This window comes from Pecten maximus, chromosome 18 (genome assembly GCF_902652985.1).
Source record: "Pecten maximus chromosome 18, xPecMax1.1, whole genome shotgun sequence".
NCBI classification, from domain to species: Eukaryota; Metazoa; Mollusca; class Bivalvia; order Pectinida; family Pectinidae; genus Pecten; species Pecten maximus.
In genome coordinates this window covers 31,436,061-31,580,239 of record NC_047032.1, presented here as the reverse complement: position 1 = coordinate 31,580,239, position 144,179 = coordinate 31,436,061, and the positions used below count along the sequence as shown (strand labels likewise).

Sequence of the window (144,179 nt, the reverse complement as noted above, 5' to 3'; positions counted from 1 at the left end):
AAGTCCAAATCACCGAAAATGTTTTGTCCGCACGGCAGTACACGATAATCCGACAGAAAGTCCAAATCACCTAAATGTTTTGTCCGCACGGCAGTACACGATAATCCGACAGAAAGTCCAAATCACCTAAATGTTTTTTCCGCACGGCTGTATACGATAATCCGGCAGAAAGTCCAAATCACCTAAATGTTTTTTCCGCACGGCAGTACACGATAATCCGACAGAAAGTCCAAATCACCTAAATGTTTTTTCCGCACGGCTGTATACGATAATCCGGCAGAAAGTCCAAATCACCTAAATGTTTTGTCCGCATGGCTGTACACGATAATCCAAACCTAAATTGCAGGTCCATATTGTCTATGTTGATGCGGTGTGGCCGCTTAGCTCCGATCTAGAAAGATCCCTTGCTTCCTTTTTCATACAACAGCAACAACACACTCTCCTTAACGCTCTCAGGGTCATGTCCTTAAACTCTGTGTTGAGGAACCCGTATATTACAGGGTTACTAGCGCTACTGATGAGAAACGACCTCAGAAAGAGCTGAAACGCTACCATGGCGGACTCTGACAGCAGATTCGGCTCGTAATCACTCGCCAAAGTCCGCCAAGTCACAAGACTCAAATAGGGGAGGAAACTCAGAACAAAGGCGATGCTAATCGAGATCGTAATGATGGTGTATCGCTTTGTGTTAATATTTTGAGCTTGTAGTTTCTTTTCTTTCGTAGCACTAGAAGATGAATGTTCCTTTCTTGGTATGCCCGCGCCACTTGTACTTGTATCGGACGAAGGCGAAGAGGTGGTATCAAAACTTATCTTCGTTTCCATTCGTTTTTCCTCGGATTCTTTCGCAGCAGAAATATCGGTAAATTCAACATCTCCAATAATTTCCGTATTTTTCCGGTTTATGTCGGATTCCAGATCTGATGGTGAGAGAGACAGTGGTCTGTTGGTGTTTATATTATGGTTGTCTCCCTTGTCGTTTTTTGTCGGAGATGGCAGACTGATAGACATTGTCATAGCCTCGCTTTTGTTTGATTTTGTCGGCGAGAGGCTTCTCCTTGATGAATAAAACCGGAAGTTCTTTAAGTGAAACAGCTGTTTACCCACAAGGCAGTAGAGAACGACGAGCACTATTATAGAGATTATGAAAATTGGAAACAAAATAAGGTTATATATTGTTATGTATCTTTTGAAATCCTCATCCCGTCTTGTCGTGCAGTCGAACCCCACAAGTTCGGGGTCTTCCGTCACATTCACAGGGACTACAGTGTAAAACACTAAACTTGGCCATGACGTCATTGCAGAAAATATGATTACAAACACAATTATAGCCTTCGCCAGTTTAATGCTAATTTGTCTATCAAACGGCTTACAGATTTTACGATATCTGTCAACAGCAATTGCGACTAGAGTTGCACCGGAAGCAATGCTCGCAAAGTAATTGATAAAGCGAAGTGTGCGACAAGCTTCCGGACTGTCGAACGTATAGAAATGACAAAGTTCATATATTTCAAATGGCATTGATATTGTGCACGACATCATATCAAAGATGGCGAGAGTGACGATGAACATGTACGATGGTGTCGCTTTCATCCGACATCCGTAGAAATACATCACCAGGGGATTTCCTATAAAACCAATTAACATTAAACATGCAATGATTATAATGACAGGAAGTAAAGCTCTTGTTACGTCATCATTAAGAGCGATGAGCTTTTCGTCGAGGGCCATCTTGACAGTCGTTGATATCACGTCCGTTCACTACTTGAAAACGATCTCCAATATGGCGACTATGACGTCATTGGAAGTCGAAGTGTCCCCCGCATCAGGTGAATTTACCACCTGTAATGATAAAGAACATCGGTATGAAGTCGGAAGTGTTCGAGTATACAGTATGGACTATAACAGTGAAATACACACTACATCAATACTGTCGATGTTAATATAATTTTCGTACTTGTAACTTTTGTATCTTAAATTCCGCGATAAGTTATATTTTGTGTAACAGAAAAGAGAGTAGTGTGCCTCCACCGGGGATCAAACCAGCGACCATCGGCTTACTGGTCTGTCGCTCTAACGACTAAGCTTAGGGAAATCCCCCTAGCGCGATGCTGGAAGGCAACCATATCACTATATACACTATTTAAATTAAACCTGCCACATTTGTAACCTTTGTCAGAATCCTGTGTCTTACATTCCGACATCAGTTATAGATTGTAACCTTTGTCAGAATCCTGTGTCTTACTTCCGACATAAGTTATAGATTGTAACCTTTGTCAGAATCCCGTGTCTTACATTCCGACGTAAGTTATAGATTCTAACCTTTGTCAGAATCCTGTGTCTTACATTCCGACATAAGTTATACCGTTATAGATTCTAACCTTTGTCAGAGTCCTGTGTCTTACATTCCGACGTAAGTTTTTGATTGTAACCTTTGTCAGAGTCCTGTGTCTTACATTCCGACATGTTATAGATTGTAACCTTTGTCAGAATCCTGTGTCTTACATTCCGATATAAGTTATAGATTGTGACCTTTGTCAGAGTCCTGTGCATTTCCTCCCGAATAAGTTAAAGTGCATGAAGGCAAATTTGGAAAATGAATTACAACAATTTTATCAATATCGTTTTAGCCTCGGGGTAAATACAAAAAATGTCCTGTGTTTAGTGGAGTCGGTAAAAGGGTCCGATGCTTTTTATCTTAATCATATCTAATTTGTCTTCCAAGTTGCTCCCTGCGGACATGTATGTTCAAATATGAGAGATTGCACATGACGGCCAATTATTAATTATCATCTGATAGCATTGAAAACATTATCATTCAATTATTACAAATATCGATTTTTTTCTGAGAAACTAACATTCCCATGGGTATATTTTTATTTTCTGTTTTTATGAGTCAGAGATTTTGAGTGGTCAGTGGTACCAGTTAAAAGTGTAAACTGTAAAGTGTTGACGGACTTGTGTGTACGTATCATGTACAGGTACAAATGTCATACAGGTAAAGGACGGATAGTTTTACTGGTTTACTTCCGAGTCATTCTATTTTCTTTCAAATCAGTTCAAAATTATATTTGGTCTACTTTTTCTATAATATTTTAACGAATAAAAATTATCTTTCCTGAATCTATTGTCGGAAACCCTAATCCACACCGTAAGAACATCACATAAGGTGGTTTTCTTATTTTGATTGAGTATAACTTTTAACGTGGAAGAAGAAGAAGAAGAAGAAGAAGAAGAAGAAGAAGAAGAAGAAGAAGAAGAAGAAGAAGAAGAAGAAGAAGAGGAGGAGGAGGAGCAGGAGGAGGAGGAGGTGTACCGTGGAATGATAGTTAGATCAGGATACCGACTACTAGATTGGACGACAATAACTAATGAATGTCAATAAGACGGTTTGTTAAACATGTAAACACAGCTACTTGGAGGTACGTGGTTTTAATATGTCTGTTAAACATGTAAACACAACTACTTGGAGGTACGTGGTTTTAATATGTCTCTGTTAAACATGTAAACATAGCTACTTGGAGGTACGTGGTTTTAATATGTCTCTGTTAAACATGTAAACACAGCTACTTGGAGGTACGTGGTTTTAATATGTCTGTTAAACATGTAAACACAGCTACTTGGAGGTACGTGGTTTTAATATGTCTCTGTTAAACATGTAAACACAGCTACTTGGAGGTACGTGGTTTTAATATGTCTGTTAAACATGTAAACATAGCTACTTGGAGGTACGTGGTTTTAATATGTCTGTTAAACATGTAAACATAGCTACTTGGAGGTACGTGGTTTTAATATGTCTCTGTTAAACATGTAAACATAGCTACTTGGAGGTACGTGGTTTTAATATGTCTCTGTTAAACATGTAAACATAGCTACTTGGAGGTACGTGGTTTTAATATGTCTCTGTTAAACATGTAAACATAGCTACTTGGAGGTACGTGGTTTTAATATGTCTCTGTTAAACATGTAAACATAGCTACTTGGAGGTACGTGGTTTTAATATGTCTCTGTTAAACATGTAAACATAGCTACTTGGAGGTACGTGGTTTTAATATGTCTCTGTTAAACATGTAAACATAGCTACTTGGAGGTACGTGGTTTTAATATGTCTCTGTTAAACATGTAAACATAGCTACTTGGAGGTACGTGGTTTTAATATGTCTCTGTTAAACATGTAAACATAGCTACTTGGAGGTACGTGGTTTTAATATGTCTCTGTTAAACATGTAAACATAGCTACTTGGAGGTACGTGGTTTTAATATGTCTCTGTTAAACATGTAAACATAGCTACTTGGAGGTACGTGGTTTTAATATGTCTCTGTTAAACATGTAAACACAGCTACTTGGAGGTACGTGGTTTTAATATGTCTGTGTTAAACTATTAAGCTGGAATTTAATAGTTTGTATGAGAAAGAGACATAAATCATCGTGTACGTTATTTATTGGGCTGAAGACATTTGTCCTGTTTTTAATCAACAAATGACATTAACTACCTCAGTCAGGAACGTCTACATGCATATGTTGTATGGTAGGTACATCATGGCTGAGTGGAGAAAGGCCTGGTTAGGTTACCGCCTCACTGATACATACATGTACCTTAAATCGACTTGATTAACTGTCAGTACCTGAATTCAATATTAGTTTAAAATGTGTATCATCGTCGTTTATAAAATCAATGTTTGACGTTGACGCTATGAATTCTTAAAAACCTTGAAAACGGACATTGGGTGTAATATATTTGTTTCAATCAACAGAGTTATTTCCAATAGTTTAATACTTTTCTTTTAAGTTAGAATGTTTTCGTCAAGATAACCGAGCTTTTCGGTATGTTTTGTGTGAGCTATAAATAACGTAATGACATTTACATTTTTAAAATCAACTTTAAATTATAGTAAATGGCAACGACGGCTTACCATCAATTACTTCTCAATAAAATTATTTAACATCGATCCGTTATCCGCTATCAGAGTTAATAAAAAGTTTGTGTATAATACGTATATACATGAATATAGACTAATAAGTATTTATCATAACACCCCGAGAAAACCATCATTGTAACCGATACCATACCAAGTTCTTCAATGTAGATTTGATAGGTTTCATTATAAACACATGGACCAGCCTCTATGATCGAGGTTTTGTGGATCATGGGAGATGTCAAACAATGATATCTATATATTGTGTAAAGCACGTGTTTAATCAACGATGTGGAACACGTGTGACGTGTGAATCTATTACGATATCACGTGATGGAACGAATACTAGATTTTTTTTTTTTTTTTTTTTACATTTGTCTGGGGAAAGATCATGGAAGTAGAAATTTATCAGGGGTGTCCGTTTATATATTTTTATGTCTAAGACGTTTGTGGTTAGTTGTACAGGAACACATCTATATACTAGGATGGAACAGATTTAAGACAATACACCATATAACAATAAAGTTTGACAGGTGTGGTATTGTTTGTATTGTTTGACGTCTTCTCAACAGCTATATCTTTATAGAATCTGGTCTGTATCGGTCAGGGGACCGCGACTGAAGCCTTCCTAACGTGGGCAAATGGTCAACTAAAGGCCGAAACTGCAACGTGGTAGTAAGTACAATTCTTACGCCCTATCTACAGGTGAGGTTGGGCGTGGTAATGGATGACAACTTTCTGTTAAAGGGATAACACATGTAAGTTTAATAGCGTATAGATAAGTAGATGTGTTATAAGAAGAAGTAACCATAAAAAATACCCCGCCCGTACCTGCTGCATTCATTTCATGATCGAAAGAGGCGACTAATTTGGTGGTCTTATCTTTTCTCTTCTTTCTAGCAACTTCCTAATGTCTCCCTTGACAATGCCTCACTTTTGGCCTTTAGTTGAGCGTTCGCCCCTGTGAGGAAGGCTTTGGGCTCTGTCCCCTAGCCTAGACATATCAGAGTCTTTAAAAATGGTAGTTGATGTTCCTGTTTAACGCCCAGCACTTTGTGAGTGGGACGACTGGTTTGCCTCTTGTCAGTATAATGTGACCGGGTGGGGTGTCCTGCTGGGTGTCTGTAGCAGAATGCTTCATTGAAGTAACACTATAAATTCCGCATCATTTCCGCGCTATCACAAGAAGACAAACACAAACATTACACAGCCTCCCAAAATCCACATCATCCACACATGTATTACATGTATTATTAGTCACCAACCCAGCGTAGTGTTTGATTTTATATGTAAAACATATCTTGTTTAACGAAAACCATATTCTATTACACTAAGTGTACTCACTATAATGGGTATAGTGACAGGATGGGACAGGACGAGTCTAACTTGATATATCGGTGTCGTATCAACATTGACCTTGTCCATGATGGCCCGGGACAATGATATCACTCAAGTATGTATCTATAACGTACTCCAGATCTCCATTGTCTGTAATCCTCTCGAGATATCGTTTTATATTTCCCGACATCGACGCCCAATGCATTACCGCGTGTACAGTTAAAACAACATTCATTGTATTTTAGTATCGAATATATTCTTCAATTAGAATTCATGGTCGATATGAAAGCCAAATGGAAATGGACACCGTGGAAACATTTATTTTGATACACCATTTTTAAGAACTGAACGCCATGTTTATGATGTATAGATTTGTATACAAATGGCAACACACATTACATGGAGCTCCCCAAGTGGTCGAAGGTACTTACTATGTAATTAAAAGAAAATTACTTAGTAAATATTTATATCTATAACATATTTGGCCTGATCTACCATGTCATGAACATTGTAAGACACATTTGTAATAAAACTATATTGAGTATATACTATATGACGTCACCATAAATATGTGATGTCACACGAATGTCTCTGCAGAGAACATACCGTCTGAGTTGAAATTGACCTGCCCTATAAAGAAATGCGTTTAAAAGTTTTCACTTACAAATTCTCATTAATACTACTTATGTGATAAACGGAATCTTACACTCGTGGGTATGTAATGTGAAATTCATCAAAATCATTTAATAAATATCAATACCAAATAATTGAGCTCGTTCAATATGCATTAAATAACATCAAGATGTTACTATGGACAGTATTGGACCTATAGTCTATATCATAAAAGTTCTTACTATTAAGTAATGGATAACACCACAACCATAGATGTACGATTATCTAGTTTTAAAATTCACATTGTAAAACATTTATTCCACATGGAAAGTAGAATTAAATAAACATATTGTTTCTGATTAAACACACGTATAAGTACGGCGAGGTTTTGTGATCAGATGGGGTGTCCTGCTGGGTGTCTTTGGCAGTATATTTCAGTGAGGTAGCACTATAAAGTCGGCATAAGGTCCCTGCTATCACAAGGAGACACACACGAACATACTGCAGTCTTACAAAACTTGCAAACAGGAGAGGCCGTCCCTAAATAATATTAGCTGTTAATAGGACATTAAACAATACAAACCAACCCCTATATCCATGTACAGTACGTGTATATGTAAGTATAAAATACGTACCTGTACATGTCACAACATCAATCCTTGTGTCTGTACCCTGGTGCCTTTAACAGTCCATACCGTTCACGCTATTCGTGTGAAAAGAAGAAAAAAAGCGAAACTATTACACATTCTAGAAATGAATAACAAAAGTGAATATTTTTTTTTTTTTTTCATTAAGATTAATGGAGCGAACTGAAATTCTAATCGGACAATTACTCTCAGTAAATCTCAGTAAATATTCATGAACTCGTTCCACGCCATTGTTGTGTGACCGGGTTTTGAGATGTAATGGGCCAGTATATTACCTTGTACGAGGTGTTTTACTGAGCTCGGAGATAATATACATACAGAAAATTGCATGCACCCGTATCAAACTTGATAAAAAAAAAACAAAAAAAAACGGTAAACAGCAAAAACAAATAAACGAAAATGTTTTCTTCAACAAAAGCTAACTATTTTCATATACGTACCGTAGTTTAAATAAGCTGCAGGCTTTTTTTGTTTTTGTTTTGTTTTTTGTTTTCGTCTGAGGTCGTGAAAAATTTGTAAATGTAGGCCTACACATTTGTATGGGACATGGCCCTGTCCTTAACATAGAGACAACGACGGACGTATAGGAACAAACAAATATGTTTTTTAAGAATCTTAATATGACTGAATGTCGACGCAACTGCATTGACACAAGAGCGCAATACAGCATTGTTCTCATTTGGAAGTGACAGGGACGTCCCTGAAAAAAGAGAAGGACGTCCAAGGAAGTAAGAGGGACGTTCGTGGGTGATTGAAGGACGTCCCAGGATTTGAAAGGAAGTGAGAGTGAAGGGACATCACTCGATGTGAGAAAGCGAACATTTATGGAATGAATCAAATTAAATCTACGGACTAAATTAAATGTAGGTGTCGAAAAGACATGATTGCATGGCGCTGATTAATTACATAAATACTAAATCTGAGTTGAGGAATGTTACCAGGTAATGTGATATTAACTGGAAAGTGTGGCTCAATTTGGGGAAGTTTGAGTCGCTTCACACATTACTGAATCAAATCAACATTCCGTGGAAATTAATTAAACATTCAATACTGTTAATGCTATCAATTACACGTAACATATTTCGTCAATCACATTATAATTAATTAAAACTGGATTTATATCGCCATAAATTCATTAGTGACAGAAGACGGTTAGGTTTGTTATACAGTACGGATGTGATTCATTCTTCGATGAATGAAACTTTTACAAATTTAATTCCTGCCGTTACCGTCATTTCACACCGTATCTGGTGTGTTGTCTGTCGCCGTACTTTAACTCACCCCAGGGTTTTACTCAGATACGATACATGGTAGTTGTTTTGATGTGTCCACAGACCTCATCACAGACCAGAAGTAGAAAACACAAAAATAAATAAATAAATAAATAATAAATAAATAAATAAATAAATAAATAAATAAATAAATAAATAAATAAATAAATAAAGTGATATCGTCATTCGTTTGTGGATACAACTTGAGAAATTCTATATAATTAAGGAATATATATTGGACATCATGACATGTATGTTCTTCACACTTCGCATTTCTCTATGTTTTGTAAAAAAATTAACGTTCGCATTCGACAAAGTCGTAAATGTTACAGTTGTAATCCATCCTAATATGTCAGTGAGCTAAAAAAAAACTCATGTAATTGGTTGTAAAATACAGCACGTGCTCTGAATTACGGATGCGTGTCTTGTGTGTCAGCATTTACGTGAGAGCGTGAACCGGGCACACGACAAACACGTGTACTCTTCAAAGTAAACGTCAATTAAAAACTAAGATCGTAATCCTCAACCAAATCTCGTCGTTAATTATCTGTATAAGGCACGCACGTGCGGTATTAAATGTCACGTGTAAAATCTAGCCCATGAGAGGGATTACCGCTGAATTTAATAATAGTTCAACGTTAGAATATAAATCGCTAGGTCGTTCTATTGAAGGTCATCTATACAGGAGACTAATGTTGAATTTTTAACACGAATAAATGTCTTAAATCTTGCACAAAAATTGTCATGTAATATACAAAATGTTTCTTTTGGCATGTAGTTTCTTAAAATCAACAATAATTTGCTGTAGATGCTGTAGAGTTACTTTGTGGTAGGATAAACAATGTAGCATTAATTCAGTCTAAGTCACAAAAAGTAATCAAACCTGATAAACATAGCCATGCTGCTATACTCATAAGTGTCTATAGCACACGACAGGAGCATTTGTTTGACTGGGTTTGACATTATGTCCGTATAAACACTTATTATGTCTTGAACTTGAAATGAAAATGGCGATTGTGAATAATATTTCACAATTATGACATAAAGGAAGGTTTTTAAATCAATAAAAATGTCCTATAGCATACTTCTAAAACATCTGGTTATTCAGGGCGTTATTAAGACAAATTGTTAAACTGGTGAGTTTGGGGACTTTTTCAGAAATACGCATATTTTAAACCCAACTAAATGTGTGATAGAAATGAGCTAACAGTGCCCCCCCCCCTCCCCCCCCCCCCCCCCCCCCCCCCCCCCCCGAACAATTACATTTTCGCCATATTTTCTTGAACAAACATCTTCACTTCACAAATCACATATCAACAGCATGACCAAAGGTTCACCATGATACACGTACATACAAAACAGACTACCACATACCCTCGTACAGACTACCACATGCCCTCGTACACAGACTACCACATACCTCCGTACACAGACTACCACATGCCCTCGTATACATACTACCACATGCCCTCGTACAGACTACCACATGCCCTCGTACACAGACTACCACATACCCTCGTACACAGACTACCACATGCCCTCGTACACAGACTACCACATGCCCTCGTACAGACTACCACATGCCCTCGTATACAGACTACCACATGCCCTCGTACAGACTACCACATGCCCTCGTACAGACTACCACATGCCCTCGTACAGACTACCACATGCCCTCGTACACAGACTACCACATACCCTCGTACACAGACTACCACATACCCTCGTACACAGACTACCACATGCCCTCGTACACAGACTACCACACGCCCTCGTACACAGACTACCACATGCCCTCGTACACAGACAACCACATGCCCTCGTACAGACTACCACATACCCTCGTACAGACTACCACATACCCTCGTACAGACTACCACATACCCTTGTACACAGACTACCACATGCCCTCGTACACAGACTACCACATGCCCTCATACAGACTACCACATACCCTCATACACAGACTACCACATACCCTCGTACAGAGTACCACATACCCTCGTACACAGACTACCACATGCCCTCATACACAGAGCATGACATAAACTACAGACGTATCTCATAACACATCGACTACAAGTTAAAAGATGAAGAATTTTATTTCTCTGATAATATTACTTCCTTCCTTTATGTTCATCCAATCACTCAATCTTACATTCTAGCTACATGTATTGGAGCCAAGCGATTCACGTGACACAATCTATAATGGTTATATGGTAATATGTAACTGTATGCGTGATGAACAGTCATACATGCGTACATGTATATCTACATTATATATATGCATCATATTACCACCTACAGCTTCATTACAAGTGGTATGACACGTTTGACTTTGTAAAACCTATATATTGTTTCCTAGGGATATATTTGGACAGAATTATGTAACCATGTGGATTTCATGATAAGCACTAATTTCCGTTTTGAACGTCAAATAAAAAATACCCTACCGCTTGTCCTCATTTATCACTTATACAAATATATCATAACGAGACTCTTAAGTTCATCATTTATAACCAGATCGCTTCCTGGTCATGGGGCGCGTCCTCTTCGGGCTGTGGATATGTATGCATTACGTACTGTATACATATGTACATGTACATACATAATTACCAGTCCGTGCTCAGTGTCGATAAACCTCTACAATTTTAAAATTTCAATTCAAATATTTTAAAATTATTCAATCTTGTTTATCACAAGCAATCTCATTGGCTTAAAGTATTCAATCAGACCATGACGTAAAAATGACGTCACCCTTTGTGACGTCGCTATTGATTAGCTCATATAGCGGCGAAATAATTTCTAAGAGAAAATTAAAGAGATCATCGATAAAAGTGGATTCCCACAGCGATGGTGTACAGTGGATTAAATCATAAGGATTAACTTAAGTTAATGTTATAGTTTTATAACATCAACATATATTCAGCTTTATTGTTAGATATTAAATGTTGCATTTTGTACAACGAATCAGTTTAAGTTCTCAAACAACCAGTTAACCATGTATAGTACATGAAGTTGAAAAGGTATTTTCCTATTTATTATTTTGTGTGTATAAATATACATGTACAATGTGTATCACTAATGTCAATATCGCGTGTGAACAGTTTTAAAGCTACTGTTTATACAAGCAATATCTTCACATATTATACTCCATCGGCTCATTTAAATAAAGATTGAAACGGAGATTCAATTTAATATAATGCATACCATATCGAAAGGAATTTTTAAACGACACGTGAGTGAAAAGTCCAGAATTTAGAAATGTATACTGTACACACAACTACTTTGATATACAGCTGTAGCGATCCTTTAACAAATATTGTCGAGTCAGGTTTTTTGAATATTTAAATTGTATTGCATGTTATAAAATGTTACAGTTTGTATAATGAATGTTATATACAGCAATGGATATTACGACATTCAGGATGACGAGAAAGACTATCATTGAATTGATCAAGTTGTGGGGTAAAAAGACAAAGATAAAAGAAAAATAATTATAACCGACACAATGATAACGACAGTATGTGATCAGTATATTTTAAGCCATTAGAATACTTTTAACTTAACACGTTGATAACGAATTACATAATTGATTATTGATAATTACAATTAACATTTTATTAATATTTTGTAGTTACTAGTAATCGATATTTACATGACAGTTAAGACTGCTATAGGAGAATATTTGATGTTATAGTAAAATTACTTCATATTACAAGTGGCTCCAATACAAATAACATTTTATCAAAAATAAACATTTAAAAGAGAACTCTCCAGGTGTCTCTGGAGCTTAACTCTGTATGTTGCCACCAATATTGAATTAGAAGTGTTATCGTGTAAACATATCAAAATGGTCGAATAATTAGACGACAATGATATCCTGACACATCGTCCTGTATTATAATGACACCTTACCGTCCTATATTATAATGACACCTTACCGTCCTGTGTTATACAGAAATGACACCTTACCGTCCTGTATTATAATGACACCTTACCGTCCTGTATTATACAGTAACGACACCTTACCGTCCTGTATTATAATGACACCTTACCGTCCTGTATTATAATGACACCTTACCGTCCTGTATTATACAGTAATGACACCTTACCGTCCTGTATTATACAGTAATGACACATTACCGTCCTGTATTATAATGACACCTTACCGTCCTGTATTATACAGTAATGACACCTTACCGTCCTGTATTATACAGTAACGACACCTTACCGTCCTGTATTATAATGACACCTTACCGTCCTGTATTATACAGTAACGACACCTTACCGTCCTGTATTATACAGTAATGACACCTTACCGTCCTGTATTATAACGACACCTTACCGTCCTGTATTATACAGTAATGACACCTTACCGTCCTGTATTATACAGTAATGACACCTTACCGTCCTGTATTATACAGTAACGACACCTTACCGTCCTGTATTATACAGTAATGACACCTTACCGTCCTGTATTATACAGTAATGACACCTTACCGTCCTGTATTATACAGTAATGACACCTTACCGTCCTGTATTATAATGACACCTTACCGTCCTGTATTATACAGTAATGACACCTTACCGTCCTGTATTATACAGTAATGACACCTTACCGTCCTGTATTATACAGTTATGACACCTTACCGTCCTGTATTATACAGTAATGACACCTTACCGTCCTGTATTATACAGTTATGACACCTTACCGTCCTGTATTATACAGTAATGACACCTTACCGTCCTGTATTATACAGTAATGACACCTTACCGTCCTGTATTATACAGTAACGACACCTTACCGTCCTGTATTATAATGACACCTTACCGTCCTGTATTATACAGTAATGACACCTTACCGTCCTGTATTATACAGTAATGACACCTTACCGTCCTGTATTATACAGTAATGACACCTTACCGTCCTGTATTATACAGTAACGACACCTTACCGTCCTGTATTATACAGTAACGACACCTTACCGTCCTGTATTATAATGACACCTTACCGTCCTGTATTATACAGTAATGACACCTTACCGTCCTGTATTATAATGACACCTTACCGTCCTGTATTATACAGTAATGACACCTTACCGTCCTGTATTATACAGTAATGACACCTTACCGTCCTGTATTATACAGTAATGACACCTTACCGTCCTGTATTATACAGTAATGACACCTTACCGTCCTGTATTATACAGTAATGACACCTTACCGTCCTGTATTATACAGTAACGACACCTTACCGTCCTGTATTATAATGACACCTTACCGTCCTGTATTATACAGTAATGACACCTTACCGTCCTGTGTTATACAGTAATGATACCTTACCGTCCTGTATTATACAGTAACGACACCTTACCGTCCTGTATTATAATGACACCTTACCGTCCTGTATTATACAGTTATGACACCTTACCGTCCTGTATTATAATGACACCTTACCGTCCTGTATTATAACGACACCTCACCGTCCTGTATTATACAGTAATGACACCTTACCGTCCTGTATTATAATGACACCTTACCGTCCTGTATTATACAGTAATGACACCTTACCGTCCTGTATTATACAGTAATGACACCTTACCGTCCTGTAATGTAAGTAATGACACCTTACCGTCCTGTATTATACAGTAATGACACCTTACCGTCCTATATTATAATGACACCTTACCGTCCTGTGTTATACAGTAATGATACCTTACCGTCCTGTATTATACAGTAATGGCACCTTACCGTCCTGTATTATAATGACACCTTACCGTCCTGTATTATAATGACACCTTACCGTCCTGTATTATAATGACACCTTACCGTCCTGTGTTATACAGTAATGATACCTTACCGTCCTGTATTATAATGACACCTTACCGTCCTATATTATAATGACACCTTACCGTCCTGTGTTATACAGTAATGATACCTTACCGTCCTGTATTATAATGACACCTTACCGTCCTGTATTATAATGACACCTTACCGTCCTGTATTATACAGTAATGACACCTTACCGTCCTGTATTATACAGTAATGACACCTTACCGTCCTGTAATGTAAGTAATGACACCTTACCGTCCTGTATTATACAGTAATGACACCTTACCGTCCTATATTATAATGACACCTTACCGTCCTGTGTTATACAGTAACGACACCTTACCGTCCTGTATTATACAGTAATGACACCTTACCGTCCTGTATTATAATGACACCTTACCGTCCTGTATTATACAGTAATGACATCTTACCGTCCTGTAATGTAAGTAAAGACACCTTACCGTCCTGTATTATACAGTAATGACACCTTACCGTCCTATATTATAATGACACCTTACCGTCCTGTGTTATACAGTAATGATACCTTACCGTCCTGTATTATACAGTAATGACACCTTACCGTCCTGTATTATAATGACACCTTACCGTCCTGTATTATACAGTAATGACACCTTACCGTCCTGTATTATACAGTAATGACACCTTACCGTCCTGTGTTATACAGTAATGATACCTTACCGTCCTGTATTATACAGTAATGACACCTTACCGTCCTGTATTATACAGTACCGACACCTTACCGTCCTGTATTATAATGACACCTTACCGTCCTGTATTATACAGTAATGACACCTTACCGTCCTGTATTATAATGACACCTTACCGTCCTGTATTATACAGTAATGACACCTTACCGTCCTGTATTATACAGTAACGACACCTTACCGTCCTGTATTATAATGACACCTTACCGTCCTGTATTATACAGTAATGACACCTTACCGTCCTGTATTATACAGTAATGACACCTTACCGTCCTGTGTTATACAGTAATGATACCTTACCGTCCTGTATTATACAGTAATGACACCTTACCGTCCTGTATTATAATGACACCTCGCCGTCCTGTATTATACAGTAATGACACCTTACCGTCCTGTATTATACAGTAATGACACCTTACCGTCCTGTATTATACAGTAATGACACCTTACCGTCCTGTATTATACAGTAACGACACCTTACCGTCCTGTATTATACAGTAATGACACCTTACCGTCCTGTATTATACAGTAATGACACCTTACCGTCCTGTATTATACAGTAATGACACCTTACCGTCCTGTATTATACAGTAACGACACCTTACCGTCCTGTATTATACAGTAACGACACCTTACCGTCCTGTATTATACAGTAATGACACCTTACCGTCCTGTATTATACAGTAATGACACCTCGCCGTCCTGTATTATACAGTAATGCCACCTTACCGTCCTGTATTATACAGTAACGACACCTTACCGTCCTGTATTATAATGACACCTTACCGTCCTGTATTATACAGTAATGACACCTTACCGTCCTGTATTATACAGTAATGACACCTTACCGTCCTGTATTATACAGTAACGACACCTTACCGTCCTGTATTATACAGTAATGACACCTTACCGTCCTGTATTATACAGTAACGACACCTTACCGTCCTGTATTATACAGTAATGACACCTTACCGTCCTGTATTATACAGTAATGACACCTTACCGTCCTGTATTATACAGTAACGACACCTTACCGTCCTGTATTATAATGACACCTTACCGTCCTGTATTATACAGTAATGACACCTTACCGTCCTGTATTATACAGTAATGACACCCTACCGTCCTGTATTATACAGTAATGACACCTTACCGTCCTGTATTATACAGTAACGACGCCTTACCGTCCTGTATTATACAGTAACGACACCTTACCGTCCTGTATTATAATGACACCTTACCGTCCTGTATTATACAGTAATGACACCTTACCGTCCTGTATTATACAGTAACGACACCTTACCGTCGTGTATTATACAGTAACGACACCTTACCGTCCTGTATTATACAGTAATGACACCTTACCGTCCTGTATTATACAGTAATGCCACCTTACCGTCCTGTATTATACAGTAATGACACCTTACCGTCCTGTATTATACAGTAATGCCACCTTACCGTCCTGTATTATACAGTAATGCCACCTTACCGTCCTGTATTATAATGACACCTCGCCGTCCTGTATTATACAGTAATGACACCTTACCGTCCTGTATTATACAGTAATGACACCTTACCGTCCTGTATTACGTACAGTAATGACACCTCACCGTCCTGTATTATACAGTAATGACACCTTACCGTCCTGTATTATACAGTAATGACACCTTACCGTCCTGTATTATACAGTAATGACACCTTACCGTCCTGTATTATACAGTAATGACACCTTACCGTCCTGTGTTATACAGTAACGACACCTTACCGTCCTGTATTATACAGTAATGACACCTTACCGTCCTGTATTATACAGTAACGACACCTTACCGTCCTGTATTATAATGACACCTTACCGTCCTGTATTATACAGTAATGACACCTTACTGTCCTGTATTATACAGTAATGACACCTCGCCGTCCTGTATTATACAGTAATGACACCTCGCCGTCCTGTATTATACAGTAACGACACCTTACCGTCCTGTATTATAATGACACCTTACCGTCCTGTATTATAATGACACCTTACCGTCCTGTATTATAATGACACCTTACCGTCCTGTATTATACAGTAATGACACCTTACCGTCCTGTATTATAATGACACCTTACCGTCCTGTGTTATACAGTAACGACACCTTACCGTCCTGTATTATAATGACACCTTACCGTCCTGTGTTATACAGTAACGACACCTTACCGTCCTGTATTATACAGTAATGACACCTTACCGTCCTGTATTATAATGACACCTTACCGTCCTGTATTATAATGACACCTTACCGTCCTGTATTATAATGACACCTTACCGTCCTGTATTATAATGACACCTTACCGTCCTGTATTATAATGACACCTTACCGTCATGTATTATAATGACACCTTACCGTCCTGTATTATACAGTAACGACACCTTACCGTCCTGTATTATACAGTAACGACACCTTACCGTCCTGTATTATACAGTAACGACACCTTACCGTCCTGTATTATACAGTAACGACACCTTACCGTCCTGTATTATACAGTAACGACACCTTACCGTCCTGTATTATACAGTAATGACACCTTACCGTCCTGTATTATACAGTAACGACACCTTACCGTCCTGTATTATAATGACACCTTACCGTCCTGTATTATACAGTAACGACACCTTACCGTCCTGTATTATAATGACACCTTACCGTCCTGTATTATACAGTAATGACACCTTACCGTCCTGTATTATACAGTAATGACAACTTACCGTCCTGTATTATACAGTAATGACACCTTACCGTCCTGTATTATACAGTAATGACACCTTACCGTCCTGTATTATACAGTAATGACACCTCACCGTCCTGTATTTTAATGACACCTTACCGTCCTGTATTATAATGACACCTTACCGTCCTGTATTATAATGACACCTTACCGTCCTGTATTATACAGTAACGACACCTTACCGTCCTGTATTATAATGACACCTTACCGTCCTGTGTTATACAGTAACGACACCTCACCGTCCTGTATTATACAGTAATGACACCTTACCGTCCTGTATTATACAGTAATGACACCTTATCGTCCTGTATTATACAGTAATGACACCTTACCGACTTGTATTATACAGTAATGACACCGTACCGTCCTGTAATGTAAGTAACGACACCTTACCGTCCTGTATTACGTACAGTAATGACACCTCACCGTCCTGTAATGTAATTTATGACACCTGTCTCTGTAGTCTGATGGAGATGTTGTAAACCTTACCGTTATGTGAGTGTATTCCCTACATCTACTCCCGCCATTGTGCTGTGAGTGACATTGCTAAACTAGAACTGGTCGTTTTCATTTTAAAGCGCCCGATGCCGTAAGGGTCATTAGGGCTTCCTGTAACATCTGTTAAAATCTGAATAACCTAATCAGGCGGAGATTATTACGGGCGAGCATCCACCGATCTCGTGCTGGATTTAAACGCCCTCCTATTACACGCGCACTGGGCTCATAAAACGACGCGCATGCGTACAAGGACATATCTTAGATATCTTGCATGAAAATGTACAAAACAAATTATTTGGTAGTAAATGAATTGCGATGTACCTTGACATCAATGTATGATTTCTTGTGAATACAAACGAAATCTTCGTCATTACGTCATTAATTTATTATTTGTTTTTACACGTGCGCTGTACTATTTAAGACATGTGCGTATTAGCCAGTTTTTCTATATGCACGTGCTCTAACATTTGAAAATAGGTTATGCACGTGTGTAAACACTATGTTGGTATATAAATTTAATTCTGTACTTCTAGAATGAGGCCTGTCTGAGTTTATCTTAATTACTTTACCGGTTGTCATAATAAGGATATTTTGAATAAACGTTGAGTGACATTTTCCAACTAAATCCTATAAAATGGAATAATCAGATGTCCAGATTATGATACAAGAGACTCCCAAACGACCAGATGTTGTTGTGGGTGATTTATTGAAAATGTAGCCAAACTAATGTGTGGGCATTCTGTATCTGCGGGAACCACAGCTTATTGTCCGATCGAGTTATATGGCCGTTATGTTAATGTATGCTCAATGATTTAAAACGTCAAAATTATAAATTAACCAGACAATGATATACGGCTCCCACAGCTAAATGGACTGATGGACGAGTTTCTGTCAACTTCTGTCAACTTAAATCGTTATTTACTGGACGAACACTTCTCCGGTTCTTTGTTTTATTATATTTCTCTATACAATAATTATATAAAATATTGTTAAACTAAACTATATTTTTTTTTTTTTTTTGAACAGTGTGAAATTAAATAACCGTATCAAACAATAACATAGATCAACGTTTTCCTTATCGGGTGGTACATTTTAAAGTACCCGGATGTCAACAGTACAGAGTACTTTCGTACTTATAGATGGCCATCATTTTCGACAAAGGAATGTTATTTTAAATTTCTAAAAAGCCTATCAAAGACAAGCTGTGAACGTTAATAGTTTATTAATTTAACGCCCGATGATTAAAGTACCCATTAACAGGAGTTTACTTATCGGAGTATTTATATTAATGACGTGTTGTATAGAATCTTGAAAACCTATAGTCTCGTAACGTTTGTCTTTGTTTAAACTGTGATTCTCCCTACAGCGATATCTCGTGTTCTACCCAGGACCTCTGATCAAACAATCCCGCTCAACATAAACCAGTCTGAAATCAAATCTCAGGCTAATTGTTCTGTCCTTTTAATTCGGAATTTGGATCAAAATTGAATTAATTGCCGATGCAATTTAAACTAATTCACAATGCTTCAACTTAGCGCATGCGCGAGTAAAATTGATTACGATGAAATTGATAAAATGTGCCTCGTTTCAAAGTAAAAAGAAACAATTTAATATCGTAATTTATATCTATAACGTAAATGTCTCATTAAAACTTGTTAATATCGTGTCACAACAGTATAAAAACGATGTCGGGATTCTCTGCAATTTTTATTTAATTAACATTCTAGATTTATTTCCGTGAAGAACGAAGACGGTTTGATCCGAGTATTACACGGTTGAATGAATATGTTATAACATGATTCTGTCAAATTAGTAAAATGAAGTTACTACGTCAGACAGGCTCTCTTGATGTTTATTAGATTTTAACATAGTAGTACTATTGATTTCATGCTAGTATTGATTCAGGCTGATGTAAGCTTGTTTCATAGAATTACGTACAAGTTTTATTAAATACGGTACTAAATTGCGAGTACAGCTACCCTGTACTAAGACTGGTTATTATAGTTACCCTGTACTAAGACTGGTTATTATAGTTACAATGTACTAAGACTGGTTATTATAGTAACACTGTACTAAGACTGGTTAGTATAGTTACACTGTACTAAGACTGGTTAGTACAGCTACCCTGTACTAAGACTGGTTAGTATAGTTACACTGTACTAAGACTGGTTAGTATAGTTACACTGTACTAAGACTGGTTAGTATAGTTACACTGTACTAAGACTGGTTATTATAGTTACCCTGTACTAAGACTGGTTATTATAGTTACACTGTACTAAGACGGGTTATTATAGTTACACTGTACTAAGACTGGTTAGTACAGTTACCCTGTACTAAGACTGGTTATTATAGTTACACTGTACTAAGACTGGTTATTATAGTTACACTGTAACAAGACTGGTTATTATAGTTACCCTGTACTAAGACTGGTTATTATAGTTACCCTGTACTAAGACTGGTTAGTATAGTTACCCTGTACTAAGTCTGGTTATTATAGTTACACTGTACTAAGACTGGTTATTATAGTTACACTGTACTAAGACTGGTTAGTATAATTACCCTGTACTAAGACTGGTTATCATAGTTACACTGTACTAAGACTGGTTAGTATAATTACACTGTACTAAGACTGGTTATTATAGTTACACTGTACTAAGACTGGTTAGTATAGTTACCCTGTACTAAGACTGGTTATTATAGTTACACTGTACTAAGACTGGTTATTATAGTTACCCTGTACTAAGACTGGTTAGTATAGTTACCCTGTACTAAGACTGGTTAGTATAGTTACACTGTACTAAGACTGGTTATTACAGTTACACTGTACTAAGACTGGTTATTATAGTTACACTGTACTAAGACTGGTTAGTATAGTTACCCTGTACTAAGACTGGTTAGTATAGTTACACTGTACTAAGACTGGTTATTATAGTTACACTGTACTAAGACTGGTTATTATAGTTACACTGTACTAAGACTGGTTATTACAGTTACACTGTACTAAGACTGGTTAGTATAGTTACACTGTACTAAGACTGGTTATTATAGTTACACTGTAACAAGACTGGTTATCATAGTTACACTGTACTAAGACTGGTTATTACAGTTACACTGTACTAAGACTGGTTATTATAGTTATCCTGTACTAAGACTGGTTATTATAGTTACACTGTACTAAGACTGGTTATTATAGTTACACTGTACTAAGACTGGTTATTATAGTTACACTGTACTAAGACTGGTTAGTATAGTTACCCTGTACTAAGACGTACAATCATATGTAGTATTTAACTACATGTATTTAGTCGGATGGCGCACGGTCGCGCTTCCCTTGGTGGAGTCGCCAATGCGACAGCGTGAAATGGCCGAAATCAGCCACCAAACAAATTAATTTAACTGCATCATACAACCAATTAAAGTTAGAATTTCAAAATCGCCGTAGATATTAATGAAGCATTACAATGTGTCTGTTTTGTTTCCATTTCTAAAGACTAGTTTTATGTCATTCTCCCTCTCTATACTTCCGGTAACCTCCTACATATACATATCGCACTCTCCTTACTTCCGGTCAACTCCTACATATACATATCTCACTCTCCTTACTTCCGGTAACCTCCTACATATACATATCTCACTCTCCTTACTTCCGGTCACCTCCTACATATACATATCTCACTCTCCTTACTTCCGGTCACCTCCTACATATACATATCTCACACTCCCTACTTCCGGTCACCTCCTACATATACATATTTCACTCTCCTTACTTCCGGTCACCTCCTACATATACATATCTCACACTCCTTACTTCCGGTCACCACCTACATATACATATTTCACTCTCCTTACTTCCGGTCACCTCCTACATATACATATCTCACACTCCTTACTTCCGGTCACCACCTACATATACATATTTCACACTCCTTACTTCCGGTCACCACCTACATATACATATTTCACTCTCCTTACTTCCGGTCACCTCCTACATATACATATCTCACTCTCCTTACTTCCGGTCACCACCTACATATACATATCTCACACTCCCTACTTCCGGTCACCACCTACATGTAATATACATATCTCACACTCCTTACTTCCGGTAACCTCCTACATATACATAACAATATTTCCATTCTCTCTCCCTCTTATTCCGATCACATTTGTTTATTAGCTCAAACATAACTGATATCACGTCATTATATTATATCACTTAAACTAACAGTGATATCTTATGAACGATAATTAAAATCTCAATGTCGCCAGATGATCTAATCAATCAATTACACGGTGGTTATTTAATCAGCCTAAAACAATAAACAATATCAAATTAACAACGTTACTTTTATAATTGTTATCGACAAATCCTCGTTATATCTGATGTCATGGTTCGTTGGATTCCTTTAGCGTGACCAGTATTTGTTGTGTATGATTTTATGTCGTATATTGTTATCGACCACACCACAGATCATCCGTGGCGTTTATGACGATGACCTCATCTGTCCAGTCTATGTACATAGGATGTTTACAAGTATTCTGTATAATCTTACAACATCAAATACATGATACATATGTAGCACCGACCATTGTGACGTCACGAGGAATGATACGATGACGTCACCTTCTAATGGCTTTTTCTTTTTTATCATTGATTACAAAATACCATTCAACCATTAGACTGCCAAATATTCTGCTCGGACGAATTTCGAAAATTCATCAGCAGTTTTTATCTGTGCAAATCTCTTATTAAGACACTTGTCTTGGTCGGAAGTTTTCGTATTAACATTGAGTCTAGACGTATTCTCTTTATTTTGAAATACAGTTGTGATGTCATCCATTGTTATTTGCATACTATATCCAATATAATTCATAAGCATCATCTGTAACCGTCAAATAAGTAATATAATAATATATTTTAATTCTATGTCTTACGCTGAAACATGTAAGTATTTTAAACTTCCAAGCCTCGAACAAAGGCGAGTATATTTAGACTGTGTTTTTCTTTTCAAATGTGCAAATAGTGTATTTGACTGTCATTATTTAGTTGAGCAAATGTGTCTTTTAGTACCCGGTCGTAATCTACGATCATCCCGTTTTATTCAGTTTTACCGTCATAAAAGTCGCATAAATATTAGAAAGTCTAGTGTTTAAACAGGATTCAATGTAATTTTAATACTTTTGATCTTGTTACAGACTGTGATATGTTTTATTTATCTCTCACTGGGTTCAAAGTTCGATTACAGCATATTTTTTTCCACAAGTCAATACTTTTGTACATATATGTCTGTGTTACATTCATAACGAACTGTGATATTTTATACTTATGTTGTATTTGTTATTCATTCTGTAAGTGGACCCCCGGGTCTGTTGAATTGGAAATAAATAAATATAGAACTGTCCAATAAGTTACCTACAACCATCCAATAAGTTACCTGTATCTGTTCAATAAGTTACCTGTTTCTATGCAATAAGTTAGCTGTATCTGTCCAATAAGTTACATGTATCTGTCCAATAAGTTACCATTATATGTCCAATAATTTACCATTATATGTCCAATAAGTTACCTGTATCTGTTCAATAAGTTACATGTATCTGTCCAATAAGTTAACTGTATCTGTTCAATAAGTTACCTGTATCTGTCCAATAAGGGACCTGTATCTGTTCAATAAGTCACATGTATCTGTTCAATAAGTTAACTGTATCTGTCCAATAAGGGACCTGTATCTGTTCAATAAGTTACCTGTATCTGTTCAATAAGTTAACTGTATCTGTCCAATAAGTTACCTGTATCTGTCCAGTAAGTTACATGTATCTGTTCAATAAGTCACCTGTATCTGTTCAATAAGTAATCTGTATCTGTCCAATAAGTTAGCTGTATCTGTCCAATAAGTTACCTGTAGCTGTCCAATAAGGGACCTGTATCTGTCCAATAAGTTATATGTATCTGTCCAATAAGTTACCTGTACCTCTCCAATAAGTTACCTGTATCTGTCCAATAAGTTACATGTATCTGTCCAATAAGTTACCTGTTTCTATGCAATAAGTTATCTGTATCAGTCCAATAAGTTACCTCTATCTATCCAATAAGTTATCTGTATCTCTCCAATAAGTTACCTGTTTCTATGCAATAAGTTATCTGTATCAGTCCAATAAGTTACCTGTATCAGTCCAATAAGTTACCTGTATCTGTCCAATAAATTAACTGTATATGTCCAATAAGTTACCTGTATCTGTCCAATAAGTTACCTATATCTGTCCAATAAGTTACCTGTAGCTGTCCAGTAAGTACACAAAAGAATTCACTTATTGGACGATTATCGGTAATTTATCGGACGGCTACAGGTAACTTATTGGACAACTTGAGGTAAGCTTTTGAAAGTCAACATTGTAATAGAATAAATGTAAAAATAAATATTTTTTACATGTAACACAGATTTTAAATATAAATATTTACTGTAATCACTTTAATAAACCAAACACATTATTACTTGATTCATTTTAATACTAAATGTTGATATTAAAATGTACAGCACATGTGTTGGGTACGTACCGTCATTGTTGGACGACAATATTCAAATGATAATAAATCTTATTCGGACATACTTCAGACACCTCTTGAATAAAAGCATGCAATAACCCTCAATAGCCTCCGTGGTTGATTGCCCTATTATTCTTATTTTTTGTTTTCAATATTCTGGGTCCTTATGTAATTTGTAGTCAATAACCATACAGTTTAATCTGATACTGTTTAAATAACTTTCACATTTGACATTTATGGGTATCTATCTTTATCTGGTACTTTATATGTAGTCGAAAGTCTTACCAAATTGTCATTGCTTAAAAAGATAATGACCTTGAATGGCCGTACATATCAGGGTCGTTTCTAAGTTTGAATTGAACGGGAGAAAAAAATCGACACATTTATATTAAAATGTATCGTCCTGTCTCTGAGAAAACAAGCTGTAATGCCCGATAAATAAGATATCGAATTTCTATCAATCACGTTATCGTCACCGACAGCTGTCTGACGCCTAGCTTTCTATCATTAGAAATCTTTAAAATGACAAGGTCGATTACTGAATATGATTTTTATGTAACCGGCGGCTACAAGATCTACTGTAAATATGCAGACTTTGGTTTGGATTGGTTAAAACATTATTTCAGAAAATTAGGAGATTCGTTATTATAGACAGGCATGAGCTTTATGTAGGTGGTAGTTATAGACAGGTGGTAGTTATAGACAGGTGGTAGTTTTAGACAGGTGGTAGATAAAGACAGGTGGTAGTCATATGCAGGTGGTAGTTATAGACAGGTGGTAGTTATAGACAGGTGGTAGGTACAGACAGGTGGTAGTTATAGACAGGTGGTAGATATAGACAGGTGGTAGGTATAGACAGGTGTTAGTTATAGACAGGTGGTAGATATAGATAAGTGGTAGATATAGACAGGCGGTATTTATAGACTGGTGGTAGTTATAGACAGGTGGTAGTTATAGATAGGTGGTAGCTATAGACAGGTGGTAGATATAGACAGGTGGTAGTTATAGACAGGTGGTAGATATAGACAGGTGGTAGTTATAGACAGGTGGTAGTTATAGACTGGTGGTAGTCATAGACAGGTGGTAGTTATAGACAGGTGTTAGCTATAGACAGGCGGTAGTTATAGACAGGTGTAGGTATAGACAGGCGGTAGGTATAGATAAGTGGTAGATATAGATAAGTGGTAGATATAGACAGGTGGTAGTTATAGACAGGTGGTAGATATAGACAGGTGGTAGTTATAGACATGTGGTAGGTATAGACAGGCGGTAGTTATAGACATGTGGTAGGTATAGACAGGTGGTAGATATAGATAAGTGGTAGATATAGACAGGTGGTAGATATAGACAGGTGGTAGTTATAGACAGGTGGTAGTTATAGACAGGTGGTAGTTATAGACAGGTGGTAGATATAGACAGGTGGTAGGTATAGACAGGCGGTAGGTATAGACAGGTGGTAGTTATAGACAGGTGTTAGGTATAGACAGGTGGTAGATATAGACAGGTGGTAGTTATAGACAGGTGGTAGTTATAGACAGGTGGTAGTTATAGACAGGTGGTAGGTATAGACAGGTGGTAGATATAGACAGGTGGTAGTTATAGACAGGTGGTAGCTATAGACAGGCGGTAGTTATAGACAGGTGGTAGTCATATACAGGTGGTAGTTATAGACAGGGTGGTAGTTATAGACAGGTGGTAGATATAGACAGGTGGTAGTTAAATACAGGTGTTAGCTATAGACAGGTGTAAGTTATAGACAGGTGTAAGTTATAGACAGGTGGTAGTTATAGACAGGTGATGGTGGTAGTTATAGACAGGTGGTGGTGGTAGTTATAGACATGTGGTGGAGTTAGTTATAGACAGGTGTTGGTTATAGACAGGTGGTGGTGTTAGTTATAGACAGGTGTTGGTTATAGACAGGTGGTGGTGTTAGTTATAGACAGGTGTTGGTTATAGACAGGTGGTGGTGTTAGTTATAGACAGATAGTAGTTATAGACAGGTGGTGGTGGTAGTTATAGACAGGTAGTAGTTATAGACAGGTGGTGGTGGTAGTTATAGACAGGTGTTAGTTATAGACAGGTAGTAGTTATAGACATGTGGTAGTTACAGACAGGTGGTGGTGTTAGTTATAGACAGGTGTTAGTTATAGACAGGTGGAGGTGGTAGCTATATACAGGCGGTAGTTATAGACAGGTGGTAGGTATAGACAGGTGGTTGTTATAGACAGGTTGCAGCTGTAGACAGGTGGTAGTTATAGACAGGTGGTAGTTATAGACAGGTGGTAGTTATAGACAGGTGGTAGTTATAGACAGGTGGTAGTTATAGACAGGTGGTAGTTATAGACAGGTGGTAGTTATAGACAGGTGGTAGTTATAGACAATCGGTAGTTATACTTTTGTTTGTTTGTTTTTGTTTAACGTCCTATTAACAGCCAGGGTCATTTAAGGACGTGCCAGGTTTTGGAGGTGGAGGAAAGCCGGAGTACCCGGAGAAAAACCACCGGCCAACGGTCAGTACCTGGCAACTGCCCCACGTAGGTTTTGAACTCGCAACCCAAAGGTGGAGGGCTAGTGTTAAAGTGTCGGGACACCTTAACCAATGCGGCCCCAGGTAGTTATACAAGGGTGGTAGTTGTTATTAGGTGATGATTTCTACTTAGATTTTAGATAAACCTGATGTTTTTACTTTCAGATTTATGCAGTCGTTGTAGAAAGTTTGCCTCCTAGACAGGCTGGAATACCTATGCACCGTGATATGCGTCGTCAAATTTGCATACCCACCCCGTAGAGTTTTAACTTGTTTTGTATACCTGATGATATCGGTAAGTCTGAAATCTGAGGCTGGCCTGTTTTCTCACGCATAAATTTCGCGCTACATAATATAGGTATACTATAGGTATACCTGAGGACGAGATTGTTACACCATCAACCTCACACCTGTTATAAAGTAGGACAATTCAGCTGTTTAATTGTTACGACAAAACACAACAATAGATCTAACTTACAAATTACGTAAGAAATTCATGTCGTCAGAAAGGTTTACTACGGTTCCCACAAGTACAGTGTATATGTATATGTCTGAATTGATTGAGTTATACATACATATGTTTCATTTTACAGAGGTATCCGGTATTGACAGTGGAACATTCTCTCAATAAAATTGAACTGTACATAAAAATGGCGAGGAGAATCCCCATAATGTACAGGGTACAAATTCTACTTATCATAAAACGAAGTTTATATTTTCGTGAAAACAACATTTCATCTGAACGATAAGAAACCCTAAAGTGTCATTATTCTTGGTTCGTTCTGCTGTCTATGGTGACGTCACAATACCTATTGTCTCAGACTACAATAACACTACCGATTGTAGTACATATGTCGGATCTTTTGTTCCTATAACAACTCCAACAGTCAAAAGGTCCATACTATATGTAATACTGGCTGAAAAAAGTATACATATATCTAGAAATCCAATCTAACCAATAAAGTTACATGTATTTGACATAGATATGTTTCTATGTATCTAGAAATGGCCAAGGATGTCTGTTGACAGGACGTTAATTAATATCAAACCAACTCAAACTATTATAACGAAGTTCATTTTTTTTTTTATATCTATCGGTTAGGAGGATGCTCGGACTATATCGACATTCCTTACTACCTCGGACTATATCGACATTCCTTACTACCTCGGACTATACAGACATTCCTTACTACATCGGACTATATAGACATTCCTTACTACCTCGGACTATATCGACATTCCTTACTACCTCGGACTATATCGACATTCCTTACTACCTCGGACTATATCGACATTCCTTACTACCTCGGACTATATCGACATTCCTTACTACCTCGGACTATATCGACATTCCTTACTACCTCGGACTATATCGACATTCCTTACTACCTCGGACTATATCGACATTCCTTACTACCTCGGACTATATCGACATTCCTTACTACCTCGGACTATATCGACATTCCTTACTACCTCGGACTATATCGACATTCCTTACTACCTCGGACTATATCGACATTCCTTACTACCTCGGACTATATCGACATTCCTTACTACCTCGGACTATATCGACATTCCTTACTACCTCGGACTATATCGACATTCCTTACTACCTCGGACTATATCGACATTCCTTACTACCTCGGACTATATCGACATTCCTTACTACCTCGGACTATATCGACATTCCTTACTACCTCGGACTATATCGACATTCCTTACTACCTCGGACTATATCGACATTCCTTACTACCTCGGACTATATCGACATTCCTTACTACCTCGGACTATATCGACATTCCTTACTACCTCGGACTATATCGACATTCCTTACTACCTCGGACTATATCGACATTCCTTACTACCTCGGACTATATCGACATTCCTTACTACCTCGGACTATATCGACATTCCTTACTACCTCGGACTATATCGACATTCCTTACTACCTCGGACTATATCGACATTCCTTACTACCTCGGACTATATCGACATTCCTTACTACCTCGGACTATATCGACATTCCTTACTACCTCGGACTATATCGACATTCCTTACTACCTCGGACTATATCGACATTCCTTACTACCTCGGACTATATCGACATTCCTTACTACCTCGGACTATATCGACATTCCTTACTACCTCGGACTATATCGACATTCCTTACTACCTCGGACTATATCGACATTCCTTACTACCTCGGACTATATCGACATTCCTTACTACCTCGGACTATATCGACATTCCTTACTACCTCGGACTATATCGACATTCCTTACTACCTCGGACTATATCGACATTCCTTACTACCTCGGACTATATCGACATTCCTTACTACCTCGGACTATATCGACATCACTTACTACCTCGGACTATATCGACATTCCTTACTACCTCGGACTATATCGACATTCCTTACTACCTCGGACTATATCGACATTCCTTACTACCTCGGACTATATCGACATTCCTTACTACCTCGGACTATATCGACATTCCTTACTACCTCGGACTATATCGACATTCCTTACTACCTCGGACTATATCGACATTCCTTACTACCTCGGACTATATCGACATTCCTTACTACCTCGGACTATATCGACATTCCTTACTACCTCGGACTATATCGACATTCCTTACTACCTCGGACTATATCGACATTCCTTACTACCTCGGACTATATCGACATTCCTTACTACCTCGGACTATATCGACATTCCTTACTACCTCGGACTATATCGACATTCCTTACTACCTCGGACTATATCGACATTCCTTACTACCTCGGACTATATCGACATTCCTTACTACCTCGGACTATATCGACATTCCTTACTACCTCGGACTATATCGACATTCCTTACTACCTCGGACTATATCGACATTCCTTACTACCTCGGACTATATCGACATTCCTTACTACCTCGGACTATATCGACATTCCTTACTACCTCGGACTATATCGACATTCCTTACTACCTCGGACTATATCGACATTCCTTACTACCTCGGACTATATCGACATTCCTTACTACCTCGGACTATATCGACATTCCTTACTACCTCGGACTATATCGACATTCCTTACTACCTCGGACTATATCGACATTCCTTACTACCTCGGACTATATCGACATTCCTTACTACCTCGGACTATATCGACATTCCTTACTACCTCGGACTATATCGACATTCCTTACTACCTCGGACTATATCGACATTCCTTACTACCTCGGACTATATCGACATTCCTTACTACCTCGGACTATATCGACATTCCTTACTACCTCGGACTATATCGACATTCCTTACTACCTCGGACTATATCGACATTCCTTACTACCTCGGACTATATCGACATTCCTTACTACCTCGGACTATATCGACATTCCTTACTACCTCGGACTATATCGACATTCCTTACTACCTCGGACTATATCGACATTCCTTACTACCTCGGACTATATCGACATTCCTTACTACCTCGGACTATATCGACATTCCTTACTACCTCGGACTATATCGACATTCCTTACTACCTCGGACTATATCGACATTCCTTACTACCTCGGACTATATCGACATTCCTTACTACCTCGGACTATATCGACATTCCTTACTACCTCGGACTATATCGACATTCCTTACTACCTCGGACTATATCGACATTCCTTACTACCTCGGACTATATCGACATTCCTTACTACCTCGGACTATATCGACATTCCTTACTACCTCGGACTATATCGACATTCCTTACTACCTCGGACTATATCGACATTCCTTACTACCTCGGACTATATCGACATTCCTTACTACCTCGGACTATATCGACATTCCTTACTACCTCGGACTATATCGACATTCCTTACTACCTCGGACTATATCGACATTCCATTCCTTACTACCTCGGACTATATCGACATTCCTTACTACCTCGGACTATATCGACATTCCTTACTACCTCGGACTATATCGACATTCCTTACTACCTCGGACTATATCGACATTCCTTACTACCTCGGACTATATCGACATTCCTTACTACCTCGGACTATATCGACATTCCTTACTACCTCGGACTATATCGACATTCCTTACTACCTCGGACTATATCGACATTCCTTACTACCTCGGACTATATCGACATTCCTTACTACCTCGGACTATATCGACATTCCTTACTACCTCGGACTATATCGACATTCCTTACTACCTCGGACTATATCGACATTCCTTACTACCTCGGACTATATCGACATTCCTTACTACCTCGGACTATATCGACATTCCTTACTACCTCGGACTATATCGACATTCCTTACTACCTCGGACTATATCGACATTCCTTACTACCTCGGACTATATCGACATTCCTTACTACCTCGGACTATATCGACATTCCTTACTACCTCGGACTATATCGACATTCCTTACTACCTCGGACTATATCGACATTCCTTACTACCTCGGACTATATCGACATTCCTTACTACCTCGGACTATATCGACATTCCTTACTACCTCGGACTATATCGACATTCCTTACTACCTCGGACTATATCGACATTCCTTACTACCTCGGACTATATCGACATTCCTTACTACCTCGGACTATATCGACATTCCTTACTACCTCGGACTATATCGACATTCCTTACTACCTCGGACTATATCGACATTCCTTACTACCTCGGACTATATCGACATTCCTTACTACCTCGGACTATATCGACATTCCTTACTACCTCGGACTATATCGACATTCCTTACTACCTCGGACTATATCGACATTCCTTACTACCTCGGACTATATCGACATTCCTTACTACCTCGGACTATATCGACATTCCTTACTACCTCGGACTATATCGACATTCCTTACTACCTCGGACTATATCGACATTCCTTACTACCTCGGACTATATCGACATTCCTTACTACCTCGGACTATATCGACATTCCTTACTACCTCGGACTATATCGACATTCCTTACTACCTCGGACTATATCGACATTCCTTACTACCTCGGACTATATCGACATTCCTTACTACCTCGGACTATATCGACATTCCTTACTACCTCGGACTATATCGACATTCCTTACTACCTCGGACTATATCGACATTCCTTACTACCTCGGACTATATCGACATTCCTTACTACCTCGGACTATATCGACATTCCTTACTACCTCGGACTATATCGACATTCCTTACTACCTCGGACTATATCGACATTCCTTACTACCTCGGACTATATCGACATTCCTTACTACCTCGGACTATATCGACATTCCTTACTACCTCGGACTATATCGACATTCCTTACTACCTCGGACTATATCGACATTCCTTACTACCTCGGACTATATCGACATTCCTTACTACCTCGGACTATATCGACATTCCTTACTACCTCGGACTATATCGACATTCCTTACTACCTCGGACTATATCGACATTCCTTACTACCTCGGACTATATCGACATTCCTTACTACCTCGGACTATATCGACATTCCTTACTACCTCGGACTATATCGACATTCCTTACTACCTCGGACTATATCGACATTCCTTACTACCTCGGACTATATCGACATTCCTTACTACCTCGGACTATATCGACATTCCTTACTACCTCGGACTATATCGACATTCCTTACTACCTCGGACTATATCGACATTCCTTACTACCTCGGACTATATCGACATTCCTTACTACCTCGGACTATATCGACATTCCTTACTACCTCGGACTATATCGACATTCCTTACTACCTCGGACTATATCGACATTCCTTACTACCTCGGACTATATCGACATTCCTTACTACCTCGGACTATATCGACATTCCTTACTACCTCGGACTATATCGACATTCCTTACTACCTCGGACTATATCGACATTCCTTACTACCTCGGACTATATCGACATTCCTTACTACCTCGGACTATATCGACATTCCTTACTACCTCGGACTATATCGACATTCCTTACTACCTCGGACTATATCGACATTCCTTACTACCTCGGACTATATCGACATTCCTTACTACCTCGGACTATATCGACATTCCTTACTACCTCGGACTATATCGACATTCCTTACTACCTCGGACTATATCGACATTCCTTACTACCTCGGACTATATCGACATTCCTTACTACCTCGGACTATATCGACATTCCTTACTACCTCGGACTATATCGACATTCCTTACTACCTCGGACTATATCGACATTCCTTACTACCTCGGACTATATCGACATTCCTTACTACCTCGGACTATATCGACATTCCTTACTACCTCGGACTATATCGACATTCCTTACTACCTCGGACTATATCGACATTCCTTACTACCTCGGACTATATCGACATTCCTTACTACCTCGGACTATATCGACATTCCTTACTACCTCGGACTATATCGACATTCCTTACTACCTCGGACTATATCGACATTCCTTACTACCTCGGACTATATCGACATTCCTTACTACCTCGGACTATATCGACATTCCTTACTACCTCGGACTATATCGACATTCCTTACTACCTCGGACTATATCGACATTCCTTACTACCTCGGACTATATCGACATTCCTTACTACCTCGGACTATATCGACATTCCTTACTACCTCGGACTATATCGACATTCCTTACTACCTCGGACTATATCGACATTCCTTACTACCTCGGACTATATCGACATTCCTTACTACCTCGGACTATATCGACATTCCTTACTACCTCGGACTATATCGACATTCCTTACTACCTCGGACTATATCGACATTCCTTACTACCTCGGACTATATCGACATTCCTTACTACCTCGGACTATATCGACATTCCTTACTACCTCGGACTATATCGACATTCCTTACTACCTCGGACTATATCGACATTCCTTACTACCTCGGACTATATCGACATTCCTTACTACCTCGGACTATATCGACATTCCTTACTACCTCGGACTATATCGACATTCCTTACTACCTCGGACTATATCGACATTCCTTACTACCTCGGACTATATCGACATTCCTTACTACCTCGGACTATATCGACATTCCTTACTACCTCGGACTATATCGACATTCCTTACTACCTCGGACTATATCGACATTCCTTACTACCTCGGACTATATCGACATTCCTTACTACCTCGGACTATATCGACATTCCTTACTACCTCGGACTATATCGACATTCCTTACTACCTCGGACTATATCGACATTCCTTACTACCTCGGACTATATCGACATTCCTTACTACCTCGGACTATATCGACATTCCTTACTACCTCGGACTATATCGACATTCCTTACTACCTCGGACTATATCGACATTCCTTACTACCTCGGACTATATCGACATTCCTTACTACCTCGGACTATATCGACATTCCTTACTACCTCGGACTATATCGACATTCCTTACTACCTCGGACTATATCGACATTCCTTACTACCTCGGACTATATCGACATTCCTTACTACCTCCGACTATATCGACATTCCTTACTACCTCGGACTATATCGACATTCCTCACTACCTCGAACTATATAGACATTCCTTACTACCTCGGACTATATCGACATTCCTTACTACCTCCGACTATATCGACATTCCTTACTACCTCGGACTATATCGACATTCCTTACTACCTCGGACTATATCGACATCACTTACTACCTCGGACTATATCGACATTCCTTACTACCTCGGACTATATCGACATCACTTACTACCTCGGACTATATCGACATTCCTTACTACCTCGGACTATATCGACATTCCTTACTACCTCGGACTATATCGACATTCCTTACTACCTCGGACTATATCGACATTCCTCACTACCTCGGACTATATCGACATTCCTTACTACCTCGGACTATATCGACATTCCTTACTACCTCGGACTATATCGATATCACTTACTACCTCGGACTATATCGACATCACTTACTAAAGTCGTTTGTCAATCTATACAAAGCCATGTCTATCAACTGTCCAATACGGCCATTACAGGGGTACTGTATATATCATGTAGATATAGATATATTGTATCTGTCAGGTTTTCATTCAAATGTCCAGTAGGAAGGCGTGACAACAGATGTCTTCTTTAGTCGAGTTTTGTTTTGACCTATATATCCTACACGAGCGAAATGTCTTCATGTAAATTCAGATCATATTCAGGTTAATTCGGGTCGAATTGATGAATGCATGCCGTATCTTTTGTACCTGTAACAATTCCAACAGGTCCATACTTATACAGGTAATGCATGTCCAATCTTTTGTACCTTTAAAAATTCCATGTAATGCATATCCAATATGTTGTACTTGTAACAACTCAAACAGTCACTAGGTCCACACTAATACACACACAACATAACGTTTACCAAAACCAAGACCTTCTAATTTTCATTTTTGTTTCAAATCATCAAAACAATATTTTACATTAAAAAATATGAATGAAAATGAAAATACTTACCACAAAATGACGCTATCTAAAATGTTGTAATTATCGCCATCTGTCTGGGTTCCCTGGACGTTTTTTATACAAGTGCACTTGAAGTACGTCCCAAAAATCCTAAGAACAATCGTTTTCGCCTCCCGATATTAGATTTGTGAGTCAGTTACTGTTCACACCACACAATCACGTTGTATTGATGCCGAGGTTAAGGTCGCGTTGTGGTGTTGTATAAGACACCGCCGTTACAACACTCCCTGTAGTAAAACAGTCACTGTAAATGTTTGTCCGCCAAATCCTTCCTTAAAACTCTCTCGTAGATAAAGTATCATTGATGATGTCACAAAATTAAGTTCCTTATCGCTATAAACTCACTGTGTACACCGATTCGCTCGTCGCGGATATATTACAGTCTGTCCTAATTAGGAATCCAAACTTTTAATCTTTTTTTCGAATGAATAGATATTTTTCTGAAGTAAACATTTAAAGTATATATCTATCTGCCTACCTGGACAATTTTACCTGTACAGGTAAGTCAATGTTAGGTACGCTGTCCGCCTTTGTTACTATCGAGGTTATACACGTATGTGATATTCTTTAGACTCGTCTCAAACACGAAAATAATACACCGAAATGTCAATTACGGCGCGAACCGTGATACGTGAAACAGACATCTCTATTGTCCCTGACATCTTGTATTTTTTCTGGTCAAAGGTCAAGTAAAAAGAAAGGTTAAAGTTCAAATTTGCTTTTCGAGCATATTACCATGCATAAAATGTACTCTACATGCATTCGTTGTAAGGCGGATTGACATAGATTCTGCTAGGATCATATTTATGATGTTGACTGGTATTGTTTGCGGTGTTGACTGATATTGTTTACGGTGTTGACTGATATTGTTTGCGGTGTTGACTGATATTGTTTACGGTGTTGACTGATATTGTTTACGGTGTTGACTGATATTGTTTGCGGTGTTGACTGATATTGTTTGCGGTGTTGACTGATATGGTTTACGGTGTTGACTGATATTGTTTACGGTGTTGACTGATATTGTTTACGATGTTGACTGATATTGTTTACGGTGTTGACTGATAGTGTTTATGGTGTTGACTGATAGTGTTTATGGTTGTTGACTGATATTGTTTGCGGTGTTGACTGATATTGTTTGCGGTGTTGACTGATAGTGTTTATGGTGTTGACTAATATTGTTTGCGGTGTTGACTGATATTGTTTATGTTGTTGACTGATATTGTTTACGGTGTTGACTGATATTGTTTGCAGTGTTGACTGATATTGTTTACGGTGTTGACTGATATTGTTTGCGGTGTTGACTGATATTGTTTACGGTGTTGACTGATATTGTTTACGGTGTTGACTGATACTGTTTATGGTGTTGACTTATATTGTTTACGGTGTTGACTGATATTGTTTACGGTGTTGACTGATATTGTTTGTGGTGTTGACTGATATTGTTTACGGTGTTGACTGATACTGTTTATGGTGTTGACTTATATTGTTTACGGTGTTGACTGATATTGTTTGCGGTGTTGACTGATATTGTTTACGGTGTTGACTGATATTGTTTACGGTGTTGACTGATAGTGTTTGCGGTGTTGACTGATATTGTTTACGGTGTTGACTGATAGTGTTTACGGTGTTGACTGATATTGTTTGCGGTGTTGACTGATATTGTTTACGGTGTTGACTGATAGTGTTTATGGTGTTGACTGATAGTGTTGATGGTGTTGACTGATATTGTTTACGGTGTTGACTGATATTGTTTACGGTGTTGACTGATAGTGTTTACGGTGTTGACTGATATTGTTTATGGTGTTGACTGATATTGTTTGCGGTGTTGACTGATATTGTTTACGGTGTTGACTGATAGTGTTTATGGTGTTGACTGATAGTGTTGATGGTGTTGACTGATATTGTTTACGGTGTTGACTGATATTGTTTACAGTGTTGACTGATATTGTTTACGGTGTTGACTGATATTGTTTGCGGTGTTGACTGATATTGTTTGCGGTGTTGACTGATATTGTTTACGGTGTTGACTGATATTGTTTGCGGTGTTGACTGATAGTGTTTACGGTGTTGCCTGATATTGTTTGCGGAGTTGACTGATATTGCTTATGGTGTTGACTGATATTGTTTGCGGTGTTGACTGATATTGTTTACGGTGTTGACTGATATTGTTTACGGTGTTGACTGATATTGTTTACGGTGTTGACTGATATTGTTTGCGGTGTTGACTGATATTGTTGATGGTGTTGACTGATATTGTTTACGGTGTTGACTGATATTGTTTGCGGTGTTGACTGATATTGTTTACGGTGTTGACTGATAGTGTTTGCGGTGTAGACTGATAGTGTTTACGGTGTTGACTGATATTGTTTATGGTGTTGACTGATATTGTTTGCGGTGTTGACTGATATTTTTTGCGGTGTTGACTGATATTGTTTGCGGTGTTGACTGATATTTTTTGCGGTGTTGACTGATATTGTTTGCGGTGTTGACTGATAGTGTTTATGGTGTTGACTGATATTGTTTGCGGTGTTGACTGATATTTTTTGCGGTGTTGACTGATAGTGTTTATGGTGTTGACTGATATTGTTTATGGTGTTGACTGACATTGTTTACGGTGTTGACTGATATTGTTTGCGGTGTTGACTGATATTGTTTATGGTGTTGACTAATATTGTTTGCGGTGTTGACTGATATTGTTTACGGTGTTGACTGATATTGTTTATGGTGTTGACTGATATTGTTTACGGTGTTGACTGATATTGTTTACGGTGTTGACTGATATTGTTTGCGGTGTTGACTGATATTGTTTATGGTGTTGACTAATATTGTTTGCGGTGTTGACTGATATTGTTTATTGTGTTGACTGATATGGTTTACGGTGTTGACTGATATTGTTTACGGTGTTGATTGATATGGTTTACGGTGTTGACTGATATTGTTTACGGTGTTGATTGATATTGTTTACGGTGTCGACTGATATTGTTTACGGTGTTGACTGATATTTTTTACGGTGTTGACTGATATTGTTTGCGGTGTTGACTGATATTGTTTATGGTGTTGACTGATAGTGTTTATGGTGTTGACTGATATTGTTTACGGTGTTGACTGATATTGTTTATGGTGTTGACTGATATTGTTTACGGTGTTGACTGATATTGTTTATGGTGTTGACTGATATTATTTATGGTGTTGACTGATATTGTTTACGGTGTTGACTGATATTGTTTACGATGTTGACTGGTATTGTTTATGGTGTTGACTGATATTGTTTACGGTGTTGACTGATATTGTTTATGGTGTTGACTGATAGTGTTTACGGTGTTGACTGATATTGTTTACGGTGTTGACTGTTATTGTTTACGGTGTTGACTGATATTGTTTACTGTGTTGACTGATATTGTTTACGGTGTTGACTGTTATTGTTTACGGTGTTGACTGATATTGTTTACGGTGTTGACTGATATTGTTTACGGTGTTGACTGATAGTGTTTGCGGTGTTGACTGATAGTGTTTGCGGTGTTGACTGATATTGTTTGCGGTGTTGACTGATATTGTTTGCGGTGTTGACTGATAGTGTTTGCGGTGTTGACTGATATTGTTTACGGTGTTGACTGATATTGTTTACGGTGTTGACTGATATTGTTTGCGGTGTTGACTGATAGTGTTTATGGTGTTGACTGATATTGTTTACGGTGTTGACTGATATTGTTTGCGGTGTTGACTGATATGTTTTGCGGTGTTGACTGATATTGTTTGCGGTGTTGACTGATAGTGTTTGCGGTGTTGACTGATATTGTTTACGGTGTTGACTGATATTGTTTATGATGTTGACTGTTATTGTTTACGGTGTTGACTGATATTGTTTGCGGTGTTGACTGATATTGTTTACGATGTTGACTGATATTGTTTACGGTGTTGACTGATATTGTTTACGGTGTTGACTGATATTGTTTACGGTGTTGACTGATATTGTTTACGGTGTTGACTGATATTGTTTACGGTGTTGACTGATATTGTTTGCGGTGTTGACTGATATTGTTTGCAGTGTTGACTGATATTGTTTACGGTGTTGACTGATATTGTTCACGGTGTTGACTGATATTGTTTGCGGTGTTGACTGATATTGTTTACGATGTCGACTGATAGTGTTTATGGTGTTGACTGATATTGTTTATGATGTTGACTGATATTGTTTGCGGTGTTGACTGATATTGTTTACGATGTCGACTGATAGTGTTTATGGTGTTGACTGATATTGTTTGCGGTGTTGACTGATATTGTTTGCGGTGTTGACTGATATTGTTTACGGTGTTGACTGACATTGTTTACGGTGTTGACTGATATTGTTTGCGGTGTTGACTGATATGTTTTGCGGTGTTGACTGATATTGTTTACGGTGTTGACTGATATTGTTTGCGGTGTTGACTGATAGTGTTTACGGTGTTGACTGATATTGTTTATGATGTTTACTGATATTGTTTACGGTGTTGACTGATATTGTTTGCGGTGTTGACTGATATTGTTTACGGTGTTGACTGATATTGTTTGCGGTGTTGACTGATATTGTTTACGGTGTTGACTGATATTGTTTGCGGTGTTGACTGATATTGTTTGCGGTGTTGACTGATATTGTTTGTGGTGTTGACTGATATTGTTTACGGTGTTGATTGATATTGTTTACGGTGTTGACTGATATTGTTTACGGTGTTGACTGATAGTGTTTGTGGCGTTGACTGATATTGTTTACGGTGTTGACTGATATTGTTTATGGTCAGATGTTATAGGCCACATACAGATATAAATTATTTCAATCAGAAACGAAGAGTTATTCATGTAGGGATGTAATCAAAGTTTACAAAACTTCGTTTGAAATCTATCACAATAGAAAGCAATTAAAAAACCAAAGTTTTAGAATTTCAAATTGGGACAATTCATCAAAATGCTACATATACAGGCTTTAGACCTATATCTTAAACACGTTAAAAGGATTGTAGTACCCAGTAAAATCCCGCGAGCTTTATCACACCCAACAGGTGTTTCCAGAACTGTACGTATACTCAGTGTGTAGGATGTCCAGAAAGACAACCTTTCTTGGAAAAAAGAATAGTCTATTCTCCAAAAAATACTTTATTTGACTTATATCTGCTTTCATCAATTAAAAAGACAAATTGCGATCGAACACAATATTATTTTGTTCCAACAGAACTCGTTTTTGATCTATGATGTTCGTTCCTACCACCGTAGTTATTGCTGGTCCAGACTGACGTCAGGATCATTCACTCCGTCGGCGGAATGATCATGTCGTTTAGGCTGGTTGGTTACTGGTTTAATGTTCATGTAAAAAGTAAATCAGGTGATATTTATCCAGATAAAAAATCGCTATTCTGTTGCAATTAAACAGACGTAACTTGACCAATTGTTAATGTGTAACATGGCTATCTATGGGTCTTGATTTTGACATTTGATTTGGCTACCTGTTAGTCTCGGCAAAACAAGCGTAAAATGTAAGTTTTAGGAGAACAAATAGAGCTCATGAAGATCAGACATATTGCATGCCATTATGGTCACAAGTGTCTATAGCAGGTAGTGCGAGCGCAAAGCATAAACGTCAATTCAGTTTTGACCTTGAAATGCAAATGGCGGCCGTAAATTATATAACACATTTTTGCCATATAGACGTATAATACGCCTTTATATTATCCAGTAATGACCTTCCTACCACAGTGGCATTCCTTTTCAGACGGGTTTTTTTTTTGTATGTGATTGATTTACATTTTATTCACCAGCTGACCAGCAGCGTCATCAACAAGACTTTTCACCATTACAACGGCGGAAATCTTATATATTTTATCGCCACCAAGAGGTTCCCTTTCCTAATGTCTAGCATACACTGCCAAAACCTCTCTGGACAACACCGATTTTCTTGATGTGACTAGGTGTTACATAAATGCCAAACTTGGTCAACAATGTTGATCATGTCTGACCTACTTTTAACGTCGAGAAAGCGATTGTCAGATTTGTCACCAATACTTAGTGGGGACCCATGATCACAGCGGCACTCCACGCGCTCCATGGAAACTCCACACAAAATCCACACAAACGTCCTCAGTTTCAGTTTCAGATTCTTTTATTAGTTTAAGTTTTACAACTTATCACTAAAATGTAACAACCATATATAATATAATAAGCACCCTAGCGGCTAGCACACCCTCACCCACTCACACCCACACGCTCTCTCCCTCTCTCAACCACCTACCCACAAAACATTGAGCATTTCATGTGTACATACATTCCATGTATTACAATACAACCTAATATTAATCGTAATTGATTTATATACACACAGGAAATTGACATATAATTTTCCATATATAAAATATACAGGAGAGTGTCGAATGACATATAAATATATACTAGATATATATATATATATATAAGGGTCAAAGAAGTAATATGAACAGTATAATCCAGATAACACTGGATCCTCACACAAATGTATGGAGGATACGAATTACTTGTAATGATTATATGGGGCAAAGAAGTAATTCAAACAGTGTAAACAATAAGGTTTGTTAAATTTTCGAGGCAATCCGCCCCTTTATCAAAACACAAAAAATCACAAATACAATCACATAATATATATAAGAAGTACTGGAAATACAATAAAATACAATAAGAATAATGTTTTAGTAACTGGAGAAACCACAATGAACCCTTCGGCAAACGTGGGCCGAAGGCGGATACTAGCGTGACTGCATCATGTTCAAACACTAGAACGCTATGCGACCAACGGCAGAGATATTTTGAATTCCCCCGCACGTGAAAGTATATCGAAGAGGTCAAAGACGATTCGTCCCTAAATACTGCTAGTGGACGACATTTCATTCATATAAAATATGTTGCATTATCGTCTCTACAGTGATTGATTAAATATCGTGTACAAAGTCTGAAAAACTTTAGCAGTATTTAGGGACGAATCGTCTTTGAACTCTTCGATATACTTTCACGTGCGTGGGAATTCAAAATATCTCTGCCGTTGGTCGCATAGCGTTCTAGTGTTGAACATGATGCAGTCACGCTAGTATCCGCCTTCGGCCCACGTTTGCCGAAGGGTTCATTGTGGTTTCTCCAGTTACTAAAACATTATTCTTATTGTATTTTATTGTATTTCCAGTACTTCTTATATATATTATGTGATTGTATTTGTAATTTTTTGTGTTTTGATAAAGGGGCGGATTGCCTCGAAAATTTAACAAACCTTATTGTTTACACTGTTTGAATTACTTCTTTGCCCCATATATATATATATATTATATTTTTCTAAATTCCTATCCGTTCTTTTCTCCTTTTAGATGCTGACACTAAATATTTACCTAGATTATTTAGATCTTTGATTTTTCCAACATTTAGAAACTTAATAAACTTGAACATACTGGGATTATTGATAACATGCAGGCCCATATAACTGCCACATCCTTGGGGCCGCGGTGGCCGAGTGGTTAAGATGTTCCGACACTTTAACACTAGCACTCCACCTTTGGGTTGCGAGTTCGAAACCTACATGTACGTGGGGCAGTTGCCAGGTACTGACCGTAGGCCGGTGGTTTTTCTGCGGGTACTCCGGCTTTCCTCCACCTCCAAACCTGGCAGGTCCTTAAAATGACCCTGGCTGTTAATAGGACGTTAAACAAAATAACACCAAATCAAACCACATCCTTATCGACAACATAAGAAAATGACTGTGATTAATGTGATAACAATTGACGAACTTTGATACTATACTAGTACATGTACTTACATTGTATGCTAATATTTTACCGCATTTCGTCCTGTTATTCCTCCACTCATTTCAGTTTGTTTGGTAAAGGTAATTCAGGGATGGAAGGGAGACAACTCTTACTGGGAGCGGAGACTCAATACAAGTTCCTCAAATGTAGTTCCGTTGACTTTATTGTTATGCTTGTTTAGGTTACACGAGACAATGTCGTCCCCATCCATCACAGGGGACGTAATTGTGAAAAGAATGCATGTGACGCCATGGCATGTAGGATAAAAGATATTCGGTAAGTTATAATTTTTCGCTTCTTTTTCACATTCAAAAAGATAAAAATAATTCATTAAATAAAACAAACAAATAAGGAGGTCATCCAAATAAACACACTACCATCGCCACGACCTCAAAAAACAACAAATAAGCTTAACTCTTTACTGGAAATATAAATTTTAGACATATATCAGTCAAAGGAGGAACTCGGATTGTATATTACAGTTAACACTATAAATGTATCTCGGTTGAGATTCCATTAAGATAACTCTCATAATACATGATAACATGACAGTGTTAATAATTAGTCAATAATTAAACTCTGTTGGTACATTTGATGAAGTGATTCACGTGTATAAAACCACTTGTTCTAGATCCCCCTTGTTATACGAAATATTTTGAGGATTTAATTAAACAAATTCTGCATTGCATGAACTTTGAACAAAAACCCGAAAAAATAATTTTAAAATACCAACAGATTTTGTTTTTTTGTTTTTCGATATACATGTACACGTATATTTTATCAATAACTGATACATGCATTTTTGTGTGTATTTTAAAGAAGATAATAGATATGATATTCCAGGCGTGTCGATATCACTGTTAATTCCTCATTAAGACCTGCTCCAATTTGACAGGCGATAAGGTTACATCGTAATGAGGCTGGTAATCTCTACAGAAATCCTAAAATCATCTCATATTAATTGATTTAAACATATTTTTATTGTCATAAATTGTTGACAATTGGGATTGGACACAAGTTTTTCCAACTTAGTGACGCCCTCTCCCTAGTACATAATATAAATCAATACATAATGGACAGCAGTGAATGCAAAATATATATATATATAAATAAAAAAAATCTATAAAGGAGAGAAGGAGAAAAAGGGAAAGATGGAAGAAAAATGGGGGGGGGGGGGGGGGGGGGGTGGGTAATAGTCATTTCCTATGTACAAATACTCTTTTACATACACATACATTTTAGCAGTAGCGATAAGTTGTAAATAGTTATCTGACAGGCTGGAAAACATCGATCAATACACTTTCTTAAAACTTTGTCCGTTATGCACATTCCATGGAAAACTTTACTCTGTAGATCCACTCGAAAACATTCCTTTCCTTGAGTCGTTCAACCATACCAGCCAGCAGATACATGTACAAATGATATAAACTATTGACATATATACAGTATAGCATAATTAATTAATTTAATTAGGTATTAGCTAAGATACAGGGTAGTTAAAGGAAATGGGGTAAGGTGCTCAGAAAGTCAAAACCTGCCAGTACTGTCAATATAAAGTTGGACTGCTTATGCAATACTAAGATTTGCATCATTTTCTAGATCTGCATCACCTCTTAGAAGTATATCTAATGTGATATTACCAGGGTACCAATGGAGATCATTTAAAAGCGTCTGTCGTATAATGTGATATTTAGGGCACACAAAGAAGAAGTGATACGAGTCCTCGCACGCGGATCAACATACGCATCGTGCTGAAGGCAAAAGATTGGATCTGAAAAGATCGTAATTCAGAGTACTTGCTCTATTTCTCAATCTACAGTGGAGAATATTTAGCTGTCGAGTACCAAAATTTAGAAAGCATACATCAGTTTCTGTAAAGAACGTTTTACTAAAATTTGATTTAAAGGAATTTAAAGTTGGAGAATTCCTAAAAGATATATCTAAATTATTCCAAAGAGAAGAAGTTGAAGGAAAGAAGGAGTTTAATGTGCGTTGGAGTCTATAACGTTGTTGCCGCACTTGCTGGGAATTTCTTAAGTTATAATTTGTTAAGACTCCAATATTACCCGGTAAGATATCACATAAATATGGGGGAGCTATGTTATGTTTTATGTTATAAAAGAGGGTTAATTTTCTTATCTCTCCCCTCTTGGCTAATGGAAGCCATCCAATTTCTTTATATATAAACTCTATTTTTGTGTATACTGGTAACCCTGTAATAATACGAGCTGCCTCAAGTTGTTAATTTTCAAGAATATTGGAATTGGTAACACCACAATTATCCCAAACTTCGCATGCATACTCTAAGATAGGTCTAATGTAAGTTAAATACATTTTTTCTAATGTTTTTCTGCTTAGTTGAAATTTCAGTTTACGAAGAGTTGCTATATATTTAGAAACCTTCTTGATGATTTCGTCTATATAACGGGATGAGCATATTGTCCAATCTGGTGCAGAGATAGAAACACAACACACTGTATTTACATTATTTACAACATTTAATTACAATATACACTATGAACAACTGCACATCCACACTCACTTTCACACATTTAATAAGAACATTTATCACAAATAAATGGTTCACTCTAGGAATGGGCAGATTTCCATCACTGTCTATGAGGTCACCTAAATAGTCTACACTGGTGGGCAGATTTCCACCATGGAGTGTCAACAAGAAACCCAGTTCTCTCCACAAGATGGGCACCATCAAGCCTCATCACGAACAGTTCTATATTGCCAGCAAAGAATACCACTCATGGCTGTCCATCAAGGTTCTGGCTGTGTTCCTCATGAGTCGCAACCACAGTACCCAGGCCACCTCGCTCCACCACACATCAGTCTGGCATATGTCCCTGTCAGGACTCTGTTCTGACCATGATCCTTCCAGGATCATCCACACCACATTATGGTCTATCCTCACCAATGGGTTAAACTAAAAGATAATACAAATATACTACTATATAATTATGGCCCAACTAACCTAGCCTATTTACAACCGTTATATTGACTGATATAATACATATATGTAATAAAATGACTACACCCTAAATTACTGAAAGTATGACACACGACGCTTTAATATTTACTACACTGACATGCACTCACGTTACACGTGTGCATATAACAATGACCACCCGTAATTCAGACTATGTAGACATTAACTAATATGTATATAATGCTACATGATTGGTATATCTCTAAAATATCATCTATATAACTGTACATGTCGTATAATACCCTATTAATAAATATACAATACGCTAAGCACACCTGTATACACCCGTGCAACATACCGGGTTGGTATCTATAAATAGACAACTATAATACCTTGCTGTTTATCTACACAGCATGTCAACAACAGTTATAAACAATATATACAGTTGGGTGTGTATGTACGGTACTCACCGCAAGCTGTAGTTTGCGTATTTATGTCCAATAAATGAGTAAATAGCCACGGTGTTGTGCCGCTACACCTGCATGTTGACGTGTTTACACCGCACGTTCTGGAATGTCTTTGTCATATATCCGGTCACACATCCGGTTCACGTACAAGTCTTTAAGCGCGAAATACAAACAAAGTAAAGTACAATGGTATGTAAGTATCACTACTTAAAATTACTCCTAAGTGTTTATGTTTTTCTGTTATTTCTATAACTGTGTTATTGAATGTAAAAAGTGGCTGGTAAGGGAGATTTGAAAAAGATACTAGCATGATTTCTGTCTTTTTGGGGTTGAAGGACATAAGCAAGTCATTTGACCATATTTCAAGAGCTTTTAAATCAGTATCAACAACATGTGTAATATCATCTAAATTTTTTGAAGAGTATGACAATGAAGTGTCGTCAGCAAAAAGACGACAAAATGATGTGAGTTCGGTGGATATATCGTTGATATAAATGAAGAAAACATAGAGGCCCTATGACAGATCCCTGTGGTACACCAGCATTAATATTTTTCAAAGAAGATTTGAAATTATTTATATAAACAGACTGTTTCCTGCACGACAAATAATTAACTATCCAGGTAAGTAAGTTTCCATTTAGTCCATATTGTCCAAGTTTGTATATGAGGCCTTTATGCCAAACTCTATCAAAGGCTTTGGAGAAGTCGCAAAAAATAAATGCTATGTGTTCATAATTTTCCAACGATAACAGCATAGAGTGATACAATTCTATCAGTTGGTGCGTGCAAGAGTGTTTTGGTAAGAATCCTGATTGTAACTTGTATATGAGATTGTTTTGGTTGAACAAATTGTAAATATGTTTGTATACTAAACGCTCAAATATTTTTCCAACACAACTTAGTAATGATATTGTAATTATATGCACTGTGTTTATCCTCACCTGTGAATATAGGCATAACATTTGCTATTTTCCATCTTTCGGGATAGGAACAAGTTTGAAGGGACACATTAAATATGATAGATAAAGGTAGAGCAATCTCATTAATAATCAATTTCAACATTCTATGGCTTATTCCATCAGGCCCTGTTGCTTTATTTATACTTAAAGTACATAATATATCTTTCACTTCCTTGGATGTAATAACTATATCGGTAAGTATGGAGTCAGTTAGTGTTCCATGGCTAATGCACGTTCACAGCTCCAATTGGAGGCGGTCAATGCAGGCATATGATTTGATGAGGATTTTCGGGGAACTTTCCGGGTTTTTTTTTTACAAATATACGCCCGTCCATGGTCCAGTGGGACGCGATTTTGTCATCACGCCACAATTTTCCGAGTTCGTTTACTATTCCTTGTCTATAGGGTGTCAGACACTCGGTTATATATATCTTGCTCTCCTTATAGTAGTTCTTTAGGGCAGATTTGGCTTTGAATACCTTCTGTCGATCAGTATAACGGACAAAACGGGCAATGATGGTTACTTTTTTATCACGTATCTCGCCGATGATGTGGGATCTGGATATATCACTTTTACAAATGTTAAGTACTGATTGATAAGTGTCGAATTGATCGAGTGGCTTGTCCATCGGAACATTGTGAAATTTTAGTGCGCCCCTCCTTGTGTATTGTTGTTGTTCTTCAAGGTCACACTGGAGGTTTTGGATGGTGTATTTGAGTTCAGATATTTCTGAAGCCTGATTGTTGCAGCTGGGTTTTAACGGGTGTCATGACGTCATTAATATGGGAATCGATAACCGATTGTATGGTGTCGTTGTCAGACAAGGCTATTTTAACGTGTTTGTCAATTTCTGGCTTCAGAGACACAAGTAACATTTCAGACACAATGTTGGCTAATTTTGGTGCTAACATCTCAGAGAAACGAGCCATAAATTCAGGTGTAAGCATGGAGTGTTGATAACTTTCGGTACACGCCGAAGACATTTCCTCGTGTGAAGGAGATAATGATTGGGTGCCCTCTGGTAGAGGGGACGTGTATATGTTGAAACGTTTGCTTTCAACATCCTCCGGAGACTCATATTAATTGAAACTTACTTGTCCCGTTGTAGATTTCGTGTAAACTATGTCTCTATAGGAAAACAAAAAATGATTGATAAAGTGAAGAATGTGTCGACCCGAAATTTAAACTTATATATTTACCATTGTATGGCACTGCCACTATATAACCCTACCAATTCAGTTGCGAGTTCACCAGCTTATGAACTGCATGAAAAACAAAATCGCAGACAAATAAAAAAAATCGCAGATGGTAAATAGCGCGCTTCATGGAATTTGCCTCTGTCCAGTTGGCATTCATATTGACTATGAATGCCAACTGAAAGCCGTTCAATGCTTAAATATTTACATTTTGGTGGCAAAGCCACGATATAAACTAAGTAAAAAGATTTGCAGTCTATGTGAGCATACTTGACACCCAAAACGTGACATCAATCCATGCCGGGCATGAATATATTCACTCACCGGAACTACTTGTAACTAACGCAAACAATCATGGCTTTATGTTAATTAAAAAGTATCGAAAAGAAATTTTATACAATATTCTTACACAAATAATAAAAAGGATTGAACAAACTGGGGTTGTTTTTTTCGTATTATTTCAATGCACTTTTTTGTTTGCCAAAAATAGGCTGTTCTATTTGTCGAACCCCATTGACGAAGTCGCTGAATATTGGCATTTTTATGCTAACTCAATTTTAATTTTCAAAAATAGCAAAAAAATATGTCGAGAATGAAAATATAAGCATTAACTGTCTTTTTTGGTGTCTATGGTCGATATATATATAGATGCCAGAGCTTTGCAAACAAACGTCATATTGTGCCCTTAAAAGACAGTTTAATCCTTAAATAATTTTATATACAGATGTATAATGCGTATAATTATGTTCTGTACCCGCGGCAGTTAAAAGTTACCAGACAATAAAACGATGATATTACATTTAAAATGGCATTATCTTCAGACCATTTTGTGAGAGTTATGTCCCTTCCTCCTCTTGCCACTGTCTGTACAGGGTGTCTGATCATCGTCTGTTCGCCTGATTTATGAACTAAGGAATTAAGTTATCGCATTATTCGACGTTTTTCATTGTCTACATGATTTCGAAATCAAAGTGTTACGATTTCCAAATTTTCGGACCTTTTCGTCGCGGTTGTCAGGAAAAACCGAAGGCTCAGTGTGAACCAAGTTGTTGACAAAAGGGACACTCAGTATGAACAAAGTTGTTGACAAAACGAAGGCTCAGTATGAACCAAGTTGTTGACAAAACAGAGACTCAATATGAACCAAGTTGTGGACGAAACGGAGGCCCAGTGTGAACAAAGTTGTTGACAAAACGAAGGCTCAGTAGTTGTTGACAAAACGAAGGCTCAGTGTGAACAAAGTTGTGGACAAAACAAACGCTCAGTGTGAACCAAGTTGTGGACAAAACGAACTCTCAGTATGAACCAAGTTGTGGACAAACCTCTTTAAATGTATGTTATTTTTTATCCGAGATACATTATATAACCGATGCTAGGTATCTTGTCCGAAACCAAGAAATTGTTAACCACTGTATGTTGATCGTGGACGACTAAAAGTTGGCCCCCTACAGAGCCCGGGATTCTCTTCCGTGTTTTCGGGGACATTGAGGGGGCCAAAACAGATCTGCTGCCCTCACTTGGGGTATTTGTCTTTTCCTTCCTTCGCTGCCTCTCCTGTAAGGACCCGTTGTTATATAATATTACGGCCGCCTGTCCATTAAACAATTTTCTCTGCTTCCATAGGTAGTCAGTCTTACAACCAGGATTGACTGATGTGTAATCCACAAAGAACAAAACAATTTTTTCCAGTATAATTTTTTTGTATTGCTCGACAATTTCATAAATTATATGTGTACTACCCCTAATAAACGTATGATCTGGACAATATTCCACAGTTTATTGTTATTTGTGGAATCAAGGATTTTCTTGATTAAACAGAACACATTTAAATGATCTAATTTAATAACAGAGCATTCACACAATAAAGTTCATAGAGTTGTCGTTCCTTAGACTCTCACGCGCATGTGTTCCGACCACTCTTTTTCTCCCGCCACTTATACACACTCACATGTTAAAATTAGAAATCGTCATATTGCATAATAGTATCAGTTATTATTCAGCCATTTTAAGTATACTTTAAACCACACACATTATTCACTAAAGACAATAAGTACTTATTTCCATATACACTGCATTAGTTGATACACGTCTAACTGATGATAGCTGCTAAGGATTTATTTCAAATTACGCGAATTTCATCCGAATTGTAGTGAAATTGCTGTAATTTAGACTATTGTCAATACATTCTACAAATAACTCCCTATCTAAACAAAGACAGTCCAATTACGTATTCACCCTCCTCAATAATCCCTATCCAGTTCAATTCGTTTATTCCTTTGGCCTCTCAGCCAATCAGATTTTTACCGCATACATATATACACTAAGTGATATTGTGGAGAGTGATACATCCTTGGGTATCGTAAATTATTCATTAGACATTTATTATTATCAGACATAAAATAATGTACGGTATACGGAAAAACTTACAACTGTGAGATAACAGAATTACACCCTAAATTTTGAACAGCAGGCTATGCTTAAATGCATATATATGGACACACATGCATGCATACATACACATATATAGGTACGCGAACATGCGTGCATATATGATAGACAGAAGGATGCACCCATATACATCCCGCCTTATTAAAATAGTACCAAAATGAGACTTGTTGCGATAAAGTGTTGAACACACAGGCACTTAGAATGACCCTCACATAAAACACACATACAATTTATATATAAGGAGCAGTTTTACTGTTTATTCTATCTTAATGATATCACTGAAACAGTAACGTTATTATAACAATTACAGCCTTTTGATAAGGTTGATACATGATTTTATTAACCTCGGGGAAAATATCTTGTTAACAAAACAACGTATCGACCGAAATCAAAAGACTATAATAGTAATATTATAAGTTAAGTTTATAACAAGTACGGGATCAATTAAGATCCTTTACACCGGAATCAAATATACAGCATACAGTGTACATGTAAATAATAATTTAATCAATGAATTGTGACAACAGTTCCATTTCTACAGAAGTTCGTATTGATATAATTATATAAAAGTTCCTGATCCGCCCAATGCCTGTCTAGTCTAGTCTATTGTAAAATATAAGTGAATGCAAGCAGATCTTCCCTGAAATAGATTACAACGTAAACAATTATTCACTCAAGAGACTACTGATGAAAATGTTATCACCCAAACAAGGAAGGCATATCAATTAAAAAGAATAAAAATGTAAAATGGCGCCCATACATACAGGAGATAAAAAAAAAAAAAAACGGCGCCCATACATAGAGAAGATAAAACCGAATTCCATATGATCATACAATGTGTTTTGTGTATTGTTCTATCTATAATATCTATAATTAGACCATCAAGTTCCGTTACAAGATAATCTCCCCGAAAATATTCCTGTTTCCGGATTTTGTCGGTTGATTCAACTGACAGAATTAAACGAGCGACCGCCATTATTTCAGGAATAAATCACAACCATTAAACGATAAGAATAACATCAAAATATTGAAAATCTCCGTGCGGACAAATTCATCGGAGTCACTCCCAAATGTTTGAAGGGGTTTTCCAGAACGTCAGAGGGACTGTCGGAAATATCGCGTATTTCCTGCATGTCCTCCATATCGAGTTTCACCTCCTCCAACATGTCCTTGTGAGCGTCACAACTCCTCTGGAGTTTTAATTGGTGGATGTCATGACGTAATGACAGGAGCGTCCTTGCCAACGCCTGGTCCTGAGAGCGCATTTCCTCCTGAAAGTATCATCAAAGGTTACTCATTATAGTAATCTTAAATATTGTGGACAGAAATAACCTGTATTGAGAACAAAATAATGCGAGTTATTCCCCTTCTATTGCAAAATATTTTTGTGCGTTGCCGAAATGCTGGAATTACTTTCGGTATTAAATTATATCTAAGCCCTACGGTAAGCCGTCCGGTATGCATTGAGTTCCACATGTGATCTTCGACATATAATTAATTTATAAAAAAAACCTAGCTCTAAACTTTTACTAACCAATTCCGTCCTCACTCTCAAACCAGCTCTAACCTTTTACGAACCAATTCCGTCCTCACTCTCAAACTAGCTCTAAACTTTTACTAACCAATTCCGTCCTCACTCTCAAACTAGCTCTAAACTTTTACTAACCAGTTCCGTCCTCACTCTCAAACTAGCTCTAAACTTTTACTAACCAATTCCGTCCTCATTTTCAAACTAGCTCTAAACTTTTACTAACCAATTCCGTCCTCACTCTCAAACTAGCTCTAACCTTTTACTAACCAATTCCGTCCTCACTCTCAAACTAGCTCTAAACTTTTACTAACCAATTCCGTCCTCACTCTCAAACCAGCTCTAAACTTTTTCTAACCAATTTCGTACTAAATCTCAAACTAGCTCTAAACTTTTACTAACCAATTCCGTCCTCACTCTCAAACTAGCTCTAAACTTTTACTAACCAATTCCGTCCTCACTCTCAAACTAGCTCTAAACTTTTCCTAACCAATTTCGTACTAAATCTTAAACCAGCTCTAAACTTTCTTTTACTAACCAATTCCGCCCTGACTCTCAAACTAGCTCTAAACTTTTACTAACCAATTCCGTCCTCAGCCATTCCAGAGCGTCATTTATTCGTTCTTTCCGTTCATCTGTTAATTTATCATTGTCATTTCCATTTTCGTCGAAATCCAATTTTAAATCCGGTTTGGATCTTCGCCGAGGACGATCTAAATATTTTTCCCGCCACTCTACATAACTAGCTCTTCTCGTGCCTAGTCTAAGTCTCGTGGCGGTTGATTTCAAACGACTGAGATCAGAATCACTTCCGGTTAAATTGTTCACTGGAGAAGTACTATTTGACGCACTCCCGTTTCCGTTATCGTTCTCTACGTCACATCCGGTTATCGTGATCAGCGGGTTCACCAGAAGTGACGAGCTACTACAGTTTTTGCTGTTTTCGTTGTTATTATCATCGTTGTTTTCAGATATACTGTCTAACGAAGGTCGATGATAATCCCTCATCTTATAGTCGTGGTACTCCTGGTCGTCATGGAACAGGACAGTCTGGTGAAGCATTTGCATCTGTATTATCATGTGTGTCCGTTCGTCCGTATCAGCTCCCCGAGAACGGATCTGGTGGCTCAATCTGTCAACAGAACAAGATGGACGAATTTAGTCAACAGTAAAACATGGAATATTTCAAAATCCCTGACGAAGATAGAAATTCTGGAATCAGATCATGTCTGTTTTTGATCACACTACCCCAAAAGTTGTGTACATATTCTGACGAAAATCGGTAATATTTGTTTCATAGTTGTTGTAAAAGAGATGATTTTAAAAACTGTTTTAAGTTGTCGCTACGTACAGTGCAATGTGAATTCTATCAGACCGTCAGCAGATTTCTATATTTACTTACAGAGAGATATAGTGGAACGTGGTGTAGGGAAAACTTAAATAAAACAGCACGTGTGTTTCCGTATCCGGTACCAACAGTGGGTTTTTGCCTATCGTAGCTGGAATTTCTCTTTTAGACAGTATACGTCTATGTACAATAGTCGTAACATTCTGACACGTGTATCATCATATAAAACCATTTTGTAAACTGAAAACACACCTAGCAATTTACATTTATTCTAAATTCAGAAAGAATGCACAATTACGCTGTCTGCTTTCACTACATTACCATGTATAACACATAAATCCGACGAATTTAAATAAGTAGAAAAAATATTTGAAATGCCATCTTAAGACTTGCCAGGTAGATATTTGTATTATGTGTAGTCTGTATTTAAGATGCAAGACGTTGTCAGAGGGAATCAACATTCCAGCGTTGTCTTACGTAATATCCCTAATTAACGTTAATCTCCGCCTAATTACTGCCGCGGGTAATACACATCGGTAATTAGCACAGGTGATATATATAAGTACGTGGGTATATATGATTTTTTATTAAGTAAAAACACTGGTTTATGTTTTAATTGGGTACACGGTGGAAAGGAGTTATTATGCTCTTTAGGTTTCGGCGAAATATGGTTCTGTCAATCACCAAATAACTCTGAAACTATTTTACCTTGTATACGACAAAGAATTTTTGACCAAGCCCAACAGTATTTGAGAGATGCATTAGAAAAGTCCTCGAAATGTGTTTTATATAAACATATTGTGGATAATTTTTCTATTCAGTTTTATTTAACTAAGTATATACCTATGAAATTCAGAATATGTTTATCAATCGAAACTGGCCGCTTTAACAATATTGATCGAAATTTGAGACACTGTTTAATTTGTAAATCAACGACTGAGATAGAAGATGAATACCATTTTGTATTAATATGTAATAAGTATACCAATTTAAGAAGACGCCTCATTAAGAAATACTATTGGCAAAAGCCTTCAATGTTCAAATTGATACAGTTATTAAGTGTACAAAATATCAAAGAATTAAGTCGCTTAGGCAAATTTATATTTGAAGCAAACAAAATCCGATCTTTATATCTTTAATCCGTACTCCACTTTGTATTTGTACTGTAGCATTGCTGTTCTATGCCATTATCATGTATTGTTTTGTTTATAATATGTACTTATGGGCCGTATGGCCTACAGTCAATAAAGAAATTGAAATTGAATATTACCTGTCTGTATAGTCCCCGTCAGCTCATTAAAATATTCGACATAAATCAATATGTATATGTAGTACAGATTTATGTTAACATTTTTAATCGTCACAAAACAAAGCATTATGAGTAGGCACAACCTTGATGTAGAGCAAGTGCAGAAACGAATGTTTCCGAGAGTGTCCGAATGAAACCTGACGGAAATCATACGTGATTACTTTGTACCATCGATCATCTTCAGTGTTTACACTTGATTTAATTAGATTTTAAGTGAGGAAGTGAATTGTGTATTGAAGGTAATGCGTGTCGATGTGGTCCTAAATAATTGTGATAAGTTGTAAAAATTAAGCAAATAAAGAATCTGAATCTTAGAATCTTAAAAACTCTTAGCGGCGTCCTTTCCCAAACTTGTCCATATTTAAATATTTGGCATAAGAAAAGGTTAATATACCCCTCAAACTGTGGTAACATTGTTCTTTGGAATAAGTTCAAACTATGTACAGTTTCCTAAAAAAACTAGATTTATTGTTGGTTTTTATGAAATATTGCACATTTCTAAAAATTTAAGTTTTCATCCATAGAGAGATTTTTATTTCTAAAAATAGATAAGTCAAAGTTGAAGTTTGAATTAACATCTTCGAGATTTTGAAATATTAACCGCTTTACATTGTACATGTAATACATGTCGACAGCTACTTTACTACATAAGACTGCGGATGTCATGGCACGATCTCACTTCTATTAGCTTTTACGTGTATAGCCAGTGAGATAGTAGGCGCACTAATGATGATGATGATGATGATGATGATGATGATGATGATGATTTCTATCATAGTTGCGGAAAGGATATGCTAAACATTTTATTCAGTTAAAAATTATCTGAAATAAGAAATGTCCACAACACAAATAGTGATGAATGACGAATGACCCTAAACATTCACAATAAATAATGCAGTTTTTTTTTATCTCAAGATCTCGTGAGATTGAACTTTATAACGAGACTATAGACGCGATTACAAGCTTAAACTACTCGTTCTCGTCCTTAGTCCCAGGGTTGTACTCAGCTTTGAGTAGGGTTACTTCTCTATCAGCCTAGTAGAGTTACTTCTCTATCAGCCTAATAAGAACAGATTTTTACACCAAAGACCACATGCTGAGATTTCGAGCTCGAGGAAAATCATATCTGACCATAATGGTCATCCACGATGGGTTTATCTATTTTACAGTCAGTTAAACTCGTCAGAGATCGTAAAGCTCCTCCGATCTATTGATTCCGAACGTTATCTACATTCTTCAGCCAATCTCGACTAAAACCTATCGCCTCCCGCTTCATAGTTAGCGCGCCTGAACTCAGATCTGAACAATGCTTGAACTTATCAAATCTACTTAACAGCGTACTCTATAAAGCTCGATAGTTCCTGATTTCTCCGCGTGTCTTTCCGTAGTCGTCCCCATACAGTTCTATACTCAAATTTTTACATACAGTAACCAATAGCAGAGGACGTTCTCCCTCTAGTCACAACTTACTGTCACAAGCCTCATCTAGTCACCTCTTACGATGTCACTAGCTCCCTCTAGCGACCACTTACTCTGTCGCCTACTCCCTCTAGTGACCACTTACTCTGTCGCCAACTCCCTCTAGTGACCACTTACTCTGTCGCCAACTCCCTCTAGTGACCACTTACTCTGTCGCCAACTCCCTCTAGTGACCACTTACTCTGTCGCCAACTCCCTCTAGTGACCACTTACTCTGTCGCCAACTCCCTCTAGTGACCACTTACTCTGTCGCCAGCTCCCTCTAGTGACCACTTACTCTGTCGCCAACTCCCTCTAGTGACCACTTACTATGTCACTAGCTCCCTCTAGCGACCACTTACTCTGTCGCAAACTCTCTCTAGTGACCACTTATGCTGTCGCAAACTCCCTCTAGTGACCACTTACTCTGTCGCAAACTCTCTCTAGTGACCACTTATGCTGTCGCAAACTCCCTCTAGTGACCACTTATGCTGTCGCAAACTCCCTCTAGTGACCACTTACTCTGTCGCAAACTCCCTCTAGTGACCACTTATGCTGTCGCAAACTCCCTCTAGTGACCACTTACTCTGTCGCCAACTCCCTCTAGTGACCACTTACTCTGTCGCAAACTCCCTCTAGCGGCCACTAACGCTGTCACCAGCTCCCTCTCGTGCCTACTTACTCTGTCGTCAACTCCCTCTAGTGACCACTTACTCTGTCGCCAACTCCCACTAGTGACCACTTACTCTGTCGCCAACTCCCTCTAGTGACCACTTACTCTGTCGCCAACTCCCTCTAGTGACCAATTACTCTGTCGCCAACTCCCTCTAGTGACCACACTCTGTCACCAGCTCCCTCTAGTGACCACTTACTCTGTCGCCAGCTCCGTCTAGTGACCACTTACTCTGTCGCCAACTCCCTCTAGTGACCAATTACTCTGTCGCCAACTCCCTCTAGTGACCACTTACTCTGTCACCAGCTCCCTCTAGTGACCACTTACTCTGTCGCCAACTCCCTCTAGTGACCACTTACTCTGTCGCCAACTCCCTCTATTGACCACTTACTCTGTCGCCAGCTCCCTCTAGTGACCACTTACTCTGTCGCCAACTCCCTCTATTGACCACTTACTCTGTCGCCAGCTCCCTCTAGTGACCACTTACTCTGTCGCCAACTCCCTCTATTGACCACTTACTCTGTCGCCAGCTCCCTCTAGTGACCACTTACTCTGTCGCCAACTCCCTCTAGCGACCACTTACTCTGTCGCAAACTCCCTCTAGTGACCACTTACTCTGTCACCAACTCCCTCTAGTGACCACTTACTCTGTCACTAGCTCCCTCTAGTGACCACTTACTCTGTCGCCAACTCCCTCTAGTGACCACTTACTCTGTCGCCAACTCCCTCTAGTGACCACTTACTCTGTCACCAACTCCCTCTAGTGACCACTTACACTGTCACTAGCTCCCTCTAGTGACCACTTACTCTGTCGCCAACTCCCTCTAGTGACCACTTACTCTGTCGCCAACTCCCTCTAGTGACCACTTACTCTGTCGCCAACTCCCTCTAGTGACCACTTACTATGTCACTAGCTCCCTCTAGCGACCACTTACTCTGTCACCAGCTCCCTCTAGCGACCACTTACTCTGTCACCAGCTCCCTCTAGTGACCACTTACTCTGTCACTAGCTCCCTCTAGTGACCACTTACTCTGTCGCCAACTCCCTCTAGCGACCACTTACTCTGTCGCCAACTCCCTCTAGTGACCACTTACTCTGTCGCCAACTCCCTCTAGTGACCACTTACTCTGTCACTAGCTCCCTCTAGTGACCACTTACTCTGTCGCCAGCTCCCTCTAGTGACCACTTACTCTGTCGCCAACTCCCTCTAGTGACCACTTACTCTGTCACCAACTCCCTCTAGTGACCACTTACTCTGTCGCCAACTCCCTCTAGTGACCACTTACTCTGTCGCCAACTCCCTCTAGTGACCACTTACTCTGTCGCCAACTCCCTCTAGTGACCACTTACTCTGTCGCCAACTCCCTCTAGTGACCACTTACTCTGTCACTAGCTCCCTCTAGCGACCACTTACTCTGTCGAAAACTCCCTCTAGTGACCACTTACTCTGTCACCAGCTCCCTCTATCGACCACTTATGCTGTCACTAACTTGTCCATTATACATTCAATAAATTCCGTTGTCCTAGTATATACTCCCACGCTAGACTAAAAATCAGTTACCCCTAACCTAGTTGACCTACTATTCAGTCACCCCTAACCTAGTTGACCTACTATTCAGTCACCCCTAACCTAGTTGACCTACTATTCAGTCACCCCTAACCTAGTTGACATACTATTCATTCACCCCTAACCTAGTTGACCTACTATTCAGTCACCCCTAACCTAGTTGACCTACTATTCAGTCACCCCTAACCTAGTTGACATACTATTCAGTCACCCCTAACCTAGTTGACCTACTTTTCAATCACCCCTAACCTAGTTGACCTACTATTCAGTCACCCCTAACCTAGTTGACATACTTTTGAGCCTGACCTTCCAAAATCATCTTAACACTCGTGTCAATACTTATTCCCGACCTTCCATAAACCGGTCATCCTTATGGTGTGATGGAGATACAAAATCTGGAACACGTTCATTAAGACAAGCGTACCTCAGTCGCCAATAGCTATTTTATTTTTGATTTTACTTTTTCGGCGACAGTGGAGACTCACAATCGACAGTGTATATTGATTTTGTATGGTTTTATATTGTTTTACATCTTTTCAACCACTATGGTCATTTAAGGACGGCCTCCCCTGTGTATTGTTTAACGTCCTATCAATAGCTATGGTCATTTAAGGACGGCCTCCCCTGTGTGGGTTTGGTATTGTTTAACGTCCTATCAATAGCTTTGGTCATTTAAGGACGAACAATGTACAGTGTATGGATAATCTGTTTGTAACTTACTCGTCAAATAAAACGATAAAGTCACTGGCAGTAAAGTGGGTGTATTTAGACATTAAAAGCAATCTACACAAACAACTCCATATATCGACGTACACAACCGCACAAGCCAGTCTTAAATAACAATCAATTATCATTTTAGTAGATTAAATCGAAATACTACATAAATTAAAAGTCTTTAGATTTACAAATAATCTATGAAATGTTTTACGTCAATGAATATCCACTGATTATAAGGTATGGAGTCCTTGAACTTCCGGTAGCCCCGGACAAACTGTGACGAGGAGCAAACAGGTGGATGATTTTATCACTCCGGGATGATAGCTTCTTTACAAATCCATTGAATCGTTTCACCAAACTGATAAGTATATCAGCTATAAATTACCTGGGCCGGGACTAATACAACACTAAACACATTGATACCTGGGATTCCGTGATAGGATATAAAATTAATCTGCTGTGACGTTTTATAATCATATTTTAACAAATATTGTTGATCTTAATAAAACTGATGAATGCATTTACTAAATAAGTTTTCAATAAAAATGTAAGCATAGGGTTTTAGTACCACCTTCTCAGTGGTAAAATGCATAAAATTGTTGATTTCACCTTTCGTGACCTCAAAAGGTAAAGAATTAACAATCTAAATGTTTATCCCTCCTCGTTAGTAGATCGTCCCGCCAAATTGAAAAGGGATATTAATCGTCGTTATAGATGTTTGTTTGTTACAGAGTTCCCGATCTCTGTTGGTGGTAGGTATAACGTCTGTCAGTCAGAGTCCCCGATCTATGTTGGTGGTAGGTATAACGTCCGTCAGTCAGAGTCCCCGACCTCTGTTGATGACAGGTATAATGTCTGTCAGTCAGAGTCCCCCGATCTCTGTTGGTGGTAGGTATAACGTCCGTCAGTCAGAGTCCCCGATCTCTGTTGGTGGTAGGTATAACGTCCGTCAGTCAGAGTCCCCGATCTCTGTTGGTGGTAGGTATAACGTCCGTCAGTCAGAGTCCCCGATCTCTGTTGGTGGTAGGTATAACGTCCGTCAGTCAGAGTCCCCGATCTCTGTTGGTGGTAGGTATAACGTCCGTCAGTCAGAGTCCCCGATCTCTGTTGGTGGTAGGTATAACGTCCGTCAGTCAGAGTCCCCGATCTCTGTTGGTGGTAGGTATAACGTCCGTCAGTCAGAGTCCCCGTTCTGTTGGTGACGGGTATAACGTCCGTCAGTCAGAGTCCCCGATCTCTGTTGGTGACAGGTATAACGTCCGTCAGTCAGAGTCCCCGATCTCTGTAGGTGACAGGTATACCTTCCGTCAGTCAGAGTCCCCGTTCTGTTGGTGACGGGTATAACGTCCGTCAGTCAGAGTCCCCGATCTCTGTAGGTGACAGGTATAACGTCCGTCAGTCAGAGTCCCCGTTCTGTTGGTGACGGGTATAACGTCCGTCAGTCAGAGTCCCCGATCTCTGTTGGTGACAGGTATAACGTCCGTCAGTCAGAGTCCCCGATCTCTGTTGGTGACAGGTATAACGTCCGTCAGTCAGAGTCCCCGATCTCTGTTGGTGGTAGGTATAACGTCCGTCAGTCAAAGTCCCCGATCTCTGTTGGTGGTAGGTATAACGTCCGTCAGTCAGAGTCCCCGTTCTGTTGGTGACGGGTATAACGTCCGTCAGTCAGAGTCCCCGATCTCTGTTGGTGGTAGGTATAACGTCCGTCAGTCAGAGTCCCCGATCTCTGTTGGTGGTAGGTATAACGTCCGTCAGTCAGAGTCCCCGATCTCTGTTGGTGGTAGGTATAACGTCCGTCAGTCAGAGTCCCCGATCTCTGTTGGTGGTAGGTATAACGTCCGTCAGTCAGAGTCCCCGATCTCTGTTGGTGGTAGGTATAACGTCCGTCAGTCAGAGTCCCCGATCTCTGTTGGTGGTAGGTATAACGTCCGTCAGTCAGAGTCCCCGATCTCTGTTGGTGGTAGGTATAACACCTGTCAGTCAGAGTCCCCGATCTCTGTTGGTGAAAGGTATAACGTCCATCAGTCAGAATGTCTGTCAGACCTGAACAAAGTATTGACCTGTTCGGCTTAGGACTACCTAACATACGGGCCTCAGATACCCGAGAATCTTCTCGTGTACCACCTCGTGTTGATGGAGAACAGACTGGGTGGTCGGGTATCTCACAGGCAATGCACGTGCCTTTCACTGAGGCCCTTCCATCCGGGCTAACAACAGTGATAAGCATCAGCTGATATAACCTGTTTCTCAATTAATGTAAAATAACGTTTGGCATTTTGTATATAGAGTAAAGACAAGTACTTTATTTCAGATATTACCCCAATGTTAAATGGAAGTATTCTCAATCATTAAATACATAACAAATGAAATAAGCATTTAGAGAAACTGCCGAAAGTGCACAAGTTCCTTTGAAATAGGAACATCTGGTCCCCTCGGATGTGTAAACGTATTTTACTCTTATTTCTACTTTCCCCCGAATCCTTCTAATTGGTGATTAGATTGGACAATACGACAGCGGGGTGAAAGGTCATGCTGGCTCTGTCCAGTTCACGACATTAAGTGTCCCCATCACGTTGGGGAGTCTTACTTCAGTTGACCTTGGCTGTCACGCAGACAAAAACCAAACTTTTTTCAGCATGTGTATGAACAGGATGTCTCCTGGAGATGGTTTATAGGCCCTTCACACATCTAAATCAGCCAATCAACGTATGTTTTATAGGACCCCACACATCTAAATCAGCCAATCACCTTATGTTTCATATGTAGTCCCTATTTTTGTTTTATATGTAGGCCCTATCTAAAATAGGTTCAATATTGTGTCGCTAGGAAACTGTAGTCAGGAATTGGTGACAGACATGTTTATAAATGAAATTCTACAAGGTGCTTGGATATTTTGTAGTGTTAATATTTCAATATCCGTTGACAGAAAGACATAGATACATTAATGTATAAATATTGGAGCGTTTGATATTTCAAATTCGTTAGTTATATCTTCGTTTATCTGGGAACCCCCAGTTGTTGATATCCGAGGTCAATGGGAGTCCTATATAATATACAACGTACTTAAGAAGGTCGTTTGTAGCTTTCGTCGGGTGCGTTATAAATCTAGTCAGTAGTTATGACCTTGTCGTAGTAATAGCTCTACTGAGATAATGTGTGTTGTTAAAACACACGACACAAAATAAAACAATCTTGTATCTATGACCTTGTATCCTTCGTCAGGCATGCAATATATCTAGAAACAAGTCACTTGATACGACCTTGAAATATTAATGTTTTAAGCTTAAATGGTGCGTTATAACGCATTCAGTTATTGATCTGATTCTTTGTACCAGAAAATGTCAGAAAATATTTGTATCTTTAACACAGCGATTGAAAACTATAAGCTTTCGAAAACGTCCGTTCCTGTCGTCAAGCTCACAGTGCAAATGATGAAATACGTTCTGGCAATTTTACAGCTCAATTAACGCGATCATCAAGGCTCTGGCATTTGTCTTCTTAACTTAAAGAAACCTTTCGAAACCTTCAAAACAGTTTTCAATCGCAGTTTGTGTAAAGATACTATCTTATTATAATGATGTCAAACTGATAATCTCCATACTGAACAATGCTATATTAGTTTTAGATTAGAAATCATTCTGCACCCATTCACATTCACTCGGTGAGGTGTTTAACTTTAAATGGGACTGTGCCCTAAACGTAGAACAGGGTAAAACAGGTCTCCATGAGGGTGAAGAATAAATTGCTCTAAGCTTTACACATCTCTATAAACCAATTGTATTTCAATGGTACTTATGGAGGAGGTCCCCCACCTTGTTCTACAGGTAGTCCCACCCAAAGTGTTGTTGTAAACATACAATTAAATTGACAACTACTGTTACTATAATACCCCCCAGTGTTGATGGTGAATCGAGAATTACGATCATTCATCTATTGGCATCTACTTTGTTTACTGAATACACGATGTATAAATACATGTCCTCTTCAGACACCTTTCTAGTACAGCTTGCCTGAAAGAAACCTCAAGTACAATACTACCCAGCTTAGAGAAGCCAACAATTAGAGAGATACTAGTGACATGTCCTTCAAAGAGAGAACCACACAAAATAAACTAGTGACACGCCATTCACAGAACAGACCTATACAAACTAGTGCTTTACGTGTTGTCCCAATGGGGTGGATTAAAAAATTGCAAATTGAGAATGTTTACCAAAGAAATAAAATCGATTTAAAATGTTTACGAAGGCGTTAGTTACAAGTCAAACAAGATTGACTCCTTTGTAAACAGGTAACTTCGACCCGAAAAAATGCCGTTCAGGACATTTACAACGGCCGCAATGTTGATGTTTTACACAGCTATATGATTAGAAATAAAATGCGTCGTTTACCGAGTTTCAAATCAGTTTGGACAATAAACATCGGAAACACATGCCGACATATTTCCTGTCTCGATTGTCTTTAACCTTAAAAGAAGACTGATGTCTCCAGAAACTATATGAAATAACAATACATCTACCAAAATATACTCACAAATGACCCTTAATGTTCATTATCGATTCTTCAAATTTAGAGGTGAGAAATAGACAAAAGACATCGCGATTGAAACAGAACTGCAAAAGGTCTTGTAAATGTCAGATGTTCAATTTTGTTCAAAAGTGAAATATTCGTGATATACAGATAGGTCTCTAAGATAAGTAACACAAAACAATATGCATAACTTATGACATAAAGCATATAAAATCCCGTGATATGGAATACTCTTACGAGCAAACACGTGGTGTCAATTTCGTGTTTTGAGTATCCGCATTTTTCACACAGCGGATTTCTTTACGTAAGGAATGCTGATAAACATGTATAAAATCATAGTTTTTCAATATATATGTGCGCCAGCTTGGTAAACCCGGAACTGTACGACTGTGATAGTACTTACGGACTGTCCACTGTATACTCCTGTCAGAGTTGAATATTTCTCTATTCCGCGGCAGTAACTATATATCACAAGCTATCTACGTCCGAACACTGTTCATCATTTGGTTACCAAGTCCATCTCGTATGGTTTTATACACGGCCATTCCGTCTGACCTTTCCGAGTTAATTCGAGACTGTCTCTTCAGGGTTAATTACGATATCAGCATGACAGAATTCATTCCAGTTGACGATTATGATACCATATATATATAATACTACATACTTACATGTCAAAGTTCAGAGGCAGAGCTATTTTGAAATCAAACAATATTATTTAACAGTGTGATTTACATACAGAAGTAATTATTTAGACAGGCCAATATCCGCGAGAACCAATTAACATTAATATATACATGTTTATTGACACTTACTGTTATGTGAACAATAGCCTTTTGTTTCATCTATTTTTAGATTTGGTCATACCTGTTAATGATACGGACATCAGACATGTTTTATTACTATTGTGGTTGAATTTCGATCTTTAAAATGTTATCAAGTCTTTGAAAACGATTACCATTCCGTATATAGTGATATATTTCCCTGGGGAACGCCCTGTCATGGACGGTGCTAATGCAATCCACCAAAGTTCCAATATTTGTACAGGTCTGTGGCAACGCTATCTTCCCTATTACCGATCGCCCTATCGTAAGAATTAGTACTACAAAAAGTATGGGACCTCCCTGTAAAATTAGAGAATTATTGTATCTCTACAGGGGGAAATGATATATTGATTTAATCTGCTGTTCTTATATTTAGATTCTTGTTTTCATGTTTTCTATTTAACTAGCTGTAACTTTTCGTATTCTAACTCATTCCTCGGGCCCACATCGCTAGTATCTTCAGTGATTACAAAAGCAGGAAAGGTTATATGCTACCTGCAGTGAGAGACAAACAACCTAACTGTTTGGAATTGGTACTGTCGCCCTTTGCTCGAGGCTAAGTCACGCTGTGTAACAGCACTATATGTAGACATGAGATGGTTTAAAATTTTCATGTACGAGTTACAACATTTCAATATAAGAACACATTGGATAAACAAGGAATGACATGGGTATTGTCTCTCTCTAGTCTGTTCCCCAATCCAGCAGATTCGTTGTAATTGGTACTTTTGCCTTTCTGCTTGACTTCAAAGTTTACATAGATGAGAGTCTTGTGACATTGGCAGGCAGGGTTTCGTGTTCCATATACAATTACGACAATTCAATATGGGGACACATCAAACTACCCATTCATTGGCTTAATCATCTGAACTTTTGACCTTTGTTGTTGCGGAAACGGAACATCTTTAACAGCGATATTAGTGGCACGTAAACTATTTATGAGTATATCAGATTATTGTAAAACTTCACTTTTGAGAAAGGTGAACACAAATTGAAAACTGAAAGTCCGGAGCTCGTTTGGTTTAATTCGATATTAAGTATTAGTTGGCCACGTCATGTTTGCAATCCAATGAGTAGGTCAATTTGTATCACAATATCAAGCGTTTCCACTGATCTAATATAAAACTAAAGTCGCTTAATGCATGTCAAGAAATATGTTTAAGAAGTGTTTTACTTATATAAAACGAAGCAATATAAAATGTACATACCCAGTTTATATCAAATTACCAATACTTTCTGAAGCAGTCAACAATTTTAATAAAACAAATATCAAACATATCCGAAACAATGATTTTGTTTATAAAAACACATCAGGTTCAAAATATATTACCTAGAAGGTCCCTTGTGACGTCACCAATTAAAGATAAGATCGGTACAAAAAGTAAGTAACGTTCAGGTTTTCGTGTCGAAAATGAGTAAACAGTCCATATCGGATTGCTGTTTGTTTAAAATTTTGTGGGTTATTAAGTTTGAAAGTCTGCAGTATTACCGGATGTCATAACAGACGGCTCCTGTTTCAATGACGTCCTGATGTCTAATCACGACAAATACCACAAGTGCGCGGCAATTCAATTTTGACTGGTATACGATGTGTTTGAATGTGTTTTACTGGATCTGATTGGGTATACGATGTGTGTGAATGTGTTACACTGGATTTGATTGGGTCACTGGATTTGATTGAGTATTCGATATGTTTTAATGTGTTTCATTGGATTTGATTGGATATATGATGTGTGTAAATGTGTTACACTGGATTTGATTGGTGATACATATATACCAGTCTGACACTGTATTTGATTGGATATACGATATGTATTATTATGTTACACTGGATTTGATTGGTTATACGATGTGTCAATGTGTAACGCTGGATTTGATTGGGTATACGATGTGTTAATGTGTAAAGCTAGATTTGATTGGTGATACATATATACGAGTGTCTGACAAAGTATTTGGTTGGATATACCTATACGCAATTTCAACTTTTTTATGATTTATTTAACTGGATATACTAGATGAATGCATTTATGTAACACAATATATCATTGAATATTCCTGATATGTGAATATGTTACGTTTTATCCCATTGGATATTCATGGTATGGTTATATGTTAGATAATACCTGATTGGATACGCGTTTTATGTAAATATGTTCCTGGAACGAAAGCACGACATCCCACTGTTACATATGAATTCGACTCGTTACTTATGGCTGTGTCCACCAGCATCATGTGTCCCCGTTTACCTCCCATCATCTTTGTTTCCTACTCCTTATTATTTCCATCTTAGTTCTATATGCTACACTGTACCTGCTCTGTCCTGTTGACTACTTACTCGCTAGCTATATCATACATAACGTTTCATGTTTGTATAGAAACAAAGTCATTTATTTACCGGTAACACTAGTAATTGTTGTCTAATTTGCAGTTACTGGAGTTAACAGTATAATAGATAGCTTATTTAAATGAAATCTTTATGTTCTTTTAATCATGTTTAGGGGATATTTTCGAAGAAAAAAATGACAATTACGTAGTCTCTCATCTTTTGATCAATTTGTTCATATTAGAAAACGCATGATGTTGAAAACGATGGGCGTTGATAATATGCTTTCTCCTTGTGACTTCCCAAACCCCCTCCAGTACCGCCCCCTCCAGTACCCCCCCCCCCCCCCCCAGTACCCCCCCCCCCACCCCCCTCCAGTACCGCCCCCTATATACAACACATACACCGCTCACGCGTGAATCATGACATCCCCTCACTGACTCACACACCCCCAGGTTCATCACTTGTGCAATCCATATTACTCTTTCTCTCATACATCACTTTTACTTTACTTCTGTTTGAAATTTATAGGAGATAGTCATTTGTGATAAGACCGTCGGAGAGATACACTTCTACATAATTACCCTTATTCCTGAGTTTTGCCTTTCTTCGAATTCTGAAGGAATTTAATTAATTTTTCTGAATGACTTTTTGAAGTAAGACAATCACGCTAAGCTATTCTATGTGTCTGAACTAACACACCGTTTGGTAATTAGCGATAGGAATGTAGACATGTGCGTCAGTTCGAAAATGAGATTATAAGAATTAGTATTAGGATTTTCTGAAGTATTACCCTAGAAATTTGGTTAAAATGGGATCGTTTCTATTGCGTACCTGCTATATATTCGTGGCGCAACCGAAAATATGAACACGTATTAGTCATTTGGTAGAGAAAGGCACTCAACGAGTACACAGGCGGTAAGAAAATTGGCGTGTGTCAGCAATCGTACTTCATTCTGCTGTAGCGTCATAAAAACAAGTTTGGATATCAGAAGAGCCAAGTCTAGGTAATCGGTAATCTATTTCACTTCTTGTCGACGCTCATCAAAACCTCCGTTTCAAAATATGTTAAACCGTTTTATAAAACTTCATATACTGAATCTGGAGTCTCTCATTAAAATTCTCACGACTCGTACCAAAGTGACTAGCGCGCGCCAGTATTTTATTTTTGTCTCATATTAGATTCCTAAAGTAACTTGCCATATCTCGTTAAATAAAACCTGGCGCTTTATCATCTTAACTCCTTACAGTTTTGCCAAAAAAAAAACCCAGCTGACCTGAAGTCACGATTGAAGCATAAAAACGACATGTCATTTAGATAAATTGGTCTTCTCTGAAGAAGTATTCCAATCAACTGATAACTCTAAATTGTCGGTACTTTTATCGGAATGCCAGATTGTTCAAGGTATTTCGCAGAAAGTACTCAAAGTAACATTATCTTCTATCCCAGAAATTATTGCCCTTTTTTTGAAAATATGAATTGTTCAAGATATTTAGGCAATTTGATATTTGTAAATGGTTAGAATGACATTCTATGTTCAATGCCAAATAAATCATAAGGATGTCTAACGTATCTCGCTGCTTGTCGTCAGAGAGGAATGGTCATACAGTCTGTACATCCGGGATCGGGACTGATTTCTGTTAGGAACATTACAGTTACAGAGCCCAAGATTTGGGCCTGCTATATCCTACTTATCTCGTCAGGGGCGACAACTTATAGTGTGTAGGGGGTGGTAGGGGGTGGTGTGTTACCATTTGGTTAGACTGGCCCCGTCTCTAGAATATTAAAATTGTAAATAAAATTGAGCTTTATGAAAGTTTCAAACTAGGGGCAGATAATCTGGTATTAGAATTTAGCTTGGCAATTCTTAAAAAAAAAAAACTTAGGGTCTGGTGGCCAGTCTACTATTTGGTTTACGTCCGTGAAGATGTGGCTATACAGTTGGTGGATTGGAGAATTAGCTGGTGTAAAATAAGGCACATCGTAATGAAACTCGCTTTGACATAAACCTTAGGATCTTGGATCGTTTCACTTTTATCTTCTGTATAATATATAATTTATATTATCAATTACTAAAGTATATCATTCATTACACTATAAGATGGTGTCGTAATGATAGGTGTCCAGAGCTCATGTTATTTGTTATAAATATAAGACACTAAAATGTTCTCGTATATAGAATCGAAGATTTATCCTCCCTCACACTCTTGCTTTGCCTGCCATCTATTAAATGTGATCACACAAGTGTTAAGCAGATAAGACAATTATTCATTCAAAATTACTACAGTACTTATCCTAGCCTTATCAAAATGAAAGGATTTTTAACTATATGTAATGTGAAGGTTTTATCGAATATCAGCAAATTTCTACACAAAATTGAACAAGTACTGGATGTGTTTATCATTGTAGCATATGTTGTTTATTGCATTGATATTTTGCTAACCGCCATGTGTACATGAATATGATGTATAGTGACCTCTTGTCACTTACACTGTATGTCTGAGAGGAAAAGTAAAATCTGAAATCCAAACCTTTAGTTACCCAAGTGTTACCATACATTTATTAGTTTATTTCATTTTGATCACACGTTGATCACTGATTATATTTCAAATTATCGTTTATAAAGTATTCTGGTATTTTCTTTGAAATCCCAAACTCTTTTTAAATTATGGTTATGTCACCGTAAAGACGCCACCGCCCTTACATGAGAACGATATCATAGAGAATGCGTTACTCCCATCTGTAATAAGCGAGAGTGGACGGTTCATTAATTTTCAAAACGAGGTTTATAGACAAGTTAGTGCTGCAACGATAAAACCACTCATAATTTACGATATAAACGAGTATATGGGTCATTAAAACCATTCCTTACACAAGCTTCAATACAAGAATGCATGACCATAAAATTTAAAAATAAAAAAGAAAGGTAGTAGTCAAAAAGGACCTTTTGCTTTATACAACTACATTGTAGGTCTACACAGGTCAAAAATGACTTGCAGAAAATTGTAATTTCCCGAACAAAACTAGATTCTAGACGTAGACAATACTATGAAGTAGTAACACTGCTTTGATTAATGGTTTTTTTTTGCACTTTAACTTGAGGACGAATTGAAATGAAAATGATAAAAATGTGAAGGTTTTGTCTATAGAGAACATTTCCATGGATCTTAGCGTTTTAAACTAATGCAATTTACTGCGAGTTGAATAATGTCAAACGCTTCAAATCGATTCAAATATAAACAGTCCTACTAAATTTAGTTCAGTTAGTGTCATTTTTGACAACCGTTTGAATGACCCTGATTTGATGGGTTGACACTAAACGTCAAAACGACATGGGAAGTCCGGAACAGTTTTACTCTAATTACGAACACAGGCCGTAAGTCTGTGTGCGAGCTTTATGTTTGTAAAACAACATTGAATTATGTCGATGTCACGAAGGCTTTCTAGCTTTGACATTTGAAACCAAGATAATTTATGGAAATTTACGAATTATGGTAATTCAATCAGTTTGTGTTAAGTTTCGTGAATGTTTGTCAGTATTTCCCATGTTCAGTTTGTTAAATGCACCTTCGCTTGACGGCCGCCACATCACGTTTTTTTCAAGAACTTATGGTTATGAAAAATGGGGTTCAGAGGAGGGGATATATATATCAGAGCGTGTTTTACTATCGTTTCAGAATCAATGTATCTGATGAGATATAAAAAATGTTATGTTTGTGTGCCAGTGTTTTGGGGACTCGATGAAGATGTGGATTGAAACGTTGGTGTGATTTGTACTGCTGGTAATGGCACGATGATATGCTTTGTAACAGTTGTATGTTCCATTGCTAATGGATGTGTGTGTGTCAGGCCCCGAGAATGAGAATGTACAGTTGTGTCTAGGTAGTTTAAACATATTGTATAGACATTCTGTTATGTCTACTGTAAATATTGTAGTCTACCTTAAACCTGATAAAACGTACATTGCAATATAGGTATGCGTTACTTTTATACACTTCTACAACGAAATACTTTCGAACACATAACTTTGTTTCTGAACAAGGTAATATCAATTTGTGAATTATGACACGTTTAGAAATGAGTGTACATAGCACATATGTAATTCTTACTTTACTTGCATTTAGGCACACATTTTAAGATTTTGAATCCATGAATTGGTTTTAAAAATGCTTCTACGGTCGACAGTCCTACATAGCTACACCATATTTACAAAGCATTCGTAATGGCCCAAACCGTGTATTGTTATTCTGACCCATTATAATATGTAAGATTCCACGGGGTTTACACACGATTATACTACTCTTAATGTACACATTTAAACAGTTACACATAAAAAGGTGAGAAAATCTAAACACATTTTGTCTGTAATATAAATAAACAAGGTGCGTTCCATTATAATCCCTCCTTGACCACCGATTACGTCATACCGAAAGAGTTAGACTTACACGAGTCCGATTATTGTGTTATCCCTGACCAAGCGATACAGTTCCATTGATACAAAATTAACTTACGTCTTAGGTTGAAAGGGTTAATCCAGGCTTGGTCATGTCAAGGCTGTAAGGATCAGTAGGGCCGTACTGTTTTGTCCTGTAAAATGGAAAACGTGTTTTTATTTTCAACATATGCTATATGATAAATTGAATTTGCTGTTTTACGACTAAGGTCTCGTTAAATATGAAAATAATGAACTGTCTTCATTAATATCAAAATAACTATGGACATTAGATTCTCATATACATATTATACATATTAAAACAGACGTCATTTCAGTTCTGGGACAAAATGAAGTACCCAAAACATGTCATGGACACATTTTAAGGCATTAAAGCAGGTCATGTTACTATGTTGTAGAAACGACAGCATTCATTAAAGTAGCATGTCTTGTACAGAAGCAAATAGGTGACGTTTGTCAAACATAAATGTAGATCAAACAAGGCGACGAAAATACAGAACAGCAATCATCACCTGTATATAACGTGTGAGGACTACCAATAGGAACCGGCGGCTGGACTGTTTACAAAACTGTTACACAAAGTAGCCGACATTGAACATGAATTAGAAAAACAGCAAAGAATACCGACATAATTACAAAGTCATAACTCAAACTCAAAATCGATGGAACATAAAATATAAACAGAAATAGTTTTCTGGAAAAAACCCGACAGATATTGTACAGTTATATAGTATATAAAGAACGTTGTCCTCGATTATGATGATGCTTAAATGCATTTAAACATTGAACTGTCTCAGTAAAAAAAATACTTTTCCCTACGCCCTCTGTTATCTAAGATGACCACTTACCGACGGTTTTGGTCCTTTATATGTCACTGGGCCATCACTATACCTTCAATTAGGATGTCATCATGGACACGCGATATATGTCATTTATAACTCTTTAAATCACACTTCTTTCTAGTTAGTTTGTTGCAATACCATGCTAGTATGCGTGTTTATAACTTTGTCCTTCTGCTGTCTGACCTGTGACAGTTGTTATGGTGATATTTCTGACAATTATGTACCATTTATATGGCAGTTCGAATAAACACTGTACTCAGAACGCACACAGTGTGAATGAGGAATGCCAACACATTTTACAATGGTGAGAATTCCATTGGTAAATAGACTAAATACACGTTAAACATTCCTACCAGTTACAAAAGGTCATATACTACCTCTATAATGAATATGTGTAGGAGAAAGGTCATTGCTAATCCTAATTTGATCCCATTAACGCATTATTAAATGTTTAACTTAAGTTAAATATTGTTTACGTAAAATATCAGTCAACGTACAACATAGGTACACTGAAGATATCCACGGTACCCACTGCAGACATGTCAGAAATAATATTTTGTTTTAGTTAAACACCCAAATAAACAAAAATACATTTTTATTATTTTCAACGAAATGTATCCGTTGGACGCGTGCGACGCGTCTAAATATGGATAGAAACAAGAGAAAAAATCTTTATCTTCGGTCTTTCTTATAAACCTTATAGTTACCTGAATTCACACTAGACACGCGATAGATAAAGTTTGCCCGTTGAAGGTCAGGAATAAGACGATTAAGTAAGTCACAATTTACAATGAAAATATTTTTGTTTAAGTTTTTTTTAGATATATAAATATGTCTCTAACAAATAATTCTTAAAATCCAGGTACTTTATATAAGTTTTATTTAGTGTTGGTTAGTATAATGTTGTCAATTCGAATTATTAACATTTAAAAATAACCGCCTATCGAAATAGATACCTACATGTATATATCATTTACTCTACTACAGCGTCATATCATATAGTTGACAATTTACAGATGAAGATATTATATTAAACGGACATGTTTAAAACGAGAATTGTCTCCGAAATATACATCTACATATGTCCAATTGTATATATCCTTTACTCTACTACGGCGTGTTTATATCACATACAGCTGTACAATATTATATCCAATAACATTCAACCTGTCTTTGTTTTAATAACAACATGTTAATGTGACAGTCTATAATAGCCCCAAGAGTTATTGGTCAAGACGATCAAGTATTAGCCTCGCCACTCCCTAATGACTGAACCCGCTCTATAAAACTTAGCCCGCTTCAATTAGCAAAGTACAGTTTTCACCTTCAGGATTTGGATTACTAGAAGATGCTTGTAGACGTATTTACCAGTTGATATCATGACTTCTTTTTGATATGAATAACAATAGAAATAGTACAAGTATCCCTTTGTGTATCAAAACTTGTAACATAGGACACCTGTAGATAGAAATAATCCGGGTATTATCCATTACCGATGGAATGACTTATCTATCGGATTTACCTGTAGAGTTATCCCTAAGGGAGGGTTTCCTTTAGATAGCTAGGTTAATCGCCACCACTCCTTAACCTACTCTTACAGGAGTATAGCAAAAAATACAAGGATCCGTTTATATTCTACTGACATTGTATTTTATCTGCAGTAGCACAATACCATATCGATTGAGTAAAAACAAATCCTTATTTATTGTACAACAATTGCGAATCAAGTTGTTTAACTTATAAATCACTGTTGCTGGCCCTGTCAAATGGGAGCGCGCGAGGGGTCTTACTGTGGGAGTAAACCTGAGTAACCGGCAAAATCCACGTGGTCAAGCAGGTGACCCCACAACTGTTTACGTCCGATCGGGGAATAAAACAATATCTATTAACTTTGATGATCAAATATATTTCTACTCATATATAGAGTTGAAAATATGGTACGACTTGTAAATAATTTAACGAGGACACACATTAGTGACAACCTTCATAGACACAGATGACACTAAACATATGCTGGATCAGGAGTAGTGGTGTTAAGAATAGCTAACACCCAAAATGTGAAAAGGTCATCGATTCGTTTTCTGTTTAACAACATCTCACACCTGATGTCGGAGTGTACTGTATACAGAGAATGTCGTCAACGAAGCAAGGACGCTTACACTTCCGAGACGCATTGTCTTATTCACCTAATACTTTGTCAGGTGTTTCCGCGACAACCTCGATTTTCTTATCTTATCGATTTTGAGTTAAAATCACACTAATCTCTGTTGTTTTGTGTCTGTGTCTGCCGCAGTCTTATCCTTAAAGGTGATGTACCGAGATCAATCACATGCACTTTAATCATAACATTAGATCTGTTTCCATAAGCAGAGAGTACCTACACGAAAGAAATCGTTATTCTTATACAAAGTGGTTATCGACTTACATGGGAGACCATTGTCGTAAAATATAAACATCATATAGACTTACATGGGATACTATTGTCGTAAAATATAAACATCATATAGACTTACATGGGACACCATTGTCGTAAAATATAAACATCATATAGACTTACATGGGATACTATTGTCGTAAAATATAAACATCATATAGACTTACATATAGAGATCATTGTCGTAAAATATAAACATCATATAGACTTACATAGGGGACTATTGTCGTAAAATATAAACATCATATAGACTTACATGGGATACTATTGTCGTAAAATATAAACATCATATAGACTTACATGGGATACTATTGTCGTAAAACCCCAAGGTGTCGATCAAACCGTGATGTGATATTTTGATTTAAAGACATTTTATATGTTTATTTTATTTATGTGCTGAAATGATAACTATGAGTAATTTAATATTGCCTTTCGTGAAATACAACACTTAAGATGATGTTGTGATACTACCGATTAGTAACTTAACTACCTTTATGTTATAGAATACTGTACTGGATGGTAGGATAGTGTAACATTCATATCCAGAACATCACAAAGGGACACGCACGTGCTCTGTCCAGGAATGTCATATTTAAGCTCGAAGTTGTTAAACATAAATATCGTATTTCCTACAAGTTTGTGATTAGTAATGGTAGCCAGTATAATCGATTACATATAAATACTCATTTACATAATGGTACCAGTGTACCACGTGCAGGTAAGAGGGTCCTTACAGTATCGTACTTCTGTCTGAGCCAATACAGGTCGTATCGTATCCATGTCGTAAGACAAGTCTCTAGTACAGGATCAATTAAAGATCCCCACCACCGAGCTCAATTATACAATAATAACAGTAGTGAGATATATCAATTGTGCCGAGTCATATAGAACCTGATGTATCACGAAGGTATATTTGTACTTCGTCTTAAGATGTAACTTTTACTAAATACCCTATCTTATTGCGATAGTTGTATGTCAACAGGTCAACAATTCTGTAGAAAATTCAGCCAGATATTTCAACTAGGTCAAACCAATTCTCCCAACACAATTACCACTGTTGGTTCTCATTCTAACAATACCTTGGCTATTTAAGAGAAGGACTCTACAATTATTATCTAGTATTTCGTTCTAAATATTTTTTTCCATACACGTTTTATTTCGTTGTCGAGGGAATCTACTAAAAAACCATAAACAAATCTAACAAGAGAACGAGTTTGATTGGTGATAATATACCTTTGTTCTGGTCAATATCCATACATCTCCTCAACATATCATATTCTGTCAGCTACAACGTCACAGGAAGTATCACATTCTAATCTAAGGACGTATGACGTCATATCCGAGATCATTCTCTAACTTTTGTTTAGAAAATAGCTAATCATTTCCGCGATATACTCTATGGTTAAAAGTATTGATATCTTTCGTACAGGAAAAACGTTCCTTTCAAAATGTGTCCAAAATACTAATATTACCCCAAAAACTTTCATATGTTTGAAATTTTCATCCCAAAAGACAAAAATAGCCATTTATTTTGTAAATTTATGCATATTTCGCTAAATGTTATTTTGAAGAGTGATGTATATCATTAAGATATTCTGTCCAATCCTCTCGTTAAGCTAGTAACGATTTAAACAACTGCACACTAAACTCCGTTTTGTCCCCTCCCTAGTAGACTATAAACTGACATAATACTGTGGTGTGGTACAAATGCTACAGGGTTACTGACCTTACAACTAAACCCTAGATATCAAATTAACGTAACGAGAGGTAACTACACACAATCGTTCTTATAAACGAGGACTTATGACTGCAATCTAAGGTCGATCTATTTCACCCAGTGAGTTATGAGCAGTACTTATTGACTTACGATTGTTAGGTCGGGACGTTTCCTCTTGTATTTTAAGGTTAATTAGCATTTTTATACACGGCTCTTTGTTTATATAAACAAATAACATAGGTATAAGTTTTAAATGAAAGTATACATCGTCTATGTTTTGAATGAAAATGATATTAATTTCACAAAATCTGCTCAGAATCACGCACTTTGCAGATATGTGTGTTTTGGATGCAGTTATGTAAAGTTACTATATACATGTATACTACAGGTACTAGCGTATGTTTTAATCTCCATCGCCATTGTTTGATGTAAAATTACCGAGGATTAAAATCCAGATTAATCTCAAGATATAAAAATGATATTAAATCAATATTTACTAGTACATGTGTACTGATGCACATATATGTCCTGTCTCGAGGGGTGCACGAGTCCGGAAGTTGATTAATTTGATTAATTAGTCCAGTCGACTCAGCTGTAAATAAGTAGGTGGCAGGGAAGTGCAAAACATGTCGTATAAAGGTGTTAGCGCCGAAATGGCAGCTCCGGCGGAATGCTAACCCAGGGAGTTGAGAGACATTGACTGGTTGCTAAAGGCCCATATAACCACGGATAATGATTTGTTAATGCTTTGAGACCGCTCTGTTACTGTGTTTACTCCAAATAATAATTATTATTTATTATTTCAGCATATATATCACCAAAACATTTCAATTATATACAGTAAAACAAAGTAGAACAATGTATTCTTAGGCACCTAAACATGCCTGACAGTAGACGAGGAATGCGATTTTGTATGCACGTATATACTTATATTATATGTATAGCACGTGGCTATGAATACAGGGAGTGTCTAAGTTACAACCTATCCGAAATTTGAAATACATCCCATTTTAATGACGTAATTTCCCCTCTGTCTGCCAGCTAACTAATATTAAATAAGGATCCACATCTCGTGTTTGATAATTAATTGTCTCACTCTGACTCGTATCTCAGTCAATACTTACTTAGGGACGTTAATGGGTAACCCTTTTGACATTGTGGATATGTCAACGACATTCAAGGTCATACCGACAGATTCACCTTACCAATACAACTATAGTATGGGTCAGAGGAATCAAGCCCTCAGAGCCATTGCTATCTGTCACCGGGCGCTGTTTATAAAGATATCTAAACCTTTAATAGGTTGGAAGTCTTTTTCTGGTTGATTTCATCATCAATCCTGTTTAACAAACTACTAAAGAAAAGATTGTATCGGACAAAACTCAGCGACGTCAAGACCAATATATTGTCAATGATCCAAATACAAAAACAAATCTTTAAACATGTCTGTAAAGACAATGGACGTTTGGCCCAAACAGATCAGCGGTGTTTTTAACAGTAATAAATTAGACCATGTAATTAGAGGCTATGTACAGTTGTTATTTTCCCTCTGTGGGCGATCTGTTTGGATACAAGTTTTCCCACCTCTCTACTTAGTTCCTGTGTAATTATAATATTGAAAAAAAATGGATTTTGTTTATAAAAATGTTTAAATTGTTTTATTTATAAAGACTATAAACAAGTACACTTCCATTTCCTTAATAGTAACATTGTACTAATAAATTCCCAAACTTAAAATCTTTACCATACGATATAACTAAAACCATTACCATACGATATAACTAAAACCATTACCATACGATATAACTAAAACACTTACCATACGATATAACTAAAACACTTACCATACGATATAACGAAAACCCTTACCATACGATATAACTAAACTCCCTTACCATACGATATAACTAAAACCCTTACCATACGATATAACTAAAACACTTACCATATGATATAACTTAAACCCTTACCTTACGATATAACTAGAACCCTTACCATACGATATAACTAAAACCCTTACCTTACGGTATAACTAAAACCCTTACCATACGATATAACTTAACTCCCTTACCATACGATATAACTAAAACCCTCACCATACAATATAACTAAAACCCTTACCATATGATATAACTAAAACCCTTACCATACAATATAACTAAAACTCTTACCATACAATATAACTAAAACCCTTACCATATGATATAACTAAAACCCTTACCATACGATATAAATAAAACCCTTACCATACAATATAACTAAAACCCTTACCATATGATATAACTAAAACCCTTACCATACAATATAACTAAAACTCTTACCATACGATATAACTAAAACCCTTACCATACGATATAACTAAAACCCTAACCATACAATATAACTAAAACTCTTACCATACGATATAACTTAACTCCCTTACCATACGATATAACTAAACTCCCTTACCATACGATATAACTAAAACCCTTACCATACGATATAACTAAAACTCTTACCATACGATATAACTAAAACCCTAACCATACGATATAACTAAAACTCTTACCATACGATATAACTAAAACCCTTACCATACAATATAACTAAAACTCTTACCATACAATATAACTAAAACCCTTACCATATGATATAACTAAAACTCTTACCATACGATATAACTAAAACCCTTACCATACGATATAACTAAAACTCTTACCATACGATATAACTAAAACCCTTACCATTCAATATAACTAAAACTCTTACCATACAATATAACTAAAACCCTTACCATATGATATAACTAAAACCCTTACCATACGATATAAATAAAACCCTTACCATACAATATAACTAAAACCCTTACCATATGATATAACTAAAACCCTTACCATACAATATAACTAAAACTCTTACCATACGATATAACTAAAACCCTTACCATACGATATAACTAAAACCCTAACCATACAATATAACTAAAACTCTTACCATACGATATAACTTAACTCCCTTACCATACGATATAACTAAACTCCCTTACCATACGATATAACTAAAACCCTTACCATACGATATAACTAAAACTCTTACCATACGATATAACTAAAACCCTTACCATACGATATAACTAAAACCCTTACCATACGATATAACTAAAACCCTAACCATACAATATAACTAAAACTCTTACCATACGATATAACTTAACTCCCTTACCATACGATATAACTAACTCCCTTACCATACGATATAACTAACTCCCTTACCATACGATATAACTAACTCCCTTACCATACGATATAACAAATTCCCTTACCATACGATATAACTAAAACCCTAACCATACGATATAACTTAAACCCTTACCATACGATATAACTAAAACCCTTACCATACGATATAACTAAAACCCTTACCATATAACTAAAACCCTAACCATACGATATAACTTAAACCCTTACCATACGATATAACTAACTCCCTTACCGTACGATATAACTAAAACCCTTACCATACGATATAAATAAAACCCTTACCATACAATATAACTAAAACCCTTACCATATGATATAACTAAAACCCTTACCATACAATATAACTAAAACTCTTACCATACGATATAACTAAAACCCTTACCATACGATATAACTAAAACCCTAACCATACAATATAACTAAAACTCTTACCATACGATATAACTTAACTCCCTTACCATACGATATAACTAAACTCCCTTACCATACGATATAACTAAAACCCTTACCATACGATATAACTAAAACTCTTACCATACGATATAACTAAAACCCTAACCATACGATATAACTAAAACCCTTACCATACGATATAACTAAAACCCTAACCATACAATATAACTAAAACTCTTACCATACGATATAACTTAACTCCCTTACCATACGATATAACTAACTCCCTTACCATACGATATAACTAACTCCCTTACCATATGATATAACTAACTCCCTTACCATACGATATAACAAATTCCCTTACCATACGATATAACTAAAACCCTAACCATACGATATAACTTAAACCCTTACCATACGATATAACTAAAACCCTTACCATACGATATAACTAAAACCCTTACCATACGATATAACTAAAACCCTTACCATATAACTAAAACCCTAACCATACGATATAACTTAAACCCTTACCATACGATATAACTAACTCCCTTACCGTACGATATAACTAAAACCCTTACCATACGATATAACTAAAACCCTTACCATACGATATAACTAAAACCCTAACCATACAATATAACTAAAACTCTTACCATACGATATAACTTAACTCCCTTACCATACGATATAACTAACTCCCTTACCATACGATATAACTAAAAACCTTACCATACGATATAACTAAAACCCTTACCATACGATATAACTAAAACACTAACCATACGGTATAACTAAGCTCCCTTACCATACGATATAACTAAAACCCTTACCATACGATATAACTAAAACCCTTACCATATGATATAACTACACGCCCTTACCATACGATATAACTAAAACCCTTACCATACGATATAACTACACGCCCTTACCATACGATATAACTAAAACCCTTACCATATGATATAACTAAACTCCCTTACCATACGATATAACTAAAACCCTAACCATACGATATAACTAACTCCCTTACCATACGATATAACTAACTCCCTTACCATACGATATAACTAACTCCCTTACCATACGATATAACTTAAACCCTTACCATACGATATAACTAAAACCCTTACCATACCATATAATTAAACTCACTAACTGATCACGCAGAGTTCTGTATTATCGTTCCCATACCGTCAATCAAATCTGATCTGCCATCTCCTGGTTAAAACATCTTGTTAGAAAAACATGGCGTAAACTGATAACGACAAATCGCGTTTGTGTAGTTATGTAAATAACAGAACCTCTTCCCAATGATATCTCCCTATACATAACACAAGGTGTAATGACATACATATATGTTTATATTGTAACTACGAAATTATGCGACGAAAAGGTTGGGGTTTACGAATACTTGAGGGTTATAACGCTGCTCATTTGTGACAAAAATGAAATTGTTAATCTTAGTATATATGATTGGGTTTCTGGTGGTTATATTATAAAGGAAAATAGGATATATGGCAAAAAACGTAAAACACTGCTTCTTTTTCCACCTTGTTTTGATAATAGATTCCTGGTAAACGGTGATAACCTTTCTTTTCTCCATAACGACTCAACTATGTATTATTGCTTTAAATATATTTTTTTAGTTTTGCAGAAAATTAACTCATTTCAAAAAAAGACAGGGACACCACATTCTTCGACGATAGATACATTGACTAGATACCAGTATCTCCTAAACATCATTGGAAGTCTGAAGACCCTAGAATTAAATATAAACCTGTATCACACTTCTACTGACTATCTCAGAAACAGCTGGATCTATTTCACGTATAAACAAAACTAACGCGTACAGTAACGTGGAAACAAGGCCCCACGTAACCTAGGAAAGTAAATCTCTAGAATGATAAAATACGTACGGAGTTATCAAAGACGGACTCATTCCACATTACGCTGAGATCGACTGGGATCAAAGGACGTGCAGTTGTAATCGGTTCATGCTGTGACTTTGATTATGTGTGTTATGTTATGCACTTTAAAATACTCTCACCCAGCAACAAAATCTCCAGACCCCCTAATTAGTTCTACAAATCATTTATACTCAACTCAAGCACCTAGTTTACCATTTAATAATGAGACATTGTTTGGCATCACCCGGATTACAACTACTTGGTTCAACATGCTGAATACTGTATATCGAAACTTCCCATGTCAGTTATGAGACATTGTTTGTCAACAACGACCCCAACGTCATGTTTCTACGGTAAGAGAGAAACTAGTTCTCACTTGCATACTCTTCACAGTAATCATTTTGGGTAGAGAAAAGACACCTGACACATGCTATGATGTCATGACAATAAGGTGGACGATTCTTAGGTTGACAAACGCGAGGTTTGCCGAATGTTTGGTAGGTAAGAAATCTTTCCCCGAGGGTTGAAACCACCTGTCTCACTCCCAAGGGGGTAAATTAATAATCCTTAACTTGAGGGTGTGCTAGAGAAATCTCTTAAGGGAATGTCAACCCTTAAGACTGAGACAAGGAATATCAACTCGAGGAGAGAGATTCTTCAGTTGACAACCCCCTCGTATGTATATACTGGCCTTACATCAATGCAAGACAGTGTTTACGTTGTGTTATTCTATTGTTGCTGTGACGTCATACAGTTGTTGAGAACGTGCACAGAGCATGCAGAGCGGGTCTCAACCCTAGAATGAGATAAGAAAACCTCCCATCTGTAAGATGTTGGGCGTCACTGTACAGTGTAAGAGAAATTGACATCCCAAACCTGTAAAAAATCGATACACCCGTGCAGGATGAAGTTAATACCTGGCAGAATCGTATTTTATTTTATATCAGTTCTTAGTTCTTATCAGTTATCCTCGATTGGAAATCTACATCAGCATCAGATACCTACCAATCAGTAGACTACATCGCTAGCGAGTGGCTGCTAACTCTGGTGGATGTTTTCTATCCCGACATTAAAGGACCAAAATCAACAAACCAATAGTATGTTTGATAGGGTCAGAATATAAGCTAATATTATTTACCAAACTACCCCCAGGTATTTTAACGATACGATACGATACCATCAGAAGTCAGACCTAATCTAACGATACCATCAGAAGTCAGACCTAATCTAACATTATAAACCACGACGTGTTGCCAGGGTGTTCGTGATCGTTGTTTAAAATGAAAACACTTCTAGAAAAACTTTTCAGAAGTGTTCTGTTTAAATCTCAAGTAAGAAAAAACTTTTATAAGAAACTCGACCTGCTTCAACAGAAACACAGGCCATGGTTTGTGTTGAAATGTGTACTTTTCTAGTTTCTGCTCCAGTAGATAGCCCGCTTACATCTAATCACATTAGACTGCTATTCTTGTGCTGAGAACAAGGTCATGGCCTGTTGAGGGCACTCTAAGTAGTTCTGTAAATTAGGAGGAATATCTACCTTAATCGAATCATCATCTGTCCTCAAGGTGATCAGGACACATTGTGACAGTCACGGCGATTAATTACGTAATATTATTATCCATCGGATACTATCTTCAATGACCTATTTAAACGTTCTACTGGCGACCTATGGAGAAAGTGTTAAAGTGTTGTATACTCAACTTATAATATCCGAGATCCGAAATAGTTATCAAGTTTGGAGAATTTCTCTCCGTAAGAGTTGAATTTCCAATAATGATAAATGACGTCACTCTAAACATAATATATAACCTACTATATTCATATAGGTTTTTCTGAGAGAGTAAACGAAAGGTGGTTTGACGACATAAATGTTTGGCTCAGACTCAATCATACATAAAAGTTCTAATATTTATTTAGTCTTCAAGTTTAATTTCAGACTTTGTTTTCTTGTCCGATCGTTTGGTATCCCGCCTTCTTTATACATTATTATCTAATGTTTTATGCATATAAGTGGATTGTTAAAACAGCTACAGTACTGTACATTCCTTAAGCGATTGAAATAATTATCTACGTCGCTGTTTTGAAGAAAAACATTTCCATATGACTGGCTGATTTTCCGCGGTGTTGGGCATAGCACAATTTAAGCTCATTTATCTAAAGTACACTACAGCTTACGTGGACTTTGCGGTTTCCACGCGTCCGTCACGGACGTGGGCATCGCGGACCCCACTCGCCCACCGGATATGGCATTCCGCGACGTTCCGTCATATATCGTGGACATCAGCTGACTGATACGGTATCCACTCGGCATCACGGTATGTGACGATCCGCGATTAGTGGTGGGCATAGTTCAACTCGAGACACCGTGTTCCACGACGATCCACGATACGTGGTGGACATGCATTTCATTTTAAAGCCCGTGGTCCATGTCGATCCGCGATATACAGTGGGTACAAGTTGTTTGCTGTTCATTTCTGATCTACACGAGTTATATCCCTTCGTCTTTCGGTAGCGGTAGTGGTATCGGTATCGTTTATCAGAATTATGCATGGTTCCATGTTGGCGGTGTAGATAAGCCTTTATGATTCGGATGAAATTGAAGAACATTTCAAGTTTTATTTAAAGCTTTAGACCCTTGGTCCATCAATAGCGTTATTATGGCCATATTATAAACATTAAAAAACAATCGCAATATATTAAGCACCGTTAATATTTAATGTAACTTAACATAAGCTGTTTCATCCATCCAGCATTCTCCATTGACGTATTCACGTTTTTAAAAAATATTCATTTATTTTAGAAATATTGCATTCATTACACGACATTGAATTGGGAAAATAAAAAAAAACCACTGCGACATAAGAACAGCTTTACCAAATCTCATCAAAATATCTAAACTTCGGCATTTGAATCCTTATTCCGTTATCTTTTAAACATCGGTGTTATCATGTTATCAGACTCCGACCATATTAAAATATGCGGAATATCGAATGTTGTGACAACTAGTTGTATATCTATTCTAAAGTGTACACACAAAAGAGCTGTAAATAACTGCCTATCTGGGTATCTTGTATACATGTAATATCGTTAATGTGGTATCTAAACGGAAATTACAAACATGAATTAAACATTACATTATTGCATCAAAAGCAGAATGGATTCAGAATGTAATTAAAACATTACTACGGCCCTTTCTGCAATATAATTTACATGTACAATGTTTATATACATTCCCTAAATGTACCGATTTATGATAACCATTTAATGTCTTTATATTTATCATGTATATTGAGTGCTTTGCATTCTGGTCCAATTATGGTTTCTGTTTCTATCACCACTGTGATTTCAATGATTTGTATTCAATCATATTTTAAGTCATAAATTACTCATTGAATGCAACACTTTTTATGCGGTGTTTTGCATAAACATGGCAGCCATAACCGCTGATTTTCTCGGCAGCTCGTCACACGCAGATGATTCTATTTTAGCTGTCTGTCAATCAAACGGGGTATCTGACGGCATCCGTGAGTTTCATTGGTTAGTGAGAATGATTGACAAGACACTAAAGCTTGTTACACTCCAGTGATCTCTGACTCTGTCAATCAAACACTGTAGAAAGGCGTCCGTTAATTCCATTGGTTGGTGAGAATGATCGACAAGTCAGCGTACGTGCACATGTTTTGTCGTCAGCTGTAATAGCAGACGTAAAACCCGTTAAATAAATATTGAGAAATATTATCAAAAACTGTATCGATACATACCGTCAAAACTGATTATCTACCGGTTCTAATAGCCTATATAGGGATATATTCCGCACAGTGACCTCACGTGTGAGGTTCGCCCAGAGACCGTATTTGAGTCATTGCATTAATAGTCTATTAAAAGTTTATTCTAGAGATGCTAATATTTTAGGCAATGATGTTGCATGATTTGTGATATTCTGTTCCGACTCATCCACTCATCGGTTTTGGGTTACATTTCATTTGTTGGAGAGCTCGAGCTAAATTATTGAAGATAGGAAAGTCTCAATGCACCTTCGATATCAGAGACGGGAATCGGTTGATCTCTGGAATAAACAATAAAAAAAGTCCTGTCCTAGGACTGGTCATGATAATGTTATATGAATATCTACACGTAGAAACACGAACTGAGATACATCCGAGTCCGTTTTATAACCGACGATTGGCCAACACCACAAAGGCCAGAGACCGGCAAGCCGCGGTCACAGAGGCGTGTTAAGATAATAGCCCGGTAAATACCACATCTTAATTAACAGGTGTATCTCTTAACTCTAACATGTTGAATTTACCTGTAGGGCAGTTTGTTTTGATAATGATTATATAAAAGGACTCCCAATGCCAAGAAGTGGATCCTTAACTGTAGGTAAATTTAATTCATTTATTCCTTTGGCGTTTCTACCAATCTGATTTTACAACATATACAAAGACATATACATGTACATTAGCAATACAAGATCGTGATATCACAGGTTCAACGGGATCAGACCGCTATTTAGGAAATATATATAAACAAATGTAAACAGGTGCCTGCAATTAATGCGAATAAGACAACGATAATGCAAATGTAACATTTGGTATAATGTTCTATTATAACGGGCCGTATACAACATGTCACAACTATATAATGTTCTGTTTTAACGGACCGTATATAACATGTAACCTCCCACTAAATATGTATTATAACGGGCCGTAAATCATATGTAACATTTGAGCAATATTCTATTATAACGGGCCGTATAAAACATGTAACATCTCACTAAATGTCTATTAAAACGGACCATATATAACATGTAACATTTATATAACGCTCTATTATAACGGGCCGTATACAACATGTCACAATTATATCATGTTCTGTTTTAACGGACCGTATATAACATGTAACCTCCCACTAAATATGTATTATAACGGGCCGTAAATCATATGTAACATTTGAGCAATATTCTATTATAACGGGCCGTATAAAACATGTAACATCTCACTAAATGTCTATTAAAACGGACCATAGATAACATGTAACATTTATATAACGTTCTATTTAGTGTTATAACAGCACGTATATAACATGTCACAATTATATAATGTTCTGTGTTAACGGGCTGTATATAACATGTAACTTCTTACTAATTTTCTTTTATAATGGACCGATTATGGCATATGGCATTTGAATAATGTTCTATTTTAACGGGCGATACATAACATAACTTCTTACTAATTTTCTATTATACGGGCCGTATACAACATGTCACAATTATATTATATTCTGTTTTAACGGGCCGTATATAACATACATATTCTTACTAATTTTCTTTCATAATGGGCCGTATATGACATATGACACTTGAATAATGTTCTATTTTAACGGGCCATATATAGCAAGTAACTTCTTACTAATTTCTATTATAACGTGCATTATGACACTTGAATAATGTTCTATTTTAACGGGCCATATATAGCAAGTAACTTCTTACTAATTTTCTATTATAACGGGCCATATACAACATGTCACAATTAAATTATGTTCTGTTTTAACAGCCTGTATATTACCCCCACAATTACGACCAGTTGGTCGTGTCTAAAAAATTACCTGGTGTGTAGCGAACCGTGAACAGCTTACGGTAATGCGTGTCAAACTGGCCATTGACGTGTGTATACGTAATTATCGATCTTTTGTTTACTGACCAGTGTATCGACAGGTGAGTAGAATGGCTATTAATCTCTTTGAAATCTTCGCACTGACCGGAAGGTAAAATAAACATCCAGTCTTTCATTGTTCGTAACAAGCCAACATGTGCCGGGTTTTAGTTTGTAGTCCTTTGTTTAACGTTACGGGTGATCGCCCTTCCTCGGTGGCGCTGTGACGGATTAAATACACAAGTGATCAGATTATCTATCTTGCCTTGAAAATTGTAATAACCGTACATTTGCTTATTAATTATGGTATTCAAATAATTGATTTGTGGCTGTTGGTCGTTTTAAGACCCGATTGCATACAAGCGAGTAAAATAAACATAGTAACGTTTGATTTTTTTTCTGGTCAAGCGCAAGTTTTTTCAGCGATCTCGATGTTTTTGTATCAATGCCGAATAGGGTCTGTAGATAGGTGTTATCATAATTTGAAAAAAAAACATGTTTGGTTTCAGATATTTCGCTAGAATTATGCTATTCCTTCTAACTTCATTTCTTTTTTCGCTCATGATGGCCACATCACGTAAACGTAACGAGTTATCACTAAAAAAGAAAATTGAACTGATTCAATGTAGCAATGGTCGTAGTCAACGACAACTTGCTGAACAGTTTGGGTCGGCAAAACACAGGTCAGAGCATCTTGAAAAGAAAGACAGAAATTTTAGAAGGTTATGAAGAAAATAAAGGAAATGATAGACAAAAACAATTGTCTTTGTTTTTATTTAAAGTTAAGACTATGGCATGTATTTAGCCAAATCTATACAACTTGCACCTGAGTTCAGTCAATTAAGAGTTACGGTTCCTGATAGTCTAGCTCAAATTGGTCCACCTTGGCACTTTGACCCGGACCCCCAGGTGTTCCTAATAGTGAGGTTTCACTGTAATTTTCTTTTATAACGGGCCGTATACAACATGTAACATCTCACTGAATGTCTATTATAACGGGCCATATAACATTCAACTTCTTACTAATTTTCTACTATACTGGTGTAATGGGCCGTATACAACATGTAACATTTGAATAATTTTCTATTTCAACGGGCCTATATAACATGTAACCTACTACTTTTCTTTTATTACGGCCGTATACAACGGTACCTATACAACATATATAACGTGTAACGACTTACATCACCCTGTTCATAGCCTTTATTACGAGGACACGGGTTTCGTTGGATACCAATAACGATTTCGATTACAACACTTCTAATATAAGTTTAAAATGGAATTCGTACATGAAATAAATGCTTAAAGTAAAGTTTCAACATCGTGGGTATGTGAATGTTCAAACTTAGGCTAATTATTTTATTTGTGATACGAATGTTTATTGTTTTAACTCAACGGAATTTAAATGTAAATAATGTGTTTAATTTAAAAATGAATCCCTACAGTAAAAAGAAATTTTTAACAAAACTCAAGCTAAATATACGTACAACCTGTAATAGCATATATTCGGAACATTTTTGACGTGCACGGAAACCATACGTGTCAACTCACCAGCAGTTATAGGCGGGTTCCGATTAGAACACCCGACAGAACAGATACCTGTGGTGCTGTGACAGGCGTGACGACCGTGTCGACCGTAATTTTACACCTGATTATTGTTAAATGGTATACTAACCCACTCACAGTCGAGTACACTTTTATGTCTATATGATTTGTAATCAGTTAAGTTAAATAATATCAAGAAAAATATCAGTGATAGTTCGCCATGTTGATAAGGGTTATCGGATAGTAGTAAATGGTCTGATGTGATTTTGTTTCGCATTTTCAATCATTTAAAACAGTAAAATATCTACGTTGTTGTACTATAGCTGTCTTCTGCAAATTTGGTTTATGAAAATGGTATGCAAAATTATTAATAAGGAATGAAATGAGATGAATTCAAAGTTCGTGTAAAATAGAGGTAAAGATCATGTAATGTCGGAGAATACAGATAAGATACAGGTAATTTTGGAGAACACAGGTAAAATCCAGGTAAGGTATAGGTGAAGACTATAATGACTGTCACAACATACCTGCCCGTAACTTATTTGTAAGAAGTGGGAGAAAGGAGACCCCCCCCCCCCCCCCCCCCCCCCCCCCCCCCCCCCCCCCCCCCCCCCCGCCGCGGTAATCGATTTTTCTTACCTTGTGGGTCAGTCACCCGTGTCGACAGATTCACAGCTCTAGCTCGTTTGTCACACCAAGTCGTCATAGCAACCGCTGCGAGGCCTTAGCCCCAGGCATTTACCCGTTCAACTCAGTTTTTGTAACGGTATTGTGCTTTCCTATACAGCGAATTAATTAATGATTATAGACTGGTCTTGCTTTTGTTTCAAACTTAAAGCAGATGATAACTATGATATCAACAAATTTTATTCCGTAGTTATTACGTGAGAACCCATAAACCAACATACATAATGTACATAACCAAAATATGATTATTATTGATCAGATCATAAGTAATATACGGAAAGAATATCTGTAATATAGTTCACACTTAATGAAATTTAGATATATATATTTTTTAAATAGAAGGTGCTTCACACAGACATGGGCTCGTAAAGATGACGCATTAAAAGAATTTATCCTATAACACAGTATCAACTGATATAAGCACATCGTTTACTTTGCGTTTTAACTTCTGTAACATAAAATACATTAATACAATGGTGTACACGCAAATTACATAAAAGATATTTACTAGTGTTAATCTTAGATTATTAGATTATTTACAATTAAAATTATTATGTTATATACGACCCGTTACTAAAGGAAATTAGTGAGATGTTACATGTTGTATACGGCCCGTTATAATAGAGCATTATTGAAATATTACATGTTATATACGGCCCGTTACTAAAGAAAATTAATGAGATGTTACATGTTGTATACGGCCCGTTATAATAGAGCATTATTGAAATATTACATGTTATATACGGCCCTTTACTAAAGAAAATTAATGAGATGTTACATGTTGTATACGGCCCGTTATAATAGAGCATTATTCAAATATTACATGTTATATACGGCCCGTTACTAAAGAAAATTAATGAGATGTTACATGTTGTATACGGCCCGTTATAATAGAGCATTATTCAAATATTACATGTTATATACGACCCGTTACTAAAGAAAATTAATGAGATGTTACATGTTGTATACGGCCCGTTATAATAGAGCATTATTCAAATATTACATGTTATATACGACCCGTTACTAAAGAAAATTAATGAGATGTTGCATGTTGTATACGGCCCGTTATAATAGAGCATTATTCAAATATTACATTACCAGTGAAACGGAAGGGAAGTAACTCTTATATATCGGGAGGCCATCCTGCCTTCGGCCGTGATTAGGAGACGCGGTAAAGTAAGCATAACTTCAAAACATAAGCTAGTCACGCTATCTAGCGTTCCACGACGGATCGCGCTGTTCCGTTTACATACACGGCATCCGGCGGGCCACGATATCCAGTGTTCCTCGACGGGCCGCGCTGTTGCGTGGACACCCACGGTATCTGCCGATCCATCACGAATCGCGGAATAACGTGGACACTTTGCCCACGCATGTCCACTAGTGGACATTGCGTGGGCAGTCCACCGTGGGCGCGTGGAAACCGCAAAGTCCACGTAAGCTGTAGTGTAAATATATATTCTGAAAGTAAAAACAAACTCGTGGATCGAGAAATACCTAAACATTAAAGGTAAAGTGACCCAAAAAATGTATACGAACAAATATCGACAATCGTGAAACACACACATAATACATATAATAGATAAATTCATCACTTATCTCTTGGACAATGTCGTGTTTATTTCTGTTCGTTGTGTTATATTGTGTTTATAGCCTGTAGGGCGGAGAAGACGAGAGGATATTGTGGTCTCGTTCGGAAGGAGATAGTTATAGTTTCATAAGAACAACACTAATTGCCGGTAAAAGGCGTCATTGTTTTAATACAGCGAGGCAAAACAACAGTTCGTACAGCCTCCCATCCTCATCACGTACTCCCTGAGTGGCATCATTCTATGTAAATACCAAGCAATATGTCTCATATATCTGTTGGTATAGTTTGATACTGGAAAGAGATTTGAAGTATCGACATGATCCGACCTAAATCAGCCGGATGTCGTCGATGCCGAAGACGCTTAACTTTCTGGAACATCTGGTCTTATTTCCTTTGTGCCTACTTATATATAGATATAGCCTGAGTGACGGCTTCGTTTCCAATTAGATATCCACTTGCTGTGTTGAAGCAGGGAAACTAAAAATATATACATTGTATAATGCAACGAGATATATTTATGTTGTATTGTATTTTCCTCGTGATGTTAAAAACAAACAAAACAAAAAAATGGAAAAAAGAAAATGAAAATATGTTCTCGATGAAATGTTATTTACAGCAGAGTAGCATGAAATATGTTTACAATACAGAGGAATGTTATGCACGTGCATGGTGATCCTGTTTCGTGTTGCACGTGTAAGATTTTATCTTGACCGTTAATCTTCATTGGTACACCAATACTTTACAAGGGGAGAGAGAGATAAAAATAATGGCAGGAGAACCTGCTATAATGACGCACGTGCTGGATATGAGGGTCAAATGAGCTGATTCATAATCATTCCTTAACGTAAAATAGCACTTATAGTAACTTATCATTACAACTGTAGGTATTGCTGGTGAAACTGATATATCTAGACAGGTTACCTGTAACAATAAGTCGCAAAATATGAACTTGAAGGCTAAAGTTTGCTGCACCAGGGATTTGGACGCATATATGGCAGAACAGGAATGGTCTGATTTAATTGTTGGTATGTCACTATCATACGTCACGACGGCCTAGTTATGTTCCTTTAACACAACAATGACTGCTATCTAAATCAATGTATCAGACCAAGGCCAATGTATCCTGTCTATAACTACACGGGTCAGTCTGTGACTTATCTTAATTGACTTGACAGATACTAATTATCGCTATGTTTGACCACACTCGTCGTGTTTATCACGTATTCAAGGATTGTCCGAGGTTGTTTATAGGGATAACTAGACACATTCCGATAGGAACAATTCGATAAAGAGCACGAGGAAAATGTGTGATGGGTATCAACTAAGCAAACCGGAAACTTATCGACCGGAAACAAGAAAGACATTGTCTAAAATTAACACAAAAAGAAGTAATTGGTTTAGGTGGGCACACAACTACATTGTAGATAGTCATTGGTTTATAAGAACACGCATGACTTTGATGGCTGATGACCTCACTTGCGACCTCGTATTTGTTCGTAAATGATAATTGGTTGCTGATATAGATAATCCTAGATGGGTTTACAGTTTACAGAATTATAAACATACATATATGTAACGCGAAGCATCAATTATCAAAGGGATGAAAACGAAAACAAGCAGAGAATATCAACACGTGAACCCTGAATCAAAATTAATAAAACGAAGGGCAAATAAATATTTTCACAGATAATCACAAAAAGTATCAAGACAATAAGACCAGGTGATCCGGAATGGTAAGCGTCATGGAAAGAGACGTCCTCAAAGCGGGAACCGTGTCAATGTTTGGTTCGGTTTATTACATCCCTCTGGAGATATAAGTGGAAACAACATTGACCGAGGTTAGATCTAGAGAGGTAATATGTGACGTCATCAACATGAAGGTACCTTTATTGTTATCCAGCAGCTCCACCCCATGTTAATGGCGAGACTTAAAATAGATCACTATATATACTATCTCCTTTATCGTAAGGCAGCATCCTACATAATGCCATGCCAACCAGAACGAGATATCTAGTATCAATTGAAAGGTGAATCAGACCCTCGTCATTGTGGCAAGCTGCTGCACTTTATTTTGTATTAATCCAACACTGGACTAGCTACCCCATGGTTGTCTATAGCAATGCTATACAGGGAGCCTGAAGTTGGTTCCCAGTTCCGTTTAAGTAAAATGGATTTACAGATTTTCAGATTCGGTTCTTATATGGAGAAAAAGTACGTAGAATAATTTCTTTAAGGAATTTGGAAACTAATTCCTAGTTCCGTTTTTCTTAAACGGAACTCGGAACTGGTTTTAGAGCTTTTTTTTGGGGGGGGGGGGGGGGGGGGGGGGGGGGGGGGCGTCTTCTTCTTCTTTTTTCCATGTTTATCATAACTTTACATTATATCGGACAAATAGTTAACCAAATAGTGTTTGCCTGGAAGATTTCTTACTAAATTGATTCATTAAGTCATTAAACTCGTAACAACAGAAACAATGATACGAATGAATTCAGACAATAGTTGAGAGAAAATACCGATAAAAACATATTCGTAAGTCGATAATCACCAATGAGTTGAAGTGTCGAAGGTATCATTAAAGTCCTGTACAGAAACAAGTACATATCATAGAGGTTTATCTATTACAAGTACATATCATAGAGGTTTATCTATTACAAGTATATATCATAGAGGTTTATCTATTACAAGTATATATCATAGAGGTTTATCTATTACAAGTACATATCATAGAGGTTTATCTATTACAAGTATATATCATAGAGGTTTATCTATTACAAGTACATGTCATGCAGGTTTATCTATTACAAGTACATATCATAGAGGTTTATCTATTACAAGTATATATCATAGAGGTTTATCTATTACAAGTATATATCATAGAGGTTTATCTATTACAAGTATATATCATAGAGGTTTATCTATTACAAGTATATATCATAGAGGTTTATCTATTACAAGTACATATCATAGAGGTTTATCTATTACAAGTATATATCATAGAGGTTTATCTATTACAAGTACTGTCATAGAGGTTTATCTATTACAAGTATATATCATAGAGGTTTATCTATTACAAGTATATATCATAGAGGTTTATCTATTACAAGTATATATCATAGAGGTTTATCTATTACAAGTATATATCATAGAGGTTTATCTATTACAAGTATATATCATAGAGGTTTATCTATTACAAGTACATATCATAGAGGTTTATCTATTACAAGTATATATCATAGAGGTTTATCTATTACAAGTAATGTCATAGAGGTTTATCTATTACAAGTATATATCATAGAGGTTTATCTATTACAAGTACATATCATAGAGGTTTATCTATTACAAGTATATATCATAGAGGTTTATCTATTACAAGTACATATCATAGAGGTTTATATATTACAAGTACATGTCATGCAGGTTTATCTATTACAAGTACATATCATAGAGGTTTATCTATTACAAGTACATATCATAGAGGTATTCATTACAAGTACATATCATAGAGGTACCCATAACATGTACATATCATAGAGGTACCCATTACAAGTACAATTAAATAATAGAAACTAACGATCTAGTGAGCTTCCTGGAATATAAAACTATTTATTTTAATTATACGATACAAACAATTAAGTTCATACCATGAACTAAGCGTTGTATTGAGGAGGTAGCGACTCGGGAGGATATATATCTATCCCAGTACCTATAGTTATACCGATAAAACGGACGTTAGTAAGCCGTTAACGTCTGATTACATATCCCATACCTAGAACGTAATGTATTAATTATACCGGCAGAATAACAGTGAGCGTTTTATTATTCCTTCCGGAATACACCGAACTGTTCTATTTCTACTCCGGCGCCACATTTTGGCGATATATTAGCAGTTCCGACTGTGTTCGGATACTCCGGAGCTAATACTGTATCATCGTAATTATTTTGGACGATTTTCTGAGGTATTCTAATGGCTCAAGGTATTTTACCTTAGTCGCCAAGTGGTTTAGGGAATTGATGAAAAACTGTTAATGAAACTGGATATGAAACCCCTTGTACGCATATTATTGTGTTTCTGACTATTGATACAATCTGATCCAAGTGTAATTTTCAATATTATTGTTGGGGTCTTCTAATTAAATTACAAAAGTAATTAATTAGCAATCATTATATAGATTTGTAAATTATTCGATATGTATATTCCAGGACATTATATATTCATAGCATGAATGACTTCTGTAAACCCATTCGTCACCACCCAATTAGTCCCTAATAACTTTTAAGTTGGAAGTATCTGCCTACATGTGTACGTAATACGCCTTCATTATACAATATGTAATTACCTTAGTAATATAACGTTCCCACGGTAACACCCTACATTATCATATAACAATCCTCAGCTAATGCTTGTATAGAGGAAGGTAAAAATTACTCATTATAAACCATTCTCTGTCATCGTATTGCACTTGATATCCTGTCCGAGAGTTCTCTCTGTTGGCATCTATTACAATCACTCTGCGGTAACAGTTATAGTGATATGTGTGCGTTTTCACTATAATTAGCTACTTTTTTTTACTTATTTTTATCAATTTTAAGATGTACTGTACGACATCGTAGCTATGCCGCTCGACATTGCTGTTGAATTAAAACAGCTAGAATACTTAACCTCGTATTAGAATTCCAGGTAACACTATTCATAGGACTTGTTTTATAGTTGCTCATGAAAATATCCATATTTTATCCTATTCAAAACAATTCATCCAGCAAATTCTATTGGTTTATTTGGGTTCCCAGACATGAACTGTTGAAGAAGATTGTATCGAGATTATCGGACGATAAATAAGCTCTTACAACAATTCCCAACGTGTTTGATTTATATTGGTGTTGGTGAAATACCTTTTTACCAAGACGTTGATTCAATGGCTACCCATGAGCCAACCTTGCCCATCTATATGCTAAAGAAATTCAGTCGAGCATAAAACAATAATTTCCAAATGCTTTTATGAAAGATGTTGATATTCTTCAGTGAGAACACTGATGGTATCTCCGGGTGATTTAATCAGGTGAACAAATTACATATCGTTAATACAAGTTTCCTTTGTTGTAGTCAACAGAATATTGAGATGTTCTCAAAAAGGCATATTCAATATTGACAAACAGCTGATTTAATCTTTTTTTATTATAGTTGGGACCCTCGACAACCGCAGTTGACCTCATAGTGACCCCCTCCTGAATATAAATGAACGACTAATTCTTACACCCTTGACTGGACAGAAAAAAATAGATATCCTATCACTCCTCTAGACAATATACATTCTTACTAAAAGTATGATTGAAAAAATTCTGACTTGGAACTTGAGTAAACAAAAGTAGATTTCAATCGAAAATTTAGATCAACAGAAATAAATGTCAACGTGGATAACTCATGATTTTTTTTTTTAAATGGAGATATCTTCCCATGGAAATAAAATGAAAGCTAAAAATAGATAGGCGAATAAAGAAATTATAAAAAATAAATCAATGAATAAATTAAAAATCCGAAATTTGTAGAATACGTGTATTTCAAGGAAAACAATTTGAAACATTTAAAATTTTCATAAACACTCATTATTTTGGAATGACAAAATGTAGAACAAGAAAGCGTCAACCAACTTGATGTTGACGGTTCATACCACGGAAACCTGTAAATGAACTTTCATACACATTAATGGGATATGTGCTGTGTAGGGGAGAGTATCTTTATAAATCGTTCGACAGGGATGATGTGCCGATAGCATATCGCTCCGTCTTATGTACCAGTGTCTGTGACCTATAACACACAGCTTTGTCACCTATAATCACACACATCTACTCCTTTAGTTAATATGTAAATCGTCAAATGAAGCCTGGGTTTTCTATTTCATACTTCCGTACTAACTGACAGGTAGGAAAATGTGTACTTCTTCATAGGGAGGATCTCGTCAACAGGTGACAGCCACGGCTCATCACGTACAGTGTATTTACATGTGTCGTACTTGTTAAACCTCAATACGACATCACAATAACGTTAACCAGTGTATATGTTCACAGTAAGCAAATACTTATGTAGCTAAATCTCAGTTACAATGTGTTATGCAATTTCTAAAAGTACAAGACGATTTCAATTACAAAAATGAAGTGTTTACACAGCAAACATTAATTAGATTATATATCTACATATCGATTTCCTATCCGATATCTACATATCAATTTCCTATCCGATACCTACATATCAATTTCCTATCCGATACCTACATATCAATTTCCTATATGATATTTTCATATCAATACGCAAGGAAACGTAATTTTGAAACATTTAATCACGAAAATCTATATTGGACACATGAAAAAGCTATTTTTATAATCCTGAAAATTCAATGTTTGCCAATTCATACCATTTAGTCATCAAACTTTATTTGTCCCATAAAGAGATGATTACGTAGACAAGAAATCGACAAATAGAAAAAAAGAGAAACAGTTTAAATCACAACCAGCTAATAAAATAAAATCATTCATAAATGTTGACAAAATATTAATAAGTTCTTTTAACTTCACATTAAAAAGTTCGTTGACGCCATACCTGGGAGATTATTTACTAAGATTATATTATTAATTATACACGAATAAATGTGTTAAAATCACTTAAACATAAAAAATCAACATTTAACAAAACTTCACAGGAGAGAGAAGCACAATATTATGTGAACATTTCCAGATATTTCTCATAAAATAATAATTTCTTTTTTATTGGTTAGGACTTGACGTTTTACATACCAATGTTGAGTTTGTGTAGTATTAACACCTGTGTAATTATTTGATATTAAATGCCCCGGTGACTGCTGTATTATAGTGTATAATATAACACAGGTAACAGACACCTTATTAATATTTTATGATAAATATATTATAATCACGTGCAAATGTTACTAATAAATTGCTTTTACGATTACGGATATGTCCTTTGCAAAAATGCAGAGAGACTTAATGTATTATGAATATTTTCCCGACACGTTTCAATTAGAGCGAGCCATGCATCCTTGCTTAACTTATAATAGGTTGTATGTTACATTTACACTTTTAAACGTCGCGAACCTTGTATGTCATTCTACCATAAACCACACTTAATATCCAGGGACGTAGTTCTACTTAGGCTTAAATGATGTGTACCTAAGACTGTTAGATAACCCTCGTTGACTAAATATATATAAATATACGTAATATTTACACTGATTTATCGCTAGTACCTCAGATACATGTAGGTCCTTTTTTCCACGGTGACATTGACAATTATTCTCCAATAAAACCGATAAGTAGGTAGGTACATATTCGTTGTATGAGCTGCATACTTTCATGTTCAGAGATGATTTACCAGGTCAATATATAACTCTGATAAAGTGAAGTGGGCATATTAGCTCACTCATTCAGATCACGTGATAAAGTTTGGATTGAGGTTCTAATAAAAAAGAAGAAATAAGAATAAAACCTAAATGAACCGAAAAACGTGATGGCTTGGTTTATTTAACTTGTGATTAATATGGACATGTTTAATGCCACAGGTATTGTGTATGAGAGGGTTTATTATAGTTACTTTGTCCTTACGTCCGTGAATACGTCCATCCATCCGTAAACTTGTGAGTGCATTTGCGATTCATTCTGACAAGATATCTTCGTTGCCTAGGAGACTACAGTTAGTTGTATTTTGTTTTTTCCACATTTCCTCACTAGAACTCACTGCAGGTTCCATTTTTTAGTTTACGGAATGAGCGGAATTTAAAACGAATTGGCGAATGTCACAATATTTTTTACGTTCCCTTATAGGAACATAATTGACAATAATTCATGTAACTGATTCAAGGCTGAAAGAATAACGTTTGCAGTTACCTTTCAAATGTAATTATCCGCAATAACTGACTAATTGATTCCATAGAAACCAAATCATGCCTCACTAACAAGGCTGCTATGTACCGTAACTGATTGTTATGTAAGCTGTGTTTATACATTGTGATAGTGTTGTTCACGTTTTAGATCCGATTGTACCTCGTACTGTACATCCTGGAGCAGCTGCTGTGGTCGTAACACAAGGAAACAAAGTAACGACCAGACGAAGGAAAAGTATAGGACACCTACATAAACTCTTATGATGTGTAGACTAGAATCTTATACCGACACCAAACCTCTCAACACTAGAATCTTATCACCAAACCTCTCAACACTAGAATCTTATACCGACACCAAACCTCTCAACACTAGAATCTTACACCGACACCAAACCTCTCAACACTAGAATCTTATACCGACACCAAACCTCTCAACACTAGAATCTTACACCGACACCAAACCTCTCAACACTAGAATCTTATACCGACACCAAACCTCTCAACACTAGAACCTTACACCGACACCAAACCTCTCAACACTAGAATCTTATACCGACACCAAACCTCTCAACACTAGAATCTTATACCGACACCAAACATCTCAACACTAGAATCTTATACCGACACCAAACCCCTCAACACTAGAATCTTATACCGACACCAAACATCTCAACACTAGAATCTTATACCGACACCAAACCTCTCAACACTAGAATCTTACACCGACACCAAACCTCTCAACACTAGAATCTTATACCGACACCAAACCTCTCAACACTAGAATCTTATCACCAAACCTCTCAACACTAGAATCTTATACCGACACCAAACCTCTCAACACTAGAATCTTACACCGACACCAAACCTCTCAACACTAGAATCTTATACCGACACCAAACCTCTCAACACTAGAATCTTACACCGACACCAAACATCTCAACACTAGAATCTTATACCGACACCAAACCCCTCAACACTAGAATCGTATACCGACACCAAACCTCTCAACACTAGAATCTTATACCGACACCAAACCTCTCAACACTAGAATCTTACACCGACACCAAACATCTCAACACTAGAATCTTATACCGACACCAAACCCCTCAACACTAGAATCGTATACCGACACCAAACCCCTCAACACTAGAATCTTATACCGACACCAAACATCTCAACACTAGAATCTTATACCGACACCAAACCCCTCAACACTAGAATCTTATACCGACACCAAACCCCTCAACACTAGAATCTTACACCGACACCAAACCTCTCAACACTAGAATCTTATACCGACACCAAACCTCTCAACACTAGAATCTTATCACCAAACCTCTCAACACTAGAATCTTATACCGACACCAAACCTCTCAACACTAGAATCGTACACCGACACCAAACCCCTCAACACTAGAATCTTATACCGACACCAAACATCTCAACACTAGAATCTTATACCGACACCAAACCCCTCAACACTAGAATCTTATACCGACACCAAACCCCTCAACACTAGAATCTTACACCGACACCAAACCTCTCAACACTAGAATCTTATACCGACACCAAACCTCTCAACACTAGAATCTTATCACCAAACCTCTCAACACTAGAATCTTATACCGACACCAAACCTCTCAACACTAGAATCGTACACCGACACCAAACCCCTCAACACTAGAATCTTATACCGACACCAAACCCCTCAACACTAGAATCTTACACCGACACCAAACCTCTCAACACTAGAATCTTATACCGACACCAAACCCCTCAACAATAGAATCTTACACCGACACCAAACCTCTCAACACTAGAATCTTATACCGACACCAAACCTCTCAACAGTAGAATCTTATACCGACACCAAACCTCTCAACACTAGAATCTGATACTGACACCAAACCTCTCAACACTAGAATCTTATACCGACACCAAACATCTCAACACTAGAATCTTACACCGACACCAAACCTCTCAACAATAGAATCTTATACCGACACCAAACCTCTCAACACTAGAATCTTATACCGACACCAAACATCTCAACACTAGAATCTTATACCGACACCAAACATCTTAACACTAGAACAACGGGATAAAACTTCTCAGCATCTCGATGGGTTTTGTCACAGCTCCACTAAAGACAATAGGATACGGCCTATTGTTTCCAGACAAGTCTCAATGATAATAGTCATGACTGTAAAAGTGTGTTGCTCCTGTTTCGATTAAGCTTGTATCGTGTTTTAATATTCCAACCCTATTTTCAGTTTTAATACACACGAAGTAGCCTCTGATTTAGAGTTGATCCGCTGGTGTTATGACGATATGATGTTGTGATGTTATGAAGCTGACGGAGTTTGCCTGAGTACATACTTCACCGGTCAAGTGTCTGTATCCTGATTATCAGACATGTTCCAGACTGTTGACAATTATGGTGACGGTGATGGTGTTTGATACCTGTGATGTAGTCTCGTTTAAGACTAATATTGACCGTGTTTCTGCCGATAATACTTGTCATTTTGACCTGCTCTCGTTTGATGATACTGGCTTGCATTTAGTGTATACATGAATACTATTAGTACGGGTGAACATTGTAAAGCAGAGTTTTTCTGTACTCACTGTTAAGTAAAACACAAAAATGAAAAGTTATCTCACAGATTGGTCACGAATCCGTGCCTCAAATTACATAGAAATAATAATGTCATCAGTAACTTAGAATGCCAATTAAAACAATCATACATATATACCTATCGTCGTGTTGTAAGATATTTTCATATATTTTCCTTCTAATGCATCATGGATCAGAGGCATCACAAAATTTACTGGGTTTTTTTTTCCATAGCAAACAATAAATCAACTTAAGCTGACTAATCTTTAATAGTGGTTGGTTTGTAAATGTTTGTGACAAAACATATCGTACAGGACAGAAACTAACACCCTAACACTAGGTATTGGAGCTCCAAAGATACTAATACAGCGGTTTATACCACAGTAGTTCAGTACGTCTACTTTACTGACACAATCATAGATTTATAGAAAGGGGACACGGTGATGTAAACAGGGCACAAACAGTGGGGATTAACACTACATATACATCAGCATCAATCGTCGTCGTCGTCGTCATTTAACATAGAGATCTATAGATAATTACTTTTGTATTGATATACATATTATTACGATCAATATAATTATACGTATAATTTGTTGATGTCATCATAGATTTATAGAAAGGGAACACGGTGATGTAAACAGTACACAAACAGTGGGGATTAACACTACATATACATCAGCATCAATCGTCGTCGTCGTCATTTTTTTTCGTCGTCATTTTTTTTCATTTCATTTCAACAAATTTTATTGACATTTGATGGTACTAGTCAAACGGATTAAATAACAGGCCAAGCCTATATAAAATCTCTCCTATGGTGGCAATTGAATTGTATCATCGTCGTCGTCCTCGTTATTTGACATAGATATCTATAGACATTTACTTTTGTATTAATATATTTGTTATTACGATCAATATCAGTAATTTTGTTCTGTTATGTTACTTGAGTATAATATTATACTACAGTATTGTTGGTATTTTGAAAAAATCATAAACCTAAATCATGAAATCGACTTTAAGTGATCATAAAACCGCAACACGCATCATGTCGTCGTCAATATGAAGATAATACTTTAGACTTTATCAAACAGTTATTAGACATATTACTGGGGAAGACAAACCTGTATCCGGTCTGAGTAAGTATTATATATAGTTTTAACCTATCAAATTACATGTGTAATCACAATAGGGCTAAAGAAACTTTAGTTGAATTTAATTTCATTGAAACTGATGCCAGGGAAACCTGTGTGGCCCCTGCATGCTGGTCGTGAAATCGGAAACCGTTGTATAAATATATGTGAAGAGTGGATTGTAAATTGTTAGGAGCTGAAAAATCCAGCAGGATCCAGCAAGTCAAAATATTATCTTTTTGTTGTGAAGAGAGCGGAGGGTATTGTGACTCGTATCAGGTGAGAACTACTTTGAAGTACGTGGTGTGATCATCAGTTTATAACTACCCGAAGTTTGTGGCCATCTTAATCATGTTCTTTAGGTTCATAACTCATTGGATCTGACCGTCAAACTGGGGTACAGTTAACCTATCACAGGTGTTAACACACACCTGACCGTCAAACTGAGGTACAGTTAACATATCACAGGTGTTAACACACACCTGACCGTCAAACTGAGGTACAGTTAACCTACACAGTAATACACATCTGACCGTCAAACTGAGGTACAGTTAACCTATCACAGGTGTTAACACACACCTGACCGTCAAACTGAGGTACAGTTAACCTATCACAGGTGTTAACACACACCTGACCGTCAAACTGAGGTACAGTTAACCTATCACAGGTGTTAACACACACCTGACCGTCAAACTGAGGTACAGTTAGCCTATCACAGTAACACACACCTGACCGTCAAACTGAGGTACAGTTAACCTATCACAGTAACACACACCTGACCGTCAAACTGAGGTACAGTTAACCTATCACAGTAACACACACCTGACCGTCAAACTGAGGTATAGTTAACCTATCACAGGTGTTAACACACACCTGACCATCAAACTAAGGTACAGTTAACCTATCACAGTAACACACACCTGACCGTCAAACTGAGGTACAGTTAACCTATCACAGGTGTTAACACACACCTGACCGTCAAACTGAGGTATAGTTAACCTATCACAGGTGTTAACACACACCTGACCGTCAAAATGAGGTCTGGTTAACCTATCACAGGTGTTAACACACACCTGACCGTCAAAATGAGGTGTGGTTAACCAATCACATGTGTTTACACTCACCTGATAATTTATATCGAGGACGCCGTGGTCAATTCGTGACATTTATTAATATATTTAAGCAATATCAAAACCACAGAATTTTATACTGTTCATTTAAAAGCAGTTTAACGTTCGGCACGTGACATTGCGTTACATAAGTCGTTAGCAGATGACACAGTTATTAGACAGACTGTAACTTATAGCCAGTCATTCGGACATCATTATTGTTTCTGTCTAATAAGGGTAATTTCACATGTATATTCTGTTCACCACATCAAACATTCTCTACACGGAAATGATAAATATCCCGATGAAATACCGCCCTGTCATTAATAATTCCGTTTATATAATTATAGATATGAAAACCTCATCATCATATAAGTTGTAACTTTATTTATGTTTAAATATAAGCCGTAAAATTATTCTATAGGAGTAATTTATTTTGAGAAGGCATTCCGCTAGCTCCTGTAGTATATTAATTTTCACAGTACAAGTTAGGATAGCTTTCGTGTTGAGATTAAAACTTGTTGCAGTTTTAGAATGATTTTGAGATGCTTCCTTTCTGGTTTCAATATCCTCCTGATAATGTTTCTAGGGAATTGTAAATTTTTCGTTTAATCCCTGCTTGAAAACGAGTATTGGTATCCCAGCGTATTGAATGCGCATTATATATACGAGATATCGTTATAAAGGGGAGGGGGACACCTCAGAAGGGGGAGGGGGCACCTCAGATGGGGGAGGGGGGCACATCAGAAGGGGGAGGGGGCACCTCAGAAGGGGGAGGGGGCACATCAGAAGGGGGAGGGGGGCACATCAGAAGGGGGAGGGGGCACATCAGAAGGAGGAGGGGGACACCCCAGAAGGGGGAGGGGGCACATCAGAAGGAGGAGGGGGGCACCCCAGAAGGGGGAGGGGGAACATCAGAAGGGGGAGGGGGGCACATCAGAAGGGGGAGGGGGCACATCAGAAGGGGGAGGGGGCACCTCAGAAGGGGGGAGGGGACACCTCAGAAGGGGGAGGGGGCACATCAGAAGGGGGAAGGGGCACCACAGAAGGGGGAGGGGGCACCACAGAAGCAACAAACAACAGAAAATTCCTTAACGTTTCTGAAGAACATAAAATGTATTTATTAGTTAAGCCTTGCCTCAGTCTGTTACACACATGATAAACCTACAATACCTGATTCATGATAACTATCCTTGTTGTTTACATAGGTAATAGGCGTATATATTGTTTTCTACTCGGCACGCTGATCTACCCGGTAAAACAGGTGTTGTCGAGACTGTACAGTAGTGTATCCATACAAATGTGCCGAAATAGTTAACATTTTAAAGATTTTTCTTGTAACAAACGCCACTACTGTTTATTAGACACGGCGTACACTACTCCTGTAATAGTGACGTAAGGTAATGAAGTGATAACGTCTACACTACACATGTAATGATGACGTAAGGTAATGAAGTGATAACGTCTACACTACACATGTAATGATGACGTAAGGTAATGAAGTGATAACGTCTACACTACTCCTGTAATGATGACGTAAGACAATGAAGTGATAACGTCTACACTACACATGTAATGATGACGTAAGGTAATGAAGTGATAACGTCTACACTACTCCTGTAATGATGACGTAAGGTAATGAAGTGATAACGTCTACACTACACCTGTAAATGATGACGTAGGTAATGAAGTGATAACGTCTACACTACACCTGTAATGATGACGTAGGTAATGAAGTGATAACGTCTACACTACTCCTGTAATGATGACGTAAGGTAATGAAGTGATAACGTCTACACTACACATGTAATGATGACGTAAGGTAATGAAGTGATAACGTCTACACTACACATGTAATGGTGACGTAAGACAATGAAGTGATAACGTCTACACTACACATGTAATGGTGACGTAAGACAATGAAGTGATAACGTCTATATTTTATTCCACTTCAGTGATTATGTTTCCTCCGTTGTCAAGGCGCCTATTCACATTTTGAGGCGCTATTTTGGATTTCATGTAGATTCGATGTAGCAGAAGATGGCTTCCCTTTCAGACTACCGACAATACCATGGATAATAGATATGTAACGTTATTTTGTTTTCTGTTTTCATGTCAGACATCTTGCCTCTAGTGGCAATGATGATATTTCAGTAAAATACTTGCCTCTATATCAAATGTAGTTCTATAAATCACTTAAACTTCGCGAATACTTTATTTCGCGAACTTACCTCTTCAGACATATTCGCGAATATATGATTTTGCGAATGCTGACATAAAAAGAACTCTAAATTCGCTAAAGATGAGCTTTTAGAGCCATGGACTATGTAAGTATCCTATATCGGTAACCGACAGCTTGGTCATCATCCAAAGGTGTTATATTCGTGCAAATAACCGCGAAGGATTTTGACGATCGACTCTCCTCGTGGGTTGACGCGAAAAAATCCAACGCGAAATATAAGTGATTTACAGTATTTAGCATGCCATTTTATGAATAAGTTACATCAATGTAAATATTTCAATTTTGATATTTTGTTATTTTCTGTTTTGTTCTGATAATTGACTACATTGTTTTAATTAATCCATTACTTGTTACGTCTTTACTTTCGGTATTACATTCTAAAGGTTATATGACATTAAAATCAGATATATCAAGTTCCTTTAGATGTATTCATAAAATATTTCACTTCCAATCTAACTTTCATATGTATTTCAATATCTCGCTAGCTCTGACCATCATGGTCGATACACTGAAAGGATAAATACCCATTTTGTTTCCTGCAAACTCCGTTTATCTTCCGTAATGTAATAATATTCCCCTGCCAAATTTGAAAAACTTACATGTAGGTCTCGTGGGGACTTCAGTAGATACGTGTTAATATCGATCGTAGGGGTTAAGTTGTATCAAACTCAATGGCACCATATAACTCAATTTTATCAATTCAGTTTGTTTTAAAATATAAGAAGAACTTATCCAGGTCTGGATTTAAATGTTGGTATTCTCTGTTGGTTTTGTTCGGATCGATAAATGATCATTATTTTGGACCTTATGATAATTTGTGTTCAATCAATTTATTGCAATTTTTTTCGGTTTTAAGTGTTAGAATATCTTGCCTGTACGATATACTTCTTCCAAACAGTTAAATGATTGATTAGCAATAAAGTTCCTAGAATATTAATTTACAATTAAGAAAAAAGAATGGAAATACGTTCCCTATGATCTTATTTTCTAATCGATGTCATCGTGAACATCAAAGCCAGGAGTAATTCTTAATTCACAAACGTTTCGGTGTAACTTTTATCTTTGACAATAAACTGTGACGCCTGGTTGGAATGTAAATAAATGATGAAATACATCTCCTTTGACGACATTCCTAGGATTATAGACTTGTCAACATAACCATAACAAATAGATACCGCGAGGACAGACTATCACCGATACATATCTACACATAAACAGTACCGACAGAGACAAACCACGCGTTCCGGAAGGATAGGCGTCTTCTATATCACCGTCTGTACTGTTAACTTAAGACGTTGTTTGACTTTAACAATGATGATCTTTGACATGACAATTTTGTTTTGTTTTATGTGTTTAAAGTCCTCGCAATAACCAGAATCAAATGAGGACGGTTGTCAAGGAGACACCAACAGTCAGGGTCATATGGGGCTTTGTGTCAAGGAGACACCAATAGCCAGGGTCATATGGGGCTTTGTGTCAAGGTGATACCAACAACCAGGGTCATATGGGGCTTTGTGTCAAGGAGACACCAATAGCCAGGGTCATATGGGGCTTTGTGTCAAGGTGATACCAACAACCAGGGTCATATGGGGCTTTGTGTCCAGGAGACACCAACAGCCAGGGTCATATGGGGCTTTGTGTCGAGGAGACACCAACAGCCAGGGTCATATGAGGTTGGGTGTCAAGGAGACACCAACAGCCAGGGTCATATGAGGTTGGGTGTCAAGGAGACACCAATTAACAGCCAAGTTCATATCAGGACGGCTGTCAAGGAGACACCAACAGCCAGGGTCATATGAGGCTGGGTGTCAAGGAGACACCAACAGTCCGGGTCATATGGGGACGGATGTCAAAGAGACACCAACAGCCAAGGTCATATGTGGACGAGTGGCAAACAGACACCAACAACCAAGGTCATATGAGGACGGGTGTCAAACAGATATCTATGGAGGAAAGCAAGGGACAGAAAAAAAGAGCACAGAGCAAAGAAAAGAAAGATTTAAGATTCCAAGTGGTGCAATGGGGAAAGAAAATATTTTTTTTTATTTTTTTCTGTTCAATGTCCTCTGGATAGAAGACACCCCTCCCGGCCCTCCAGGCTGGACATGGAAATCTAGAAGACACAATGCTATACGCGTCATAGAGAAGTGTATTTATAGTGATAGATCGTGAAGTTATACACCTAACATTAATTATAGATGTTAAATACTCACGGTTACATTCCATTCCGTTTTTACTACCTGATGTAGATTTTAGATCGATGAAAACTAAAAATAGTTGGTTGTTTATTATCGATAGAGTAATATTTGAGTGCAATAGACATTTTGACGGCGACCTGTCTCTATCCCAATGGTTTTTAATGACGATGGCCCGACGGGTATGTGATGGATGTCATTCATAGACGTTTAAATCACACTTCCTCCTAGTAAGTTTTTGTCGCCATTGCCTGTTGATATATTTCGACAAATACAGAAAATGACTCCAGAGGAATTGGCATGATCAGATGGTAGGGAAAGTGGTGCCAGTTCTGGTCGAGGCCAGTAATACAACGTCTGTATCATTGATGAAATGTAATTTCTACACGGCATACCAGGAGGATATCCTCTTTATATTCGACACTCAGAAGGATTTCAATTTCGACAACATTTTGCGACCAATTTTATGGAGTTTGTCATGGGTATTCCTAACGCTACCTATAGTCTTTACATATCGTATCGATTAGCGTAAAAAATTCAATTTCGAGAACATTTTGCGACCAGTTTTATAGAGTTTGTCATGGGTATTTCTAACGTTGTATACAGTGTTTACGTATAACGAGGATTCACGACTGATATAGTGTGTGGGAACAGAATTTGCCTTAAGAAATCGAATATGATTCCGCCTCGCGCTGTCTCCTCTGCCGGGTATTACGTAACTTCCCCCTATATACTATTATATACAGACAGTAAACATTACACGTGTAATTCTCGCGATAGGTCTGTGTATTGTCTCAGACATTTAATTGATTGAGAATCTGCAAGCGATAAGACATCCACACACAACATCGTTCTAGAGCCAACTCAAATGTAAGACGAGCCATCTTATACTGGTCATAAAATAGACATGCTATATACGGTTACTTTTAAAAGAAGGCAGTTGTTGAAAAAATATCTTTTAAATGCAATCGTGAATTATATATATAATATAATTGTATTAAACTGATGACACACACGTCCGGTGTTTTTGAATAAAATTCGAAACAAAACAAAAACATACTGTAAATCACTCATGTTTCGCGTGGGATTTATTTTCGCCTTAATACGCGATAAGAGTCAATCGCGAATTCAAACCCCTCGCGGGTATTTGTAATAAGACATTTGGATGGCGACAAAGCCGGTTACTGATACGGGAGTCTTGTGGAGTACAGCACTCTAATAGCTCATCATTCGCGAAGTTAAAGTACATAGTTAATGTAGTTTGTAGATCAATATTCGAGAAATCATGCATTTGCGAATTTGTCTGAAAAAGCAAGTTCGCGTAATAAAGCATTTGCGAAATTTACGTGATTAACAGTAATTCGAACTTAAAACCGATAACCCGGGACAAAAATGAATAATATTTAAGTTACAAACAATGATTTGTTATCAGGGGGTCATGGTGCCTTTCCTTTTGTTTCGGTGTCGCCTCAGTTCGTATTGTTTCTATGTGTTATAGCTTTGTTGTCCTCTGAGTGCAATGTTTACTAATATAAACTGGTAGTGGTTCTCTCTATAGTATTGTCTATACCAGCACATTCCTGCCGGTGTGACTATACACCTCGCGCCAAATCTCGGTCACCGTGTGTGTCCCGTGTGTACGTCCTTATAAACACCTACATATTATAATTACATCTCTAAAACAATTAATACCAGAAACACCAACAAGCTCAGTAAAGACGGAAACTGATAGAAAGTACTGATGTTATATCAACACTTAGGTCCTTAGCGTCACTGACGAGTCTTAGAAAATACATGATGGAGTTTAACTCTCCTTTTAGCTCGACTGCATAATGTGTTATCTTGTGTGTCTTACTTACAGTCTATCGAATTCAAATAATCACTTAAGTAATGCTGAACTTTCTGAAATAGCGTTACAGAAGGCCTGGAGAAACACAGAATCAGGGACATATATAGACTTATTATACGTCCCTGACAGAATTGAAATACAGAATTGATGAAACTACGTTTTACGTTTTTAAGTGTTAACACTACGGAGTGCGGTGAACTCCTGCGAGAGTCAGGAACGTCTCCTGGCCGTCTGAGGTGGCGAATGTACATAAAATAGTGATGAGGAAATTGATTATATAATACTGAAAAAGGCGTGTAGAACGATTATATACAGCTCTTCCACACACAGATAGAGGCTGGGACTATTGTAACGATGAGAACCCAACGGATCGATCATATCAACCTACTGGAGATACAGAGATCTGTATGGTATATAAAACAGACATCAGAAATACAAGTATGGTACACCTACAAATTACACAGACAAGTATGGTAACCTACAGATTACACAGACAAGTATGGTAACATACAGATTACACAGACAAGTATGGTACACCTACAGATTACACACACAAGTATGGTAACCTACAGATTACACACACAAGTATGGTAACCTACAGATTACATAGACAAGTATGGTAACCTACAGATTTCAGAGACAAGTATGGTAACCTACAGATTTCAGAGACAAGTATGGTACACCTACAGATTACACAGACAAGTATGGTAACCTACAGATTACACACACAAGTATGGTACACCTACAGATTACACAGACAAGTATGGTACACCTACAGATTACACACACAAGTATGGTAACCTACAGATTACACCGACAAGTATGGTAACCTACAGATTACACACACAAGTATGGTAACCTACATATTACACAGACAAGTATGGTAACCTACAGATTACACAGACAAGTATGGTAAACTACAGATTACACACACAAGTATGGTACACCTACAGATTACACAGACAAGTATGGTAACCTACAGATTACACAGACAAGTATGGTAACCTACAGATTACACAGACAAGTATGGTAACCTACAGATTACACAGACAAGTATGGTAACCTACAGATTACACACACAAGTATGGTAACCTACAGATTACACACACAAGTATGGTAACCTACAGATTACACAGACAAGTATGGTACACCTACAGATTACACACACAAGTATGGTACACCTACAGATTACACACACAAGTATGGTAACCTACAGATTACACAGACAAGTATGGTACACCTACAGATTACACAGACAAGTATGGTAACCTACAGATTACACCGACAAGTATGGTAACCTACAGATTACACAGACAAGTATGGTAACCTACAGATTACACAGACAAGTATGGTAACCTACAGATTACACCGACAAGTATGGTACACCTACAGATTACACAGACAAGTATGGTAACCTACAGATTACACAGACAAGTATGGTAACCTACAGATTACACAGACAAGTATGGTAACCTACAGATTACACAGACAAGTATGGTAACCTACAGATTACACAGACAAGTATGGTAACCTACAGATTACACAGACAAGTATGGTAACCTACAGATTACACAGACAAGTATGGTAACCTACAGATTACTCACACAAGTATGGTAACCTACAGATTACACACACAAGTATGGTAACCTACAGATTACACAGACAAGTATGGTAACCTACAGATTACACAGACAAGTATGGTAACCTACAGATTACACACACAAGTATGGTAACCAACAGATTACACAGACAAGTATGGTACACCAACAGATTACACACACAAGTATGGTAACCTACAGATTACACACACAAGTATGGTAACCTACAGATTACACACACAAGTATGGTAACCTACAGATTACACAGACAAGTATGGTACACCTACAGATTACACACACAAGTATGGTACACCTACAGATTACACACACAAGTATGGTACACCTACAGATTACACACACAAGTATGGTAACCTACAGATTACACACACAAGTATGGTAACCTACAGATTACACACACAAGTATGGTAACCTACAGATTACACACACAAGTATGGTAACCTACAGATTACACACACAAGTATGGTAACCTACAGATTACACACACAAGTATGGTAACCTACAGATTACACACACAAGTATGGTAACCTACAGATTACACAGACAAGTATGGTAACCTACAGATTACACAGACAAGTATGGTAACCTACAGATTACACACACAAGTATGGTAACCTACAGATTACACACACAAGTATGGTAACCTACAGATTACACACACAAGTATGGTAACCTACAGATTACACACACAAGTATGGTAACCTACAGATTACACACACAAGTATGGTAACCTACAGATTACACACACAAGTATGGTAACCTACAGATTACACACACAAGTATGGTAACCTACAGATTACACACACAAGTATGGTAACCTACTGATTACACAGACAAGTATGGTAAACTACAGATTACACAGACAAGTATGGTAACCTACAGATTACACAGACAAGTATGGTAACCTACATATTACACAGACAAGTATGGTAACCAACAGATTACACAGACAAGTATGGTAACCTACAAATTACACACACAAGTATGGTAACCTACAGATTACACACACAAGTATGGAACACCTACAGATTACACACACAAGTATGGAACACCTACAGATTACACAGACATCTGATTCGATCATTAAAATCATCTGATTCGATCATTAAACCCATTTATGAAGACAGAATCGTGTGTCGGTTATTATTTCACCCTCCACTTCATTCTGACTTCATTACAGGCCTATATAAGTTGGTATTAATACATAGGATACTCCATTTACATAAATCGGATTTGTTTACGGCACTCAACTAATGGTAACAACAAATACAATGTCACATTTATCATATACAATGTGTAATGTAATACCGTATTCTTGAGAAGTGACATCACTATCAGAGAAGTATCTACTGAGTAAGGTTAACGGTGAGTACAACAGGGAGTACAGACAATAAAACGGACCTTTTGTTCTAACACGTGATCGACAAACGATAGTCCATTTCATTATTGACTTCCCTCCCTGACTATAAGAAAGGATTTCACTAAATGCGTACGTTTTATCGAATTGTGGACGAAGCTACACTGTACTTGCATAACGACATCATGTGAAATATGTATATACATATAATTATATATCAAACAATATAAGTTTAACGAGACTTTGGCCGTCGATGAAGTAGAAGACGCGCATCCTTCACCAGCACATGGTCTGAGTTTAGCTGTACATTTATTAAGGTCATATGTTACACTATATTTTATCGATTCTATGTTTGGATATCCAATTCCTCTTCTCTGAGTTAATCTCTATTTGGTCAATTTTTGTCCCCCATATTATAGATTTTAGGTTTTTATTGTAGTTTCACATGTTGGTATTCCCGTGTTGTCACCGTGCTGTAACAAACTTCACGATAACACCAAAGGAGTCTGACTCACTTAATACAGATAAATAATGTGGACGAAATTGTAAAGTAGGTTTCATATTTACAGTAGAACCTGATCAGATGAGGATGATATTACAGCTATCAATAAGTCACGTGACCAAGTCCGGTTTAGGTTACGTCTCTGTAGTATTAGGTAGGTACTGACGTAAGTAGTAAGTCTGCTAGACTGAGGTACACTCTCCATTACCTACATTGGACGTACACCTTCCATAACCTACATTGGACGTACACCTTCCATAACCTACATTGGACGTACACTCTCCATTACCTACATTGGACGTACACCTTCCATAACCTACATTGGACGTACACCTTCCATAACCTACATTGGACGTACACTCTCCATTACCTACATTGGACGTACACTCTCCATTACCTACATTGGACGTACACTCTCCATTACCTACATTGGACGTACACTCTCCATTACCTACATTGGACGTACACCCTCCATTACCTACATTGGACGTACACTCTCCATTACCTACATTAGACGTACACTCTCCATTACCTACATTGGACGTACACTCTCCATTACCTACATTGGACGTACACTTTCCATTACCTACATTACACGTACACTCTCCATTACCTACATTGGACGTACACTCTCCATTACCTACATTGGACGTACGCTCTCCATTACCTACATTGGACGTACGCTCTCCATTACCTACATTGGACGTACACTCTCCATTACCTACATTGGACGTACACTCTCCATTACCTACATTGGACGTACACTCTCCATTACCTACATTGGACGTACACTCTCCATTACCTACATTGGACGTACACTCTCCATTACCTACATTGGACGTACACTTTCCATTACCTACATTGGACGTACACTCTCCATTACCTACATTACACGTACACTCTCCATTACCTACAGTGGACGTACACTCTAAATTACCTACATTGGACGTACACTCTCCATTACCTACATTGGACGTACACTCTAAATTACCTACATTGGACGTACACTCTCCATTACCTACATTGGACGTACACTCTCCATTACCTACATTGGACGTACACTCTCCATTACCTACATTGGACGTACACTCTCCATTACCTACATTGGACGTACACTCTAAATTACCTACATTGGACGTACACTCTAAATTACCTACATTGGACGTACACTCTCCATTACCTACATTGGACGTACACTCTCCATTACCTACATTGGACGTACACTCTCCATTACCTACATTACACGTACACTCTCCATTACCTACATTGGACGTACACTCTCCATTACCTACACTGGACGTACACTCTCCATTACCTACATTACACGTACACTCTCCATTACCTACATTGGACGTACACTCTCCATTACCTACATTGGACGTACACTCTCCATTACCTACATTGGACGTACACTCTCCATTACCTACATTGGACGTACACTCTCCATTACCTACATTGGACGTACACTCTCCATTACCTACATTGGACGTACACTCTCCATTACCTACATTGGACGTACACTCTCCATTACCTACATTGGACGTACACTTTTCATTACCTACATTGGACGTACACTCTCCATTACCTACATTGGACGTACACTCTCCATTACCTACATTGGACGTACACTCTCCATTACCTACATTGGACGTACACTCTCCATTACCTACATTGGACGTACACTCTCCATTACCTACATTGGACGTACACTCTCCATTACCTACATTGGACGTACACTCTCCATTACCTACATTGGACGTACACTCTCCAATACCTACATTGGACGTACACTCTCCATTACCTACATTGAACGTACACTCTCCATTACCTACATTGGACGTACACTCTCCATTACCTACATTGGACGTACACTCTCCATTACCTACATTGGACGTACACCTTCCATTACCTACATTGGACGTACACTCTCCATTACCTACATTGGACGTACACTCTCCATTACCTACATTGGACGTACACTCCCCATTACCTACATTGGACGTACACTCTCCATTACCTACATTGGACGTACACTCTCCATTACCTACATTGGACGTACACTCTCCATTACCTACATTGGACGGAGTTTAAAGTCAGGAATTCGGTACTTAGAATACATCATCAGAACACAGTTTCTGGTTTAACATAAAAATCAAGTCTTTTAATTCTTCGGCGGCCTTGGAAATAGTTATCTCTTAAAATACGACACAAACAGCGAGATATGTAGCTCACTTGAAATCTCCTTACGAAGTTTGACAGTTTAACATCAACTTAAGCTTGTTTAGCAGTTTTTTATCGAGTCAATGGCGTGTACGGTATTTATTATTAGATTCATACTTGAAGGTGCTTTGCACTTGTTTTTCTTTCGAACAATCTTTAACCTCTTGAATATTAGATCTTAATTAAAACCTACCAGTAAAACATATACATTAAAATAAATTAAAAAGGAGTTAAATATATTTATTACAATGGGATTAAGACCATGTATTCCTTACTATAACCTTCTGTCTCATTGAAAACTATTTTTGTATCAAAAATATTTCAAAGAAATTCCATGAATCAATTTTGTAAAATGCAGTGATATCTTAAGTTACTGAAATAGTGAGATAAAGATATGTAAATGAAATCTCGTCAAAACACTTTCATCATATAACATTGTAAGCTCCAGCTAGTTCGTGATAAACACACATCAACATCCAAATGGGCTATAATATCGATTGTCAGAAATGTAAAATCCGGATGACGACAGTGCGAGGAAGACATTCAACACTATCGTGGAATTACAACACCTTATTTAAAAATTCTATTGAAGATTAAGAATGCTCAAGCCGGAGAAAAGTTCATTTGATAGACTTCTTTTTACAAATAACTAAAACCTACATACCTGGAGCTGTTCCTCTTCTGAACTAATCCTGATTTTAAAATTAGTGACAACAAGGAATTCATAGATGTTATAAATATGGTTTATGTCTCAATCCGGGGTCTAAAATAGGGGGTTTCCCTTCTAAACCCCGTGTCTCCTTCCTAACTACAAACATATTTTAGAGTTTTGTCGGTGTCTGGACGGTAGTCATACGTCGCCACACATGTGTCTGGACGGTAGTCATACGTCGCCACACATCCTCATCTTTAATTTACGAGACACGTTAAATAGTGACCTGATATGCTGTCTACATGTCCTCCATTTCAAGGTCATCTGCAGTGTTATACTTTAGAGGGTGTTATATCATCGTAAATAAAGGCATGTTAAATTATACACATGTCTGAAGGTCTGACAGCTGACATCAGGGACGTACACAAAGGAGTTTGTACCAATGGTACAACTCCAATAACGAATAAACGGAAGATAAATCATATTGAGGTCCAGATGGCTAGTAAATCTGTGACTATACATCAATAGGAAGTTCGGAATTGTTTAAGAAACAGGAGGTAAATGTTTGAAATTTGTTATCAAGGTATTTGATAAGTTACATAATTCCGTACTACACACAGCAAGTGATGATAGCGAGGTACATGTGTATTCCACGCTAGCTGTAGATAATGTCTAGTGATGATATCAGGACATGGCACAAAGGATATATACCTAACGAATACCTCGTTATCAAAGTTATATACTACAAAATAAATGGTTTAAACAAGATTATCAATATTATATACTACAACATAAGCTGTTAAAATAACGTTATCAAAGTTATATACTACAAAATAAGTGGTTTAAACAAGGTTATGTAAGTTATCTCCTACAAAATAAGTTGTTTAAACAACTTTATAGATGTCAGATACCCCGTTATAAAAAATCATACACTCTGAAAAAATGTTCTATATTCCACGTTTTAAAAGATAACAGAATAATTCATCAAGATATGTTATAAAGATCATATGTTAAAAAGGACATATCTTATAAAGATCATACATTGTAATGATCAAACGTTATCAACTTTATATGTTATAAGGATACAACAACATGGTATACCGGGAATATATAACGAAATAAAATGTTATATTCCACGTTATAGAAGGTATATATCACGTGTTATATCCCACGTTATAGAAGGTATATATCACGTGTTATATTCCACGTTATAGAAGGTATATATCACATGTTATATTCCACGTTATCAAAGGAATATATCACATTTTATATTCCACGTTATAGAAGGTATATATCACGTGTTATATTCCACGTTATAGAAGGTATATATCACATGTTATATTCCACGTTATCAAAGGAATATATCACATTTTATATTCCACGTTATAGAAGGTATATATCACGTGTTATATCCCACGTTATAGAAGGTGTATATCACATGTTATATTCCACGTTATAGAAGGTATATATCACATGTTATATCCCACGTTATAGAAGGTATATATCACGTGTTATATTCCACGTTATAGAAGGTATATATCACGTGTTATATCCCACGTTATAGAAGGTATATATCACGTGTTATATTCCACGTTATAGAAGGTATATATCACGTGTTATATTCCACGTTATACAAGGTATATATCACATGTTATATTCCACGTTATAGAAGGTATATATCACGTGTTATATTCCACGTTATAGAAGGTATATATCACATTTTATATCCCACGTTATAGAAGGTATATATCACGTGTTATATCCCACGTTATAGAAGGTGTATATCACGTGTTATATTCCACGTTATAGAAGGTATATATCACGTGTTATATTCCACGTTATAGAAGGTGTATATCACATGTTATATTCCACGTTATAGAAGGTATATATCACATGTTATATTCCACGTTATAGAAGGTATATAACATGTTATATTCCACGTTATAGAAGGAATATATCACATGTTATATTCCACGTTATAGAAGGTATATGTCACGTGTTATATCCCACGTTATAGAAGGTATATATCACATGTTATATCCCAGGTTATAGAAGGTATATATCACATGTTATATTCCACGTTATAGAAGGTGTATATCACATGTTATATTCCACGTTATAGAAGGTATATATCACATGTTATATTCCACATTATAGAAGGTATATATCACGTGTTATATTCCACGTTATAGAAGGTATATATCACGTGTCATATTCCACGTTATAGAAGGTATATATCACGTGTTATATTCCACGTTATAGAAGGTATATATCACATGTTATATTCCACGTTATAGAAGGTGTATATCACATGTTATATTCCACGTTATAGAAGGTATATATCACATGTTATATTCCACATTATAGAAGGTATATATCACGTGTTATATTCCACGTTATAGAAGGTATATATCACGTGTCATATTCCACGTTATAGAAGGTATATATCACATGTTATATCCCACGTTATAGAAGGTATATATCACGTGTTATATCCCACGTTATAGAAGGTATATATCAAATGTTATATTCCACGTAATAGAAGGTATATATCACGTGTTATATTCCACGTTATAGAAGGTATATATCACATGTTATATCCCACGTTATAGAAGGTATATATCACATGTTATATCCCACGTTATAGAAGGTATATATCACGTGTTATATTCCACGTTATAGAAGGTGTATATAACATGTTATATTCCACGCTATAGAAGGTGTATATAACATGTTATATTCCACGCTATAGAAGGTATATATCACGTGTTGTATTCCACGCTATAGAAGGTATATATCACGTGTTATATTCCACGCTATAGAAGGTATATATCACGTGTTATATTCCACGTTATAGAAGGTGTATATAACATGTTATATTCCACGCTATAGAAGGTATATATCACGTGTTATATCCCAAGTTAATAAAGGTATATATCACGTGTTGTATCCCACGTTATAGAAGGTATATATCACATGTTATATCCCACGTTATAGAAGGTATATATCACGTGTTATATTCCACGTTATAGAAGGTGTATATAACATGTTATATTCCACGCTATAGAAGGTATATATCACGTGTTATATCCCACGTTATAGAACTATATATCACATGTTATATCCCACGTTATAGAAGGTATATATCACGTGTTATATCCCACGTTATAGAAGGTATATATCACGTGTTATATTCCACGTTATAGAAGGTATATATCACGTGTTATATTCCACGTTATAGAAGGTATATATCACGTGTTATATTCCACATTATAGAAGGTATATATCACGTGTTATATTCCATGTAAAAGAATGTATATAACATGTTATATTCCAAATTATAGAAGGTATATATCACATGTTATATCCCAGGTTATAGAAGGTATATATCACATGTTATATTCCACGTTATAGAAGGTATATATCACGTGTTATATTCCACGTTATAGAAGGTATATATCACGTGTTATATTCCACGTTATAGAAGGTATATATCACATGTTATATTCCACATTATAGAAGGTATATATCACGTGTTATATTCCACGTTATAGAAGGTATATATCACGTGTTATATTCCACATTATAGAAGGTATATATCACGTGTTATATTCCACATTATAGAAGGTATATATCACATGTTATATTCCATGTTAAAGAATGTATATAACATGTTATATTCCACGCTATAGAAGGTATATATAACGTGTTATATTCCACGTTATAGAAGGTATATATCACATGTTATATTCCAGGTTATAGAAGGTATATAACGTGTTATATCCCACGTTATAGAAGGTATATATCACATGTTATATTACATGTTATAGAAGGTATATATCACGTGTTATATTCCACGTTATAGAAGGTATATATCACATGTTATATCCCACGTTAATAAAGGTATATGTCCCTCATTAAAAGATTTATAGCTCATTATCAATTCTGGTTTTGAAATAAATGTATCTATTTGTCAAACAAAATGTTATAATGACATTCTTCTGTAAGTGTGTGTCCATATTCCTGTCAAATTATACTTTAAATATAAAATACTAAATATCAATCATTCTGTAACATTCTATCCTAATAAATTAAAATATGACAAACATATAATTATCTATCTTACCTTATTCGTCTGATTATGATCCGATATTGAATTGATTATAATCCGTGAATTGATGGATCGTTTGTAGTCACCACACCGTTCAACATTCAACACTCAATATAATGATAGACTCCGTGTTATTGGTACGTGTGTATAGTCGGCCTACACTGTAAGACCAGTACTCTGTTATAGACCAGTGCTCTATGTGGTGTTTCAGACCGACTACTCTGTGTTGTGTATCTGTGTATATTAAAGGTACACTTGTGTATTAGAAGGTGTTTTCTTCTGTCGTTAACTTTGTTGCACTCTAAGGTATCATTCAACAGTTTAATTCTCAGGCAATATTTACGTACTATCTTTTACGATATTTTCTTAAATATAAAATTACATTACTACAAATATAACCAAGTCATTTTATTTCTTATTTTATTTAGAGATTTCTTAATGATAAGAAACCCTATACACCTATTAAACTGTCTTTTATATGGCATGTATAGCAGATATGAATGAAACAACATTGCTCTTACTCATCATATACTGTAATGCTTTATGACATTATTAAATGTAAGATTCATATGAAAGTAAAGCTATAAAGACCATGCAATAACTGCATCATTTTACTTCCTTCGCTCTTAAAGTAAAATCGTATTCGGTTTAACCTAAGACTGATCCATAGTGTCAAACAGTTGACATCATCGCAGTTTTAATTGTCATAATAAAATCATATGTATAATGGCATTTACTGTGTGATGAATGCTACTTCTGTTCAGCAGGATTATAATAGGTGAAGCATTTACGAATTATTACATATATATGTTATATAACTTGTTTTTTACATTTCGATAAAGTATTTTCTAGAATGTTTTTCTAAATCACCAAAGACGCGTTTCTGTATACATGTTTTATGTTTGTATTACGGACTGTGAACTTTAACCCTATCTCGTAAACTGTCTACAAGCGGTATTTATATAGAAACTCACAAACCATGAAACTTGTGATAATAGAAACCGAAACATATGGCCTTTATAGGCATTTTTTGTTACATACATATGTACATGTGACCATTGTTGACATTTTTTGTTACATACATATGTACATGTGACCATTGTTGACATTTTTGTTAAATGCATCTGACTTTTATAGACATTTTCGTAACGTTTATGTGACCTTTGTATACATTTTTGTTACATACAAATGAATTTTATAGAATTATTTGTTACATCCATGCGGCCTTTATAAACATATTTGTAACTTACATGTGACCTTTGTATACATTTTTGTAACATACATGTGACTTTTTATAGATATTTTTGTTACATACAGGTGACTTTTATATACATTTTTGTAACATACATGGTACTTTTATAAACATATTTGTTACATACAGGTGACTTTTATATACATTTTGTTACATACATGTGACTTTTATAGACATTTCTTTTACATACAATGTACATGTGACCTTTATAGACATTTTTGTAACATACATATAACGTTTGTAGACATTTTTGTAACATACATGTGACTTTTATAGACATTTTTGTAACATACATTTAACTTTTATAGACATTTTTGTTACATACATTTAACCTTTATAGACATTTTTGTTACATACATGTGACCTTTATAGACATTTTTTGTAACATACATATGATTTTTATAGACATTTTTTGTAACATACATATGATTTTTATAGACATTTTTTTGTAACATACATGTGACTTTTATAGACATTTTTGTAACATACATGTGACTTTTATAGACATTTTTGTAACATACATATGACTTTTAGAGACATTTTTGTAACATGTATGTACATATGACTTTTATAGACAATTTTTGTAAGATACATGTGACTTTTATAGACAATTTTTGTAACATACATGTGACTTTTATAGATATTTTTGTAACATACATGGTACTTTTATAAACATATTTGTTACATACATGTGACTTTTATATACATTTTTGTTACATACATGTGACTTTTATAGACATTTCTTTTACATACAATGTACATGTGACCTTTATAGACATTTTTGTAACATACATTTAACCTTTATAGACATTTTTGTAACATACATATGATTTTTATAGACATTTTTTGTAACATACATATGATTTTTATAGACATTTTTTGTAACATACATGTGACTTTTATAGACATTTTTGTAACATACATGTGACTTTTATAGACATTTTTGTAACATACATATGACTTTTAGAGACATTTTTGTAACATGCATGTACATATGACTTTTATAGACAATTTTTGTAAGATACATGTGACTTTTATAGACAATTTTTGTAACATACATGTGACTTTTATAGATATTTTTGTAACATACATGGTACTTTTATAAACATATTTGTTACATACATGTGACTTTTATATACATTTTTGTTACATACATGTGACTTTTATAGACATTTCTTTTACATACAATGTACATGTGACCTTTATAGACATTTTTGTAACATACATTTAACCTTTATAGACATTTTTGTAACATACATATGATTTTTATAGACATTTTTTGTAACATACATATGATTTTTATAGACATTTTTTGTAACATACATATGACTTTTATAGACAATTTTTGTAAGATACATGTGACTTTTATAGACAATTTTTGTAACATACATGTGACCTTTATAGACATTTTTGTAACATACATGGTACTTTTATAGACATCTTATTATTCACGTGACCTTTACAACAGGTGCGATCCTTCCTTTACTGTACCTACGGGCCACCATACCGTGGGGTATTCGAGCATTACTCTCCGACCTTCATTGGAATATTTTTGGTTTTAAAACGATCCCCGAATACCCTATTTTTTTATTATCTAGGTTCGATTAGATGACTTAACGACCTCGATATGTAACAGACAGGTGTAATAGGCCACCTAAGTCTAATTTTAAATACCACTCATGTGTAATTGGGGGTGGATGACAAATCATTTTTATAATAATTATGACGTGAAAACATACATAACCTTACTTCTTTGTTATCATTACGTGTTATTTAAACTAAATTCCCCAATCATCAGAGTTTATGTAGCGTTTAGGGGGTCTCTAGTTTGAAACCGATGTAGTTTATACCTTGAATAAAAAAAATCGAAATATTAATTGCACACGTGTAAATAACTCAAATACACACGTGTAGCTGATTAAAAACACACCTAAAATAATACAAATACACGTGTAAATAATTCAAAAGCACATGAATAGCTAATTTTATACACACGTGCAAATAGTTAAAATAAACACGCATAGCTGATTAAAAACACAGATGTTAATAATTCAAGTACATTGTACACTAACATGTACACTTTGTATTCCGCAAAGATGGTTTTCGCTATAGTCGGACTAGCTGGTACCGGGTTATTGATTGTTCATAGGGAATTTATTTGGCTCATGAATTACGGGAAGGTACAGAGGAAATCTGACTTCTTTTTGAAGTTTTTGGAAGGAAATCATTCCATTATAAGTTTTAGCGGGTTTTGTTCAATGTTAATACCCAAGCGGAAGGGACAGTGAGGTATAATACACTCATTCTTCTTGGGTATGATGTACTTTTCAACAAATCCGTACTGACAACTAATCCTTGATATTTTTTATCTTGGTATCCCTACTTTTATATTCAGGTGTAAAGTTGATCGAGAGGAATGTATGATGTTTGTGACACTAAATAAAAGGATAATTGTTTATATTATTGATCGGGTGCCAAGTCGTTGTTTATTTGTCTACATCACAATGTGATAATTGATAGGTATATTCCCACGTAAATGATTAATTAATATATATTAATTTACAGAGTAATTGATAGAAATGTATATATAAATAGAAACAATTGTCATTTCTGAAACAAACTGAGATAGATCACTACAATGTACACAGCTACCTCCAATGATAACCGCCACGAAATGACAAAGATCACTAAACAAAATTAAATACCGTGGTTTTATAAAACAATCAAAACAATGGTATAATTTATATAGACAGTCGTGCGGGATAGATATTGTTTGAAATGTTTACTTCATTGAAACAGAATAAACCCGGACGATGAATACTTTGGGGAGTTATTTTAATGAACCATGGACAATGACTACGGATATCAATAGAAACACTAGTGTCTCTAATTTAATCATATTACATTTACAGACTAAATCACGTGATATATATGTAAACAACAAATAACAGAAAAACAGGTACGAGGTTGTAGAAATCAACCAAAACAAGAAGGTCCAATTTCATTAACATTTCTTAACTTAAAGACAGCCCAATGGGATATCATTACAGGATTAAAGGAGAGCTTCGTAACTTAGGTTTATTGTGCTTTAATATGTTGAATATTAAGTTAAGGGTGTTCCCTAAGTAAAGGAACGTTGATAAAACCGAGACAAGGAACCCAGGAGACACCAAATGTAGATGAAGTGAAGAAATACATACCCAGCACATTCAAACAAGAGTACCAGATCCTATTCCAGACTTGAGAGTTTTCTTTACATGAAACGGTAAACAGCCATACAAATATAAAGAAGTAAATTTATATCGAAAATGAGATATTGAGACGTTTTCCTGTATCCTTTGCGAGGTATTTGTCCAGGATCTTAAACAATGCTAAACATTGTATTTTCGCTTACGGCTAATTGAGTCTACAGTTTATTACAGGTATATATATGGTCGGAGAAGAAACAACATACTCTTTGGTTTTGTTTGTAGAGTAACAGTGGACATTCATATACAATAGTTATATATTACTTTGTACACATGTACAGGTTTTCTGAAGTCTTGTCAGCTTATCGTGCACAAAGCGAAATGTTTTGTAAATTTATATGGACATGTAATTTCATAAATATTCAAAATCGTCGATTGAAAAAGCAGAATATTTTGTTTTGTTTTGTTTTTTCTGTTGATTCTTACATAATTCTCTAAACATTTACATATGTGATTTAAAACATGACCAATTACAGAGCTTACAAGACATAATAACACCATGATTCTAGTATATTAATATCCAAAGTACACCTGTACTGAAATACGACCATAGCATAAAGTATCACTAGGCGTTCATCGACAATTAACCCAAGAGAAGTAAATCCAGGACCAATCTAGGAAATGTCAAGTTCACGACTAAACAGCCACGAATACCATTAAATGATGATGGTAGGGACCAAATAGTGGAAATATCACCCTAATGTTGTAAGGTAAAGTACATCATACAGACGTTTGGTCCTTCTAGGATTCGTCAGTGATGTTAGAGACATCATACAGCTGTTTGGTCCTTCTAGGACCCGTCAGTGATGTTTGGGACATCATACAGCTGTTCCGTCCTTCTAGGATTCGTCAGTGATGTTAGGGACATCATACAGCTGTTTCGTCCTTCTCGGACTCGTCAGTGATGTTAGGGACATCATACAGCTGTTCCGTCCTTCTAGGATTCGTCAGTGATGTTAGGGACATCATACAGCTGTTCCGTCCTTCTAGGATTCGTCAGTGATGTTAGGGACATCATACAGCTGTTCCGTCCTTCTAGGATTCGTCAGTGATGTTAGGGACATCATACAGCTGTTACGTCCTTCTAGGACTCGTCAGTGATGTTAGGGACATCATACAGCTGTTTCGTCTTTCAAGGACTCGTCAGTGACGTTAGGGACATCATACAACTGTTTCGTCCTTCAAGGACTCGTCAGTGATGTTAGGGACATCATACAGCTGTTCCGTCCTTCTAGGATTCGTCAGTGATGACCAACAGCTGTTTTAATGTTCAAGAGCCTGAATTGGGGATGTTCAGGATAGAGATTCGCGTTCAAAATAGCATGATAAACGTGTCTATAAGGATATACCCGTAATTCTTATTATGTCTATATAATATTTGGTTGGGTATATATCGGTCGACATTGCTCCCTGAATAGGCGTGTACAGTATAACATTTATATATAATTGTTTACATGAGTTTTATTTATTGGAGTCTATAGAACCGTTCTTGATGTTTAGATGTCATACACTAAATCCAGTTATAACTAGATAACTGGACATTGTACTAAAGACGTCTTCATCACCCAGTCTATAGGGATTCCCGTACAAATCTTACAATAGAGTAGTATAGACTCAATTTACAGTGTTTCTATGAAGGTACTATTAAATGTTTAGCTGGCGGCCCTGTTTACCGTCGGATTCACTTACGTCAGTAATTACATGGCGGATCTTAATGGTGGTCATTACAATAAAAACGGTTAAAACCCCTTGTCATGCCACAAATACAAGTCTCAAAATTAAATCTTTTAAACATCCAAGGTTTTTTAATATTTTTCCGCGATAATGATATTTAAAAATTCATTGGATAAATCCCTGCAAAGAAACTTTGTTAAAGGGGGCCCATGGACATGACTTCATATTAAAATCGGGCTCCAAACAACAGATACTTATGGTAAATTGACCAATTCACAACAAAACGTTTGCTCCCCCCAAAAAGTCCCGTATTTGCCCATACACTTTCTTATTGTAGTTTCGACGAAAACGATTAATCATTTTTAGATTAGAAATTTTTTTAAAATTTCTAATTGTCATTCTTTAAGAGAGTTATATAAACCCCGTATACGTTTAAATAATGGCCCTATTAGAACTTGGTGTAGATATCATTAATAATCTAAGGTTTCCCCTATACAATGTATTCACGAGTGCGCAGCACGAGTGAAAAATATCAAATATTGGCCACACGAGTGAATATATTTGGTATTACTGAAGACACTGTTAGATATTCTGTTTATTACATTTTTTTATCAACGAAAAACCTACCCCGTATGCTAACTAGGCCTACAGCGATAATTTGTAAACAAAAAAAGTAGTTCCCCCTGTCCAGGTGCTGACATATATGTCGGACTTTCTGATTGGTCAATTATTTTGGTTTTTTTCTAATCATTAATTTGATTTGTCAAATCAGCAAAAGTGATATTTTTCACTAGTGAAAAATATATTTTATAGAATGAATAATTTTTCATATTTCACTGGTAAACATGTAATAAAGTGTTTTATCCTTCTAGGACTTGTCAGTGATGTTAGGGACATCATGCAGCTGTTTCGTCCTTCTAGGACCTATCAATGATGTTAGTGACATCATGCAGCTGTTTGATCCTTCTAGGACTCGTCAGTGATGTTAGGGACATCATACAGTGTTTTGGTCTTTCTAGGACTCGTCAGTGATGTTAGGGACATCATACAACTGTTTTGGTCTTTCTAGGACTCGCCAGTGATGTTAGGGACACCATACAGCTGTTTGATCCTTCTAAGACTGGTCAATGATGTTAGGAAAATTATCATACAGCTTCTAGGATTCGTCAGTGATGACCAACAGCTGTTTCAACATTCAAGAGCCTGAATTGGAGATGCTTAGGATAGAGTTTCGCGTTCAAAATAGTATGACAATCTTGTCTATAAGGATATACCAGTAATTTTAAATATAACGTATAGAGTAGGATGATTAATATACTTTTAACTTATATATCATATATTACATCCGACAGTTCATTAAATGTGTCCGATATTATATCTAGAAATTGATGTGAGTTGTCTATATAATATTTGGTTGGGTATATATCGGTCGATATTGCTCCCTGTATAAGTGACAACATCCAAAACCAATGTTTTCCTGTACAGTATAACATTTATATATCGTTTTTACAGGAGTTTTATTTATTGGAGCCTATAGAAATGTTCTAGATGTTTAGATATAACTAGATAACTGGACATTGTACCAAAGACGTCTTCATCACCCAATATATAGGGATTCCCGTACAAATCTTACAATAGAGTAGGATAGACTCAATTCCCAGTGTTACTATGGCGGTACTATTAAATGTTTAGCTGGCGGCCATGTTTACCGTCGGATTCACTTCCGTCAGTAATTACATGGAAGATCTTAATGGTGGCCATTACAATAAAAATGGTTAAGTGAAATCTTGTCGAGTGACCACGACATACGCAGGTCATCGAGGTCAAATACTCAATGAAAGGTCATCTCGTGCGTAAGTTCCGTGGTTAATACATTATACAGCGTCATAATGATCATTTAGACAAATTGCATTGTGGATAAATCGCCTGTCACAATCCGAACACATCTGCTTGGAACGAGGCTGGACTATCGGAACATCATTGTTTACATAAATATACGGGAACTCTGAACAGACACGATGTCGTCTGAAGGTTAAACTTGACCCGAGCTGGTCACGACAACATTTCCCTCCGGCCATTGATTGTCCTGTCGTCATTTGTATCACGATGACACATTACAGGGCTATTGTAGTGTTTCTGGACGAAATCAACACGCTTACTCATGCTTAGTTTCCATTAAGAACATTTCTTTTAGAAATTCAGCTCCAATGATCATTGCTCTCCACACAGAGACGTATATATATCAACGCCCTGCTATCCACGATGTGAAATAATCGGCCCTATGAGGAGACGTTGGTGTACGTGATATCATTATTATAATCTGATTATTGTGTTTTCCTGCATATACAATGTATTGGTAGAAGTTGCTTGTCGTGCAGTATTGAAGATATGCGGTTATTTTAGTTCAATCCAGAAATAAAAATTCGTTTGATGTTACCATAAGTAATATATTGTACCTTAACGCATGTGTCATTGTATATGTATGTCGGTAATATGTTTAGTGGTGGGAAATATTAATATAACGAAACGAGCCAAACGACACACGTCCGACACCTTAATGTCACTTTTAGACACGTGTTTTTTATGTTATTTTGGGCAGGATCCATACCATAGGTATCAACATTTTGGCCTTCAACATCACTGACGAGTCCTAAAAGGACCAAACAGCTGTACGATGTCCTTCATATCACTGACGGGTCCTTGAAGGACCAAACAGCTAAACAATGTCCTTCATATCACTGACGGGTCCTAGAAGGACCAAACAGCTGTATGATGTCCCTAACATCACTGACGGGTCCTAGAAGGACCAAACAGCTGTACGATGTCCTTCATATCACTGACGGGTCCTAGAAGGACCAAACAGCTGTACGATGTCCTTCATATCACTGACGGGTCCTAGAAGGATCAAACAGCTGTACGATGTCCTTATAATCACTGACGGGTCCTAGAAGGACCAAACAGCTGTACGATGTCCTTCATATCACTGACGGGTCCTAGAAGGACCAAACAGCTGTACGATGTCCTTCATATCACTGACGGGTCCTAGAAGGACCAAACAGCTAAACGATGTCCTTCATATCACTGACGGGTCCTAGAAGGACCAAACAGCTGTACGATGTCCTTCATATCACTGACGGGTCCTAGAAGGACCAAACAGCTGTACGATGTCCTTCATATCACTGACGGGTCCTAGAAGGACCTTTCATTGTACGACGTGAACTGTATGTGTGACGAAGTTCATATCTAAAGCAATTGTCACTGGTCTTTGCACTATTCCGTTGGAACAGACAGCGCTCGGAAACTTGTAATTCGAAAGTTTATAATGTTTTATCTATCATTAAAAATGTTTATTGGTCGAGAATCATAAATCTATATTGAATAGTTGAAAACCTACAGTACGCTGTAGTGCCGACCAAAGGGTGGGCTGGCTTTTCTCACTTTTTCACCACGGCAGAAGTTCGGAAAAACATTTTGCTGTATGTTGTGTTAACTACTATCCACGGCACACTTCTTCTATTAAGTTACATATCCATGTTTAAATATACAATCTTCCGTAAGACCTACCTCAGTACTGGAATCTGGAATATTGATATGAGGCGATGCTATCAGCGGTCTGGGTATACGGTGTACGGAGAAGGATGATAGCTAGGATCAATGCATTTCCGTTCGATATTGAATGATAAATGAAATTTGATATCAAAATATTATTTTTTAATTACTTCTCGCCAATCGAGAATTGATAAAATATTTAACCTAACAACTAAATTTATACAGGAAATGAAACTAGGATAGCATGGTGATTCAAACTTTGATATATATTTGAATTTAAAAAAACAAGTCAAGTCTATATTTAGAATGTTTTTCAGAGATCGGAATGCTTGTATTTGTGATTGCCTTCGCTTGTTTTCAAACAAATCTTATCCACGTAACAACAAAAGGAACAGGATATTCTACAAGTTTTGTTTATCTTCCTTGTACTAAAAGGTAGGTCCATGTCAATATTATCACACACCAAGCACTTGCTCGAAATACAACACATACCTATATCAATTGTTTATATGCATTGTGTCAAATGCAGTAACACGCGGTATGTAAACAAACAGCGGTTTAAATAAAAACAAATACTTCATTTAAAAAATAAGAATTGAATAAATACGAACACTTAAAATGGGTTCGTTGAAAAAAAAAGTTGACATTTTGACATTTGGGGCTGTGGCATAAAGATAACTGCTACGCTCGCCTGATATTGATGTGGTGAGAAACACTAAAAATCTCAAGATAGTCTGTCCAAGATAAATCTCAAGATAGTCTGTTCAAGATAAATCTCAAGATAGTCTGTCCAAGATAACCCACTTCTATATATCGTCGATTTTCACTAGTAACAGTGCAAACGAAATGCAGTTATTATACCGAAAACGTTGTTTCTAAACCGGAAGAGTTCCGTAGGTAAAGATATTTACCGGAAGTGTGTCATTAATCAAATAACATAAAGTATATAGTAAATACAGAGAACAGAGGACATGGGTTTGTATTCTTATTAAATATTATAACCAAGTGTGCGATTTTCTAAATCATACGTTTTACTGGAAGTGTATTGATCACAAGTTCATAGATAATGTAGGTGACATTTTGGAAACTTGTCGTACCATAAAATTTCTTTTTGTACTCAAATTGAAACCGAATATAATTTTCCTATTGAATTAGAGAACTGTACCATCATTCAAAACCTGCCTATGTACCTGTAAATGAAATACTGTTTAACAAGAGAGACATATGAAATAACGTGTACCGGTATATTATCATTAGCTTACTTTATGGTACTGTTTTTATTTTTTATGCTTTAATGCTCTGTCGTAAATACTGACTGTGGTGACATATTTCATTTATCTATTTATCAATTGGCTGAAATCGTACGAATGAAGCATTATATCTGTAACTGTTCCTACTGAGTATTAATCCTAATATGTATTTTTTACGACCAGCTGGGATGGGGAACTCAGTCTGTCTCCGAGGCTAAGGTAATCTCTTATCAAATCAATTGATGACAGCTTGGTATCAAATTTGTTTGCATTAGTTAATGTTTAAATGTTAACTGTACCCACGTATACAATATTGTCTAATAATTGGCCTACTATAATTATGTATAGCTATTCCCCAACCAAATTACATCAAATGGTTCTTAAATGATTTATATAAAGAGAAATGGACGGTCAAGTCAAGATATTGTAATTGGCGTTTGCTTGACATTCATACAGTTTTCACAGATCTTCGGGTACAGCATGGTTAACGTAAGATTGTATTGTGTTCAGTTAAACCCGGTGTCAATGTTACGAACCCGATAGAGGAACACACAAAGTATTGTATTTTTTCGTCCAAAGAAATGGAACAGCAAACATTTTGTTCAAACTGCGTCAGGGATGGACAACTAGCAACATAAAATATATCTTTTAATATATCTATGTCAACTGAACAAAAACGATTGTTAATATAAAACAATAATAGAAACAATATTGTAATAACATAAACATCTATGTACAATTAAATACCAAACAATATCGTAATGAGATAAACATCTATGTACAATTAAATACCAAACAATATCGTAATGAGATAAACATCTATGTACAATTAAATACAAAACAATATGGTAATGACATAAACATCTATGTACAATTAAATACAAAACAATATTGTAATAACATCAACATCTATGTACAATTAAATACAAAACAATATTGTAATAACATCAACATCTATGTACAATTAAATACAAAACAATATTGTAATGACATAAACATCTATGTACAATTAAATACAAAACAATATGGGGTAATGACATAAACATCTACATGTATATACAAACAAATACAAAACAAATGGTAATAACAACAGCATCTATGTACAATTAACCGTGGAGTAACAAATCAATCACAATAAAAAGAAAATGAATAAGAAAAACAGTCAAAATGATGTTATACCTAACAACGTCTGTTAGCAAAGGAGAGCTATAAATGCATATAACGAAAGTTACAATAATTTAAATAAGATTGATACAAAGTGTAAAATTGTCAATAAACAATAACTGATTGTATTGGCCCATTCTGGATACAAAATGTAACAGTGGTAGTGTAAGTCCATTTATCACATATTGCACGACATTTCCGGAAAATAAACATCAATAAATATAACTCTAGTGTGTATTGATATGTAGCGTCTTACAAAATATATCACAGGTAACTTTTTAACCAATACTGAAGATTCCCTCTTAGCATATAAATAATCCTATATATATTGTATTATTTGTTATATGCACAATACAGTATTTCAACGTTTAAATCAGCTGGAATCACATTTTTAATAATAACTAGTTTAATGGTGTACATTGTCTAAAATCACAAACCAAGATATCACTTATAGTTGATTCTGGACTTTGACTTCTGTACCATTCTAGCCGCCTGTCCGTAAGAAATACTGCCCTCCACTGTATCCCAGGTATCCGCCTCACCAGTAGCCATCCCTGGAGGAGCAGCCATTCCGCTTACTTCCATTGACATCATTGGATCACTAGCAGGAACAGGGGCCGCACGAACGCGGGCACTACCTATTGAACGTGCCATACCGCTTCCCATTCTTGGAGCCATCGCCGAAGCACTGAAGTTTGACTTCACATCTTCCATGTTGGTAAACTCTGCTAACTTTTTAGAGCTCGCAGAAGCGGCTTCTAAATCGAAATTATTTCTCTGTAGTTTCTTGCCCCTTATGCCTTTACTGGTCCATCTTAGCCTGTACTCTACGGGTCATTTCATCGTCATTTATTTGGTTCCCCGATGCTATTTCCCTTTGTACCTCTTCGTCCACTTCCGCCATCCATCGTTCCAGTGACATTTCCTCCTGTGCCCCTCCTATGATAACCTGTGTGAGGGCCTTAGCACCCCTCAGTGGTATATACTGTCCTCCTGTTAGGTAGGCGATGGCAGTGAAGAATTCTTTGTAGGGATTGATAGCTGGTTCACACCCAACAGAATATAATGTTATTCCCTTCGCTGCAAATTGCCTTACAATGTCCATGGGATCCTAGTCCTGCTGGACAACCATCAGGGAACGCGTCCCCATGGGGAGCTAGACCGTGGGGTGGGGCATCGGATACCAACACACATATTTTAGTAGCATTCTCTCTCCAGGAAAGTGTAAGCATATCTTGTAGAGCGTCAGCCACAGCCTCTGGACCATCCCCACCACCACGTGCTCTACAGCCATTCAACCATGACTTCATGGTGGACACGGAGGCAGTAAAGTCATGTGGGCGTGTCACAAACGAATGGTCCTGAGGGGGGTGGTCGCGGTATTCCACCAAGGCCAAATGTACGTCACTTTTTTCACTTGACACAATTTGTTTAACAATTGTACGAATGTTGGTGCGGGCTGTGTCAATATAACTCCCCATACTTCCCGTACAGTCCATAGCGAAGGCGAGATCTAACACAGCACAATCATGCTTCGCTAGCGACGGCTGTGAAGGTACGTCGTCTACTTTCAGTTTCGATTCTTCTTTCTTTCGAGTGATTGTCTTTTTCAACAGACTGAAGAAGCTTGATTTCTTCATGGTCAACTGAAAATGTAACACCTAAACAAAATATCGTGTCACCAGTACATGAATGACTCGCCTATATATATGTGTGTGTATGTGTATCAACATCGTAATAGCTAAATATAGATCCAGTCGTCGTCAAGCCTATTTTATCTAGGTATGTGACTAAAATTAGATCACTTGGGTTGTTAATATGCGGAAACCCGACATGACATGTACGACAGGTTTCAAAACTTGAAAAAAGGCATATTCACCGAGAACAGACGAACTATTATCTCTAACTAAGTCACCCACATATACTCTATATATTAGTCTAAGAATATAGAAAATATATTATGTACTCATGGTTTTGGTTGTGTTTGGCTTGAACAAGGAAATGGAGATATTGATGTATTTTATCATTATTCCAATAAAAGGTACGAGACATATTCATACAAGACTGACATAGAGAACTTGTAGACTCCCCACGAGCCAGATGTTATATACTTATCTCAAATGATGTAAACTTTATTTCGTTTCTTTTGATAGAGGATATGACAACATTTTTGTATCAACAAAAAAAACAGGATATGGAAACAAGCTTGAGAGCTTATACTAGTCCACTTCCTTCAATTGAAATTAACATTATCGAGATGGACAGCAATAAACGAAATCTGAGAGAGAAAAAAAGATGTGAACATATATAAACCTTAATATTATCTACAATAAGGAGAGGGTGTGCAGGGAGGAGGGGATAGGTGAAAGTGCAGTGGGCTTGTCAGCTTAATTATTAACAACATCAAATATTTCATGATTACAATTATCTCCATTTAGAATAAAAAGAATACGGAGTACCAAATGATTCGTTAACTGAGGTAGTAATTTCAAAGTAATGAAAGTAACGAACATTTTATGAATGAAATCAAAAGCGTTAAGTAGCAATTATAAACTTTTGAATACATGTAAACAATTACTTATTTTCTTCGAAAGAGAGGTTTTCATCTCCAAATAGTAACATTCTTTCAGTTAAGTGACACTGATTGATGGCATGCGGAGATTAACGTATAGTGGGCATCGCAAAAGATAGTGAAACAGTGAGGACTATCGACTAAGCCTTTCGAGTAAAGGTGGCTATTTAGGGAGCTACGTTCCATTCTTAGTCTCGCATGGAGGATCTGACCTTGTCTACTTTCAGAGGAGAAATATAATGGTACTTTTGTGGAAGGTCCATGCAGGTGTTTCATAAGTTTTCGCAATCACGGATTCGTTTTTACATCAGACGGAAGAGAGTTCCAACATTTTAAGACAGAGGGAATGAAAGAATTTTGAAACAAAGAAGAGGACGAAAATGTTCTCCCTCTCTAGTAGCATGAGTATGTTCATCAGAATTTCTATTTGGGAGGATGTCTTGTACGAAAGGAACCATGCCATGAACCATTTTATGAAACTGTATAAGTTTATGCGTCTGACGTCTTTTTCAAGAGTTTCCCGTTCCGTTTGTACAACATAGATCTACTCGTAAGCTTTGTCCCTTCCGTTACAATTCTAGCGGCCTCTAGATAAAATCAAATGAATTTGGTTACAAGTGATATCTTGATATTGTTAACATTAATTATTTTTTTTAAATTAACAAGGTTTCAGGTATCTCCTCATAGATTAAATATAGAAGCGGGAAGATGGCATCGCCCGATTCCAATACCTCCGGGAATGCGTTATTGTATTTTTTGTACTCAAATTAAATACGAATATCATTTTCTAATGGAATGTCTCTTACACTCAGAAATTAGGTCATTTTTTTATAGGAAATATTATGATATATCTAATATGTTTAAATCTATAGATGTTATGTTATCAGAGAACTATACCATCATTCAAAACCTGGCTATGTATACATGTATCTACAAAGAAAATGATTTAAGAAATGAAATACTGTTTAACAAGAGAGACATGTGAAATTACGTGTACCGGTATATTATCCTTCCGCTTACTTTATGGTAATACTGTTTTTCATGCTTTAATGTTCTGTCATAAATACTGTGATTTCATATTGATCAATTGTTGTTGGCTGAAATCGTACGAAAGTAGTATTATATATGCAACTGTTCCTACTGAGTATTAATCCTAGTATGTATGTTTTGTGACCAGCTGGGATGGGGGACCCAGTCTGTCTCCGAGGCTAAGGTTATCCCTTATCAAATCAATTGATGACAGCTTGGTATTCAATTAGTTTGCAACAGTTTATAGAATTTAAGTGATATGTTTTTCGTACATGTACATACAATATTGTCTAATAACTGGTCTATTGCAATTATGTATAGCTATTCCTCAAACGAATCACATCAAATGGTTATTTAATTATTTATATAAAAAGAAATAGAGGGTCAAGTCATGGTATTATAATTGGCGTTTGCTTAACATTCATAGTTTTCACAGCTCTTCGGATCCAACATCCGTTCTCTTTGATATTTTGCAAATCAATAATGATTTTCAAACTCGGGCTATTTCTAATATCTTGTCAAATAATTCAGTATCTGACAATAATCTGTATTTTACAATGCTGCAACTTACAAGTGATTACATTGTTGTACTAGTCTTTTATCTTATTATTGGTTAGAATCACGCCATTTGATAAATATACTGTTTGGTGATAATGAATAAACTTGTACATTATTAATAAACTTATATCATTATTGTTCAACTAATAAAGTTACTATCTGGTATAATTTTTCTTTGAGGTAATATTTAGTCCAGATTTGTTAATTATCATGCAAACCACAACGACGTAATATAATGTGTATATAATAGGGGAACCTATATATAAAATTTAAGATTTAGCGATAATGGCAGTCTGTCGTCGATGTTGTTTTCGGATTGGTCCCAAAATGCAATACCAGGGACCAAGGGGAAACTTCAGAAAGATCCTTTCATCCTTTCAGCAATTTCTGATAAATAGCGATAACAAACTTCAATTGTCAAAATCCAAGATGGCTGCCTGTCGGCCATGCTGTTTTCCTATTGGTCCCAAGATGCAATATGCAGAACTACAGACCAAGGGGAACTTACAAAAAAGTTTGAGAAAGATCCTTTCAGTACTTTCTTAAAAATAGCGATAACAAACTTCAATTGTCAAAATCCAAGATGGCTGCCTGTCGGCCATGTTGTTTTCCGATTAGTCTCAAAATGCAATATGCATAACTAGGCACTGAGGGGAACCTACATATGAAATTTGAGAAAGATCCCTTCAGCACTTTCTTAGAAATAGCGATAACAAGTTTCAATTGTCAAAATCTAAGATGGCTGCCTGTCGGCCATGTTGTTTTCCGATTGGTCACAAAATGCAATATGCATAACTAGGCACCAAGGGAAACCTACATATGAAATTTGAGAAAGATCCCTTCAGCACTTTCTTAGAAATAGCAATAACAAGTTTCAATTGTCAAAATCTAAGATGGCTGCCTGTCGGCCATGTTGTTTTCCGATTAGTCTCGAAATGTATTATGCATAACTAGGCACCGAGGGGAACCTATATATGAAATTTGAGATAGATCCCTTCAGTACTTTCTGAGAAATAGCGATAACAAGAATTGTTTACGGACGGACGGACGGACCACGGACCACGGACGCAGAGCGATTTGAATAGCCCACCATATGATGATGGTTGGCTAAAAAAAGTTTTAAGGAAAAAAACAATGGTTTTAATTTTTTTAAATCTATGATCTTGGGGGATAATGATGCACTTAAATGCACCACAGAGCTTTATGTATATTTTATATCGAAAACAGTTTTAGCTGTAACTCGCTGTAACTGGTGTGTTAATCATAGTTGCCATGTTTAGTTCGCGAAAATTCAACATTTACCATCAATGTCTGACTAGACACAGGCACACTCACCACAAGGCTCAGTCTGTTTCCGAGAGGTTTATCCTCTCACGCTTAAAAGTCAAATGTCGAAGCTCCCAAGGTCAAATGTGGAGGTCACCAAGTACATAAAACCTCTGTTACGAAATGTGGGCGTCAACTTTTATAAGATACCAGTTTTAACAGGAAGTTGCGATAACTCTAGTCAGACAATTGAAGTCAGTAGCTCGAAAAGTGGCCGAGATAGTGAGGAGATATGAACAACAGAATACAGATATTTTATTTCATTTACACAACAGTATGAATATCATTTCTTTGACACAATCGTCCACCTATTTGATACTATTATCTCATATCGGTGTTACACTTACATATCGCTGAGTATAGACATTGGTTCCATTACACCACCGTCACGGAATCCTCTGGGAAGTAATACAATTCTGAGATAGCAGTCAGAGTGAGGCATTAGTACACACACGTGAACGTGGATATGTCGTCAGATCACGTGTAGGAGGGGTTATAAGTATTGATATGAGTGTTATTATACAGTTATTTACGAGATGGGCGAGCAACAGAGTTCGATGGTACTGTAACACATGCCTGATAGTTGTTATATGGTACCGAATTGCTGTGAGGGTGACCAATAATTTTGTCCATTCCATTCCAGTCCACGTCCATTCAGAAAACCTAAAACTGGTTTCCTAATTGGTCTATGTAAAAGCACACTAGAAATTTTTTGTTCCGAATACATAGATCCAGTTCAATTCGAAATTCCGAAGGTGTACAATACTAGAAACCAGATTTTAGTAAATATTTCGGGACATCAAAATAGGAATACAAATACATATATTTACGGTATCAATTGAGTACGTAAAGTAAAATAATCTGCTTTTAGATATACAAATTATAGAAATAGAAGATAATTTAAGTTTAGTCTACGTGTGAGTAATTACGTAAATGAGGGTCGTAGAGGCTGGGTTTGCTGGGTTTATCGACCCGTGAACATCCAGGATTATTTTGAGGCGCGGTCTCCTTGTAGTAGTTGGTAACTACTTCACTGGAGGCCCGTCGCATGTCATCCAGAACAATGCGGGTCACGTGTCTTGCCCAAGGACAAAACCACCACATCACATACCGGTCCCTTTCTCAGCTTCCTCAGAAACACAAACCGACACGGGTAGGGAGCGTCGAAGGGTCAGTATAGACAGGGAAAATAGCATGTCATTCCCATGGGTTTTTTTTAAACTACGTGTTTGTACCATGTAGGTTTATAGGATTCTGATGACACGTGGGTGAACAGCGCCTTACACTTGTTTGCATAAGAAAAAGTTTAATGTAAACAGAACGTGCCTCATAAATTCCTCACCAAACTCAACGATGCATTCCGCGCTATTTCAAATTAGTTCAAATATAAACTGTTCATATATTTCAAAAAAATCAATTGTGATACATTTTATATCTTTTCCTACACACTAACAAAAAATTAAATGTTTAATTGTCTCATGTATATTGTTACTCAACTTGTAATGAGTTCGTGAATAGGACTTTATACTTTAATTTCAATTTACTTACAAACAAGACAATTAAGACAAGTTTAAATGTCTGGCTTACGGTGGATGATACATGTTTGTAACTCGCAACTCGCACTTTGTAACTCGCAACTCGCAACTCGAGGAAAAGAAACCCTCTAATTTTCATCTATTAAATGTTCACTGTGACTCTGCTATCGTAGGATCTCGGTTACTAGTATAATCTTGATAGTCTGTTTCTGAACATTCAAATCGACGTCCTTGATTTTACCCATACGCTTGGCCGGTACAAATAGAAAATTAAAAAATAATACTGAACATAACACATACATAACAATCAAATCGACTGGATTTCTAAAAAATATCAGTCATATGACTATCTTATACTTGTATCTGTATATGTGATCAGACACAACATCTAAAAAGGCTTCATTTATAGCACCGAGTATTAAACCATACCTAAATACCAAATGGATATCGTAATGTTGTGTTTGGCGACTGTTGCCATGCCAACATACCATTTGCATTCGAATCTATCCTAAAATCACCTGTATACAACCAACGCCTGGCTATAAAGATCATCTATATATACAATCCTGTCTAAAAACGCCATCTGTGTACCACAAACCCTGTCTATAAAAGTCATATGTGTACCACAAAAACCTGTCTATAAAGGCCATCTGTGTACCACAAAAACCTGTCTATAAAGGCCATCTGTGTACCAAAAAACCTGTCTATAAAGGCCATCTGTGTAAAACTGAACCTGTCTATAAGGATTACATGTATATAACAGAATAAACTGTCAATAAAGATTATCTATAAATACGAAATATATAAACCTGTATAGAAAGACCACCTATATACAAACCTGTCTATAAAGACCACCTGTGTATAATCAAAACTTGTCTATAAAAGCCGAATGTTTGAGGTTTCCGTGAAGTACATGTTATTGTGTACACGGACCTCTTGTCTATAAAGACCATTTGTCTCACTCCTTTGAATGACCTTTATAGACAAGTTTGACTATACTCTTAGTCGAGAGGGCCGATGCTGAGTAATGAACCAATTTTATAACTTATATTTAGAATTTTATTTTACTTGTAGGAAGAAAGTTTAACCGACTGACTTTGGTACCAGGGTATTACTTTATCTGCTTAAATAGAGCGAACTATTACCGAGATTTAACGATACATTACACGGTGAAAGTATGGTAAGTTAATTGATAGGTTAGATGGTTAGGTGACCATTGGAGACTGTAAATAAATCGCTTGACCTTCCGTACTCCAGGTTTTGACCAGATAGTAGTCATAATTACAGGATACTGATTAAAACGGACCTGGTGTTAAAGGCAGAATTATAATATCGTAAAACTAACATGTTTGTATTAGCATACGTCGACTTCCTTAGTCCTGTGGCGTCGGTTATAAATTTTAGTCTGGTTTCTCGGACAAGACTTCGGTTTGTAGAAATATTACCTCATAGATATACATATCTCATTTACAACCTGCTTACACACAGCGGGACTGGGATTACACGAAACGAAAATAAATTGCATATTGGCATTTTAATGACGGCTTTGAAGTCCATAATAACTGTCGGAAAAAAACGGGACCGGCCTAAGTTTAAATTGATTTATTAGTTTTGAGATTTATTGATACCAACAAGTATCTTGTCTTGGAGTGTGATTTTTAATATGGCTATCAACGTAATGGGGAGCGCAGCGGGGAACTCTCTAGTCTAGAATGTCTAGTTTGTATCTCCGTACGGTAGTTTAGTGCTGTTACGTCAACTTCGCTGTAATATATCTTATTTTTTTTGCAATTGGATTATAAATCTCCTGTATGGTAGATAGATGGCTAATGTTGGAGGTGATGGTTAACATAGGAGGTGAAAACGTACGCGAAATCGCGAGATTTTGTGTCCCATACATATGGATTCGGACGTAATGCCATTCGGTACTCACACTGGAGTTCCGAGTGGACATAATGCCATTCGGTACTCACACTGGAGTTCCGAGTGGAAGTGATGCGTTTGGATTACTTGACAATCGAGCTTTGTACTAATCCAATCTAGATGTGTCCTTTTCTGACCAGGGAAGTAAATTCAAGGCTGATTGTTTCTTTCGTAACCTGCGATAATGCTGAGAGGGCGTCGCTTCGATCGCTTTCGTAACTTGCGATATGCTGAGAGATCATCAGTCTTCAGTCAAATTTTTAATCTCAAATTTTGTTCTCATAAGTTTTCATCCGCAACGTTCGGGGGTAAATGGTTTCCCGGCGAATAGATGTTTGAATTCTTTATTCATATTCCTGTCCTTAAGGCGTTGTCTGAAGAGCACACTTGAAGAGTTCCGATGGAGTAACAAGCGAGTAGTTACGTGTATCTTTTTAAAGGTTAATTAATAAACAGGTAGCTCTCTGTAGCTGAGTATCCTCATTAGGTTTGATTACTTTCCCGAGTGTCATTTTCGCTACTTTTTGTTTCAGCCTCAGTCAGACGGAAAATAGAAAACCTACGGCGAATAGTTTAATCTTACTGATTTTTCTAGTGTGATGCTATTTAAAGCATCCCTACGAGACACCAAGGATTTAAAGACGATGTCCATATTGCGCTGGTGAGTAGAACGTGAACAGTTTCAATTTCTAAATGAATATAGATTTCAGATTTAAATCGTGCAGAATTAATTTTAAAAACTTTTTCAGGGGTCTGTGATGTAATGTATATTCGTGTTTACCTTATCCCCCCGGTGTGATCGAGTCAGTGTCGCCGTGTTTGTTTAGATGAAATGTAAATCGTTTGTAAACAGG

The 144,179-nt window shown here is 36.8% G+C and overlaps 3 protein-coding genes and 1 long non-coding RNA gene across 6 annotated transcripts in view; all 4 read right to left on the bottom strand.

The window, feature by feature from the left end:
• Positions 1-1,837, bottom strand: part of LOC117316709 (gastrin/cholecystokinin type B receptor-like) — a 5,823-nt gene extending 3,986 nt beyond the window's left edge. Inside the window, exon 1 of the mRNA XM_033871460.1 lies at positions 1-1,837. This exon is cut by the window's left edge and continues 3,986 nt beyond it. Coding sequence (XP_033727351.1) covers positions 358-1,731 — 1,374 coding nt within the window. The 5' untranslated portion in view covers positions 1,732-1,837 and the 3' untranslated portion in view covers positions 1-357.
• A 44,642-nt stretch (positions 1,838-46,479) lies between these two features.
• Positions 46,480-47,508, bottom strand: LOC117316075. Its single transcript, XR_004529816.1, has 2 exons — positions 47,409-47,508; positions 46,480-46,935 (listed from the first exon to the last, which is right to left on the bottom strand). It is a non-coding gene; the product is annotated as an uncharacterized LOC117316075 (long non-coding RNA).
• A 3,732-nt stretch (positions 47,509-51,240) lies between these two features.
• LOC117316551 (protein FAM167B-like) lies at positions 51,241-122,448 on the bottom strand. Of its 3 annotated transcripts, none has more exons than XM_033871189.1 (4): positions 122,261-122,448; positions 72,794-72,869; positions 54,120-54,669; positions 51,241-53,280 (listed from the first exon to the last, which is right to left on the bottom strand). In XM_033871189.1, exons 3-4 carry the CDS (start codon positions 54,615-54,617, stop codon positions 53,029-53,031), a joined length of 750 nt encoding a protein of 249 aa, XP_033727080.1. In that variant the 5' UTR covers positions 54,618-54,669; positions 72,794-72,869; positions 122,261-122,448; the 3' UTR covers positions 51,241-53,028. The 3 variants fall into 3 exon arrangements, with proteins under 3 accessions (XP_033727080.1, XP_033727083.1, XP_033727081.1); XM_033871192.1 differs by lacking the exon at positions 122,261-122,448 and adding an exon at positions 118,147-118,310; XM_033871190.1 differs by lacking the exon at positions 122,261-122,448 and adding an exon at positions 73,584-73,862.
• Positions 122,449-134,250: 11,802 nt separating this feature from the next.
• On the bottom strand, positions 134,251-136,082 carry LOC117317113. The gene is given in 3 exon segments (XM_033871911.1): positions 134,251-135,192; positions 135,194-135,493; positions 135,495-136,082. Coding segments are annotated over 3 exon segments (1,194 nt in total). The 5' UTR covers positions 136,023-136,082; the 3' UTR covers positions 134,251-134,826.
• Between the last annotated feature and the right edge of the window lie 8,097 nt (positions 136,083-144,179).

What these genes read in the sequence shown, in the direction of transcription:
- LOC117316551 (XM_033871189.1), bottom strand. Translation starts at nt 54,617, where the DNA reads ATGATAATACAGATGCAAATGCTTCACCAGACTGTCCTGTTCCATGAC. An exon ending in AATGGCTGAGGACGGAATTG is followed by an intron (nt 53,281 to 54,119) that starts GTTAGTAAAAGT and finishes TGATACTTTCAG; the next exon opens with GAGGAAATGCGCTCTCAGGA.